The 133,208-nt window shown below is 46.5% G+C and overlaps 5 protein-coding genes across 8 annotated transcripts; 3 read left to right on the forward strand and 2 right to left on the reverse strand.

Annotated features, from left to right (window-relative positions):
- Nucleotides 1-23,130: 23,130 nt before the first annotated feature.
- On the reverse strand, nt 23,131-41,958 carry DNAAF6 (dynein axonemal assembly factor 6). The gene is made up of 7 exons (XM_050965754.1): nt 41,873-41,958; nt 39,119-39,230; nt 36,986-37,055; nt 34,781-34,886; nt 31,933-32,029; nt 30,692-30,777; nt 23,131-24,807 (listed from the first exon to the last, which is right to left on the reverse strand). Exons 2-7 carry the CDS (start codon nt 39,215-39,217, stop codon nt 24,678-24,680), a joined length of 588 nt encoding a protein of 195 aa, XP_050821711.1. The 5' UTR covers nt 39,218-39,230; nt 41,873-41,958; the 3' UTR covers nt 23,131-24,677.
- A 156-nt stretch (nt 41,959-42,114) lies between these two features.
- On the forward strand, nt 42,115-62,099 carry NUP62CL (nucleoporin 62 C-terminal like). The gene is made up of 13 exons (XM_050966244.1): nt 42,115-42,221; nt 43,185-43,476; nt 44,163-44,551; nt 46,907-47,017; nt 47,891-48,016; nt 53,198-53,293; nt 54,681-54,792; nt 55,135-55,279; nt 55,644-55,693; nt 55,853-55,987; nt 56,697-56,808; nt 57,849-57,915; nt 61,868-62,099. Exons 2-13 carry the CDS (start codon nt 43,199-43,201, stop codon nt 61,957-61,959), a joined length of 1,713 nt encoding a protein of 570 aa, XP_050822201.1. The 5' UTR covers nt 42,115-42,221; nt 43,185-43,198; the 3' UTR covers nt 61,960-62,099.
- Nucleotides 62,100-66,102: 4,003 nt separating this feature from the next.
- On the forward strand, nt 66,103-75,373 carry RBM41 (RNA binding motif protein 41). The gene is made up of 7 exons (XM_050963743.1): nt 66,103-66,160; nt 68,442-68,558; nt 69,163-69,355; nt 69,702-69,906; nt 71,653-72,047; nt 74,088-74,235; nt 74,639-75,373. Exons 1-7 carry the CDS (start codon nt 66,153-66,155, stop codon nt 74,803-74,805), a joined length of 1,233 nt encoding a protein of 410 aa, XP_050819700.1. The 5' UTR covers nt 66,103-66,152; the 3' UTR covers nt 74,806-75,373.
- A 2,545-nt stretch (nt 75,374-77,918) lies between these two features.
- On the forward strand, nt 77,919-108,701 carry MORC4 (MORC family CW-type zinc finger 4). 4 transcript variants are annotated; one of them, XM_050966219.1, is made up of 17 exons: nt 77,919-78,091; nt 78,171-78,243; nt 83,107-83,239; nt 87,049-87,265; nt 88,195-88,343; nt 91,622-91,784; nt 92,088-92,216; nt 94,335-94,454; nt 95,248-95,339; nt 97,469-97,567; nt 98,388-98,516; nt 100,056-100,133; nt 100,649-100,712; nt 102,342-102,535; nt 106,310-107,054; nt 107,349-107,641; nt 108,477-108,701. In XM_050966219.1, exons 1-17 carry the CDS (start codon nt 78,047-78,049, stop codon nt 108,625-108,627), a joined length of 2,874 nt encoding a protein of 957 aa, XP_050822176.1. In that variant the 5' UTR covers nt 77,919-78,046; the 3' UTR covers nt 108,628-108,701. The 4 variants fall into 4 exon arrangements, with proteins under 4 accessions (XP_050822176.1, XP_050822177.1, XP_050822179.1 ...); XM_050966220.1 differs by having other exon boundaries at nt 107,349-107,632; XM_050966222.1 differs by lacking the exon at nt 78,171-78,243 and having other exon boundaries at nt 77,920-78,091.
- A 23,549-nt stretch (nt 108,702-132,250) lies between these two features.
- On the reverse strand, nt 132,251-132,955 carry CLDN2 (claudin 2). The gene has a single exon (XM_050963741.1). The coding sequence runs from the start codon at nt 132,953-132,955 to the stop codon at nt 132,266-132,268; it is 690 nt and encodes a 229-aa protein (XP_050819698.1). The 3' UTR covers nt 132,251-132,265.
- Nucleotides 132,956-133,208: the final 253 nt, after the last annotated feature.

Raw genomic sequence — 133,208 nt, forward strand, 5'->3', positions numbered from 1 at the left:
TGATATTGTTACCATCAGTGGATTCCATTCCAAGGCTACAAATCCCAACAGACCTGACATGGCTGGAAGTAGGTCCTCATGTGCCATTGGAGAATTTGGGACTGAGAGACTAAGCAGATTGGAAGCAGCTTGAAATGCCCGTAGAGTAGATGCTACCAAAAGAACTGGCACCGCAGACTGGTGCCAAGGTCGAGTCTCTTGGTACCGGATCCACTGGCCATCTCTGTGACAGTGCTGGAATCCACAGCATAACAATACAGTCCCTTCTCAGCACTAGGGAGAGACAGGATGAGGGCCCAGCTCTGGCCTGTGCACCTGAGGGATCCCTCTCTGACAAAGAAGGGAACCTTTCTTGGACCTGGAACTCCTGCTTGTCTCATGGGCCCTCTCACATGGAAGACCCGGAGAAGAAAATCGACCCCTCTTCCTACGTGGAGAGGAGTCTGAGTCCAGAGGCCCGTCTGAGTTTTGGCTGTTGCTTAAGGGGCTAGATGAAGAATTGAAGGATCCGGTGGCAACAGGGCTGGCTTTAGCCAGTGTGGGACGATTCATGAGGCATGTACTCTTCAGGCGGCACTTCAGGTTTTCGCGCTCCGCGCTAGTAGCCGGGCCGCGTGGTAGCGGGGCTGCGGGGCTCTGGCGGCGGGAGCTGGGCAGCCGCACTTGCCACTCTGGGGCCAGGGGACCGGGGCTGCGGGGTTACGCGGCTCCAGCAGAAGGAGCGGGGATGCGGGGTTGCGGGCCTCCGGCTGGAGTAGCAGCCACGGGGCTTGCCGCACTCTGCCAGGAGAGTGGGGCTGCGGGGTTGCGGAGCTCCAGCCAGGGGAGCGGGACCTCGGGATTGCGGAGCTCCGGCTGGGGGGAGCGGGACTGTGGGGTTGCGGAGCTCCGGCCGGGAGAGCGGGGCTGCGGGGTTGCGGAGCTCTGGCCGGGGTAGCGGGGCCGCGGGGTTGCGGGGCTCTGGCCGGGGTAGCGGGGCCACGGAACTTGCTGCGCTCGGCCTGGGGAGCGGGACCGCGTGATTGTGGGGCTCTGGCCGGGGTAGCGGGGACCGTGGGGCTCCAGCCGGGGTAGCGGGGCCACGGGACTTGTCGCGCTGCAATCGGGGGAGCGGACCGCGATGTTGCGGGGCTCCGGCCGTGGGGCTCCGGCTAGGGGAGCTGGGCCAAAAGGCAAAAGCTGACATTAACATAGCTTCAGTCTGTGTGTTACTTGACATCATGTATTCAGTGTCACCATAGAAGGGAAGGGTTCTGCACAGATGGAAATTTGCCTGGGCATCAGTAGAAAATGTTAAGTAAAATTTGCTTTAAAAATTAAACCTGGCGCTTTGTCATCTTATGTCCTCATTTTTATTTCTTAGCTTTCAGCTATTTAAATGAACTCTAAAACTTTCATACTGACTGTTTACTATCATTGTATCTCTCTAATCTCCTTCATAACAATCGACTTTTTTCCATTTTAATACTATCCCATAGTATCAGAGACAGTGAGAAAAATAGCAAATAAAGGTACATGACTCTCTTTCTATCTCTATAGAGAATGATAGATATACATACCTCTGTCTCACATAGAGACATGTGATGTATTCCCTGGCAAGGCCCACAGGCATCATTGCCAGTTCCAAGAGGTGCTGCTTCAGGCCGTAAGTCTCTACAAAGTCTGCATCCTCTTTGTGAAGGAATGACGGTATTGCACCTCTCTTTAATATGCCCTCATTGAGGCATTAGAGGCAGCGCAGGTGGGGATCACTGTCAAAAATAGCTACCCCATGTGATAGTCAATGTTTGAAGCCTAGTGATGGCACGCTACCAGCTTGCTTGTAATCTAAGCTAAATAACTACCTAAACTACTAGCTACTGGGTACTACTGCTGCACTAACTAACAAACACTAGCAGGTAAGAGGAAAAAAAAACACTAATTGCATATTAATCATGAGGTAAACCACACAGGGAGCTCCGAATCAGGCTGGGGCGGTGAGAAAGAACCGAGGTCGGGGTGGTGGTGCCCTTAAATAGCCTTGGGAGGGGCCAGCAGGAGGCATGCAGTGCATATGCTTCCCTGACCAGTAATGGTACAGAAAATTTTCTGGCTCTGGGCATACTGGGCATGTGTACACCTGGGTGCAATACACATGAACCACTTGAAGAAGAACATTTACATGATTAACCATCACATGTGCACCATCCATTGGCATATCTATGCACATAAGCACTCCAAACATACACACACACACACACACACAATGTATGCAGCTCATCCAAATGTACATACACAGTTTCCTATACACAATCCACCCGAACACCTGGTCTAAAACCACATTTGTATATATGAGAACCTCCACGTATATGTACAGAATCATACCCTCACGGCACTTCAGATAAAGAACATGGGTACCAATAGTCCACAGTTAGCTCCTCTACACACACAAACACCTATAAACATGGCCAAAGCATACATATATTGAAAAACTCAGGCATATCTATGATTAAATCACACACACCTTCTGTCAAAAAGATGAACTTTGCAGCCCCTCTTTTGTCCTTGCCATCTGAATGAACAGTCATCTCCCCAAATCAGACACAGCAAAAGAAGGAAAATCTCTATCTCAGAAGGACAAATTGATTCTGTTAGTCCCTGTCATGCCAAAACAAGTTAATTGGGTCAGAGCTGGCTCACATTGCTACTCCCACTAGGTGTAATGTTATTTATCTGCAGCAGTTCCAATCAGATCTTATAACGGACAGCCCTACACAGCAATTGAGGTGAAGGGAAAGCTTATTAGGCCACATGGAAACTGGCTTTTGGAAAGTAAGATGTGATCTAACCAGCCAAATGATCACTACAAGCATCCGTCAGTAAAATCATATGGAACCTGCACACCTCCTAGCACCTCTGCATGCTAAGTCAAGAGCCTGTGTTCCCTCCCCATCCAGTAGAGCCCCAAGACAGTAAATGGAAGCCTCATTACAACTCCACAGAGGCAGAAAAGGGGATGGCAGTGGGTATAATATTCACATTCTTCATGCATGGTGCCTCTCCCACTCCCCGCCCTCCTCCTCATCCACCAATCTACATTGACTTCGCTGCAAGATGTAAAACTGCATCTGGGGGAACAGATGGTTCAGGAACTGAGTAGTGGGGAAAAGAGACTTTCACCAGGTGCAGTGTAGCACCCAGCCAGGCTGCTAACAACTGCAAGTGGTTACCACCTGATGGCTGTTCAGTGACCATCGTGAAATGAGCCCACCTCCAGTTGGAAAGGTATTCACATCCAGAAACCATTCCCACACTGTGATTAGTTGTTAGACTCTGAAGAAGTATCAAGCACTGCATGGGTCCTGAAGAGTGTACTCCTCTTTTGACGAAATGGGCATTCACACGAAAGCTCATGCTCCAATACATCTGTTAGTCTATAAGGTGCCACAGGACTCTTTGTTGCTTTTTACAGATCCACACTAACCTGGCTACCCCTCTGATACTCTTCTGCTGTTAGAGATGGTCCCTCCAGGTCAGTGAGAGGCAGATAGAGCACTGGAATGGGAGTCACCACTGCCCAGCTGTATGACCTTGTGCAAGTTACGTCATCTCTCTGTGCCTCTGTCTGTTAGATGATGGGGTTCCAAACTTGGTTGTAAAACAACAGTGAAGGCTGAGGCACATCCATGAAGGGGGTGGTTTGTTTGGGAAAGTTTACATGACTGCCCTATTGTCTAGGAGAGACTCTGATCTCTAGGGTTGTCTACACAGGAAACAAAAGGAAATAAAGTCTGCATCTCGTTCCTAGGAAGAGTTCAGCCTGTGAGTGAATGGGCCAGATGCTCAGCCAGCGTATGTCGCCACAGTGCCATTGACTTCAGCCGGACGGCTCTGATTTACAGCAGCTGAGGCTCTGGGTAAGGTTCTTTCTTTTTTGCCTGGAGAAAGTGAAGTTGTTACTAAGCAGTACTTGAATCCTCTGCTGTTCCTTAATCAGGGAATTGCATGAAGAAGATCAGTTGAGTGTGACATACCCCCTTTCTCTCCCTCACTCAACAGCAGCAATCTCTCTAGTGTCTCCGCTGCCAGTAAACCACAGTTAATAATAGGGTTTCCCTCCCTAACCTGTCCATTCTCTCTCCCCGAACACCCAGTGTCTTATTACATGGACTGCACTGAAGCTCATTTGCGGGGGGGTAATGCCTTCCATGCAGCTGTTATTTTCTGTTATTAAAGGCCACTGTCACACCCTATCACTGCCGCTTTTCTCTCTGCAGGCTCACTTGGCTGATAATGACCACCTAGGTGGTGCTAAACGCTACTGCAGAGGTATTTAGCCCTCTAGTCTGAAGGGCCATGTGTGCACCGGGACTATGGATTAATGTTATTGATGGATATTTATTCTCTTTCTGTCCACAGCACATGAGTCCCATCAGCACAGATGTCCAAATAAGAGCAGGCCACATGTACACACCTTAGCAAATCTCTTATTATACAGTTTCTCTTACGCTATCACTCATTCTTTCTGAATTGGCAGGGAGGGGAGGGTGATGGAAATGCAGTATTTACTATGTCTGTGCTGCTAGGTATTGTACAGATATGAACTAATCTGCACAACAGCCAGACAAGAGCTGGTGGTGGTGTTATCCCTATTTCACAGACTGGGAAATCGAGGGCTGGAGCAGTTAAATGACTGTCCAAGTCCAAGCAGCAAGGCAGTGGCAGAACTGGGAGTCAAACCCAAGAATTTATGGCACCCAGGCACATACTCTGCTGCCTCCACAAGACCAGCTAGCTTTTGGGCACCCAATCCCGGTCCCCCTTCAGCAGCCTGCACAAACTGCAGTAATGGAACAAGGTCAGAGCCCACAATGACCTCATCTGAACCAAACACCACCTGGAAAAACTCATCGAGACACCCCCACTGTCTGGAGTATGAGCTGCTGCTTCCTGCCTCCTCTCCATTCTTCTGGCCCTCCCTCTTGCCTGGAGGCCAGCAGCATAATCCCAGGGGCATATTTACTTCCATCCCATTCATATGTTTTGTGTTTCATACAATGGATTGCATGCACAATGCACTGTGCAGACCAGACTCCTCCCCGTGCACTGCCAGCAACTTCAATGGGCTTCAATGAGGGATGAATCTGCTTCAATGCGACAAATTGCAAACTATATGAAAAATATCACACAGATGGCTGATTTTTATGATACGGCACAAAACTAGGGAATGAGTTTTTTTTCCCTCTTCATTTCCCCCCATCTCTTCTTCCCTGTTGTGCTGGATTTCCTCCCGAGAGTCTCAGGCTGAGACACAGCGGATGTCGTTGTGTAAAGAAATGTTTCATTATCATCTGCCCCTCAGTTACGCAAGTGGTATTTAAACCGTCCAGCCGTCTCTCCATGGGGAACGCAGTGCCAACAGAAGGAGGCTTAGCTTGGCAAACACTGCCCAGAAACAGTCCCTATCCTCATCCCGCCCCCTCTGCACAATCTTCATTAACTTACAAATGAATTCCTCCCGTGGCGCCTGGCTTTCTTTGGTTGTTATTCTCCCAGCTTCCAAGGACACAAATAATTTTCTCTTGATTTAAAGGAGTAGGCTGAGATACCACTTCTCTGTGGCTCGGGCAGGGATGACAGCATTGGGAAAGATGTTTTATTCAAAAGAACAAAATTGTTTGCCAATAACGGCAAAGGTCTGATTTAACTAAACTCACAGAGCGGAAGCCAGAGATCTCAGGGTTAAAGAGAGAATGGAGGTGATTGTGCTCTGTTGCCTCCCAACCGTCCTCACTCAGGGCAAGAAAGGAATTCACGCTCCATTCAGGGCCTGAACCAAGGCAAATGGTCAATGGGACTCTTTCTATTAACTTCAATGGGCTTTGGATCAAGCCATCAATCCACAGTTTCACTTTCACATTGCCACAGCAGTGGCCCACCCCCAGTCTGGAAGATCCTCCCTGATTGTGAGAGAGAAATTCAGTGGTCATGTCCATCCTGTACTGGACTTCAAGCACACACTTTTCTCCCAATGGACTCCCACAATCTTGATTTGCAGGACCCTCCTTTCTGCAGAGTCAGAGGGGAATGTGGTTTTCACACACTTTCAGAATTGAGCTGCCCCCACAATGCGCCACTGATGGACTCAAACCTGCCTCACAAAGTCCTTTTTCAATGGAGAAAGGAGAACAGAGTCTAAGATGCATCTGGCTATGGTTCTAGGACCTAGGAACTGTCCATTGGCCCTAGTTTGGTGGAGAGTCTCTTCCACAATGCTTGTGCAATTCACACATGAATTTGACCAGGACAGAAAAATATACAAAGAGTGAGGACATCACAGAATATCAAGCTGTTTTAAGCAGGGCTTTTGTTGGGGGAGTGCATGAATTCTGGCCCCTTCCTTCTGAGAACCTCCTTCTGGCCCCCATCTTCTCAGAACACACAAGTTCTGTGCTCCAGGCTGCTTCCAGGATTCCCTTCTTCCTCCTGCATTGGCTGGGATAGTTTCTGAGTGTTACCTTGGATGAGCTCTTAGGGAAGGGAGGATTCATGACTGGACAGATCTATGCAGCCTTAGCCTTAGCCTTAGCTTCTTCTCAGAGACCAAGTGACCTTCATGGCACAGGCCCCCTCCACTAACTCATCCTTTGTGCCCAGGATTCCCATCTATCCTCTTGGCTTGGCTTTCTCATCAGTCTGATCTGACCTTTGCCTCCAGCACTGTGACTGTAGAGACTTCTGTAAATCTTTTCTCCTCCCAGTTAGTAGCTGTACAGTCTCTCTCCCCATCTCACACATCCACCGTAGCCTTCATGTCTCCTCCTGGCTAGACAAGCAGCTCTCCTATTGCACCTCAATCTTCACCTGCAGCCCCTCCCGCTGTTCCAGTCCTGGGCGCTCCACACAGCTCTACCAGTGCCCTTAAGTCCCGCTTTAGAGCCACCCCTGCTACTCTAGTCCTGGAGATTTCACATAGTTCTGGCAATACAACTCTGCCATGACCAGCAGCACTGCCTGCTGTACCTTGCCCTTAACCCCCAACAAAGCTCTACAGATGCACAATTCTCCTGACCTGACAGCAACCTCTGTTAGTCAAGGTATGGGGCAAAGTGCTAGGTTGTGCCTTTACACACAGCTCTGAGAAAAGATGGTGTATAAGTTGCACTGCCCAAGGAGTAGCCTCACTCTCCTGAGTCACAATTCCTCCCTGTTTCCTCCTTGCTCCAGGGGTAGTGACCTAATACTGGTCTTTAGCAGCAGCAAATTACTAGCCTGCCCCCCTGTTCTGATTCAGCTATTCTGGTAAGCAAGTTAAGGCCAATGGAGGCAAGGCTTCAGGGAAGGGCCCAGCTTACTCTACACACCTGAGCCCAAGATCTTGGTAACCCACATAAAGGTGTAAGGAGGGATCTTCCTCCCTGGGCACAGCCCAGCCCCAAGAGACTCACTTCAGATAAATATTCCTATCCACATATTTTAAGGCGCCCAACCTGCAATTGCCCAGCAATGCCCCCTCTTGCAGCACTCTCACACTCCACGAGGTCTCCGACCTCAGTGAGATCATCGCCAGCTCCCTCTCTCTTTGCAAACGACCCCTCCCCATTCCCTTCCTATATATGACTGTCCTGACATATTCCCTTCCCCAGCAAGAATCTCCAAGGACAGAGCTGTTTGGAGGAGGCAGCTGCAAGAGACAAGCGGCCTGTGTGTGGCTTAGATGCTGTGGAAGTCTTTCTGCTGGCCCTGGCTGCCACTGAATTAAAATATCACAGACTTTTGGGGCTATGTGCCCCAGATCATGAAAGAAGATAATTCACCATCAGTAAGGTCCAGCTGACAGGCTTCTAGGGTTGTTGGACCCCACAATGAGGGAGGTTCAAAAGATAATGGAGTAGGAGGGGGTTACATGGTGGGTGGGGGTAGAGCTGGCTCTAGGTTTTTTGCTGCCCCAAGCAAAAAAAAAAAAAGTATCCGGAATGCCGCTGGCGAAATTGTGCCACCCCAAGCACGAGCTTGGTTTGCTGGTGCTTAGAGCCGGTCCTGGGCGGGGAGTAGATTGTGAGGCCAGGAGGGAGAGGGTCTTAGAGAGCTGTAGGGTGGGTGGGGTCAGCTACCATGTTAGCAACTTCCTACCCCTCACTGCCTCCTTCTCCCTAGTCATTTAGGTGACTCAGGAGCGGGAGGCAAAGAAGGGAAATGGGGCTGGGAGGAGCCCTGGATCGTGATGAGTAAACCTCAGATAAGTCAGAGATTTGTTTTAGATCAGATGAGCCCCCAAGAGCTGAGGTGCTTCTCTGTGCCAGCCAAACCACTGCCTGTCTGGACTGGAAATGGATCTGAGCACACCCTTCACTGGGCCTGGCCGGGATGCAGGAGTACAGAGGTGAACTGGGAAAATGCTAAATAGCAAGGATGAAAGCTCACTGCAGTTTTTTAAACTTCTTGGAGGATTCTGGGTGAAGGTTCAGGATGGTTCTTACCTTATCTGAACTGGGTCACCCATCTCATGTCCATAGTCAAACTAATTTTAACATTAGAGTGGTGGGGTCAGTTTGGTTTGTTTGTCCATTCAGAGATGTGCTCCTCCCCAGCTTTGCCAGTACCCCTCACTCCTGAACTGCATGGTCCCTGCTGTTGCAGCACCTCCATCTTGACTCACAGCACCTGCTACTGATGTAGTCCTGGGCCTCCAATACAATTCTGTTAATGTACCCCAGTTTTGACCGGCAGTACATTTCTGCCCCTCATGTGCACACATACTATACACACAAGGACTATGGAAGAATAGTCTTTTGTTCCCGCATTAAACTGAGTAAGGGGGACAGAGTGCACATATTGCTGATAGAGGGCTGTGCAACCCACTGCTGGGAATACCTAGAGCTGTGAGCCGCTGTGTTCCCTCTCTGCCTCAGCAAGAGTGAGCATTGTGGAGGATGAGACTGTGTGTCAACTCCCTGCCAGACAAGCCCGTCTTCCTCACGACTCTTCCTGCCCATACCTTGCCTACCAGGTAACAATGAGCAAACTCCAGCCTCCAAGCCCCTCAGAGCTGTTTCTCTGCAACACTCTGTCCCTATCTTCTGTGCAGTCTCAGAAGATATTAAGTTCACTGCTTTATTAAAGAGTCAGTACATCACAGCTTATTAATTTAACTGGGGCAAACACACCCTTCTCTTCAAACACAGCACTGCATTGGTTTATAGCAAAAATAAAGTTTATTGACAAAAGAGTATAGATTAAATGATTACAAGTAAAATAAGGTAAAGTTAGAGACAGATACAAGCAAATAAAAATGAAAACGCATCTAGAAGTCTAAAACTTAAGCTAGAATGAGACAGTCTTTGTTGAAGATGGTTTTGCTCACTCCCAGTCTCCTTTCCAGCTTTCCTGGCCAGGACCCAACACAGAGATCATATTGCTTAATTTCTTTGGCTCCTTGAGGTGAAAATACAAGGTGGAATCTCTCTCTGTTCCTCATATTCCCAAAGGGATGTCTTTGTTTTACAAGCCAGGAAGACTCCTGGGGATTCAATCTTCTGGGCCTCTCTGGGGTGCAGGAGCCATGTTAATTCTCTGTCTCTATAGTTCAGGCTCAAGATAACCCCCACTGATTTAGCTTGATAGATTTGTTTATGGCTATTGTGTATATTGAGTAAACCCTCACTCATTCCTTCGTCTAGGACAGACTTTGTTTATCACCTTTATCTAGACTAGTCTGTCTTTCTCTTAAACATGTTCTAGTAACATTACAAAGAGGGAATTCATAACTTCACATATCAGGTGAACATGTGCATTTTACACTATTAATATCCAGCATGTTAATAGCATTCATATCATCCCTCACATGGCCAGTCCCAGGTTTACAATGGCTCCAGTGGCTCCATGGAGCTGGGCCCATGCTCAGAAGGGGCACCAGCCTGCTCCACTTGCACTGCGCCCTAAGACCCCTCTGGCTCCCACTGCCTACCTCTTGCTCCTCTTGGCCTGCCCGCCTGCTGCCTCCTTGCCTCTCACCCCCCGCTCCTCTCTGTCCCCTGGCTGGACCCCAGTGCACCTCTGGCTCTGGGCAGACTGCTTCCTACCACCTGTGGGGTCCCACCTGTCTCCCTGGAGCTGAGCTGCCTGGGACTCGTGCAGAAGCCTGACTAGTCTCAGCTGGGGGTGGGGTACGGTGGGGTGGGGAAGAGGACAGTGTGGGGAGCTTGACTGGGCCCCTCCAGGGGAAGTGCGTCTTGAGGGAGTCCAACCGGGGCAGGTCTTGGCCTGGCTGATCACACCACTCCCGAGGGACTGGAGTGATTCCCTGCCCCGGGACCAGCTCTGGCTGCACTGCCAGCTCAGCCTGGCAAACACAGTTGCCTCCCAGCAGGGCCAGTGAGTGCGGCCGGGAGGCAGGATGTGGGGGAGTGGATTACTTGCGGGGGCAGTGCTGGGCTGTGAGTGGGCAGGGAAGATGTGTATGTTGGGCACTAGGGAGTGAGGGTTCTGTGGGGGGTGCTGAGGAGTTGTAGTGGGGCTGTGGGCAGGGAGGTGCTGGGCAGAAGTAGTGTTGTGCAGGGTGCTGGGCATTTGTGTGGTGGGGTCTCGGCAGGGCTCTGGCCATAGGGAGTCAGGAGGATGTTGGGTGGGGGGGCTGTGTGGTGCAGCATGGGCCTGCCCCCGAGGGGAGGGGGCATGCTGGCAGCACAGGGCCAGGTGGGCCACTGTGTCTGGCAACTGCCGGTATGTAAATATTGCCCTTGCACTGGGCTGGGCGTAGCTGGGCCGCCCTTGCCATGCCATGCCCCATTGCCCTTGGCTGACCCCTCTCTCTAGGGACTGACCTCCCTGCGCCATGCTCCACTTCTCCCATGGGGGCTCAGAAATAAGTTTGACGCTGGGCCCACAAAAGGTTAACCCGGCCCGTCACATGACATATTTCATACAAATAGTATTGCAGTAGCATGTAGGACGTGAATCCAGGGGTGTCTAGGGTCACAAGGATTCAATTAGCACATCCAATCTAGGTCAGTTATTGTAGCCATAAACTCTGATGAGAGATATTCTAGTGGTAGAGCAATCAGAAGGAAAATGAGCAAGGACATGGAGAAGAGAGGATGAGATGGAAGAAATGAAAAACTCAGAAGGGAAGGGGGAATGGAAAAAACAGGAGTGGAAAAGGGAAAGAGAAGAGGAAGAAGGACCCACAGGAAAGAGGAGACTGGCTATTCAGTGTCACTAGATGAATGTCAAATCCATTTGGACAAGAAGACAAAGAGAAAGTTATTTTGGAGGATTATAGAAACCAAAGAAGCCAGCCCCTTGATAGATTCCAGGCAGCTTTCCTGGGGTCAAGATGACAGGCAGACAAGAGGATGACTAACTGCAGTTGGCAATGGCCCTGGAAGGAGAAGATTCCAAAGTATAAGTGATAAATCTGGACAGAGAGTGTTACGGGGAAGGAGCAAAGATGGAGTGGTTACGTACCAGGAACTGTGTTTCTTTGAGTACTGCCTCTGTAGACAGGTTTCAGAGTGGTAGCGTGTTAGTCTGTATCAGCAAAAAGAAATAGGAGTACTTGTGGCACCTTAGAAACTAACACATTTATTTGAGCATAAGCTTTCGTGGGCTAAAACCCACTTCATTGGATGCATGCAGTGGAAAATACAGTAGGAAGATATGTATACACAGAGAACATGAAAAAATGGGTGTTGCCCTACTATCTATAATGAGAGTAATCAGTTAAGGTGGGCTATTATCAGCAGGAGAAAAAAAACTTTTGTAGTGATAATCAGGATGGCCCATTTCCAACAGTTGACAAGAAGGTGTGAGTAACAGTAGGGGGAAAAATAGCAAGGGGAAATAGGTTTTACTTTGTGTAATGACCCATCCACTCCCAGTCTTTATTCAAAGCTAATTTAATGGTGTCCATTTTGCAAATTACCGTAATTCCAATTCTGCAGTTTCTCATTGGAGTCTGGTTTTGAAGTTTTTTTGTTGGAATATTGTGACTTTGAGGTCTGTAATTGAGTGATGAGGGAGGTTGAAGTGTTCTCCGACTGGTTTTTAATGTTATAATTCTTGACGTCTGATTTGTCTCCATTTATTCTTTTGCGTAGAGACTGTCCGGTTTGTCCAATGTACATGGCAGAGGGGCATTGCTGGCACATGATGGCATATATCACATTGATAGATGTGCAGATGAATGAGCCTCTGATAGTGTGGCTGATGTGATTAGGTCCTATGATAGTGTCCCCTGATTAGATATGTGGACAGAGTTGGCAATGGGCTTTGTTGCAAGGATAGGTTCCTGGGTTAGTGTATTTGTTGTGTGGTGTGTGGTTGCTGGTGAGTATTTGCTTCAGACTGGGGAGCTGTCTGTAAGTGAGGACTGGCCTGTCTCCCAAGATCTGTGAGAGTGAGGGATCATCCTTAAGGATAGGTTGTAGATCCTTGATGGTGCACTGGAGAGGTTTTAGTTGGGGGCTGAAGGTGATGGCTAGCGGCTTTCTGTTACTTTCTTTGTTGGGCCTGTCCTGCAGTAGGTGACTTCTGGGTACTCTTCTGGCTCTGTCAATCTGTTTTTTCATTTCAGCAGGTGGGTACTGTAGTTGTAAGAATGCTTGATAGAGATCTTGTAGGTGTTTGTCTCTGTCTGAGGGGTTGGAGCAAATGTGGTTGTATCTTAGAGATTGGCTGTAGACAATGGATGAATTTGTGTGGTCTGGATGAAAGCTGGAGGCATGTAGATAAGTATAACAGTCAGTAGGTTTCTGGTATAGAGTGGTATTTATGTGACCATTGCTTATTAGCACTATTGTGTCCAGGAAGTGGATCTCTTGTGTGGACTGGTTCAGCCTGAGGTTGATGGTGGGATGGAAATTGTTGAAATCATGGTGGAATTCCTCAAGGGCTTCTTTTCCATGGGTCCAGATGATGAAGATGTCATCAATGTAGCGCAAGTAGAGTAGGAGTGTTAGGGGACGAGAGCTGAGGAAGCATTGTTCTAAGTCAGCCATAAAAATGTTGGCATACTGTGCTTATGCTGTGCTTTTTGCCTCTGTAGAATTACTCATGGTGCCTACATCAGTCTTCAGAACCTCCAGAAAGCTCTGCCTGTTGGGCTCACGTGAGCACTGCTGGCACTGGATGTTTGGAGGCCCAGGTTTATATGAAGGAGGTGCAAGGCCCAGTCACTCCCCTTCCTATTTTACCACAGTAGGCAAAGAGCCTACGAACCACTAGAGCACTACTCTGTGCCTGTGTCTGACCCTGTCTGACACATTTCTCCCAGAGATCCTTTCTGTGGATAGTTACTTGGATGGTTTAGTGTTTCTAGATACACTTTAGTCATTTCATATAAAACTTTGTGGTAAATGACCCCTCTTTCTGCCTCCCTAGGCAGATACTGGTAGGCAGTATTTCACACACAGCAGAAAGCATACACATATAAATCTCACTGCTCTTTTTGAAAACATCTGTAAGAATCTGGGAAGTGGAAACTGAGAATGGCCATGGGGGATGGATGAGAGGTAGGATCCTCCAGTAGTTGAGGCACTAATATCAGACTTGGGAGACCCAGGTCCAAGTTCCTGCTTTGCCAGACTTTGTTTTAGACCTTGGGCAAGTTGCTTAGTCTGCTTAGACTGCACCCTCAGCAAGTTTGCAGATGATAATAAACTTGGAGGAATGGTAGATACGCTGGAAGGTAGGGATAGGTTACAGAGGGACCTAGACAAATTAGAGGATTGGGCCAAAAGAAATACGATGAGGTTCAACAAGGACAAGTGCAGAGTCCTGCATTTAGGATGGAATAATCCCATGCACTGCTACAGACTAGGGACTGAATGGCTAGGCAGCAGTACTGCAGAAAAGGACCTAGTGGACGAGAAGCTGGATATGAGTCAACAGTGTGCCCTTGTTGCCAAGAAGGCTAACAGCATTTTGGACTGTATAAGTAGGGGCATTGCCAGCAGATCGAGGGACGTGATCATTCCCCTCTATTCGACATTGGTGAGGCCTCATCTGGAGTACTGTGTCCAGTTTTGAGCCTCACACTACACGAAGGATGTGGAAAAATTGGAAAGAGTCCTGTGGAGGACAACAAAAATGATTAGGGGGCTGGAGCACATGACTTATGAGGAGAGGCTGAGGGAACTGGGATTGTTTAGTTTGCAGAAAAGAAGAATGAGGGGGGATTTGATAGCTGCTTTCAACTACCTGAAAGGGGGTTCCAAAGAGGATGGCTCTAGACTGTTCTCAGTGGTACCAAATGACAGAAGAAGGAGTAATGGTTTCAAGTTGAAGTGGGGGCAGTTTAGGTTGAATATTAGGAAAAAAATTTTCACTAGGAGGGTGGTGAAGCACTGGAATGGGTTACCTAGGGAGGGTCTCCATCCTTAGAGATTTTTAAGGCCAGGCTTGACAAAGCCCTGGCTGGGATGATTTAGTTGGGGATTGGTCCTGCTTTGAGCAGGGGGTTGGACTAGATGACCTCCTGAGGTCCCTTCCAACCCTAATATTCTATGATTCTATGAATCTATGAAGGGGAACATGAAGAGGGGTGCTACAAAGCCATGCTTGGCCAGCAGGGGATGCCACAAGGCATGCATGTCCTTTGACAGGGCATAAGTACCACAGCTAGATAGTAACTCACAGAAAGTGAGCATGGCTTCTCTCCACCAACACTCACTGCATACTGCTCAAATCTAGGAGTATATTGTGAGCAGACTGGGATTTAGCCATACAATTGTCATGAATAGAGTTTGTGCAGCTATGCCCACAAATATGGCAGTAAAAATGTAGCTTGTTGGCATGTATGGCCTATATTTGAAAAATGCAGCAATAATTCTCCAGGTGCACTGGAGCTGTGGGGGCAGAGCTTGCCACTGGAGGGTTAGCTTTGCATTGCAGTACATTTTAGGCTATTTTATAAGATCTTCATTTTTAGGCCCTCAGAACTCAGACAGTGCTCAGACTCTCCTAAAAGACCGGTTCTCCCATGAAGTCCACTCAATCCTACACTCTCTGCTCCAGGCAATTGTACCATGACTGAAATGGGAGGGAGTACAATGAAAAGTGTACCAAAGCACACAAACCATGGATAAATATTGTATAAATAGATATTGAACCAGCGATGGGAAAACCCCTAAAAACTGTGTGCTTATCAAAATGTATGGACTACGCACAAGACTCCCCTCCCTTACCTTTCCACTTGCCAACCATCCCTAACTTCCACCACATGTTGGTCTCCCCAGCTCGTGTATTCTCAATGAGAGGCCCTGCTGGCCTATTGCTGACCGCTGGGATGGCTTGGGGCAGCTGGTAGACTCACTGTCCTCTCCCTCTGAGGTTGGAGCAAGTCTATTTTCCCTGTCCTGAGGAGAGTAGCCAAGGGGCTAGAGCAGGTGTGGCCAACCTGAGCTGGAGAAGGAGCCAGAATTTACCAATGTACATTGCCAAAGAGCTAACACCAACATTATATCTGTCCTCCTTTACAGAGCAGAGTCATGTACATTTACAACAGAAATTGATAAGATCAACTAATTCCAAAGTAAATGCCTGTGGAAGATTTTCCAGAGTCCATTGGAGAGAGTTTCTTACAACATCAGAGCAAACCAATATATGCCATGGTCTACACTATGACATTAGGTTGAATTTAGTTGCATTAGGTCAATTTTATAAGCAATAAGGCTACACAACCAATCCTGTTCCGTTGATCTAGAGCAGTGGTTTTCAGACTTTTGTGCTGGTGATCCCTTTCACATAGCAAGCCTCTGAGTGCGACTCCCTTTATAAATTAAAAACAATTTTTTATATATTGAACACCATTATAAATGCTGGATGCAAAGTGGGGTTTGGGGGGGAGGCTGACACCTCAAGATCCCCCATGTAATAACCTTGTGACCCCCTGAGGGGTCTTGACCCCCAGTTTGAGATCCCCTGACCTAGAGGGCTCTTAAAATCAACTGCTGTTCTCCTCCCTGGTGAGGGAAGTAGTGCTAAAATTGACCTTCTTGGGTTGATTTGGGGTAGTGCAGATGCAGCATTGTGCAATTTGACAGTATTGGCCTCTGGGAGTTATCCCAGAGTGCTCCAGTGTGACCACTCTGGATGGCACTTTCAACTCCAATGCACTAGCTGGGTACACAGGAAAAGTCCTGGGAACTTTTGAATTTCATTTCCTGTTTGGTCAGCCTGGTGAGCTCAGCAGCACAGGTGACCATCCAGTCCCAGAATTGCAATTGACCTCCAGCATGCAGTGAATGGGAGACACTGGATCTGATTGCTGTAGGAGGAGAAGAATCTGTGCAGGCAGAATCATAGATTATTAGGGTTGGAAGGGACCTCAGGAGATCATCTAGTCCAACTCCCTGCTCAAAGCAGGACCAATCCCCAAATGGCCCCCTCAAGGATTGAACTTACAACCCTGGGTTTAGCAGGCCAATGCTCAAACCACTGAGCTATCCCTCCCCCTCTGATCAAAAAGAAGAAATGCTAATATATATGACAAAATCACAGAGGGCATGGTCGAAAGAGGCTACACCAGGGGGACACAGCAGTGCCAAGTGAAAGTTAAGGAGCTCAGACAAGTCTACCAAAAGACAAAGGAGGCAAACGGTTGCTCCGGGTCAGAGCCCCATACATTCTGCTTCTATGATCAGCTGCATGCCATTCTATGGGGGGACCCTACCAGTACCCCACTACTGTCCATGGACACCTACAAGGGGGAGTCTCACACAACATGGAGGATGATTTTGTGGATGAGGAAGAGGAGAAGGAGAATGCACAGCAGGCAAGCGGAGAATCTGTTCTCCCTGGCAGCCAGGACCTTTTCATCACCCTGGAGCCAATACCCTCCCACAGCGGGTTCCCGGACCCTGAAGGCGGAGGAGGCACCTCTGGTGAGTGCACGTTTGTAACTACACTACAGGGGTTAAAAGCAATTTAATGTTTGATTTGCCCTGAAGAATTGGGATGCATTTGCAGCCAACACAGCTACTGGAAAAGTCTGTTAATGTGTCTGGGGATGGAGCGGGAATCCTCTAGGGACATCTCCATGAAGCTCTCCTGGAGGTACTCTGAAACCCTGTGCAGAAGGTTTCGGGGCAGGGCTGCCTTATTTCATCCTCCACGGTAGGACACTTTACAACGCCAAGCCAGTAGCAAGTTGTCTGGAATCATTGCAGCACAAAGCATGGCAGCGAATGGTCCTGGGTTTTGGTTGCATTCATGCAACATTGGTCTTTATCTTTCAGCCTCATGAGAGTGATATCATTCATGGTCACCTGGTTGAAATAGGGGAATTTTTGCAAGGGAACAATAAAAGGACCCTGTTCATGCTGGGCTGCTTGCACTTGGCAAAAGGGATCATCCCTGAGAGTAGCCACGCAGTGAGAGGAGAGGTGTGCTGCACATCCAACCCAAATTCACAGCCCCCTCCTTTTAAATGGCAAACCCAACCGGCATTGCTTGCTATAGGAAAGGAGGGAGCTACAGTTTGAAACATGTTATGAAGGCGTTCGAAGCCAACCCCATGTACCCTTTGGCTTACCATGGCTGTCTGGAAACCGAATTCTGTTGCCCACGCATGTATGATATGTCACCATACCGGCAGGCACTCAATATAAAAGGCAAAATGTGACCTTGTACCTAAAGCACATGTGCTGTCTGCTGTGAATTGCTTGATTCACTGTAAAAGAGTCTCCCTTTTGTTCTCAGAAATATATCTTCTTAAATTTTACTCTCCCTTTTTATCCCTCCTGCAGGTGCAAATGTTTCTATGCTCCCTGTATCATCTCCGTCCCTGAGGTTATTGTCGATTAGAAGGTGAAAAAAATGCACTCACAATGAGATGTTTTCAGAGCTTATGCAGCACCCCACCATATCGATAGGGCACAGCTGAATGCATGGAGGCATTCGGTGGCAGAGGCCAGGAAAGCATTCAGTGAGCATGATCAGAACACACAGGAGAAGATGCTGAGGCTAATGGGGAAGCAAACAGACATGACCAGGCATCTGGTGGAGCAGCAGGAAAGGCAACAAGAGCACAGATCGCTGCTGCATCCATTGTATAACCACCTGCCCTTCTCACCAAGTTCCATATCCTCCTCACCTCGATGCCCAAGAATATTGGGGGGGGAGGCTCTAGGCACCCAGACACTCCACTCCAGAGGATGGCCCAAGCAACAGAAGGCTTTCATTCAAACAGCTTTGATTTGTAGTGTGGCTACAATAAGCAATGTGGCCTTGTCCTTCCTGCCTCCCCCACCGCACCTGGGCTACCTTGTCAGTGATCTCACTTTTTTTAAAATAAATAAAGAATGCATGGATTCAAAACAATAGGGACTTTATTTCCTTTCCCAGCTGTGGTTGAGGGGGAGAGGGCGATTGGATTACAGGGAAGTAATTTCAACAAAAGAGGCGGTTTTGCATCAAGGAGAAACACACACAACTGTCATACTGTAGCCTTGCCAGTCATGAAACTGGTTTTCAAAGCCTCTTTGATGCGCAGTGCACCTAGCTGTGCTCTTCTAATCATCCTGGGGTCTGGCTGGTCAAAACTGGCCGCCTGACAATTTGCCTCAACCTCTCACCCCGCCAAAAACATCTCCCCCTTACTCTCACAGATATTATGGAGCACATAGCAAGCAGCAATAAAAATGGGAATATTGGTTGTGCTGAGGTCTAACCTAATCAGCAAACAGTGCCAGTGAGCTTTTAAATGTCCAAAGGCACATTCTACCACCATTCTGCACTTGCTCAGCTTATAGCTGAATTGCTCCTTACTACTGTCCAGACTGCCTGTGTATGGCTTCATGAGCCATTGGAGTAAGAGGTAGGCTGGGTCCCCAAGGATAACTATTGGCATTTCAACATTCCCCAAAAGTAATTTTCTGGTCTGAGAAGTAAGTCCCTTCTTGCAGCTGTTTGAACAGCCCGGAGTTCCTAAAGATGCGAGCATCATGCACCTTTTCCAGACATCTCATGTTGATGTCGGTGAAATGTCCCTTGTGATCCACTAGTGCTTGCAGCACCATTGAGAAGTACCCCTTGCTGTTTATGTACTGGTTGGTAAGGTGGTCCGGTTCCAAAATAGGGATATGAATCCCATCTATCGCCCTACCACAGTTAGGGAACCCCATTGCAGCAAAGCCATCCACATGACCTGCACATTTCCCAGAGTCATTACCCTTGCTAGCAGAAGGTTACTGATTGCCTTCGCTACTTGGATCACAGCAGCCCCCACAGTAGATTTGCCCACTCCGAATTGATTCCTGACTGACTAGTAGCAGTCAGGCTTGCAAGCTTCCACAGGGCTATCGCCAGTCACTTCTCAACTGTCAGGGCAGGTCTCATCTTGGTATTCCTGCACTTCAGGGCGGGAGAAAGCAACTCACACAGTTCCATGAAAGTGACCTTCTGCATGCAAAAGTTTCGCAGCCACTGGGAATCATCCCATTCGTGCAACACTATGCAGTCCCACCAGTCTGTGCTTGTTTGCCGGGCCCAGAATCGGCATTTCACTGTATCAACCTGCCCCACTACTGCCATGATGTCCCAATTGCCACATCCCGTGCTTTCAGGAACGTCTGTATCCATGTTCTCCTCACAATTGTCCTCGTGCTGGCGTCTCCTAGCCAGGTTCTGCACATACTGCAGGATAATGTGTGAGGTGTTTACAGCAGTGGTGAGCTAAGCGGGCTCCATGCTTGCCATGCTATGGCATCTGCACGGGTAACCCAGGAAAAAAGGTGCAAAATGATTGTTTGCCGTTGCTTTCAAGGAGGGAGGGAGGGAGCGAGGGAGGGGAGACTGATAACATGAACCCAAAACCACACGTGACAATATTTTTGCTCCATCAGGCATTGGGAACTTAACCCAGAATCCGAGTGGGCAGCGGGGACTGTGGGATAGCTACCCACAGTGCATCACTCTGTGAGTCGGACACACTCCACTGACCTAGTGCACTTAGTTGGGACATACACGATCGACTGTAAAAAATCACTTTCTAAAGATCGACTTCTATAAAATCAACCTAATATCATAGTGTAGACATACCCTAAAGCATCAACTGTAGTAAGAAGACAATTCTGGACATATTTAGGACATGCTTTAAGATATCACCAACATGACTTCCATGTCAAACAATAATATGGACACCATCTGGGAAGAGAAACAGAGGGCAACCTAAAGAAATATTAGCAGAACAACAGAGAAAAAAACTAAATCCATCAGAATGACACTCAGAAGCCTGAACAGACCAGCACAAGATGAAATAAATGGCAGAAACTGGCAGCTGCCCTATGCACCTGAGAGTGTGGGAGGAGAAAGAAAAGAAAAGAAAAGAAAAGAAAAGGCATGTGCCATCCCTACATGCCCTCTTGCAGTCAGGTGTGGCACTATGAGTGTGCCCCACCTTAAGTTCCCCAATTGGGGCACCAATAAATTCACTTAAAAGGGTCCAGGCAAAGGGAAACAGAATACAAACTAAGAATATAAGTCTCTCCTCTTTAATAAAGTCTCAGGGAAGGAACAGTTTTAACCACAGTTCATAAAGCCCTCACCTTAGGACCCTGGTTCAGCACTCCCAAACTTAAATTAGTCCACAAAAAAAATCTCTGACCTTGATCAGTCAAGTCTCCAGGAGCCTGAGACAGCAACCACTACAGCCTGCGTGGCTTCTAGTCCCTTCTTCTCACTTAGCTTCCTATTCCTGTTTAAATAGCCCAGCCCCAGGGTGGGCAAGGGCCTCCAGGATTATATCCACACTGTTTTGGTTGTAGGCTCCAGCCTGTCCCTTAATGGTACACTGTACTACACTCTTTCACAGACACACTTAATCCTGAGCTCTGGTACGGACCACTGTTCAAGACAGGATGCTGGGCAAGATAGACCATGATCTGACCCAATATGGCAACTCTTATAGTCTTAATTTTCTCAAGCAGCCAAATAAAGCTTGATGATACTTAGTGGTTAGTGCTGCTGTTTGACTGGGCTGGTAATTTTGGTTAATGATGATGCCAATGCCTGCAGGTGATGAAGTAGTAAGTTGCTGTGATGTTCTAGAGGCAAATGGTGCTTTGTGTCCCTTCTGAAAGATCTCTGCAGGTGCTGGTTAAGTAAAGCAAAATTTGATAATGCCCTTGCTTAAAGTTAACTCCTTCAGGCAGACAGCAGCCCAAGAGTTCTCAGAGACTTGGCAGCACCTCTGTCCCTCCAGTCCAACTGCATTTCAGCTCAATTTGTGGAAAAATCCCTTCAGTGGCAGGCTTCTGTCACCCTTGATGGGAGGGGTGTGAGAATTTGAGAGCCACTTCAAGTAGTTTCTGTTCAGAATTAGGGAATGCACTTGATTGGGACGATAAACTGTACACAGAAGCCTCCAGACAAATAGGGATCTATTCTATTACCAATAAAGCAAATAAAAACACAGATTCACCTCATGGATTTGAAAGCAGTCTTGCTCTTCCAAGAGGTTATTAATAACAAATATACCTGTAAATCAATTATTTAAGTAGAACTTGATGCCTTCAGACACCACTGGTTCAACTCTGTCCTATGGTAGCAGTGACCAAATAGCCTTTATTGTCTGGAGGCTCTTCAGTGCGTCTCTGAAATAAATTTCTTTGGTTTTTTTACAGTGCATATACTTATAATCAAAAATAAACATTAAGTGAGCACTGTACACTTTGTATTCTGTGTTGTAATTGAAATCAATATATTTGAAAATGTAGAAAACATATGTATTCTATTATTGTTTAATAGTGCGATTACTCGCGATTCATTTTTTAAATCGCTTTACAGCCCTATCATAAATGCAATTCTTATTATGTAACAGAGGTAGCATCGTTTTGTCAAATGACCACAATGCTAGCTTTTTTCCAAGAAGGGCCAGTGCTGTTAACTTCTGGCAGCAGTGGCCTGTATACACTCAGACAGAAATAATGAGCTCAGCTTTCTCATACACCAGCACAATCTCCTTGTGCACTGATTCTCAGAGTTGGAGCCAGTGCCTGGTGTGATTTATTGAAGTCCTCTGGCAAATAGAAATTCAGGAGGCCCTTAGGCCTTGCCAGAAGTTAAGATGCTCTAAACTGCAATTTTCCTTTGTTTTCCAGACAGATCATTAACACGATAGCAGTGGGTACTGTTACACGGCTTTCAGCACAGGGACCAATATAAAGGCAGTGTTTGAAATGCCTTGACACACTTAGGTTTCTCCTAGGATGTGACGCAGCCTAATAGAGACATACACTGAAGGTTGCAAATTGTCATCGATCCAACAGAAAATGCTTCTCATGAGAGATCATTGACAGTGTCATCTCCATCGTGAGGGATCCATCTCCCCTTTACAACCTGTCATGAAATTAGCTGCATGGGCACTAGTCACAGCGGAGACAGTCAATCTCCTTCCTCCACTTTCATGCAGCCCCAAGACATTGTATTGTTAAACTGATTACAAGATCTTGGTTGTTAAACATATCCAATCCATCAAAGCCCAGGTCCAGTTTGTCCTCTCTCCACTCTAATCATGGAGTAGATACCTGTTTGCTTCTTGGATGATTAACTCCAGCGCACATATGCAGAGTGTTACAAGGATTTATTGATCTGGCTGCTAGTGAAGGAAGGAGTGTTTCTTGAGTACACACCACTGTGTCTCTGGAAGGTACTCCAGGGCTATACAGAGGAACCCACTTTGGAGAGAGGTAGAGGTAGGAGGAGATCGGCACAATTAATACAGCATGTACTTCCCGTTTAATCAGACAGATGAGGGTAGAGGCAGAGGCACAGCAGGGTGCGTAGCTAACACTGCACCACACAATTCAGTAAACTGTTCTTGAAAGCCAAGAGGTTCAACAGTCAGAACAAAGTGCATGCTACATTATCCTGACTACTCCAAGGGGCCTTGAAGTTGGTGGAAATGGCCCTCTATAGCACAGAAGGCCTACGCGGCAAGTGGAGAGCTGAAATAAGCGTTCTGTGCTAGCTCACTCCCAGCTGCTCAGGGAGAGGGCATTTGGAGGGTAATTGGAGGTGTAGCCAGAGAGCACTACAGTGTTATTATTTATCTGTATTGCAATACTGCCTAGGAGCCCCTCTCATGAACTAGGGCCTACTGTGCTAGGCACTGAACAAACACAGAACAAAAAGACACTCTCTGTCCCAAATAATTTATAATCAACTCTTCTCAGATTCTCGTGGACCATGGTAAGCAGACTTTAAATTAGAGGAGCCCCGAGGCTGCTCTAGCTTGCCTGGGCATCAGGTAGGCCCCTTGCAAAGCCCCAGAACACAGGAAGCACAGATGGTTTAACACCACCATTCCATCTTCATCTCCATTCCTGGCCTAAGTGGAGGAATAGAATAACTGAGGGTTTACAACGTGGCATCAGCCATAAAGACACCATATATTTTCCGTGTATTTGTTCTATAAATAATGACATTTTTGCACATATAGTATACGTGAAAATATATATTTAAATACTGCAGATTGGCCAGTTTTCCTATTTGGAACAGATGCTATGAAGAGGCCTTCTAAATCTGAGACATAGAATGTATACTGTATCTTACCCGGTGGAGTATTTTCAGTCCCGTTCTCATCAAAATACTCCCAAATTAAATGCATTAATGCCAACTGCATGACTTTCCTCAGTATTTTTTATATCTTTATGCATATTTCAAATCTGTTTATTGAAATTACTTACATTTTTAAATGTAATGGTACTTTACAAATATGCACACTGTTATAATGAATCAACCTATCTATAAATTAAAACTGAACCTCGGTATGATGGCGCTTTACATGATTTGGAAACCAAACTGACCAAGTAAGTTTGTCCCATTACTGAGTAAGTTTGTCCCATTTTTTCCCAGTCATTATATGTTTTGGTTTCAGGGCCCGATCTCCCCAAAAAGGTATCAATGCAAGCATTTTAGTTAGAGTAGGAGTAACATTTTAATTATTCATAGAGTGTAGACTATAGCATCACATTAACAGCAGCAACTCAGTGACAAATAATTCAAACCAAATATATATTTCTGGTCTTGGTCCTGCCCTCTGGACCAAGTGATGCACCACCATCTAAGGCCTAATCCAAAGCTCAGTGAAGTCAATAGGAGTGTTTCCATTGACTTCAATGGGTTTTGGATCAGATCCATGGCTGCTATTCCAGAACACATACTCATGGGCATCTCCTTTCTGAGATATGCAACGATGAGTGCTATTTAACAGGAGAAGATCAAGTTTAACCTGGGAACCCCGTACAACAAACAGTAGAGTTCCAGGAGAGGCTAAAGATGGGATCATCTCCATCTATGATCTCTGCAGAATTTTATCTAAGAGGCAGAAAAAGTGTCTCGCAGTCCTGTTCCATTGGCTATTACAGCTGGTGTTCTGGGTCACACTCACACACCAAGATGAGTTCAGAGAAAATTCAGAGGTTCTGAGAATTTATATGGTAAGGCTGGGATCCCAAGCTCAGAGACAGAATTGCACAGAGATAGAAATACTATACTATACTTGCTCAGACACCTCTGATTCCTATTCACCTCCAACAGATATAAGGGGTGGTTCATCACACTGCCTAACAGCACAACCAGGAACTGCAGTGGAAGGATCGATCCTTCCTGAACCATTCCCAAGGGGAACAGGCCAACGTTTGGCTATCAATCAGGTAGCCTTATAGATCACTGTTTGAAAATATTCCCCATTTCCCTCAGGCAAAGTTGATGAAGTCAAACTCTCTTTTCATCCTCAAGGTGACTTCCAGGGTCTCCTTTTCTGAAATGAAGCAAGCTTTGCCATTCTTGCTGTCCACAGGGTGGGGGAGATGCAGTAGCAGCTTCCTAGAAAACAGGAAACGGGATTTTTCAGTCCCAGTCCTAAGTAGGCATTAGAGAAGAGAATGCAAATTACTAGCACCAGGCTAGTGTTTGCTATTCAGAAACCAGAATGTGATGGGCCACGTTAATTTAGACAGTGTGAGGTGGTGGGACTCACTGAACTACTGGGGATCTGCCCCACTGGGCTCTCGAATAATTCCAAATCTGGTTCTCTCTCAACATGCTCTTGGCTTTGTGCTCTGACAAAGATTTCCAGTGATGGATTGTTGGGCTTCTCACAGCTCTTGCTGCTGCATAGTGGTGCATTTCAGATGCAGAGTGAGAATGAGACAAATCACTAATGGTGTCACAGTGGTAAAAATCTGAATAATGCATAGAGTCTGAACATGTGTTTGAAGAAAATGTAGCACAGGGAGCAGTAACCTAACTTCCCCAATGAAGGAAAAATAATAGGAAAATCCTGATTAAAGGCTTTGGCCACCCCAATGACACAAGAGACCTTGAACCCAGGGGATCTGGCTAGCCAAGGATTGCTCCAAGCGTGGGGGAATCCTTGGCTGACATAGAGTCAGCACAGTCTCATGGCAGCTCTAAACTATGCTCTAAGTCATGTTGGTTCTACATCATGCCCCTCCTGGCCCTCTGCTCTAGTAGGGGTCGCTGGCAGAGGGGTGTAGTCTGAATTCCCTGTGCCCTGGCTGCTGAAATGGGCCATTGGGAGCTGGCATAGTTCAGAGCAGCCTAAAGCAGCTTCACAGTGGACTGACACAGAAGCAGCCCTGGGACCAGATTGCTGCGCACAGTTCCTTTGTGCTCCCCCTCCTCAGCTGTGTCCAGCATTTGCAGTTAGGGAAGTGGATTGGACTGAAGAACTTGTGGCTCTAAAGGCAGAGGAGGCCTGGAATTACTTCAAGTCAAAGTTGCAGAAACTATCAGAAGCCTGCATCCCAAGAAAGGGAAAAATTCATAGGCAGGAACTGTAGACCAAGATGGATGAGCAAGCATCTCAGAGAGGTGATTATGAAAAAGTAGAAAGCCTACAAGGAGTGGGAGATGGGAGTGATCAGCAAGGAAAGCTACCTTATTGAGGTCAGAACATGTAAGGATAAAGTGAGAAAGGCCAAAAGCCATGTAGAGTTGGAGCTTGCAAAGGGAATTAAAACCAATAGTAAAAGGTTCTATAGCCATTTAAATAAGAAGAAAACAAAGAAAGAAGAAGTGGGACCACTAAACACTGAGGATGGAGTGAAGGTTAAGGATAATCTAGGCATGGCCCAATATCTAAACAAATACTTTGCCTCAGTCTTTAATGAGGCTAATGAGAAGCTTAGGGATAATAGTAGGATAACAAATGGGAATGAGGATATGGAGGTAGATATTACCACATCCGAGGTATAAGCCAAACTTGAACATCTTAATGGGACTAAATTGGGGGGCCCAGATAATCTTCATCCAAGAATATTAAAGGAACTGGCACATGAAATTGCAAGACCATTACCAAGAATTTTAATGAATCTGTAAACTCAGGGATTGTACCGTATAATTGGAGAATTGCTAACATAGTTGCTATTATTAAGAAAGGAAAAATAAGTGATCTGGGTAATTACAGGCCTGTTAGTTTGACATCTGTAGTATGCAAAGTCTTGAAAAAATTTTTGAAGGAGAAAGTAATTAAGGACCTTGAGGTCAACGGTAATTGGGACAAAATACAACATGGTTTTACAAAAGGTAGATTGTGCCAAACCAACCTGATCTCCTTCTTTGAGAAGGTAACAGATTTCTTTGACAAAGAAAATGCAGTGAATTTAATGTACCTTGATTTCAGTAAGGCATTTGATATGGTTCCACATGGGGAATTATTAGCTAAATTGGAAAAGATGGGGATCAATATGAAAACTGAAAGATGGATAAGGAACTGGTTAAAGGGGAGACAACAATGGGTCATACTGAAAGGCGAATTGTCAGGCGAGAGAGAGGTTACTAGTGGAGTTCCTCAGGGACTGGTTTTGGGACCAATCTTAGTTAATCTTTTTATTACTGACCTTGGCACAAAAAGTGGGAATGTGCTAATAATGTTTGCGGATGACACAAAGCTGGTAGGTATTGCTAACACAGAGAAGGACTGGGATATCATACGGGAAGATCTGGATGATCTTGTAAACTGGAGTAATAGTAATAAGATGAAATTTAATAGTGAAAACTGCAAGGTTATGCACTTAGGGATTAATAACAAGAATTTTTGTTATAAGCTGGGGACGCATCAGTTGGAAGTAACAGAGGAGGAAAAAGACCTCGTAGTATTGGTTGATCACAGGGTGACTATGAGCCGCCAATGTGATATGGCTGTGAAAAAAGCTAATGCGGTCTTGGGATGCATCAGGCGAGATATTTCCAGTAGAGGTAAGGAGGTGCTAGTACCGTTATACAAGGCACTGGTGAGACCTCATCTGGAATAGTGTGTGCAATTCTGGTCTCCCATGTTTAAGAAGGATGAATTCAAACTGGAACAGGTACAGAGAAGGGCTCCTAGGATGATCTGAGGAATGGAAAACCTGTCTTATGAAAGGAGATTCGAAGAGCTTGGCTTGTTTAGCCTAACCCAAGGGTAGGCAACCTATGGCACGTGTGCCGAAGGCGGCAAGTGAGCTGATTTTCAGTGGCACTCACACTGCCTGGGTCCTGGCCATCGGTCCAGGGGGCTCTGCATTTTAATTTAATATTAAATGAAGCTTCTTAAACATTTTTAAAACCTTATTTTCTTTACATACAACAATAGTTTAGTTATATAATATAGATTTATAGAGCGAGACCTTCTAAAAATGTTAAAATGTATTACTGGCACACGAAACCTTAAATTCGAGTGAATAAATGAAAACTGGGCACACCACTTTTGAAAGGTTGCCAACCCCTGGTCTAACCAAAAGAAGGCTGAGGGGAGATATGATTGCTCTCTATAAATATATCAGAGGGATAAATACCAGGGAGGGAGAGGAATTATTTAAGCTCAGTTCCAATGTGGACCCAAGAACAAATGGGTACTAACTGGCCATCAGGAAGTTTAGACTTGAAATTAAACGAAGGTTTCTAACCATCAGAGGAGTGAAGTTCTGGAACAGCCTTCCAAGGGGAGCAGAGGGGGCAAGTCTAGGCTTGATAAATTTATGGACAGGATTGTATGATGGGATAGCCTAATTTTGGCAATTAATTGATATTTGACTATTAGTGGTAAATATGCCCAATGGCCTGTGATGTGATGTGAGATGGGGTGGGATCCGAGTTACTACAGAGAATTCTTTCCTGGGTGTCTGGTGAGTCTTGTCCACATGCTCAGGGTTTAGCTGATTGCTATATTTGGGGTCGGGAAGGAATTTTCCTCCAGGGCAGATTGGCAGAGGCCTTGGGGGTTTTATGCTTTCTTCTGCAGTGTGGGGCACGGGTCACTTACTGGAGGATTCTCTGCACCTGAAGTCTTCAAACCACTATTTGAGGACTTCAATAGCTCAGACATAGGTTAGGGTTTTGATACAGGAGTGGGTGGGTGAGATTCTGTTGCCTGCATTGTGCAGGTCAGACTAGATGATCATAATGGTCCCTTCTGACCTTAAAGTTTATGATTCTCTATAGGACCGAAAATCTTACTTTCTTTCATAGTGCAAGGAATTGCACCTACACTTGAGAAATCAACACTAGTTCAGATAGTGCCCCATACAGCTTTTAGATTTACTGAAAATCTCTTTATTTTTTGGACTCGGGACCTGCAATGTCTAGAAGCAAAGAAGATATGGCAAATCTCTGACTCAGCAAAGAAACTGGATCACAAGAGAAGCAGCATGTTGAGGTTTCCCTATATCTGCAGTGTATACTAAGAGTCTGATTTTGCAACTAGGAGTTTTTGCCTAACCAGTGGTTGCTGGCTTAATATGCATTTCTCCTTCTTTTTGACTGACATCACTTCCAAAGGCTAGTGTTGCATTTCAGAAGGGAAAATTTGGTGGCCAAATTAATTTAGTGTGACCTTCCAGTATTCATAGGTCTTTTGCTTAAATTCATCCCTGGTATAACTATATTGACTTCAGTGGGACTGATCAGTGCTCAGAAGGCCCTATGGACTTTTGTTTCCAGTGTGGCAATTCCTATATTTTTAATGTTTAAAATAAAGTTTTTCTTTAGTATTTATTAAAATATGTGCTTTGAAGCTCTGTGTATTTGTGCATCAACTTAAAAATAAACACTGGGGCTGTTTGGATCTTTTCAATAGTGAAGAATATGATCTGGGTGTATATGTTCAACCTACTAATCATAGATACCCAAAACACTTAACCTGTTGGTGGAAGATAGGAAAAACATCTGATCTCTGTATATAAAGGTTATGCAGAGCTTAAAATGCTTTTGGAAGGATATGAAGCTGGCCCTTTATGTGGTATTATATAGTTAGCCTATTAGAGACAACCTTCTTCTGGCCTTAATCCAGATCACACCTCTTGGATTCACTTGCAGATGGCCCTCCATCTTTGTGTGTGCACAGCTGTATGCATGTACACGTGGCATTTGTGGCCAAATAACTAAGTAGGCATTCAGAACTGTAAGCCCAGTTTTAGAGGACTACAATTTTGGCCCATAGGTTTGCTGTTTTAAGGCTATCCTTGACAGAGAAGGATTATAGAGGTCTCCAGAGAGGTTAGTTTTAGGGGCCTTGTAGCAGGGTGCTGGTGCAAAAGCACCTAAATAGCCTCTGCCCAGTAAGCTCCAGTCAGGGGAAGCAGATTGGGGCTGATGGAAAAGGCCTGATGCTGGCCTGAGGATTGGCAGCACCTGCTGGTTTGACAAGCCAAGAGCTATAAAGGCTGGGAGGGAGCCAAAAGGTAGGGAGGGAGCTGTCAGATCAGGGAGGGAGCTGGAGGTGGCTGCCTGTAAAGGAGGTGACTAATCCTGCAAGACTTGTATAGATAGACACTGGTGGTGGGAGAACCTTATATAAACAAAGACACAGGTGTTTCACAACCCTGAAGCCTCTCTGAGCCTTATTGGGGGCAGCAAGCGGGCCCCAGGAATTGGAGGGGGATATGGAACCCTGTTACAGGCCTGTAGTGAGGTGGTCACCCTGCTCTGACCTTGAAGGGGTTAAAACAGCCCTGGGAAAGGGCTGTCCTGGGGAGTCAATCATGGGTGGGCTTGAGGCAGCCAATCAGTGCTTGGCTGGGCCAGTATAAGAAGGACTCCTGGGGAGAAGACAGACAGTCTTTTCCTAGTGTTTGAGAGAGACTGACTTAGTTGCCTGAAGGAGCAAAGGGTACCATTGACAGAGCAGTGCTAGGGAGCTGAGGCCTGGTGATCTCCCAGGCTGTGGCCTGATAGCAAAGGCTAGAGAAGTACTGGGCTTCAGGGGAAGGCAGCAGACCCAAACCTCCTTTGCCAATGATGAGTGGCCATTACCCTGCAGTCTACCCCAGTGAATGGGGGTTAGATGATGACTGGCAGTCACCACTGAGGTGTGGTGGGTGTAGAGGATTGGGGGTTCCCCTAGGAGGGAAGACCCAGAGTGTGGGGATACTGTGGGGCAGAAACCTGGGGTAAAGGGGTACTGGGGTCTGGGAGAGACACAGGGCCCTTAAGGTAGGCAAGACTCTGGGCTGGACAAGAGCTAATTCCCAAGATGACCAGCGTGAGGTGCTGCACCAGTGCGTCTCGCTTCGCTACAGGGCCCCAAACCTAGGCCACTATTAATCTAACAGATTAATAATGGCTGCGTTTCCATCTATCTGTATTTTTTCTTTGCAATTAAATAATCACATCTGCATCAACACCTTTGCATGCTGCTGATCATTCCCCTGAAACCTTTGTTAAATTCCATTAGAGAGAGAACTTATAACAATGCTGCTTCGCTTACTTTTTTGGGGTTCGAAGGTCAAGAATCTTGTCCTGAATGTCAAGTGTAACGTCTGAGGACTTTGTATCTGGCAGTTTGATTTTAATCTGAAAAGACAGGTACAGGTAAGACAAAAGGGTGGGAGAGGTAATGGCAGGGGGATGCACTGGAGACTGGGATGAGCTTTGCAGTACTATAGTCTATAGAAGATCAGAGCCAGCATTTTGCAGAGGTGATTTCTATCAGAAGAAAGATGAAGTAGTAATTTCTTTCAATGGTTTCATGAAGTCTGCAGATACCCCTATCCTTTACAGAAATCCATAGTTGAAAGCCTACGTGAAAGATCTTTTGCAGTCACGTAAAGGCCCGGAGCACCTTGTACCAACTAGAATAAAATACACATGAATTTTGCAGATGAGGGAGGTCATAATAAGGGGAGATGCTCAGATACATGTGACTTTGAGGACTGTCACAATGTTGTAACATTCACCACTTCATGCAGTGCCATGACCCACAAGGTTCATGGGAGCAGCCACACTCCAACTCTCCCGCTGGCAGCCTGCTAACAGTAGCCTACCTGCGCTGCATGAAGTCCAGCCCGAGTATGAGGCTCTGCCCCTGAGCACTGACTAGTGAAGTCCCAGAGCAGCTGATTGGCCCTGTGGCCCTATTTAAGCCAGCAGCAGGAATGGGAAGTTGCCTGAACAACTGGGTTCCATCCTGTTCCTGCTCTTCTGGCAACTTAGCCTGGCTTGACTCTTGGCATCTGACTTGTGGCTGCTGATCTCCAGTTTGTATCCTGCTTCTGACCTCCCGGTAACCTGACGCAGCTGATTCCTGTCTCGTGACTATGGCTCTGACTAATTGGTCTGCCACCCACAATCTGGCTACGACAGTCTATTCATTAACTGCACTATTGCTTCAGTGAGTTTATTCAAGTGTTAAAAAAAAACCCAACCACACAAGGTCATAGGTAAGTGGGTGCAACATCCAGTTGGACCTACATCCACTTATACCAGGTCTGAACCTGGCCCATAGAACTGGGCAGGTTGTGTATTTTCTGAATATACCTGGCTCTCAAGGAGCTGCATGACTACTCAGGTTAGTACAGGTCAGTGGCAATGGCAGATTCACTGAAATCTACTTAGCAGATCCTGCATAGTCCCAAGGACAGTAATAGAGCTGCTGTGTAGGTATGTGCTACATTGAAGGAGACAGTGAGGAAAGGGGAAGAAGCAACTGGAGATGTGGGTCATGCTCACCAGCATGTCCTCGCAACAGGCTGTGGAAGGGTTCTTTCTGCTCATCCCCAGGAAGATGTCCTCCGCTCCTACCTGCTGCTTGAATAAAATCTCATACCTAGCAGAGACAAAACTGGTCATCAAACCCTGTATGAATCTCCATGTTAAGGGAGGGCAGGAGAAGAGTATAATATTGTTTCTTCTGGGAATATAGGTCCTTTTATCTCTGCTGGCACTCTTAGGATTCCCCATTTTCCTCCATTTTAGATGCCCTTCAAAGGGACACCTGGCTTTGGACTCTATTCATAACCCTCACTGTTTCTCATAGTTGGCTGGAGGGCTCATTTTGAACAATGAGTCACCCTTCACTTGTCACCAGATGCTGGGCATGCTGCCTCAACAGCACAACCCACCTTTGCAGGACCAGGGAATAAGACACTGGGGCTGGAAACTGAACCATGTGGATGTGATATTTATCTCCTAGATAGCCCCCTGGGGGAAAAATTTGAAAAGGATGCAGTTAAATAATTCTTTTGCAAAGAACTTCCTGTCCATCATTTTGGCTCCTGGAGCTCAAAAACAACATAGCTTTCTCTGCTAATTTTAATGATATTCCATTTTACATACATTGATTTTTTTTCTCTCCAAATCAGTCTGTCTAATTCAGAATGCAGCAAAATCTGGAATTCTATGTTCTCTTTCTGTTGTTCTTTAATGAATGAGGAAACACAACTGAAGATTGTATTTAGAACATGTAACACTCTTAGTAAATTGAGCAAAATAAATAGAGCAATTTCTCTAGACTGTTGAAAAGTTGTATGGAAAGAAGCCCTTTTTTTTTCTCATCTCCAGCAGTCATGCATGCATGTAACACAATTCTAGTCTCTCAGTCAACATAAAATCTGTCTAATAATAGCTCTAGATTTACCTTTCACAGCTTTTTCCATGCATTAATTTGAACTATTACAAAGATTTATACTCATTTGATCTGTGCTACACAGTACGTAATGCTCAGGGCTAGAGAAAAGCTGCACATCCTTCAGTAGAGACTGAATGGGTCCAGAGAGTTTGGTTCATATCAGCATTGGACAGATTTACCTTACCTTAACAGGATAATAAAAGTCATAGTTTTAAATAAAAATGTGCGCACAAGTGTATGTGGGCACATAAGTGGAGGCTACACAGAGGGCTGTCAAAAAGGTTCATTTTTAAGGTCTAATTTTAAAGGGGAAAACTCAGCCTAGTTTCTAGATCAGGCAACTGAGTGGCTAATTGTATTTATGCACAGAGAAAAGTGGAAATTATGAGCCAGATCTTCAATCAGATATATACTATGTAGCTCTGTTGACTTCAGTTAAACTACCCCAATTTACACCAACTGAGGATCTGGCCCTCAGGGTGCAATATTTTGTGGTGATAAATGTAAAGGCTGCCTTTTGGATTATCTGGCCCCTTGGAGCTAGAGAATTTTCCAGATCACATCAGAGCACTTCACAACCTAAACTACGTGACAGCATCTACTTAAGAATGATTTATTTGAGGTGGAGAAGGAAGATGTCTATTACTATTTTTATGCTGACCTCTTACAATCCATCTCTGACTGAATGCAATCCATTAGAAAAGTAACATTGACTGTAAAATACTTCTCGGACAGCAGGTATTTGCCTCTAAAGCACTTAATTCTCTGAAATATAAATTCAACCCCAGCTCCCATATAGTACAGCATTATCAAAAGAATGGAACTCTCACTTACTGTCACAAAAGCAGCAAGTACATTCAGTAATATTGTATACAAACTTGGCATGTATGAAGGCAAATATATTCTGGCAATGGCCTCCTTTCCCTCCTAATCCTACTTTATACAAGCATCTGACACAGGGAATAATCTTATAACAGGAATAATAGACTCCAAATTTCAGTAATGAGATTAAAAGGTCTCCTCCACAGAAGAGATTAAAGTCATTTTTTAATTGTTGCTGCTTTGGAGGCAAAGCTCATCAGGATATGTCTACACTGCAACGTAAACCCGGGCTTGAGCCTGGGCACAAACCTAACCTCCCTTGCATCTACACTGCAATTGCGCTAATCCAGGGCTCGGACCCAGGGCCCCAAGACCCTGCAGGGCTGAAGGGTCCAAACTTGAGTTAAGCCAGGACCCAAGGTCTGAGCCTTATTACTCGGCAGTGTAGACACAGCTCCACTTGACTCAGGTCCTGGGAGTCAGTATCCCACAATTCCATGGGACAATTTCATTAGGCCTTCCCATTCCAACAGTCTACAATCTACTATACTGAAAACGGAAGCCACTCACACTTTGCAAACAGCAGCATCTTCGGTTAGTGTTAACCCATTCTGTTCAGATCACTGATCTGCAAGAATACTATCAGAGAGACTCCTGGGTTTGCAATGGAGAGCAAACTGATCAAGCCTTTTGCAAAGCAAGATGCTTCCTGGTAATGTGCAGAATGGGCAGTAAAGTTTTCCCACACTGCACCACAGTTCTAGAGCTGGGGGAGTTAAGAACTCTGGTATATGGTTACTTTGACTTGGGTCTGTACGCTGCAATGTGGATGATAGAGCCCAAGGTTCAAGCACTGATTAGAAAATACTTAACACAGGGTTAAAATACAATGTAGATGCTCAAAGCCCAAGGTTCCCTAACATGGGTCAGCTGATTCAAGCCGCGCTAACCCTGGGCTTACATTGCTGTGAAATCTACCCCTACTATACATCCCTTCTTCCCTTCCATGACACAAGCTTTTCAGTAGTGCGTGTTTTGTTCTAAACACAATATATATGCTACATAGAACATGCTTGTATTTCAGCTACACAAAACCCATGAACATAGTTTTAGCTCTGTTACACTTACTCTGGCTGTTCCCTTGGATCCCAGATATCATCAAACTCTGATCCTTCTGGCACCTCTTCTGTATTCCAGATATCTTTACTATTTCCAGACTTCACATCAGGGGTGACTAGGAGAGGGGGTGAAAGAGAGAATTTGATACTGTCAGCTTCTAGGTCTGTCTTTGTTTAACCATGGTGTGGCTGTGTGATACAAGGTATTTCAAGGTATTCCTAGTCTCCCTAGGATCTACCTGGCCACAGTCTAAGTGGAGATTTAGAAAAGGAGGAGTTTTTTTATGTCCACAAACCTCACTCTCCTTTACCCATCCTGTATGGAACAAGTCAGGGAATATTCTGCTCCACGTCACATAACATCAGACATTCCTCAAATTGGGATGGGTGAAATCTAAAGGGATTATGGGATACTGAGACATCTCCAAATAGGATTTTAAGTGAGCAGAAATGATTTGTAAAGTGATCCCCTTTCTCCTCTCATTTGTAAACAGCACAATATATCGTGGTCCTTTTCATAAATCACTGGGGACGTGCAAAACAAAGGTGATGATGTACACTGGGAAAAAGCATATAGCGAATATGGCAGGGATGGTATCTACCCCCTGTTATTGAGGGGATGTGTCTTCCCTTCATCCAGTATACAGGTTGGGGTTCTTTTGGCTCCTTGATTGCTTCTGGATTCCTAAGCAGAAACAGCATTGAAAAGTATCTTTGTTATATTTGCGACTGTTTCTTTTGGACACAGCTCTCACTGTAGTTCTCCGTGTCATTGTGACTTCTGGAATGACTCACTGCTATTAGGCCACTCTTGAAGACTATACAAATGTTACAGCTGGTGGATAATGCAGCTGCCCAACTATCTGACAGTGTTAGCAGCAGGAAGGATTCTGCAAAGACTGCCCTGGCTTTTTTTTTTTTTCTGGATGCAATTCAAGGTGTTGACACTAATGCTTAAGGCCCTGCAGGGCTTAGGTTCTAGCTGTCTCTCTCTTTACATGTGACCACTGGAGTTATCAGCACTTTTGCTGCAATTTCCAATTTCCCAACTGAGGACTGGGGGCAGCATGTTCGATGACGGGTGGAATTTCCTTTCCCCTTGCTCTGGCACAGTTTGAGTCTGGTGATTTTCAGGGAACATAATAAAGCTTAGTTCTTCTTTCAAACTTTTTCCTAAATGGGTTGGGGGGGGGTTGAGGAAGGTGTCTATGGTTTCATGGTCAGGTAGTAGCTTCTCTTCCTTATTGGGTGGATAAACTGAGTCCCATACAGTTTATTATGTGAAGATGAGCTCTAAAAACCAAGCTCTTGTCTGCTTTGTGTGAGCATTAAAGATTCCGTAGCACTTTTTGTAAGAATAGACATTTGCCAATATTTCCCCATGCCCCATAACAGGAGTGTGCTGTCTTCTGTGGCTGACATGTTCCATCTCAGAGATGCTACATTTCAGTGGCACTGTATGTACAGAGTTTATAAAGTGTTTCAACCCTTCAGGTTAAAAAGTGCCATGTAAAATCATAGAATATCAGAGTTGGAAGGGACCTCAGGAGGTCATCTAGTCCAAACCCCTGCTCAAAGCAGGACCAATCCCCACACAGATTTTTGCCCCAGATCCCTAAATGCTCCCCTCTAGGGCTGAGCTCAGAACCCTGGGTTTAGCAGGCCAATGCTCAAACCACTGAGCTATCCCTCCCCTCAAATAAATGGAGATATCCTATCTCCTAGAAGTGGAAGGGACCTTGGAAAGGTCATTGTAGCCTAGCCTAGCCTAGCCCCCTGCCTTCACTAGCAGGACCAAGTACTGATTTTGCCCCAGAGCCCTAAGTGGCCCCCTCAAGGATTGAACTCACAACCCTGGATTTAGCGGCCTAATGCTCAAACGGCTGAGCTATCCCTCCTCAAATATCATAGAATATCAAGGTTGGACGGGACCTCAGGAGGTCATCCAGTCCAATCCCCTGCTCAAACCAGGACCAATACCTAGACAGATTTTTACCCCAGGTCCCTAAATGGCCCCCTCAAGGATTGAACTCACAACCCTGGGTTTAGTAGGCCAAATTATTGTTCCCCTCTCAACAAAGAGGAAAGCAACCACCTTCGGTCATAGCTGAGACAAGCTGTGTCAGAGACAGCTGCTATTACAGCTGTTTTATTATGGTAGTGTAATGGTGGATCCATGTCTTTGCTGACACCATTCGATTACAACTCAACTTACCTGTGGGCTCTGCTTTCTTTGCTGGTCCGATATTCCCAGGCCCCACAGTGCTAACAGAAGAAGAACGTGACTAAAAAAAGCCAAATACAGCTGAAATGAATGTTCCCATTGCCCACATCAGTAATAATAATAAACAATTAATAGCAATAATGCTTTGTATTTACAGAGCACTGTTCAACAGAGAATATCTGCAATAGCTACCTATATCAGAATGCTTTACAAACATTATATTTTCACAACTTTCCTGTGAGCATTATTATCATCCCCATTTTAGAGATGGAGAAATGAGGCACAGAAAAGTTAAATTATTTGTCCAAGTCAACGGCAATAATGAAAAGTCTTGTGTCAGTCTTGTGCTCTGACCACTATGTAACACGTCCCTCCTCATTCTCACCCTTGAGACCATGGCCTTAATGTGCTGCATTTAAACAAGAATTACATAACTACAGCTTTATAGCCACAAGTACTAGCATCCGAGGGATCTTTCCTATAGGGCACTTGAGAAAACTGCCCCACTTTGCCTGCCATGACAATGCTGCATACCAGTTCTGTGTACTACATGTAGTCCCATCATAGCATTTACAATCTTTTTAACGCCAACGGCCATGCAAGGCAATAGCATTTATTTTAAATGATGAATCACTATAATGCTAATAGGCAGTCAGTGTGCAGCATTGCTATGTATATAAAAATATGTCTTGGTTTGATAAAAGCACCTCACACACAGAGGACATTAAAATAAATCAAAACAAAGATTCCAAATTACCAAGAAGATTGACGAATGGGTGAGGTAATATCTTTTATTGAAGTTGATCCAATAAAAGATATTACCTCGCCCACCTTGTCTCTCTAATATTCTGGGACCAACATGGCTACAGCTACATGGCATACAAGAAGACTGACACAGACTTCATGGGTATCACTGAGGGCAATTTTCCATTGCTGGGACTGAGGTGTTATTCATTTTATTAATAAGACATAAACAAATGATTGAGATTTATTTTCTGACAAAATGTTAAGTCGTAAAAATAACTTTCAAAGGCAGATATAGAAGAACTGAGGGATGGTTAGGAAGAGTGAAGGATTCATATCCTCCCGCTACTGAAGGTGGATCTTCATGGACTTGCATCCAACGCCAAATGCAGACTACTATACAAGAAAGTTCTAAGGCCAGCCAGTTGGCTCCTGTAGGGGATGCGATGTCATGAAGGAGGACTGAGATATTTGTCATTTTTATTTATGCCACAACAGAACACGTACATGATACTATCAGACTTTTAAAAGAGTTGTGAAGACTCCTGCTGCGGCCAAACAGGGCCAGACACATAACTCCCCTGATACACACACTCAGAAAATACCAACAACAGTGACAATAGTATAGTATGGGCACAGAGTACACTTTCCAGATGCCACGACTGTCATCTAGTCCCACAATGATTTGAGATAAAAGAATGCAAAGATGTTTCTCTTCTTAATCATTGTTTCCAAATATTTCATCTTGCAATGCTTACTCACCTCTCCCAATTCTATCCCCTCCAACAATATCTATTGCACTTGAATGATCAGTTATCTCTATCTCTAAAATGTTTCAGAGACACACACAATCAGTACATTCAGTCTCCTCAATTATCACAGGCTTTACTCTCAAGCTGCACTGCATCTTTGTATCCCTTCCTATGAAGCCATTTGTCTCTAGGAGTAAATGCCTTCATCTATAGGAGACTGTGGGGAAAGGGAGGGCTAAGTCTGCATTTGAGGCTATTTCAGATACATGTTTTCATTTCCTTTTGATTAGAGCATTCAATTTCTCTCCTGTTCCCAGGCCATGAGCTCTCCTACTATTTCTTCTTTTCTCTCTCTGTAGAATGCACCCTGCAATAATTTTCCTCCTGTTTCAATCAGTCTAGCGCACCTGAAAAGATTTCTGAGGTTTGATTCTCTTTTTACTTGCACTGGTGAAAATTAAAATCACTCCATAGAGGTCAATGGAGTTATACCAACATAAAACCAGCAAGAGAGAGGAGAATCAGGCCCTTGAACTTTTTACTCCCATGGGAGTTGCAGCATTTTCTACCTGACCTGCATTTGACCCCATTGGACTACAGGATTCTTTATTTCTTGTCAGGTACTCACCCCGAAGTCACTGTCATCACTGTCTTCTTCCTGATGGTCAGCAAGCAGTTTAGCAAGAGCTTGCAGAGAAGAGAATGAGGAAACGCTGTCTAGATCCATATCTACTGCTCACCTGTGTACAGAAACAAACATAACAGCTGAAGAAAGAACAATTGCTTTTTCCATGTTTTTTTAAATAACAATACAAAAGCACTTTGTTTTCTAGATGTGATCATTTCTGGTCAGAAACTCACATGCCAATCCCACTGTTTATGACACAAGATACTTAGAAAACTTTCTAAGGTACTTATCTAGCCCCTATTGCCTCATTCTTTATTATTATTGTGGCCCCAAGGAACCCCACTCATGGGTCAGAACCACATTGTGCTACATGCTATACAAACCGAGATCAAAGAGACAGTCTCTGCCCCAAAGAGTTTACAATCTAAGTATAAGAGAAGACACAGCGGATGGATACAGACAGACCAACGGGGGTAAAAGGAAAAAATCTGTATACCTCATATTCTTTAATGTAGTTATCCTAACAAAACCCTTGTGAGCTAAGGAAGCGCTATTATCCCCATTTTACACATGGGGCACTGAGACATAGAAAGACTAAGCAACTTGTCCAAGGTCATGCAGGAAGGCTGCGGTTGAACAGTGACTTGAACCTAGGTGTTCCCAGTTGTAGGCTCGTGCCCTAACCTCTTTTTTTTCTATTGATCACAGAAGCATCTGAACACCTTACAGAATTGGGGTTAAATTTCAGCTATCCCTGTATAACAGAAGATGTCAACCTCTGTTATGGAGATGTTATGGATGTGAGAAAATTGCTAAATTATATGGTCTTATAACTTATTGTGAATGTTGGTGAGTTTGTTTGTTCTGTTTGATGTCATCTGGTGAAGGCTTTTTGTGATAAGGAGATGACTGACTTCTCAGTTGTTTTTATTTATATATAATTATTTTGAGATATAATCACTTGATAGTATTAATAAAGTTATATGGTTCCTAAAAACAATAAAATAACATAAAATAATAAAGATGATCTTATGGAAGATGAAATACTTAGCATTTTCCAAACTCTCTGATTCTCTAAGCCTCCAGCTCTAAACTTTATGAGTAGAACCCTGCACGGATACAAAAATTTTATCCACATCTGATCCGCGATCTGAAAACATGGTCTGTGAATAGCCACAGCTTTGCAGGGCTCTACTTAGGAGGTGAACAATGACTGTTTGTCCTCTTCTCCTAGAATCCCCTTAGGATCTCAGAAGGTCTTTCAAAATCTCCCATAAGTTTTTGCTTTAGTTAGCTGTGCCATGAACTGTGGGATTGGTACTCAAAGGGCAATGCAACTACAACAATGCAGTACAGCACTAGTCGGGACACAGGGGGAAATGACACACAAAACAACACAACTATTGTTGATGCACAATCCCAATTGTTCTTATAGATATAGCCTTATATCCTAGGAAAAGGACAATTGATGGAAGAACAACAAAATTATTCTGTGTAATGCTTGTAGAAAGAGTTTAGGATTAGGTCTCACCAGCTGCGTCTACACAGGGAAATGGAACCATAGGTAGTTGATGCACTGGGATAACACCAGCATAAGAACAATTGGGATTGTGCATTAACAATAGTTGTGTTGTTTTGTGTGTCATTTCCCCCTGTGTCCCGACTAGTGCTGTACTACATTGCAGTGCTGGAGCTGAAATAGTAGTAATGCTTCAGTGGGAAATTTAAAGGAAAATATGAGTGTAGACAAGGCCTCTGGGTAACTTTTCTATCCCTTTCAGAGATGCTTCTTTTTATTTCAAAGGTCTCTAGAAGACTTCTCAATATGTATGGTGGATGGTGGGGTTGGTTGGAAAGAGACCACTTTCTCTGGCTGATTCTGGGACTACTCCATTTCTCATAGGCTTGGGCATTTGGTGTATCTCCTGTTTTTCTTAGGGACATTGTCCCATTTTTGCTCTTGCTAGGTCCCATTTCAAATACATTTCTTTCTTTACCCCTGCTCCAGGGCCAAGGCTGAGGCACAGGCATCTGCCCCACTACCCTAATCTTGCTCTTTCTTCTCCCAAAGACCTTCAAACCACGCGCTGTCAACTGTCTAAGCTATATAGTTCCAAGTTTGCTACAGCACCTCCTATCAGAGCCGTCTGCACAGGACAAAGGTTATGGACCTCACCCCTGCTCACACCTTTGACTCCAGAGCACACAGAGGGGCTCGGGTGAGGGGGGGGGGCGAGACGTTATGCCCCAATGCAGAGGATGTTGGGGAAAATCCCACCCCCGGGGGAACGGGATCCGCACATGATGGAGCAAGCAACCAGGAGCCTGAGTAAAAGGGGTAGCACGGGCGATATTGCAGGCACATGCTTTCAGGGTCTTTCCCAGCGACTGAGCCCAGGGGCCCTGGCAGCCACGGGCTGCGGAGGCGGTGACGGGGGCCAAGTGGCTCGATACGGCCGATGCCCCTTGTACTATAGGGGTTTTGCTCGACCCGAGCCAGGTCTCTGTCACACCTCCCGACGCCTTCGCAATGGGCTTGCCCCGGGCCTTCCCCCTCCTCTCCCCAGCTCCCGCCTCAAGCCCTCCCGCGGGTCTTGGCCCCAACAGCGTCACCCCCCGCGCTCCTGTCCCCGCCCGCTTCCCGGGGAGACCCCCGCCCTGGCCCCCCGCGCTCCCCGTCCCAACCCCCGGGGGTCCCTCCCACTCCCTGACTCCCCCCCGGCGTGCTGGCCCCTCGGTTCCCAGGCCCGATACCTGGCGGTTTCCAGCGGCTGCTGCGCTCCCCGGGAGCCGACCCCAGCGCAGCGTCTGTCGTTACCATGGCAGCGGCGAGTCTTTCCCCCTCCCGACGCGTCCCGAGAAGGGCGGGATCTCGTCCTCTCAGCCAACCCCGAGACAGCACGTCGGAATGGCAGCAAGTTCATCCAGTAACATGCTAGATCCCCTTAAAGCTGCGGGTGATTGGCGGAAGCTGGGCCCAGCACCTTCGCGTTCTGTAAGCGTCACACGCAACGCACGCACCGTCGTCTCTCACTGTCGGGGCTGGCGCGCGCGATCTGTAAGGCGAAGAACGGTGGCCCGGGGCCGGGCCTTGAGTGACCAGGTGAGGAGGCGCCTGCTCCCCCCGGGCCCTGGGGCCCTGCGCGGCCCCGCTCGCCGAGCCGCTGTGCCCTGGTGGGTGGGGGCAGCGATGGCGGCGCGCAGGAGCACGGGCTCGGCGGTTCCCTAAGGGGCCACCCGGGCCTGGCCCTGCTCGCTAGGCTCTGGCGGGGGCGGTGACCTGATGGGCCTCTCTGACCCGACCCCCCTCGTGTCCTGCCGCCCTCCTAGCGGCACGCGGGTGAAACCTGCCCCTCCCCGGGCAGCGCGTCCCCATCCCTTCCCCGCACGGTGACATTTGACTAGATGCGCCCAGTGGGTTGCTGGCCTTGGGACCCGGCTGCTGCGGGCCCAGCACGAGGCTTCTCGGGGTGAAGCGGTGTCTGTTGTGGGGGGTGGATGCTCTCCGTGGTGCCTGCTGCAGTAAGATCCACCCACACGCAGGCGGTACCTGCCCTGATCTTCCCCCTAGTCAACTGCTCTTGGAATCTCATGGCACAGCCTTGCAGCTCAGTTAGGGGTATCGGTACCCTGCTATAGCGCATTTCCCAAAGGATGTGGCCATGTGCCTTCTGTGTGCCCCAGGCTAGGATGGCAGCCTCTGCCTTTCTCTGTAGATTCATAGAACTTAAGGCCAGTTTCATTAGTGCTCATTCTTGTAACACTAGTGACTGGCAAATTCTTATAGTTAATGTATTTGTTATGTAGCCATTGGTGACCGTGGTGAATTAGTGTTTCGCTGGTAGAAATGTTCATGGGGGAAAATGAAAGCATTGTAATATTCCTTATTCTGCAAGGTAGAGCTCAGTAGCTCATTGAAAGGAAATCATACTAACTATATTTCATCACCTACTCACAACACGTAGATGCACAGAACAGCCAAACTCCTTAGCCTGTCAGAAATTAGAGTGGCACAAAGTGTGATGGGCTGTTGAGTGGTTTTTTATTTATTCTTTTTTTTTCTCAGAGTCAGAAATCATCATGAGTCAGTTTAACTTTGGATCTGGTTCTGCTGGGGGAGGGTTCAACTTTGGCACTCCAAAGACAGCAGCCACCACAGCACCGACAGGATATTCCTTCACATCTGGCAGTGGAACAGGATTCAATTTTGGGACACCAACACAGGCCCCAGCAAGCACCCAGTCTACAGGTCTGTTCTCCCTGGCCACCCCTGCTACATCTGCACAGGCTTCTGGATTCAGTTTTGGATCACCAGCCACATCAACTGCAATCCCAGCAGGAACCGTTTTCTCGTTAGGGTAAGAACTAACTAGATGAAGTATCTGTTCTTGTCGTTCTTGTGAGTTGCCATCATTGAGCTGTCTTTTTCTGTAAATTTTTAAAACACACATTGGGAATGGAGAGAATCCAAGTGGAAAGCTAGCTGAAAGATTTGAGTCTTGTTGGGGATTCAAAAGTAGGAAGATGTTTGACATACAGAAGGAGAGTGGCTGTCCCAGGCATACCAAGTGGTGTGGAAAAGGTAGACTTTACTGAGAGGAGGTAACTAAGGAAGCCTCAAGGTAAGTGGAGTTAAGGCATGATGGGTTTTTTAAATATATGGAGACATACCTGTCTCATAGAGCTGGAAGGGACCTTGAAAGGTCATGGAATCCAGTCCCCTGCCTTTACCAGTAGGACCAAGTACTGATTTTTTGCCTCAGATCCCTAAGTGACCCCCTCAAGGATTGAACTCATAACCCTGGGTTTGGTAGGCTAATGCTCAAACCACTGAGCTGTCCCTCCCTCTTAATATAGTGTGTTAGAACTGAGCTGTCTCTTTGAGATTAAATCCAATGTTCTACAAAGAAAACAAATGGTTGACCTTCTTGAAACTCATCTTTAACATTTTAGATAAGCAAAGCCATAAAAAACTGCTCTTCAGCAGCTTGCTGGACTATACTGTAAACAGGGCAGTTCATCTTGCTATTCTTTTTCTGTCTAGGGGAAGTGTACCAAAGTTAAACTTGGGCAGCAGTGGCACCACTCAGACTACAGGAATCACTGGGGGTTTTGGACTTGCTAACAGTACTGCCCTTACGAGCTCTATACCAAGCAGTGTGTCTTCAAGTCAGGTAGCAGCTCCTTCTGGCTTTGTTTTTGGCCCCACTACCACCACCACTGCTCAGGCTGGGACAACTGGAGGATTCAACTTTGCCAGCAGCGGAACAGCTCAGACTGGAACCCCGAATTTTAATATCAGCTCTGTGGGAAGTACAACTCAGCAAGTAGCACCTACAGGATTAACCTTTGGAGCAGCCTCAGCTGCTGCCACCATTGCAGCAACTACTGCACAACCAGCCACTGCCTTCAGTCTTGGGGGACAGTCCACAGGTGAGTATCAAGCTTGAATCGGAAGCCCAAGTATTAGCAGTACAGTAACTCTTCACTTAATATTGTAGTTATGTTCCTGAAAAACGCAACTTTAAGCAAAACGATGTTAAGCAAATCCAATTTCCTCATAAGAGTTAATGTAAATGAGGGGGTTAGGTTCCAGGGAACTTATTTTCACCAGACAGAAGATTAACACACACACACACACACACACACACTCTCTCTATTCATTTTAAACAAACAATTTAATACTGGTACACAGTGATGATGTTTGTGAAGCTTGGTTGAGGTGGAGGAGTCAGACAGTGGGATATTTCTCTTACTGCTAAAGGATGAACTAGCAATTGGCTGAGCCCTCACTCACTCTACAAGGCAGCAAGAATGGAGGGGAATATGCGCATTTCCCTTTTAAGTACACTGCCTTGTTAATTAGATCAGCTTGCTTGAAGCCGCAAGCTCCCTTCCTCCTGAGCCCTGGTGTGGCCCTCCCCACACTTCGCTTTGTGGAAGATGTTGTAAGTGGAGTGCAGGAGCAGGGGGGAGGGGGACATCCTGACTTTAGCTCCCTCTTCCTCCCCCAACAAGCAGGAATCTCAGGGAGCTGCTCCAAGGCAGAGGGCAGTAGCAGCACATGGCAGTGTGGGGAGGAACAGCTTTGAACTGCAGGCAGCTGTTTCACAGGAACTTAGGGGAGCGAGGAGCTGATGGTGGGGGGGCTGCTGGTCTACCCTGGTTCCAAGCCCCCACCAGCTAGTTGCAACAGGCTGCTCTTCCTGCAAGCAGTAGACAAAACAAGCAGCTGCCAAATGACGTTAGAAGGGAACATTACACAACTTTAAATGAGCGTGTTCCCTAATTGATCAGTAACGTAACAGTGTTAACCGGGACGACTTTAAGTGAGGAGTTACTGTATTATATTCATATTAAAGCTCCTCCAATCAGCTGACTTCTGAAGCTATGTAAATGAAATGGTATTTACTTATTAAAAGTTCTAATAATGCAGGTGAATTGATGTTTTGATTGAGAAATGGATACTGAAGTCTGCTGTTTCAGTCTGGTGTGAAATAGAAATGATGCTGTTTCCAATATATGCCTGGCCGAAGTCGCCAGTTATCTGTAAGATTTTTTCATGTAGTCTTTTAAGATGGCATCTCTATAGATGGTCTCAATAATGTGACAGAATTACCAAGTATACTTTGTACCCTAAATGTTGATAGTCAGCTTTATCTCTTTCTTGATGCCTACTAGATAATATGAAATTTAGAAAATATACACAGTAGAACCTTAGCAGGAGCGTTTTTGTTTGCTACTTCAGATTGCTGTAATGGGAAATGACAGAGTGTGAGCATGCACAGAGTCAACAAATTAATTTGTGCCCTAGTTAGTCCAGCTTGGTTAATAGGCCGCTGTCTTTTGTAAGCCATTTTGCAGAGGAAATTTATTTTTCACGGCACTCCAATCTAAGGCCATAATGCTGGGATGAGTGGTCTGCAGGCTTATCTCATTAAATCTGGGGCTACTGCCTTACTCGTGTCTTATGTATGAGCATCTAGATGAACACAGATGATGGGATGAAATAAGAGTTTAGAAAGAAACAGACTGCAGAGATGACACTGGGAGCATCTGACCTTTATTTTGCAGGACTTGGAACGTCTTTGCAATCACAGTTCCACAAACCTTTGTGGAAAGAGTTTGGTACCATAGTACTGTGACTGTTACAGATGAATATCTCTTGTGAGAACTGTATTTTCCGTAAGTGCTGGGTTTTAATTTCAAAGGACTGAAATAATTCTGCCACCTCCTGATTGTAGGCAGCAAGTTGAAAATTGGTTGCATTTGTAAAATCAGTTCTCTTTAGAAATAAGATCTATATGTGGGTAAAAAGAGTTTGCATTTATAGTCAGTTGCTCAATGGATTCTGTGCCAGGGGTTTGAAGCCACTGCTGTATACTTCCCAGGCCATTAAGAATAGTTCCAGTACCTCAGACAGGGACAAAGTAGAAGCAGCAAAAAGCTTGACACATCAGCATGAAGTTGCAGTGATGGTCTTTTAGACATTAAAAAGTGGGGGGAAGTCTATAGCCTGGGTGGGTGATGTCAGCTGCAGTTAGTCTGCATTAGAGCAAATCCTAAAAGTTGTGGACAGAATGTATTAGATGTAGTGAATCCCATTGACAGTGCTTGGTCTAGGTCTGTCAGAGAGACATTGATATTAATCTGTAATAGATACTCTTAGCTCTACCCTTTTGGATGTTGTGGGTTTTTTCAGTCTCTCTCCGCAGTTGCAGGTATTTCAGAGTCTCTGCTTGAGAACTGGGTGCTCTTGTTTCATTCTTTTTGTATTTCTTAATCCAGGTTTAAATTTTGGAATACTGGCCTCAACAGCAGCCACCTCTGCATCCACAGGAACACTGACAGCTACTACTATCCAGGGACCTAGTTTATCATTTGGAACCAAACTCGGAGGTAGGTGGTGACTGAGGCTTGGTGACTGAAAGATGAGTCAGGGTGAAGGGGGTCTGACCACCCTGCTTGAAGTAGTTCTGTTTGTTGGAGTGTGCAGAACAGATCAATATAAGAGTGGAATGGGCGCGTTATACTTTCTTAAGTGAATTTGCTCATTGGTCAGATTCTGTAAGTTCTCTAAGCACCTTCTTATTTTACTATACTGCTCAATTTTACTTTGTACAGAGTTTTGCGTATGAAAACTATATTTCACGGTTCTTTATGGGGTAAAATAAAACAGAAAGAGGAGCTTAAGGGTGATGGGGGGAGAGATACTTTAAAATTAATTTTAAAAAGATATGGAGCACTGAGGCATAATACAGTAAAACTTTCAGAAAACAGAAGCTGCAGAGGAGGAGACTCTTACATCAATAGAAGATTAGTGTAGATCAGGGGTTCTCAAACTTCATTGTACCATGACCCCCTTCTGACAACAAAAAATACTACATGACCCCAGGCGGAGGGGGAGGGGGAGACTGAAGCCTGAGCCCCGGTGCCCTGGGCAGGGGGGGCCAAAGCCCAAGCGCTCTATCAGGGGGACGGGGGGAGGGCTGTAACCTGAGCCCTGTCACTCAGGGCTGAAGCCCTCAGGCTTCGGCCCTGGGTGGTGAGACTTGGGCTTCAGGCCTGGGCCCCAGAGACTCTAATGCCAGCCCTAGTGATCCCATTAAAATGAGGTCATGACCCACAGTTTGAGAACCATTGGTGTAGATGAATGGAGAGAAGGTGTGTCAAAGAAAAGGTCCCATTCTTTGCTTTGCTTTGTTCTGAGTATGTGTGCTGAAGCTTCAGTGAAAAATATGTTTGTATGGGTTTTGGTTTTTTCTGTTCTAGGCTTGACTGCAGCATCCACAGCTCCTACCACCACAGCTTCTCTTCTTGGTTCATCTGGGCCTACTTTGTTTGCATCCATAGCAAGTTCTTCAGCTCCAAACTCCTCTGCCACCACAGGCCTCTCACGTAAGTCACAGAACATGTATCTGACAGTTTTCCTCACAGTCTAGCCTCGTAGTAGGTGGTCAAGGAGTAGGTTTGCAGGTTCTGTCTGTGGTGATGGTGCTTTTTCACTAAAGTGGCGAAATCATAAGGTACAACTACACAGTTATTTTGGTCTTTGATAGTGTCAGCTTGTCTTTGTCTGCTTCAGGGCAAAAATCTTGTCAGTGATGTATCCTGTTCATTGCATAGAAACTTTTGTCCAGAACATAATGCATGTGAGAAGAGTGGCAATTTTAACTAACTCTGATTTTTTTTCTTTTTTGTCCACTCTCCTGATATTATCACAGCTGAACATGCCTGTGACTCTGATTACATGTGTTAACCTCAGGTGTGATCTACACTACACAGTTAGGTTGACATAAGGCTGCTTACATCGACCTAACTCTGGGTATGCCTACACTACGAGATTATTCCGATTTTACATAAACCAGTTTTTTTAAAACAGATTGTATAAAGTTGAGTGCTCGTGGCCATACTAAGCACATTAATTCAGTGGTGTGCGTCCATGTACCGAGGCTAGCGTCAATTTTCTGGAGCGTTGCACTGTGGGTAGCTATCCCATAGTTCCCGCAGTCTCCCTCGCCCATTGGAATTCTGAGTTGAGATCCCAATGCATGATGGTGCAAAAACAGTGTCGCGGGTGATTCTGGGTAAATGTCGTCACTCATTCCTTCCTCCATGAAAGCAACGGCAGACAAGCATTTTGCGTCTTTTCCGTGAATTGCCCTGGCAGACGCCATAGCATGGCAACCATGGAGCCCATTTTGCCTTTTGTCACTGTCACCATATGTGTACTGGATGCTGCTGACAGAGGCGGTACTGCAGTGCTACAAAGCAGCATTCATTTGCCTTTGCAAGGTAACAGAGACGGTTACCATCCCTATTGCACCATCTGCCATGCCATTGTAAATTGGCGATGAGATGACGGTTATCAGTCGTTCTGTACTGTCTGCTGCTGTCATGGGTGCTCCTGGCTGGCCTCGCTGAGGTCGGCCGGGGGCGCATGGACAAAAATGGGAATGACTCCCTGGGTCATTCCCTCCTTTATGTTCTGTCTAAAAATAGTCAGTCCTACCTAGAATATGGGGCAAGTGTACTAGAGACCCAGAGAGCACAGCTGCTCCATGTCAGAGCCCCAGAGATCCTGCAGAAATGATGATCTGCATGCCATTCTAGGGGGTGCCCCTGCAACAACTTCACCCATTACTTCTCTCCTCCCCCAACCCTCCTGGGCTACCGTGGCAGTGTCCCCCCATTTGTGTGATGAAGTAATAAAGAATGCAGGAATAAGAAACACTGACTTTTTAGTGAGATAAAATGAGAGGGAGGAAGCCTCCCGCTGCTATAATAGTCCAGGCAGTACAGAATCTTTTCTTTAGACATGAAAGGGGGAGCAGGGGGTGCGGCTGATGGAGCTCAGCCTGCAGTTGCTATGATGAAGATGGTTACCAGCCGTTCTGTACCATCTGCCGGGAATGACCGAGAGTCATTCCCATTTTTACCCAGGCGCCCCCGGCCAACCTCACCGAGGCCAGGCAGGAGCACTCACGGGCTGATGATGACAAAGGATAGCAGTCATATTGTACCGTCTGCCACCGGGAAGGTGATGCTGGTGTTCAGCGCTGCAGCACCTTGTCTACCAGCAGCATGCAGTAGACATAGGGTGACATTGAAAAAAATTTACACCCTCCCTTTTCTTTTGGGGGGGAGGGTGTAAATTGACGACATATACCCTGAAACTCCCGGGAAAATGTTTATGACCCTTCAGGCATTGGGAGCTCAGCCAAGAATGCAAATGCTTTTCGGAGACTGCGGGGACTGTGGGATAGCTGGAGTCCTCAGTACCCCCTCCCTCCATGAGCGTCCATTTGATTCTTTGGCTTTCTGTTACGCTTGTCACACAACACTGTGCTGTGGCCTCTGTCTGTCATAGCCTGGAGATTTTTTCAAATGTTTTGTCATTTCATCTTCTGTAACAGAGCTCTGATAGAACAGATTTGTCTCCTCGGACAGCGATCAGATCCAGTATCTCCCGTACGGTCCATGCTGGAGCTCTTTTGGGATTTGGGACTGCATGGCCACCTGTGCTGATCAGAGCTCCACGCTGGGCAGACAGGAAATGAAATTCAAAAGTTCGTGGGGCTTTTCCTATCTGCCCGGCCAGTGCATCCGAGTTCAGATCGCTTTCCAGAGCGGTCACAATGGTGCACTGTGGGATACCGCCCGGAGACCAATACCATCAATTTACGACCACACTAACCCTAATCCGACATGGCAATACTGATTTCAGTGCTACTCTTCTCGTCGAGGAGGAGTACAGAAACTGGTTTAAAGAGCCCTTTATATCGATATAAAGGGCCTCGTTGTGTGGACAGGTGCAGGGTTAAATTGGTTTAACACTGCTAAATTCAGTTTAAACGCGTAGTGTAGACCAGGCCTCTGTGAGTGCCTACGTTACAATGTTGTTCCTGCGGATGTAAGTCGCTCACAACACTGACTTAATAACTCCACCTCACCGAGAGTTGTAGCGCTTAGGTTTGTGTAGTTAGGTCGATGCAGTGTTAGTATAGACACTGCATTGACTGTTATGGCTGTCAGTCCCTGGCGGCTGACAGCCTGGAGCTGTCAGTTAAATTGGTGGAAGCGCTCCTGAGGACGTGCACTGCTGACAGCAGGAGGGGAGTTTGGACATGAAAAAATTAATGACTATAGTGACTGCACAGCAATGTAACTTAAGTTGACTTAATTTTGTAGTGTAGATTTGCCCTCCTTGTGCCATTATCTCTGAGATAGTGTTTATGATGCTCAGGTCTTCACATTCCATTTTCAAGTGAGGTGCTGGTTTGGGGAAGGGTGTGTGTGAATATTTGGTTGTTTTAATATGCTGCGTATCTAGGTAATTCTTTTGTGGTAGAAGATGTGCTAGCTGCTGTCAGTTACTTCATACCAGGAAATACTAACTCTCTTCTGCCCACTTTAGGGTAGTTAATCTTACCCTGTGTCCAACTGCTCTCTCACTTTCCAACCCTATAAATGTGTTAACAGTCATAGTCAATAATGGGAAAATAAACCTGACTACAAGAATTTTGCCACAACGAGTGATTTCTGCTGTTAAAATAGCTATTTGTGTAGAAAAACACCACTGTGTACCTAGCCAGAGAGATGTTTTAAAAGTCCTTTGGGGAAGTGAAAGTGTGGGTTTATTGCACTACAGTCCTTTTGGCTTCTGGAGAATATCTTTTTTGATTGCTCACCTGTAACTTTTAGTAGCTTATGTATTTGCTGTATGAATAATAGAATAATTTACCAGATTTTCTTCAAGTACTTGATGTAAAACAGAATCATAGAAATGTAGGACTGGAAGTGACCTCAGTAGGTCATCTAGTCCAGTCCCTTGCACTGTGGCAGGGCTAAGTATTAGACCATCCCTGACAGGTGTTTGTCCAACCTGTTCTTAAAAACCTCTAATGACAGATTCCACAGCTTCCCTAGGTTATTTTGTTCCAGTGCTTAAATACCCTTAAAGTGAGGAAGTTTTCCATAATATCTAACCTAAATCTCACTTGCTGCAATTTAATCCCATTACTTCTTGTCCTGTCCTCAGTGGTTAAGGAGAACAATTTATTACCCTCCTCTTTATAACAATCTTTTATACACTTGAATACTGATATCATGTCTCCTCTGTCTGCTCTTTTCCAGACTAAACAAACAATTTTTTTCCAACCTTTCCTCCTAGTTCTTATTTTCAAGACCTTTTAATTACTTTTGTTGCTCTCCTCTGCACTTTCTCCAATTTATCCACACCTTTCCTGATGTGTGGTTCCAAGAACTGGACACAGTACTCCAGTGGAGGCCTTACTAGTGTTGAGTAGAGTAGAAGAATTTCTGCTTGTCTTGCTTACAGCACTCCTGATAATACATCCCAGAATGATGTTTGGTTTTTTTTTTTGCAACAATATTACATGTAGTTAAAGCTTCTTGAAGCTTCAGGATAAGGTGGTTCTTGGTCTAATCAGTTGTGATTCAAGCTCTCCAGAATGCTCACTTTCTTTGCCCCTACCCTTCCAAAGAGCCTGGAGGAGGGCTTTTGGCTTGCTCATGACAATCAAGTGCCCTCTTCTTTTTTTTCAGTAAAGGCCTGTACCTTGGCTGCACTGTTCGTGGAGGGTTTTTTTCATAGATGACACTTTCTTTACTCTGTGGACCAGAGTAATTTTGTTTTAAATATTATTCAGCTGTTTCAGGTGTTAGGACATAAAAGCAGAAAGTTGGGTCCATCAGTAAATACATATGCTACATAACTTCAGGATCACCTTCATTTTCTGTATAAGAGAGAAACAGTGCAGTTTACCAGAGAGAGCATGCAAAACTGAGCCACCTGAAGTAAGAAATAGCAACTCATTTGCATTAGAAGAAACCAGACAGTATTTTGAGATCTTTAGTCTGTGTTCCTATGAACACAGATCACTCCAACCAAATTACATTACATGTTGCAAAAACTCAGTGAGTATGGAGTCAATCATGCGCCTCGTGGGGACCAAACTTGTCCCTGGTGTAACACCATTGAAGTTAGTGGAGTTCTACCAGAAATGAATTTGGCTTACTGCCTTCATTCTGCTTATGTTTTGGCATCCCTTTTCCAAAGTGTATCTCTGTGGGGCTTAGTGAATTAGGCAAGATAGTCTTCTGAGTTTAGCCATATCTGGGATGCTATATTTGATAGAGTGGATTTTTTCTGTAACGAGTTACTCGGAATCCTCACTCTCATTTAGCCTCTGAGTACTTATAGCTCCAAGATTGTGTTCCCAAGCTAACTTGAGCCTGGCGTTTGGGTCATATTGGCTGTTCTAGCAGTTTGTATCAGTTGAATGTTGCATGTTTCAAATTATCCAAATATAATTGTTAGTAGCTTTCTAGCTGAATTGAGAAGAACTCTTAAAACAGCTGTGAGGCCTTCTGCATGTGTCCATAGTTTCAACCTTCCAGTCTTCACCTAGGTGCCTGGACATTCCCTCAGCCCACTTAGTTATTGGTTCATTGCTAGTACAGATAAAACAGGGAGCAGAGCACAGTAACTTTCTAAAGGGGATCCCCTGTTCAGTGGGACACACAGGAAAATGTGTTATTTTCTTCTGTTTGCAGTTGGTGGCACCTCAACTGCAGCAACCAGTCTGGGTACTCTCGGATTTGGATTAAAGGTCCCTGGAACAACGACTGCTGCAACCATCACTACCACGAGTAAGGACTAGATTCTGAAAAGAATGAGAATGGTCATGCTGATAACACTATTGTATAGTCCCATGGTTCTCAGTCTCTTTCTACTCAGTATCTGAAAAACATCCTGTGTTGTGATACATCTGGTCCCACAATTCTTTATGGCCATTATGGACTTGTGTTCACAGCAAGAAACCACAGGTGGTCTTGGCTGGGGGCTGTAAGAGTTTGGCAGTCTGGTTTACAAGGTTGGTGAGGGGCTGCTGTTACTGGGGTAGCATCTCCCTCCCCAGCCACCAGCCTTCCTACACAGCAGGTATAGCATTGCTTCAAGAGTCTGTGGATCTAGCTGCACACTGTAGGGATAGAGGGGAGAGAGAAATAGGATTAAGGAGCTGTAGTAGGATTAGTTGGGGTGACTAGGATGAGGTGGAAATAGGATAGAAAGGGAGCATCTAGCTTCTTCCCTGCCCTGGATCCTAGAGAATGCAGAATTTTGAAGCCTTTTCCCCACTTCTATCAACCAGTGGGTTGTTTCAACTTCTGAGTTGCATCCAACTGGTTGGGAAGTCCTTGTCTAGACTTAATAATAGCACAGTACCAAGATCCAGGACCTAGCATCCTGTTCCTGACTCTGCCAGTCAGTTGCTTTGTGATCCTTGCCTGTCTGTCTTAGCTTGCCTTTTTGCAAAAGAGTAGTATTGCCCAACAAGCATTGAGGCTTGTTTCCTTCAGGTTCATAAAGAGCTTTGAGATCCTGGGACAGAAGGTGCTGTATAACTGTCAAGTTTTATTAACAGATGTTCATCAACATCACTAAAACATTTTTTTAGTTCACCAGCTCTGCTTATAAGAAGTCCAATTCCAAAAGAAGAATGGTGATGCACATGCAGAGCCATGTGTAGATCCAATATTCTAGTAGTTGGGGTCCTGCAGATCTGGGTTGAGAGAGATACGTGCAGAGTTTGCATTGTATCTTTCTCAGTATTACCTGGTTAAATACGTGCTTTCAGTCCCTCATTTTAATAGAGCCACTTGGGTTGGAAGGGAACTTGGGGATCTTCAGTCCATCCCTGTCCATTGTAGCAAAATTGATTTATTTATAATCCGTCTTCTCTCTATATATCTCTATAATTTGAAAACTAAGAGCAATAAGCCACCACTTGCTGCTTATACAGAGTAGAGCTTTCTAAAGATCTCACAGCACCTTGCAAAGGTGGATAAGTAGCATTATCTACATCTTACAAATGGAGAAACTCAAGTGAAGTGGCTAATCTAGATCACATACTCAAGGTAATTTGTGAATAGAACTCATGTCTCCTAATTTCCAATCTTGTGTCCAATCTGCTAGATCACAGCTGACCATTCCTCTCCTTTTATGTATGGTGTTACACTAAACTTTTCCTTGCAGGCACTTCTTCTGCCCCTAGCACAGGCTTTGCCTTGAATCTTAAACCACTGACCACCACTGGTAGCATTGGTGCTGTGACTTCTACTGCTACTATAGCTACCACAACAACCAGGTGAGTCCTTTCAGCCAATTGAGTTACTGCCAACTGTCCTAGTTCAGTGGCTGGGTACTGAGAGTGAGTGTTCAAATTCAAGATGTAGTCAGTTTATTGGATTTTGAGTGGAGGAATCAGAATCGGCTACTCCAGACAAAGAGACTGTGGTGGGATTAGAACACAGCAGTACAGTGAGTATCATAGATATACTATATCCTGGCAAGGATGTTCTGTTGGGGTCTGTTTGTAATTCAGTGGTTGTGTGGTTAACGCTAGCTGTGCTGTCAGCTTTATATCCTGTCATTTTTGAGCTTGTATTCATTCTAATGCTTAATGCTCTCTCAACTTCCCCAACCCCAGTGCTCCCCCAGTGATGACTTATGCTCAGTTGGAGAGTCTGATTAATAAATGGAGCCTGGAACTGGAGGACCAGGAGAAACATTTTCTTCATCAGGCTACACAGGTCAATGCCTGGGATCGGACACTGATTGAGAATGGAGAGAAGGTGAGATGACATGCCTTATCAACCTGCTTTTCACATAGGGCCAGATTTTTAAAGGTATTTGAGTGCCCAAAGATACAAATAGGCACCCAGTGGGATTTTCAGCATGATTAAGAGCTTCCCAGATAAGATGAGAAATCTTAAGCCAGCGTGTTGCCTAGAAGTTGGCTTTTGTGGCCATGGCTCCAGTGCTAAATCTAAAATGTTCTCTATAAACATTGATACCAATATTTCCTCTTTCTCGTACACAATTTTCATTGGGTTTTTCTCAATCCCACCTCTTTTTCTCTACCCCTACGTCCTGACAGATGATTTCTGAATTCTGTTATTAAAGTCTGCTAAATGCTGTGTTCCTGTCTGGTTGTAGATTACTTCATTACACAGAGAAGTGGAGAAAGTGAAGCTGGATCAGAAGAGGTAAGAGACTGAGTGCTTTAGTGATGTGTTTTTTGTTTTCCTGGGATAGTGTTCTTTCCATCTCCTTGAAGCCTTCTGATAATGAAGAGTTTAAACACCACATATAACTCTCCCCTAAGTTGCTTTCAGTAGCACACTTGTTTATTTGTCTTTTTGCAGGTTGGATCAGGAACTTGATTTCATCCTGTCGCAACAGAAGGAGCTGGAAGATTTGCTAATTCCTCTGGAGGAGTCTGTAAAGGAACAGAGTGGGACTATCTACTTGCAGCACGCAGATGAGGAGCGGGAGCGAACGTAAGGAAGTGACCCTAGTTAAGCACATGATAGGCCAGAGCTAATGTAGTAAAATTTGCGAACAGGAAAAACTAAACTTGGACTACAGGGCATTCTAGGGGGTTGCTATAGGATGAGGAAACTAGTAACAGCTTTTTCTGGAACATAGTCTTCTCAGTGGCTTGCATTTCCCATATTGGAAGTGTAGACAGAGGAATAGGGAAGTAGAGCTGTCTATATATTTTATTAGATAGCATAAATTGAGGTCTTTTGGGGTAAGTGGACTTAACTAGCTATTTGAGGTCAGTCTATTCATTTTTGGAATGATCTCTGTCATACTACTGAAAGTGAAGTCCCATGGGTGCTGATTAGAGCCAGGGAAGCAGTGTGTGTGATTATTCAAGTCATGCAAGCATTTTAGGGCAAGGACTGGTGAGTTCTAGTAAGGCAACCAGAGAGGGTGTCTGACTTGCCCAAGAGATGTCTTGCAGGATCTGGACCAGTTGATTTGTTTCATTCCTCTGGCAGGGTGTGAGGAGAATATTCTGTTGAATCTTAAATGTCAAAGAGCATTGAAGACATCTCTGTTCCTAGTGTCTTTACATGTCTCTCTCCTATGAAAGAACGTTGGTGTTGCCTAGTTGGTGGGGCAAAATGTTCTTCTAGTGTACCTGGTATATCTTTTTGATTTGAAACACTCTGACCACATCTACTCCTATGTGCTTTGCAGCTATAAATTGGCTGAAAACATAGATGCCCAGTTAAAGCGTATGGCACAGGATCTCAAAGACATCATTGAGCACCTGAATACATCTGGGGGCCCTGCCGATACCAGCGACCCAGTGAGTATGAGCCAAGTACTCTTGTGAAGGTGGTAAAATCTCTTATGGGCCACTTAACTTGTGTAGTTCTGAATGCTCCTCGTGTCGTTTGTTTTTTCAGAATTTGAAGAGGATTTTACAGCTTTTACTCCCTAGTTTTTTTTCTGTTGGCCAAACTCCTGTTCCAGCACAAGCCAGCGTGGCTCCCTTATGCTTACTCTAGGGTCACATGAACATTATAAAAGCTGCCAGCAGAGAGATTGCGTGGGGAGGTTTTGCAAATACTCATCTGTTGTATTTATCTTTTATAAACATATATTTTTGAAGTCTGGAAGATATTTTCCACCATATTGTAGACTTTTGTAGACCTATCAGATTTTGGGTGTGAACTTTGGATAGTCCTTTGTGCGCCACTCAGCTGCCCCAAGGACAACAGGCCATCGCTTGCCTGAGTTTAGGACTAAATGCTGTGTATGTTTACCACAGATAGCGTGGCTGTAATCCTGCTTACTATTATGCTTCTTGCATATTACTTGTGACAGATCAGAATTCTCCTATGTACATCTGTCATTATTTCCGTCTTCTGTTGTACTTCATCTTCTAATTCAGACCTAAATTCTCATCTCTTTCTCCTACATATCAACTTGATTTTAATCTCCATCATGGTTTTTGCCTGTAGGCTTGTCAGTGGAGAACTTCCGTTTTGCTGAACATTGCAGAGCAGGGAGCTTTCCCAGCCTCTTCTACACCACCTTGAGAGTAAACCTTTTATGGGTGTATGATGTATCTGACCTCTATTAGCCTAAGAAAGTCCAGGCCGCAAGGATATTTTCCAAACCAGAGGTCGCCCATACAGCTGTGCTGTGTGCTACTTCCGCACCAGCTTCACTTGGGTGAAGTGACTGCTAGATTTGCTAAATGTATGGAGTACTTAGCCCTGACTGCTACAGAAAGCCCTGAGGACCAGGCTAGACTCATGTCTAACTGGTATTTCTTACTGTTCATTTTCACGTTACAACAGAATAAATCACGCCTAAAATCTTGCATCTGTTTCTCTCCAGCTCCAGCAGATCTGTAAAATTTTGAATGCACACATGGATTCATTGCAGTGGATTGACCAGAACTCCGGTAAGAACCTTTAAAAATAAATAATGAACTGGCCAAAATGTCAGGTCTGAACTGCACTTAGGAGGGAAGATTGGATATCTTGAAGGAGGAGGGGAAGTGTAATCTCTTACTGGCCTCTCTATTCAGGTGCTTAGTGGAGAGATTGGAGGTTGAGAGATCAGCTAGACATTGACAGGTACTGGTAGTGGACTGTGCAAAACAATCACTTTTTATAAAGTTAAAATACTAAGTGCAATTCTGGTGTATGTGTTTCTTGATCATAGATCACTTCAGAAATATACATGAGGAGTCTTCCCCAAGGACCTATTATAATATCATTTGGATTCCCTTATCTCTTCTTTTTCCATTAAAGCCCTATAGACTCAGTAGTTTCTGGATGAAGTTCCTGGGTGTTTGCTAAATATGTTAGGAAAATCAGTGTTCTAAAACTATCAATAGAAAATGACTTCCCTATTAATAGTCTGAGCATGGGCTTTTACGATGTTATCAACCTTTTCTTTATGGAAAACGTCTTTTGAGGGTCACAAATGCTAATTTTTAAAATGCTCTTTTCACTTCCACTGGCCTTTCTACCTCAGTATCTATCCTGTGGGCCCCCTCTCTCCTGAGTTTCAGCTCAGGAAGATTGCTTCTTTCACTGTTAGCTGAGGTCAAACATTCCTTCCCTGCAGGTGCAGTAACTCCATTTTCTGAGGGACACTGCAGAAGTTGCAGAGTAACTTCAAAAAGATAATACTGAACAGATGTTATACTTGGTATTAGAAAGGAAGATTGCTCTTCAGGGACTGGGTTTTTTCATGAAAATATTGGGATGCTTCCAGGGTTTAATTGCTTTTTCTAAAGTTATTACACATAGTTTTCATGACCAGGAACCATCTGTCTCCCAGTAAAGGATCCTGAGTATTCTAGCTAGTTTGCAACTCTCCTTAACTGAACCTACTTAGCCACAAGGGGACACTGTTGACTGATGTGGTGCTGCTCTTTCCAGGCCTCAGGTACACCAGCTCTGCTGCACTCAACTCCTGCAAAGCTGTGAATGTCCCCAAACCTATGGTGGTTGTTCATCCCTTTTGAAAGAAAGCACAATTCCCTTGATTTAAATAGACTTGTCTGATTATACCAGAGCTGTATTTGGCTTCCAGATTCCTAAAAGGTTTTAACTTCTCAGTACCTAGTGCTTGTCATCATGATGAGTTTTGACAGTTTCTGGGATGTCGCCTGTAGCAGCAGATCTGTGGGTCCAGTTGCAGGAAGTATCTGGAAATGTCAGTCTAGGGTAAAGCAATTGCCTGTTTCTTTTGAAGATGATTATTAAAGGGGTTGCAATTTGTTCCATCAGTGTGAGAATTTTTCTTGTATTACAAATAGGACCCTATCAAATTCATGGTCCATTTTGGTCAATTTCACAGTCATAGGATTTTAAAAATAATAAACTTCATTAGTTCAGCTATTTAAATCTGAAATTTCATGGTGTTGCAATTGATCTGAAAAGGAGTGGAGGGGGGTGGGAGGGTTGTGGTACTGCTACCCTTACTGCTGCAGCTGGTGGCTCCCTTCAGAGCTGGGTAGCTGAAGAGCGGCGGCTGCTGGCTGGCATCCCAGCTTTGAAGGCAGAGCCACCGTGAGCAGCAGTGCAGAAGTAAGGGAGGCATGGTATGGTATTGTGCTAACCTTTTGTCTGTGCTGCTGTTGGTGGGGCACTGCCTTCAGAGCTGGGTGCTGGCCAACAACTGCCACTCTCCGGCCATCCAGCTCTGAAGGCAACACAGAAATAAGGGTGGCAATACCACGATCCCCCCCTGAAATAACTTTGTGACCCCCCCTGCAACTCCCTTTTGGGTCAAGACCCCCTCTTTGAGAAACTCTGGTGTCCCCTGTGGAATCTGGTCTTGTGTGCTTTTACCCTAGGCTATACAGATTTCACAGTCCATGATGCATTTTTCATGGCTGAATTTGGTAGGGTCCTAATTATAGATCACGGCTATTCAGCCAATTAATTAGATCACTATATTAATTGAATAGTCCAATGTCTATTTTTAGGGGATAGGCAAGTTTCAAAGAGGAACCTGTCAACTTTGTATGGTAGGGCAAGTCCCTCAAGCAGGAGTAGGAGCAGTAGATGTTACAAAATGTACGCTTTTCCCTAAATGATTCATGTGCTTCCTTTGTTCCCTTGGAGTGTTGAGCAAATGAAGTGTTCCTGTTCCTATTTACACTTACCCATTATGTGCCCGCCTTCTGCAACAGCCAGAATGGCTTGTCCCATTGGCAGGACTGGGAGAAGTGGAGCTTCTAAGATAATATTGTTCTTGATTTAAAAAATGTAAAACATAGAAACTGTTCACAAGTTTCTAAATTCCATTCCCTTAAAATATGTTCAGGGCCACTTCATAAAAGCAAAGTAGCTTTTCTAGATAATTGTAACATCTGTTATCTTGCTGAGGGATTTCTTAATAAGACTTATGTAACTTTAACATTTGCATCCAGAGAGCTGTATTAGTTCAGTAAATGTGTGGGGGGTTTAAAATATGAAACAGACACCTAGTAGATTCCAAACTCTCGTGTTGCTGAGATCTTTGGCTAATTTGCTTCCCATTTCCAATGAGTCCACTCCTTCTCGGCACACCATGGTCCCCTAAGATGACAAGATCTTTTAGCTAGGGGAACACAGGTATAGTCTAGATAATCTTAAATCTCTCCTCTTGCCAAAAGAACGCCAAAATATTTTACTTTCTTCTGTTTCTCTTATTAAATGTTTGAGGGTTACCATAGCTGACTGGACACTAGTGAGAGCTCTGCTTTGTAGTGGGAGTATTAAATTTTGAGATGCGTATATGTGTAGCTGATAGTGGGGCTAAAACTTGCTGTACAAAAAGAGTACCCTGTATAATATGGAGCTTTGAAAGGGTAGTTAAATTTGCAGAGCTACTAGTTCTTCGAAATATGGGTCACTGCATGTGTTTTAAAGCTTCTAATGCACGTTAACTGCAAAGGGGAAGCTTGTTTGTCCAGGAGACAGAGCTTTCCTGGAGTCTGGCTTCAGACTGGAATGAACTCCTGCAGACTCTAAAGTACCAGCACAAAACGTGCTGCTTTCTGTTCCAAGTGCAAAATACATTTCAACCTGCCTTCATTAATAAAAACACATTAAAATTTATATATATTAAACCCATATATAATTTTCTCTTTAAGAGGAGAGAAGAAAGAATACATCCCAAATGCTAATCGGGTCACTTAATGTACTACTGGAAGAGTCTGGTATCGCATGTTAGATGTACTACAAGAACTTAAATAGACTAGAATGTCTCCATTCTACAGACCCATAGTGCAGCTTTATGATGAAGATTGGTGAAATTATTCTGGAGGAATCATTTACAGGTGTTCAGAAAGAGTAGACTTTTTCAGTGCAGTGCCTACAGCGTACAGAACTATTAAAGCAATTTACTTATTTTGCAGACAATAATTGAGAACGGATTATAGGTCATGAAGGGGCAGAGTGGATAGTGTGTGTGTGTGCGCACGCATAATTTGTGTATTTCCAACTATGGAGCCTGTTCCAGCTACTGATGTTCAGCAAGTCTTTAGTTTCTAACTTTGTAAAACTTTTGTTGAAGATATAAATGAAATAACATAAATTAATGTAAACCAAATTGAAGTTGGGTCAGCAAGGAAGATTGGAATGTTGGCTAAAATGTCCTCTTGGGCTTGTCCACTTGTTTCTGGGTGTTGCTAGAGTTTCTGCCATCATAGCCATCCGATGAGCCTTTTGCAGTTCAGCAGTGTCTCCTGCTGGGTTTTTCTCTCCTCTTCTGTTCTCAAACCTATCTTAACCATTGATCTTTACTCTTTCTGAGACACTCTTCTCTCCTCCAGACCTGTGCTGCCTAGGGCTCTCTCTTATGATGATCATGTGATCCTCATGTGTGTATTGTTTTTTTCCCTCTCCCCACAGCTCTGCTGCAGAGGAAGGTGGAGGAGGTGACGAAGGTTTGTGAGAGCCGCCGAAAGGAACAAGAACGCAGTTTTCGGATCACATTCGATTGAGTGATCCAAGAAATCTCTACTGCTGTATTCACTTGATAGCCATTTATGTAAAAACTTAGGAAAAATGGAGTAAAAATTGTGATATCATGTTGTTGTTGTTGTTATTTGTTTCAATAAAATGCTTTTTCATGCCAAACCTACTATTGTCTGCAATATCCACCTTACTGGAATTCACATTGACTTATACCATAGAGATTGCATGGAGCTTCTTAGTTCTACAGCATCTGTGTCCTTGTTCTGTGGTTTTTGTACATATGTTTCATATATTTTACTCAGTTCTTGTTTGCTGTCTTTAGAGTGTTTTAAACTACAATAAAGTCACATGACTAACCTCTCCAGCTTTAAAATTGGACTTATGATGACCTATATTAAGACCTAAACTTAGTATGTACTATTAAAATAATTTAAAAAAATTCAAGCAGTATGTGTTTGTGCTGAAGTTTTAAAGGGAAGTCAGATCATTGAACTGGTGGAAGTCACTGGCAAAGCACCAGGAACGAGTTTGTTGAAGTGCTAAGCCAGTTTTTGAAAGCAATAGCCTCTTCTGCAGATGAATAAACTGAAATGAAGAAAATATTCTTTGCAACTAGTTCAGTTCAATGACTAGTTCATTAAATGTTAAGATGATTGGGAGTTGAAAAACAAAACAGGGAATCTTGTTTTCTCTTCCAATCTATGACAAGTAGGAGTGGATGGTGACTAGAAACAACTAGTTCCATTCATTAAGTACAGATAATGCTTCCTTTGTTTTAATAAGCTTTTTAAATTTATCCAGCACATTTAAGCTTGCTTGTCTGTTTTTTCGTTGGTTAAATAAAATTTTAAAGTGCATTGAGGCTGGCCATTTGTAATTGAATTCCATGTTCCATCCAAATGGAGCTTGACAAAAATCACAAGTGAAAAATTAATCTACTAAAGAAATACACTATTCATCATTTTCTAACTGTAAATATTAATATTAATTTAAGAGATAAAATTACTTAAATATGTACAAATATAGCATGTCCTGCTGAGCAAAAAGTATCAAATTTAGTGTATAGGCTGTATTTTATTGCAAATTATGTTTTAGTGGTTAGCCAACTAATAAGAATAAACCTTTTCTTTAGAAAACTAAAGTACAAATGCAAGACTGAAATCAGTCCATCCTGAATTGAGCCTGTTTCACTTCTGAAAACTTGGTTTGCATTCTGCAATAAGTTGGGTGCTCCCTTCCTGCTTGTACTCCACAAATCATTTCTGAGATGTCATAACTTCAAAAATGGTGTAGCAGGTTACAGGGAAAATTGTTGTTGGTTTGTTGCTCCCTAATGCTAGAGAAACAAGGTGGGTGAGGTAATATCTTTTATTGGACCAGCTGATGTTGGTGAAAGACATGTTTTCAAGCTATACAGAGCTCTTCAGGTCTTGGTGTAGCTCAAAAGCTCGCCCACCTCTCTCCAGAGGAAAATTGGCATTCTGGAAACACTTAACCCTGGATTTACGAAGGTATTTGACTTCAGCGGAAGTTAGGAACCTAAATATATTTGTAGATCTGGGCCTTATTTTCTAGCACTTGTAGTGTTCAATGAGCTCTTCTATACCACATATGGGTTGTGAGGGTAAGTGGCAGTAGACATCCATCTTTTATATGGTTTTAAACTTATTTTGTTATTTGTGGAATGTGGTGAAACTGGATTGATCTTAATTTGTACCGTAACTTGCTGATGGAGAAGGAGCAGCTTCCCTACCCAACTCTCTTTGACTCCAGTTCACTAAATACATGGATATCTCCAGACCAATGCTAATAAAATAGAGATGTTAATGCATGCTGCTTTTCCTCCTAACTTGGTTTGCTCCAGTTGCCACCTGCGATATAGTAAGGGCCTAAGTGTCCTGACATTTACTGACTTTAACAGTTACTCTTGCCACTTAGTTCCTATACTGCCCTATTTGGATGAAGATTTAGTGTAATGGGGGGGCAGGGACTTGTCCGTGTTTGTACAGAACTTGGCCCGAGGTGGCCCTGATTGTGGTTGGTGCCTAGGACCCACTATAATCAATGTGGTGATTATTAGCAGGCCAGCCTGCATAGCAGGGCCATAGCTATGCTTGGGGCTAGGGTGACCAGCTGTCCGGTTTTGGACTGGAACACTTGGTCGAAAAGGAAGCCTGATGGCTCTGATCAGCACCGCTGAATGTCTGGTTTGCGCTGCTAGAGGGGCTGGCAAGCTCCCTCCTAGCACCGCGGCCTATGTGGCTCCCGGGTCTAAAAGCAGCTGGCATGTCTAGCTCCTAGCCTTAAGGGCTGCTGGGCAGGGGGAGGGGACGTCTGTGTGCTTCCCCTACTCACAGGCACAGCTCCCATTGGCTGGGTCTGGGCATGGGAGGAACTAGCGGCACGGGCGAGCGCTCAGCAGATGCCTTTTGAGGTGTTGTGGTGCACGCTTCTCCCACTGCTGCCTGGCCCTCTTCTCATGTGGCTCGCTCAAGCTGTGGCACGTGCCCTGCTGCGAACCGTGGTCTGTCACCTCATCACTAGCACTCAGGAGTTGGAGGTATGTGTATTCCCATCTCTCAGTGATAGGAATGGAGCTGTATCGCCATCCCAACCTCCATCATTGCATCTCTCCTGTGTCCCATCCCATCCCTGTACCTCTTACAGTGCTCTCCCACCCATCCTCTCCATCTCCCAGAGCTGCCCCCCCATGTCCCTCACCCCCTGCACCCCTTTCACCACCTCACCCGGCTGCACTCCCATTATGGCCCTATATACCTCACATCCTCATGCACCTGTAGCCTTCTGCCTCCCCCTCCATCTACCCCACATACCCCCTCACATCCCCTCCTCTCTCCTTCACTGCCCCTTCTCACCTCTACCCTGCTCTTATCCTTGGCCTCTTTCCCTCCCCATCCTCCTTTCTTTCCTGGCTGTGTGATTTAGACAGCCCCTGGAAAAGTATATGGAAAAAGTGTCTCTGTGTAGAGAGATGCATGTATTGCTGCATGTGTATATACCTGTGTGAATAAAATTTGTAGCCTAACTCTTTGACTCTCATTCCTTTTGCTGGCTTGGCACAAGAAAATAGATGGCATAAAATGTGTGTATTCATTTCATAACAACTTGTTAAGAGAGAAAGGAACTGTAAAAGAAACCTTGTTTCTTAACAGTGAATGTTGACTGGCTCTTCTGCAATTACTAATGTATCATTGCTCCCCACCCTTGTCTAACTCTTTGTTGCAGACTCTCTTTATGTATATGTCTAGCACTTACCACGCTGAAGCCATGATCTTATTTGGGATCTCTAGGCACTAAACAACAATTTGTAATAATAAATAATGTGGAAGTATGTGTTCGTGCATGCTAGATATGTACATATGAATACATGTGTATCTGCATGTAGGGGTGTGTAAAAACTGATTTATTTGTATAGATATGGGACAGGTGTGCATTTCTGTGGTTGTGCTCTATGGATTTGTATTTGGGCTGTGGGAGTGAGCCTTTAATGGACCCATTGTAGCTGTGATAAGGTGTGGTCCTAATTCCACACATACAATTACAGTAACTTTAGTGAACCAAAACCATGGAGCTGGTTATGAAAAATGGGAACAGGGGAGGGTAAAAATCATGAAAACCTTAGTGAAATTTTTTTTTTAAATTACCCTTATCGACTATTTTGCTGCCAGCTCTAGCATCCTGTAGCAAATAAAATGTGAACTTAGCATGATCGAGCTGCCAAAACAACCCTAAGCCTGTTTGGGCCTTGCATTGAAAATGAGCATGTGAGTGAGGGTGGGGGAGAGCAAGTGTGGGAAGGACAGGGAATGGAGTGGGCTCAGGAAGGGGTGGAACAGTGGGCAGGACAAGGGCGTTTGGGGTTTTCGGGAATTAGAAAGTTGGCAAACCTAGCTGGGGCAAGGGGCTGTAGCACAGGTGCCCCAGTCTATCTGACCCAGCTCCCTGGGAGGAAAGCTGGTGGCTTCTGGCGCATGGAAATGGGGCGTGGTTAATAAAGGTCCCATAAGGCAGCTGCGCTCTGGCAGGCTCTTACGGGACTCCAACGGGGACGTAGCTGAGCCTGGCTGCACTACAACAACCAGTAGCCCGTGGAGCCCGCCCCGCCCCTCCACTCGGGCCCTGCCGCACGGTGCTCCTGGGAGTTGCAGTCCAGGCCTTGAGCTGGCTGCGGGAGCGGGACGTGCTGGGGGCCGGAGCCATGCGGAGGTGAGAGGGGAGGGTTGTCTCGGATCTCGCAGCTGGGCGCTAGTGACTCCCCAGGGGGCAGCCAGGGCCGGAGCTGCTGCTGGGTTCGCGCAGCTGGAGGGCGGGGCGGGGAGGCAAGGCAGAAAAGGGGTGGCTCTGTGGGAGGAAGTGGGAGTGAGGTGCTCTGGGGGAGGAAGGAAGGTGAGGTGGGGGAAAGGAAGAGGGTTGGGGCATGCTGGGGCCTGCAGAGTTGTGGGTGCTCTGGGAGCTGGGGATGGGGAAAGGATGATGTCTGGGTGTTGGGGATGCTCAGGTGCGGGGAAGATGAGGACTGGGGGGTTGAGGGTGCTCTGAAGGGGGTGTTCTGGGTGTAGAAGGGAGGGGAGATGGGAGGCAGCAGGGCAGAAGGATAGGGGTGCTGGGGTCTGCAGAGTTGGGGTGCTCTGGGGAGGAAGGGAGAGGATGGGGAAAGATGATGGGGTTGGGGATGCTCAGGTGGTGAGAAGATGAGGGTTGTGGTGCTCTGAAGGAAGAGGGGGAGTTTTGGGGGCAGGAAGGAAGGATGGATGGGGAGTTGAGGTGCTCTGGGGAGGAAGAGTGGGGGTTGAATGTGTTCTGGGGGAGTGATTTCCTTCTATGCAAGTTCCTATGAGATTCTTCTAATGCAGATAGCCTGTACATGAATTCCAGCATTGCCAGCTCTTGTGATTTTATTGCGAGTCCTACAATACTTAGTGTTTTTCTTGAAGCCCTAGTTCCTGGATTCAAGAGAGAGCAACAATATCTCAGCTTCCATTTTTTTTTAAAAAAGGTACTAGCTCTAGTGATGGTAGAGAAAAGCTTGAAAACATCAAGCAAGTTTGCCCTAAAGGATCTTAAACATCAGCACAAATAAAATGCCCAGTATTTATTATTTTAAAATAAATCTAATTATTTCAGTGGGTGGCCCAAGTCATGATTTTTGAGGCTTTGGGTTGGCCATTTTGCAGTCTTTCATGAGCCCCGTCACCTCCTGGAGTCTCCAGGGCCAGCATTAGACTTGCTGGGACCCAGGGCTGAAGCTGAAGCTTGAGCCCAACCCCCACCGAAGGTGGTGGGGGTTGGGCTGTGGCCCCCTCTTCCGCCATCCAAGGTGGTGGGGCTTGGGCTCCAGCCCCCTCCTGGGGTCATGTAGTAACTTGGTTGTCAGAAGAGGATTGCAATGCAATGAAGTTTGAGAAGGCCTGGGATAGATCATTTGAAATTGCCCTGTCTTTTTCAGTCCCTCTGAAGCATCTAGCACCAGCCACCGTCAGAGACAGGATATTGGGCTAGATGGACCATTGGTCTGATCTAGTATGGCTGTTCGTAAGTTAGTATACTGGCACTTTCTAAGCTTTCATTTAAAAACAAAGTGAAGTTTCTGGCTGTGATTGTTGTGAAGAAACCTTCATCCAACGCTGGGCTGTTTGCCCAAATGTTCCCCAGTGCATGGCTGTCTGCCTGCCTGAGTTTAGAGGCAGTCTGAAACAATTGCCCTAGGAGAGGTGTGAGCAGCTCCATTCATACCAATAAAGTATTAAAGCCTGAATCTTAATAAGTATTTAGACCTCTGCATTGTTAATCATTTCACTGTTCATAACTTTTGCAGGAACATCCTGTGCCTCTAAGATTGGGAATTGGACTTGAAAAGTGTATCAACTATTTCTTCCCTAACCCTATTCTGACCTTGGTACAGGCACTGAGAGAAGGAAACAAAAAGCCACAGAACAGTAGATGTCAATGTCCTTTAAAATTCTGTATGAAATAACAAGGGCAAGGCAATGTGCCATGTGTGGAGCAAGTTCTCCCTTAGAAAGGCAGATTGATAATCAAGTTTATAACTATGTTCAAGCATGCTGCCAACTTTCTGCTTTCTTTAACGGACTCTGATGGCTTTATTTTTTATTTTGGAGGCGGGATTTGCACTGAGTCATTTGAAGCTAGGCAGGATTAATTATTTAAAATAGATCTTCCCTAAATAAAAATTACAGGAATGTGAATTAAAAAAAAGTGCTCCTAGGATATTTTTAATTTTCCAAAAATCATCTGTGTGCCTTTCTAATTGACATCAGTGAGAGTTCTGCCATGAAGGTTATTTTTAGTTCCATCTTGTGCTTTATAGTCCATCTGGACTGTCACATTGTCTTCCTAGTGTTCTGATAAAGGGCTGAAAGACTATCTGTAGAATTATAAATATGGTAGATTTGGGTGTGGGGGGGAGGCGGAGAGTAAAGCACTCTCTGTAACTTACTGACTCCCTCTGTTGTGTTTCCACGCACAGGATCAACAGCAGCCTGTCTAGTGATGATCTTCTCCTGGAGGATTTGGAGACAGAAGGAGAGAGGCAGCTGAAGAGCCTCCTTCATCATCAGCTTGATACTGCTGTCTCCATTGAACAGTAAGTATTGAACTAGCCAGCATTTGCCAGCAAAGCACAAGGCTAAAGGCTGCCCTTGCCGGCACTTGGGTGCTGGCAGACAGAGCACATTCAGATTATTGAGGGCAGCACCACCAGCAGTACAACAGCATTAATGCTGCAGCATGAAGATGATGAGAAGATATTGGTGTAGGTGAGTCATTGACAAACACATGGAGACAGGTTGCACAAGCAGAGCTTCCTGTGCTGTGTCTCACTCAAGCAGTGAGCTCTGGAGCATGACTCTCAGGGAGCATTGGAGCATGGTTCTTTCTCCCAGCATTCTCATCATGCAAACACATAATGTAGTTAGAGTTTTCAGCCACTTGGTGACACTGCACATAATAGAAATATACACTGCTTGATGCGCCCCTGCCTTATAATCTTATAGTATCAGGTAAAAGAATGTGGAATGTGCCCAGGTTAGAGAGGACAGCATCTTCAGAAGCACAGCATCTCTGGTGCCCATGCTAGGCTGCTGGTGGTGTGAGCATGTCCAGGTTTATATAAAGGCCAGGATCCTATCCTCCACACTTAACTTCTGAGCCCTAAGGACTTTTCACTTTGCTGTTGATTTGTGTTGCAGGTGTGTGTCCAAGCGAAGATGCTTCGCCCCAGCCGCTCTTTACAAGCCCTTTGGAGAGGAGGCTGCAGGGACTCTGACCTTATCGCAGTTCCAGGCACTGCAGGAGAGTGAGCAAGAAACAGCCTCTCTTCGGGAACTGGGGCTCTCAGACTCAGAGATCCTGCTCTGGAAGAACCATGCTTCAGCAGATAAGGTGGGGAAGGAGCTTTACTAGCAACAGCAGGAACCTAGAATCCAGCATAGAGGGTCCTCTAGAACATAATGGAGTCTGGAGTCCAAAGCTCTGCAGAGGGTATTAATAATAGCCAACAATAAATTGCAGCTTTTAAGGCACCTTAGCCATTCCTTGGTAGAATGCTTAACAGTCCGTCTACATTCCATAGAGGTACATTCACAAATAGGTAGAGCCCTGTACGGATACAAAATTTATATCCGTAGATATAAATCGGTATCCACGGAACTGCTCTTGTCACTAATCGCGCCCCTCTAGTGTGAATTGGGTGGGTTTTCTCCTAAGGAATGCTGCTACTGCATTTCAGGGCTCTGGGCTGGGAGCAGCCCCTGAAGCCATGCGGGAACGGCTGCGAGCCATCCAGGAGAAGATCACAGAGCGCCAGCGCATTTTATCCCTGCCGCAGAGGTTTGCTGGCAGCAAACAGCTGAGCCGGAGGGAGATGGAGATTGAGAATGCGCTTTTCCAGGGGACAGACCGTCACTCCTTCCTGCGGGCACTCTACCACCAAGGTATATGGGCTCCCCAATGCCATCAGGGTGGGAGTAACTCACAGAGCACCTGGAAGTGCAGGAGCAAGTGTTCTGTGAACGTAGATCTGGGGTGTATCCTTGCCCTTTCTCTCTGAAGAAATGGTTCTACTTCTGGACTGTGTGATGCGAGGGGAGGAGCTATTTTCCTTTTTCCCAGAGCATCTTGCATGAACCGACCATTTAAAGAAAGAACTTTCTAGCATATGAGTCTGCACAGAGCCACTGTCGGAATGAACACGCCCCCACTGGCAGGCTGAATTCGGTGCTCTCTGACAGCTGTGCAACACAGTTGGTTCACTGGGATGGCATGGGTGTAGCTGAGACAGAGTTCAGCTTGTATGTATAATAGCAACATGTAACCTGGTTCTCTTATTAATTATTTATACTGCTGTAGTGCCTAGAGGGCCAACCAAAATCAGTGCCTATTGTGCTAGGCAGAGTAAATACACATCGTAAGACTGTCCCTATCCTGAATGTTTATCAGGCTAAATATACAAGCCAGACACTGGGCGGGACGGAAACTGACTTGGCCAAGGTCACCCAGCAGGGTCAGTGGCAGAGTCAGAACTAGAACCCAGGTGTCCTGATTCCCAGCCCAGTACCCTCTCCACTTCACCACACTGCCTCTCACCTGAGTATCACTTTTCTCCTGCCCCTTTGTTGTATTCTTTCTCACAATCTGACCCTTAGGCAGTGGTATCTAGCATTGCCCTAGGCGACCACGGAAATGCATCATACACCAGATCATAGTGAGGGTCACATTTAAAGGGATATTGCAAGCCTAACAATTAGGTTTTGTTTGTTAGAAAAACTGCTTAAAGCAGGTGCTTTTCACAACTTATTTCTAAAAATGCCTTTTGATTACTATTATTATCGTTGTTGTTTGTATTATTAGAGTGGTTAGGAGCCCTGGTCATTGACCAGGGCCTCATTGTGCTAGGCACTGTACAAACACAGTACAGAAAGATGGTCCTTGCTCCAAAGAGCTGACAATCTAATGACATTGATTCCCCATTCTCACCTACAGCTGCAGCGACCAGGAAGTGCAACTGCTAGTGGACTAACCTCTGGTGTTACTCTGCACTCTGCTGAGACACCAACACAGTAAAAAAGCACCCTATTCAATGCTACATGGATGGGGGGAAAGTTTTTCATTTTTGCCCTTGCTTCCATTAAATAAACGAAGGCAGATGTTGTTGGTAACCGTGGCAAGGAAGCTCCTTTAAATCCCTGATTTTTAACCTGCTAGTGTCCCTGAAAGCTCAACAAAACGTGTTTGTTCAAAATAACATTTTAAAAAGCTGCATGGCAGGAAATAAGCTTCACTAGCTATAAGCACGGACCAGGTGGAGAAGGGTCTCTGCTAGCTGGAGCGCAGGGGAACTAGTCAGTGTGCTGATCTCTGGAACATATTGAAATCAAGTGACAGATTATAAAGTCCACAGGATAATTGAGTTGGGAATGAGAGTCATAGAAAACATTCTGGTAGAGTTGCTGTTCTTCCCGGAAAGCTGTTCTAATCTGTAATACCATCAGTTACTGCTGGCAGCCTACATTTTGCCTTTCAGTAACCCCCAGATTCCTGCCAGAGGCTGGACTGAGCTGCCCCAGAGCAGAACTTCCTGTCTTTGGGGCCCAGGCTCTAGCTCTACCCAGTGATCTTTTCATTTACTTGTGGTGGTGGTGGGTTTTGTCATGTCACCATATTTCTTCACTGTGGATTAGATGAAGCTCAGAAGAGGATGGTGAATGAAAAGGACCCCATGGGTCACTTGGAGACTGTCTGTCAGGAGATGCTAAAAAAACCATTGCCCGGGGAATCCCAGTCTACAAAAAGTGATCCATGCTTGCCTTGCTTCCCCTCCCCAAGTGGACCTGTGATTAAGGGTACCACACAGCTTCTGGATCAGGGAGAGCAGCCAGAACAATATGGAGGTCCCAGCCTCCCCGCGATTAAAGCAGTGGGGACTGTGGCCCAGAGACCCATCCTGGGGTCTGCAACTGTAAAGGAGACCGTGGAGTTCATCTCAGAAGAGGAGATTCGCAAGAATCGTCTCTCGGAGGAGGAGATCAGGAGCATCTCCCGGTTTTCCTCCTACGAGCCGGGAGAGCCAAGCAAGGTATGGTAAACATCAAGCTGAGGGTCATAAACTTGATATGTTCCCCCTTCCCAGTTATTATTGTACCGTATAAGCTGGATGCAAAACTGGATGGAAAACCATTCCCAGAGAGTAATTATCAGTGGTTCACAGTCATGATGGAAGAGCATATCGAGTGTGGTCGCACAGGGATCAGTTCTGTTAAGTATCTTCATCAATGATTTAGATAATGGCATAGAGAATACACTTATAAAGTCTGCGGACAGTACCAAGCTGGGAGAGGTTGCAAGTGCTTTGTAGGATAGGATTAAAATTCAAAATGATCTGGACAAACTGGAGAAATGCTCTGAAGTAAATAGGATGAAATTCAATAAGGACAAATGCAAAGACTACACTTAAGAAGGAACAATCAGTTGCACTCGTACAAAATGGGTAATAACTGCCTAGGAAGGAGTACTGCGGAAAGGGATCTCGGGGTCATAGTGGATCACGAGCTAAATATGAGTCAACAGTATAACACTGTTGCAGAGAAAGTGAACATCATTCTGGGATGTATTAGCAGGAGTGTTGTAAGCCAGACCCGAGAAGTAATTCTTCCGCTCTACTCCGCGCTGATCAGGCCTCAACTGGAGTATTTTGTCCAGTTCTGGGTGCCACATTTCAGGAAAGATGTGGACAAATTGGAGAAAGTCCAGAGAAGAGCAACAAAAATGATGAAAGGTCTAGAAAACATGACCTATGAGGGAAGATTGGAAAAAATTGGGTAGTTTAGTCTGGAGAAGAGAAGACTGAGAGGCGACATGATAACCGTTTTCAAGTGTATAAAAGGCTGTTACAAGGAGGAGGGAGAAGAATTGTTCTTAACCTCTGAGGATAGGACAAGAAGCAATAGGCTTAAATTGCAGCAAGGGTAGTTTAGGTTGGACATTAGGAAAAACTTCCTAACTGTCAGAGTGATTAAGCACTGGAATAATTTGCCTAGGGAGGTTGTGGAATCTCCATCAGTGGAGATTTTGAAGAGCAGGTTAGACAAACACCTGTCAGGAATGGTCTAGATAATAGTTCATCCTGTGCAGGGGACTGGACTAGATGACCTCTTGATATTCCTTCCAGTCATTTGTTTCTATGCCCTAACGCAGAGCTCTGGGGACACTGTTCTGGCACCTGTATTAGATTTCTGGGATGCCAGGGCCAGAAGGGGCTAGTGGGCAGAATCCTAATGGGTAAAGATTCCTGTTTGCGAATGATGGAGCATCACCAAATAAGTGTGTGCAGTTGCCTTCCAGACAAAGGAGAAATAGTCTCCTCTGCTGGGAGAATAAAGATGCTTTTTGGAGTCCCCTGCTTAAATACTCCTAGGATACCTAACTGCCAGCCATGTTTCAAACCCAGCCCCAGATGGACTATAGCGGGAGGAAGATCTCTGGCTCTCAGAGACCTAGACAGTCATAGTGCCGTCTCCATAACTAGTCATGAGCAATCTGAATGCCTTCCCACAATGCTATGTTTAAAACTTGTTTAACAGGCAGCAAGAGCTCATGATATAAATAACTGGAGCCAATAAGAATCTATGTAGATACAGCATGATACAGCCTCAAAAAAGCCGTAAGATGCTGTCCTATATGTGCCCGTCTCTGTCTTATAAACATACAACCACCAGTGTGGGGAAGGGGGAGGCCTGGGGGTGTGTGTGTGAGAGGGGCAGCGCCAGCCCTTCCCCATGTGGAGCAGAAGGGGCTGAGGGGGGATGAGAAGGGCAGGGCCAGCCCCTCGCCATGTGGGGCAATCAGGCTGTAGGGGGAATGAGAGGGGCAGGACCAGCCCCTCCCTGTGTGGGGCAGAGGGGGTTGTAGGGGGAATGAGAGGGGCAGGGCCAGCCCCTCCCTGTATGGGATGGGAGGCTGTAGGGGGCAGGAGGGGCAGGGCCAACCCCTTCTGGTGTGTGGCAGAGAGAGCCTGTGGGGGAGAGAGAGAGGAGTTAGCTGTATAGAGATGGCCCTTCTCACACAAGTCTGTGGTGACTCTTTCCCTCTCACCGCTATTGTTCTGGTGGCTGATTAGGTGCTGTATTTGAAGAACCTGAGCACTCGGGTGACAGTGAGGGAGCTGGTCTCGCTGTTTGGTCGGTTCCAGGAGAAGGATGGCCCACCGATCCAGTTCCGCCTGCTGAGTGGCCGCATGAGGGGCCAGGCCTTTATCACCTTTCCCAGTGAGTCGCTCAGCTGCATCTCGCAGGCCTTTCCTGATGAGTGACGGTGCAGTCTCAGCTCTGGAAGGGCTACGCTTACTGGGGTAGGAGGGGAATTTGGCCACCATGCTTATCTGACCTCAGCATCCCCACACTGCCCCAGTGACAAATTCCAGCCCTCCCATAGAATAAGGGGGATTCAATGTCATATGCTCACTCAATGGTGGCATTCCCCACACACTGCTCTACCAATGAGCTCCCAGCACTGTGCTGTATAACAGTGCACAAGAGCTAGAAATGGCCAGGAGAAGACCACATGATCCCGACGTCTGTGCTTCAACCCAGTGGGCTTGAGAGCAGAGCTGGTTGTAAGAGCAGTTATATGTGCCCTGTAACCTGATCTCACTTTACTCTCCTGTTCCAGGTGTCGAGGTTGCACGGGAAGCAATGCTGCTGGTGAACGGCTATAGCCTGATGGGGAAAACGCTGGTGATAGAGTTTGGGAAAAGTAAAGTGCAGTCATCAAGTGTTGATTCTGCCTCCCACAGCTCGCGTGCCATCACCAGTGCAGAGAAACCCACTACCAACTAGTGGACAAGTAATCTGTGGGGCGTGTGTGGATCCTCATGGATTGCAGTTACTCACCTTTTGGAACAGTCCTTTAATGCTCTGATTCTGAGCTCAACATTCAGGTATATAAGTCCCAGCTTGGGGCATGGGAGTCCTGAGAGCTAAGTTCCTTCAAGTGAGATGCAGAGGAAAGCTAGAGGCAGCCCCACTCAGCATGGGACAGAGGTGACTCCTGGGATGATAGGAACAGAGGCAACCTCGCCTGGTGTAAGGCAGAAGGAATGCTGAGGTCAGTGGCTTGGTAACAGACACTGGTCTGAAGGAGTCTGAGGATCTGAAATTGCTGTGTGTTTGAACACTCATACCATGCAGCATATTCTGAGGGCTGAGTCCTGTGCTGTATTCCATTCCGTATATAGTTTAAACAAATAGCTTTATGCTGTTTATACAGGATGCCTGTTTTGTCACCACCTCCAGGGTAAGTGGTAGCTGTTCCTGCCTGTTTATATCTGTATTTTGGTGCTGCCATCTGAATGGCATTTAAGGGGGGAAAATATGTGAATAAATGTGTTCAGGTTGTGTTTTCCTAGTGCATGTCTCAGTTCCCCAGATGCTCCTCCGCCTTTTGCCCTCTGTATTGCAGGACAGCTGCATCCATCATCTTCTTTGCCTGGAAATTTTTGGATACTGTAGAAGCCTTCTACGTAGGGCCTTTCTTTTAGGACCAGGTATATTGTGCTTTGCAGACTCTAGATAATAACAGCAGATCTCACTTCTTCCTCACAAGTTACTGTACTGGAGCAGACCAGTAATGGTCTGTCTCGTCTGAGAGCCTGTCTCTGACAGTGGATAGCAGTGGAGGGTTCAGGAGAAAGACAGACATAAATGCCCCTCCCCTCATCCCATAGCCACACGACTGCATCTGTGTATTTGATTATACTATGCTATGTGACTGGGAAAATGACTTGACCCCTCACTCTTGATCTACTAAAGCCCCAAAGCACAAAGATTGGTAGCCTTTGTAATTTTTCCCAGCTAGTCTCACTGCAGATGCTGTTCTTGATATAAATGTTCAGTTGCTTTCTGAGAATTATGCTATTTTCTTCAGGAATAGCCTCCTCTGTCAATAAATATGGCAGGCTATTGTAATGTTTCTTCCCCACCAACCTGACTGTCTCTGTAGAGAAGCATTTGAGACCCCCTTGCCCACTGATTTGATGGAACCAGATTTCATGGCTTTAACAGAGATGAGCTGTGCAACACCTGCCACATACCCAGAAGGGATGCAAATTCCCAAAACAGCTAGTTCCTTCCCCAAGCATCCAGCTAGTAGCCCTACTGTCTGTTGCTTTTTTCTCCCCTTGTCTAGTCTACCCCTAGCCTGTCAGTTTGATTTTTCTGGCTATTGTCAGCTCTCAATAGCCTTTCATCATGTGTCATGCACAAAATCCAGGCTTGAGTTCAAACATCAAATGGAGTGATGTGTAGTGTCCTACTCGCAATGTTGGCGCGGTGGGGATGGCTTTAGAGCAAAACAAAAGTAGAATGCAGAAGTGTTACTACATCCACTCTTGAAGAATGCGCTACACTACATGGTACAACAGAGTCCTTACAAACTCTGGAGGCTTAATTCTTCAAAACAGCAGCGTGATAGGCACAATGGCTGAGGAGCATTCTTATACTCTTCAAACACCAGAGTTCCTTTGGGGCCCTGTCTGGTGGCCCCAGCCTGCTTAGTTCACGTTGCCATGGAATGTTTGTGCGTCACAATGGGGATGGTTCCAAGCTCACCACTGGCTGGGATTTAAATTTAATTTCATAGGGAGCGGAGAAGGTGGAATTTCCTTCCACTTTACAAGAGAGTAGAAAACGGGGACATGCCAGAGGTAGGTCTAGATTATCTATTTTGTTTCCTTTCATTGGCAAGTTTTTAAATTCAGGTTACACCTTTTATGCCCACGCTTCACTGAACGTCTGCATACTTCAATGATCATACAGAACTGATAGTGGGACTGGGGGTTAGGATTAATTGCTGGACAGGGGGCAGGCAGATAGAGTGAGAGCTCCAGCAACAGGGGTCAAAATCACCTTACCTAATACATTTGGGCAAGTGGGGTGCATTAATTGGTACATGCATGCAGTGAGATTGGGTAGAATACGTTCAAAAATCAAGACAGACCAAAAAACACAATATAGTCCTTAAAAAAACAAAACACAACACATGATTTTTTTGGGTCTGACTCATGATTTTTGATCGTTAGAGATTGGCAGTACAGGAGTAGGGTTAGGAGGTTACTGTATTTCAAATTCCCAAATAGAGGACAATATGGGGGGCGGGGAAGGGGCAGAGCTGGGGTAGAGAGTGCTGGTGGAGGCACTGCCTTCAGAGCTGGGTGCCGAGGGTGACCAGACAGCAAGTGTGAAAAATCAGGACAGGGGGTGGGGGGTAATAAGAGCCTATGTAAGAAAAAGACCCAAATATTGGGACTGTCCCTATAAACTTGGGACATCTTGTCACCCTATGGGTGCCCAACTAGCAGCTGCCACTTTCTGGGCCTCCAGCAGCAGTGTGTAAGTACAGCTGGCAGGCAACATCATGGATGTTTACTCTTTTCAAAAATCTTCCCCGATAGAGATTGGCTTCCTGATCTGGACATATGGGAATCCTAGTTACAGGAGAGCGAGAGTGGGGGAGACAGAGAAGGGCTGCTGCCCTAGGGGGCGGGTATGCAAATCGGTTCAGGTCTTTAGGGAGCTCATATAGGGGATCAAGTATCAGAGGGGTACAGCCGTGTTAGTCTGGATCTGTAAAAGCAGCAAAGAATCCTGTGGCACCTTATAGACTAACAGACGTTTTGGAGCATGAGCTTTCCTGGGTGAATATCCACTTCGTCAGATGCATGTAGTGGAAATTTCCCATATAGGGGATCTCTTATTAGGATAGATGAGAAGGCCGCCATGTTACTGTGCGGACGTGGAAGTGTCCCTGTGGAGGTCGCCATCTTTCTGTACGGAGTGAAGGGGGAATCAGTATTGCTGTAGCTCAGGACGTGAAGACCTCCATGTTGCTGTACGGCGGCGAGCTGCTAGCAGGGGCCGCCATGTTGCTGTACGACTCGGAACGGGAGCTCCGGGGTGGGGGCCGCCATATTGCTGCGGTTGTGGGAGAAGGGGGCTCTCCGCGTTGCTGCAGTCGGAGCTGTCACTGCGCGGTTCCCCGTCTTCTGCCGCTGGAGCCGGCGGCGCGGAGCGCTGGGCCGCCATGGCCCGGAGGCTGAACACGGAGCAGGGCATCCGCCTCAGCGCGGTAGGTGGGGGGCGGGGCGGCGGGGCCCAGCCTGCGGGAGCCCGGCCCTGACCGCCCCGCTGTATCGCTTTCCCCGCAGATGAGCCCGCGGTACCTGCAGAGCAACAGCACCAGCCACACGCGGCCCTTCAGCGCCATGGCCGAGCTGCTGGGTGAGGCCGGCTAGGTACTGGGGATACTCGGGAAACCGGGAGCTGTGCGGGGGGGGGCAGGGCAGGGGGTTGGAGGGCTCTGGGGTGGGTGTCCAGGGCACCGGGAGCTGTGCGGGGGGGGCAGGGCAGGGGGTTGGAGGGCTCTGGGGTGAGTGTCCAGGGCACCGGGAGCTGTGCTGGGGGGGCAGGGCGGGGAGTTGGAGGGCTCTGGGGTGGGTGTCCAGGGCACCGGTAGCTGTGCTGGGGGGGCAGGGCAGGGGGTTGGAGGGCTCTGGGGAGGGTGTCCAGGGCACCGGGAGCTGTGCTGGGGGGGCAGGGCAGGGGGTTGGAGGGCTCTGGGGTGGGTGTCCAGGGCACCGGGAGCTGTGCGGGGGGGGCAGGGCAGGGGGTTGGAGGGCTCTGGGGTGGGTGTTCCAGGGCACCGGGAGCTGTGCGGGGGGGGCAGGGCGGGGAGTTGAAGGGCTCTGGGGTGGGTGTCCAGGGCACTGGGAGCTGTGCTGGGGGGGCAGGGCAGGGGGGTTGGAGGGCTCTGGGGAGGGTGTTCAGGGCACCGGGAGCTGTGCGGGGGGGGCAGGGCGGGGAGTTGGAGGGCTCTGGGGTGGGTGTCCAGGGCACTGGGAGCTGTGCTGGGGGGGCAGGGCAGGGGGTTGGAGGGCTCTGGGGAGGGTGTTCAGGGCACTGGGAGCTGTGCTGGGGGGACAGGGCAGGGGGTTGGAGGGCTCTGGGGTGGGTGTCCAGGGCACTGGGAGCTGTGCTGGGGGGGCAGGGCAGGGGGTTTGGAGGGCTCTGGGGAGGGTGTCCAGGGCACCGGGAGCTGTGCTGGGGGGGCAGGGCAGGGGGTTGGAGGGCTCTGGGGTGGGTGTCCAGGGCACTGGGAGCTGTGCTGGGGGGGCAGGGCAGGGGGGTTGGAGGGCTCTGGGGAGGGTGTTCAGGGCACTGGGAGCTGTGCTGGGGGGGCAGGGCAGGGGGTTGGAGGGCTCTGGGGTGGGTGTCCAGGGCACTGGGAGCTGTGCTGGGGGGGCAGGGCAGGGGGGTTGGAGGGCTCTGGGGAGGGTGTTCAGGGCACTGGTAGCTGTGCTGGGGGGACAGGGCAGGGGGTTGGAGGGCTCTGGGGAGGGTGTCCAGGGCACCGGTAGCTGTGCTGGGGGGGCAGGGCAGGGGGTTGGAGGGCTCTGGGGTGGGTGTCCAGGGCACCGGGAGCTGTGCTGGGGGGGCAGGGCAGGGGGTTGGAGGGCTCTGGGGAGGGTGTCCAGGGCACCGGGAGCTGTGCTGGGGGGGCAGGGCAGGGGGTTGGAGGGCTCTGGGGTGGGTGTCCAGGGCACTGGGAGCTGTGCTGGGGGGGCAGGGCAGGGGGGTTGGAGGGCTCTGGGGTGGGTGTTCAGGGCACCGGGAGCTGTGCGGGGGGGGCAGGGCAGGGGGTTGGAGGGCTCTGGGGTGGGTGTCCAGGGCACTGGGAGCTGTGCTGGGGGGGCAGGGCAGGGGGGTTGGAGGGCTCTGGGGAGGGTGTTCAGGGCACTGGTAGCTGTGCTGGGGGGACAGGGCAGGGGGTTGGAGGGCTCTGGGGAGGGTGTCCAGGGCACCGGTAGCTGTGCTGGGGGGGGCAGGGCAGGGGGTTGGAGGGCTCTGGGGAGGGTGTTCAGGGCACTGGTAGCTGTGCTGGGGGGACAGGGCAGGGGGTTGGAGGGCTCTGGGGAGGGTGTCCAGGGCACCGGTAGCTGTGCTGGGGGGGGCAGGGCAGGGGGTTGGAGGGCTCTGGGGTGGGTGTCCAGGGCACCGGGAGCTGTGCTGGGGGGGCAGGGCAGGGGGTTGGAGGGCTCTGGGGTGGGTGTCCAGGGCACTGGGAGCTGTGCTGGGGGGGCAGGGCAGGGGGGTTGGAGGGCTCTGGGGAGGGTGTTCAGGGCACTGGTAGCTGTGCTGGGGGGACAGGGCAGGGGGTTGGAGGGCTCTGGGGAGGGTGTCCAGGGCACCGGTAGCTGTGCTGGGGGGGCAGGGCAGGGGGTTGGAGGGCTCTGGGGAGGGTGTTCAGGGCACTGGTAGCTGTGCTGGGGGGACAGGGCAGGGGGTTGGAGGGCTCTGGGGAGGGTGTCCAGGGCACCGGTAGCTGTGCTGGGGGGGCAGGGCAGGGGGTTGGAGGGCTCTGGGGAGGGTGTCCAGGGCACCGGGAGCTGTGCTGGGGGGGCACTGGGAGGATGTCCAGGGGCACCGGTAGCTGTGTTGGGGGGGCAGGGCAGGGGGTTGGAGGACACTGGGGAGGGTGTCCAGGGCACCGCAGTTGGAGGGCACTGGGGAGGGTGTTCAGGGCACCGGCAGCTGTGCTAGGGGGGCAGTTGGAGGGCACTGGGGAGGGTGTTCAGGGCACTGGTAGCTGTGTTGGGGGGGCAGGGCAGGGGGTTGGAGGACACTGGGGAGGGTGTCCAGGGCACTGGGGAGGGTGTTCAGGGCACCGGTAGCTGTGCTAGGGGGGCAGTTGGAGGGCACTGGGGAGGGTGTTCAGGGCACTGGTAGCTGTGCTGGAGGGGTGGGGCAGGGAGTTGGAGGGCACTGGGGAGGGTGTCCAGAGCACCGGTAGCTGTGCTGTGGGGACAGGACAGGGGGTTGGAGGGCACTGGGGAGGGTGTTCATGGTACTGGTATCGGTTCTATATACTATATTAGTGGTTCTCAAACTGGTTGAGTTCACTTTAATGAGGTCACCAGTGACAATGTTAGACTTGCTGGGGCCCAGGGCAGAAAGAAGAAGCCCGAGTTTTTAAGTGGGGAGAAACTTGGGGTATGCAGGACAAATCATATTTCTGAAAGCAGTATAGTAGTCTGGATTGGTTGAGTACCACTGTGCTAAGTCACTGTGCATGTGCTGGGCAGGGCAGCTCTGCCAGGGAGAGGGGAAGCAGCCATCTGAGTCTCAACTCCCTCCTCATTTAACAGTGATGCAATTCTTCACCCTCATGTTTGAAGCTCTTATTGACCTGAATGTGACTGGTGCAGCAATGCCTATCTGAGTCTGCAGACAGAGGGCTTAAATGTCTCTGTGTCTTGTCCAGCAGCAAGAATGTAAAATTAAGAACACTGTTACATTTTGCTGTTGCTATTCGGAACCCTTAGGACAGTAGTAAAGCTGTGGTTTCATGCTGCTTGAGAAAACTCTGAGCAAGTACTGGGGACAAAGAGTCATAAGCAGGCTAGCATAGGATAGTGCAAACCTCTCTTGTTTAATCTTGGGATTGAACTTTACATGTCCTGTGCCTCAGGTAGGCATGATTCAATGGAAAGTTCCACAATTGGATGCAGAAGGATGAAATGTTCTAGGACAGGCAATTTAAAAAATCTAAAGCATTGACTGTTTGAACCTGCTCAGAAATTTGGAATGTTAGAATAAATTCTAGATGAGATGGAATAATGGCAGTCAAAGGGACATGATCACTACTTAACCATGATACACCACAAAAGTGATGATAATATTCACTGTGTGTCTACTTATAGACTAGATTACTGTGGTTTTGCAATTATCATACATTCTTTGACTGCCTCCTCTGACCATCAGTCCATGTTTCTTCAGCACAGTTTCCAACTGTACAAACTTTGAAGCAGCTGCAAGTAGCCAGTGATTCTTGCTTTCACCTCACATGCAGCATTCCCATCACCAGGTCTCTCAAATTCTACCCTCCTGATGCTCAAGATTGGCTGTGATCAGTCCTGCATGGGCTTAAGGGCTGATATTTTATGACCCTTCAGGATTACAAGAGAGCTTCCTCTTGGGACACTTCCTTCAAGCCCTGGAACGTCTCAAGATATCAGTCTTAAAATCATGATCTTTTTATGTATAGAAAAGGCCCCTTTTTGAGAAATTCACATTGACTTCTTCTAAGCTGTAAGTGAACTGCAGGTAACCATGGTACCTAGGTTTACAATGCAAGGGTTCCAATAACATTTTTATTTCTAAACCATTTTCCAAAAGTTCTTCTGCAATGCAGACAGCACATGCAGAATCCACAAGGGTGGCATTCGGGTGGATTTTATTGGCCATTGTTCGAGTTGGCTTGCATAACTCATTTGTGGCTTCCTCACTTCTAAAAATATGTCCCCCCCCAATCTCATCCTGTTTAAATCTTTACGGGAATACTATTGTATAACACAATTCTCTGTATGTATAATTTATATTTACACACCCTTCTTCAGATAAGAAACCCTTTTCTTGTGATAAGCAGTTTTGGAGAATATGGGAGAAATTAATAAGACAGGTACCTTTCAGCTTGGAAAAGAGATGACTAAGCTGGCGATATTATAGAGGTCTATAAAATCATGACTGATGTGTAGAAAGTAACTAAGGAAGTTTTATTTAGTCCTCATAAGATAAGAACTAGGGGTCACCAAATGAAATTAATTGGCAGCAGGTTTAAAACAAACACAAGGAAATATTTCTTCACACAATGCACATTCAAGCCGTGGAACTCCTTGCCAGAGGATGTTGTGAAGGCCAAGACAATAACAGGGTTCAAAAAAGAACTAGTTAAGTTCATAGAGGATAGGTCCATCTATGGCTATTAGCCTGTGTTTGCCAGAAGCTGGGAATGGGTGACAGGGGATGGATCACTTGATGATTACCTGTTCTATTTATTCCCTCTGAAGCACCTGGCATTGGCTGCTGTTGGAGGACAGGATACTGGGCTATATGGACCTTTGATCTGACCTAGTATGACCTTTCTTATGTTCTTATGGTACATCCTTTATCAGACATTTCCCTGTATTTGGGAAAAGGAGGGTTCAAGAATGCTTTCATTTCCAAGATCTGAGGAGATGATCTTTGTGTCAGGAATAGTTGAGAACAATGAATATGCCTAACTGGCCATGTTTTTTCCTTTCACAGACAATGCCTCAGATCCAGGTGTGACGGCTAAGCTTCTCTGCATTGATGTTGTGGAGATCAAGGGGGAGCTTTGTTTGACTTTCACAGATAATGGTGCTGGAATGACACCTCACAAACTTCACCGTATGCTCAGGTAACAAGCTAAGAATTCACCCCAGATATGGTTTTGCTACCGTAGATTCAGATCTTGCAAGCAAGTGTTGTCGTTGACCCAGGGTTCTGGACTTAAGGAATCCTGATTCAGATGTACACAGGGTTCTTCCTGTGGATTCTCTTCTTTTCCTTTCCCTCACACTGTGCAAAATCCTAAGATTTACCCTCTCACAAGCTGATTTTTAACATACAGTGCATGGTCCAGGGACTCCTGACTTTTTACATTCAGGGCTGTTCCATACACAAGGTTCCTCACGTAACAACTGTCCCTGGCTTAGCTGAAGTAATTTGGCGTGAATTAGAAGCTGTAAGCAAGAGCACATACTTCAGTACAGTACTTGGGGCAAGGAGTATTTGCTTAAAATAAACAAATGTCTCCTGAAGTTAGTAAATGAAATCAGAAGTCTATGATCTTGTTTCTGAAAACTTGTAGTAATGAGTTTCCCATCTTGTCTCCCTTCCCTTCAGAATGTTAAAATGGCTTGTGGTTTCAGAGAACGTGACTCTTTTCTTTAATCTTTCATTCTGTGATGTGAGAAGATAGGCTTACCTCATTGCCAGTTTCATGCCTTCTCATTAACAAAGGCAGAGAGGGACACGGCCTGACTCTCTACAGTGAGGAATTTCGATTCAATTTTTATTATTATTTTATTAATTAACTTCAAAAAGAATTAAAATTTGACTTGTTACTTTTTATTCTAAACCACAGAATATCAAATTTGCCTCAGTGTAACATCATCTAAAATATTTTTATCCCTAACACTCAGTAGCATTCTCTAAGAGATGACCTCTCATCCTGTCCCCTGCCAAAGGCATAAAGATCAACTGAATGCTCTTGCAGTTGGTTCCTAGGGTAAAATTCTCAAGAGTTAGCTCTCTCAGTAGAGTCTCCACCCCTCACTCAGGTCTGCTACAGCCTGAGTTCAACAAACTTTAGGGTGTGATGCAAGGTCTGCTGATCTTATTTGCTCTTGTTTTGGTTAATTTATTCCTCTTGTGCTTTAATTGTATCTGCTGGTAGTAATCATACTGGATGCCATGTGATCATCATCCTTTGCTGAGGGTAGAGAAGGGCATGGCATCAGTATCTTAAACACCAAAAAGATGTCCTTGAGCAGCTATGGCAGTAGGTGCTGTGTACATTGAAGAAGCGTGTTAGAACTGGCAGTTAATTTTCCAGGAGTTTATCATAGACTAGAAAATAGTAAAAACTTGCTTCTGCATCTTCGTGTGCCTGCCTCTTCTGTTATGCCTCTGTGCCTGGCAGATGCCCGGGAACATCAGATGTCTACTCCTTTGGGGCCCACCAATCACACATTCCCATCTTCCTGCTTAGTCTTGGTGCTCATGTCTGTCTTTCCTAGGAGCATCACCAAGCCCCCCCTCCTTTCTCTCCCTAAGCTGCAGTTCCAGTACATCTGTGGGTATTTCTCCTTACTTGGATGCTGCTGCATTACCCATTGTCCTGTTCTACTATTTCTCCTCTCAGAACAAATGCCATGTAACCTCTAGGTTTCCCTTAGACCTAATAATAATTTTGCTGTTTCCAGCAGGCCGTCTGCAAAGCAGATAGTCAGTCGTGGTAGGGCGTGGTTTGGTTGTTCCTCTGCAACAATTTGTAGATAGATAAGAAAGGTGGGGGACAGAGGCAGAGAATCTATCATTTCTTCAAATGCTGTGAACGCAAAACCACAGTTCTTCCGAAAAGTCAGAGGGATTCAGGAAGTGAAAACCAGAAGCCTTAGCCCCTTCCTGCTCTGTGTGGTGAGGGAGGAAAGCAATGGCTTGGTCTCTTATTTCAGGTTCTCTTGAGATAACATGAAGTGGCTGTGAAATTGAAGTGGGGGAGGGACAGCAGGCCTCTCTAGCTGTTAAAATTCTAAGACTGAGATCACTTCACATGGGAAGTTCATTGCAAAATCCTTCCCCAGAACTAGAGAGGGACGCTTTCCAAATCTTCTGTAGGACTAATCTAGGGTGAGCTAGAATGAGGTGTGACAAAGCCACAAAGTGACCCTCTTTCCTTCCTTCATCACTTCTTCACCCTTCTTGTCATGGTGTGTGGTGGAGGGGAAGGACTGACTGTCTCATGCATCTGCACCAAGAGGAAAGAATGAAAAGAGAATTGGATGGAGGGGCCAAGAGTTTCTGGCATATAGATACCTATGTGGAGGACAGGTAATGAGAGGAGGGAAAGGAATTTTCTGGTTATTTTTCGTTATTCTCCCCTCTCTCCCCAAAGGCAGCCACAGTATCAAAGAACCACCTTTTATTAACTCTCCTGACTGCAGACTATTAAGTGTGGAGTTATAAAAATGGGTGAATTGGACATGCAGAGCTTTAGAGGAGTAATGGAATAGTGCTGTGGGCTTGTGCCAAGATTGAACCTTTAACAAGTACAAGGTTAGTTTTAGTAGTTTGGACCACAGTGGCTGAGTCCTGAAGATGCACTTCTTATCTAAAATGCATTGTTGCAATGTCTTGAAGTTTTTCTTCACATATCATGCTCTACTGGTGCGTTAGGCTGATCACATGGAGGTAGCATGTAATGTAATTGCAGTATCAGTGAGGCATGGTGTTAGTTTGTTGTGACCCATGAACTAAAATGTAGGCAGTAGTGATAAACCCTTCCTTGAAAATCAGGGCAGCAGGCACTGTAGATGCCTGAACCAACCTCGATTATGTATCTGATGGGAGGGAAAGCTGGACTCTCTTCAGTCTTGCCAACCCCTACTGAGGATTTTATTCCACTTGAGGTGTAAACATGCTGGTTTGTCTAATGTCTACTGTGCCAGCATAGGCTAGTGTTTAGAGCACAGTGAGACAGGGACACATGGGGTCTAATCCTGATTGTCATTAGCCTAATGTGTGAACTATGACAGGTTTTTTTTCTTTCTGTAACTCATTTTCCCCATCTGTAAAAGGAGGATAATAAGTGCCACATTCCAGAGTTGTGAGGATTAATTAGTGCTAGAAGTCCTTGGGTAGAAGGCACTAAAGAAATTCTAATTAATTATAAAACTTACACTCACTGCCACATAGTGCAATAAGAAGCACCACTGTGTAATGATTAGAGCATAGGACTGGGCATCAGGAGAACAGGATTCTAATTACAACTCTGCTACTGGTTTATTGTGTGACCTTGGACAAGTCTCTTAACCTCCCTGAACCTCCATTTGCAATGTGCTTTGAGATTTTTGGATGGGAAATGCTGTATTAATGCAAAGTATTATTCATTTCATAGAATATCAGGGTTGGAAAGGACCTCAGGAGGTCATCTAAGTCCAGTGGATCTCAAACTTTTTTACTGGCAACCCCTTTCACATCGCAAGCCTCTGAGTGCGACCCCCCCCCCTTATAAATTAAACACACGGTTTAATAGATTTTGACACCATTATAAATGCTGGAAGCAAGTGGAATTTGGGGTAGAGGTTGCCAGCTCATGACCCCCCATGCAATGACCTCGTGACCCCCTGAGGGGTTCCAACCCCCAGTTTGAGAACCCCTGATCTAGTCCAACCCGCTGCTCAAAGCAGGACCAATCCCCAGACAGATTTTTGCCTCAGATCCCTAAATGGCCCCCTCAAGGATTGAACTCTCAGCCTTGGATTTAGCAGGCCAATGCTCAAACCACTGAGCTATCCCTCCCCCCCCTTTGTGAGCCAAGTGACCACCGTGGAGTTCCACATTTAAAATCACTTTCCACTCCAGCTATTCCTCTTCCTGCTCACCTCTGTCTATCAGACAGCTCTCCACTTGACTGACTGACTGTGTGTGTGTGATTTGCAGCTTTGGCTTCACAGACAAGGCAGTTAAGAAGAACCACCCATCCATTGGAGTGTATGGTAATGGTTTCAAGTCAGGCTCCATGCGTCTGGGAAAGGATGCCATTGTCTTCACCAAGAATGGAGGTGCACTCAGTGTGGGGCTCCTTTCGCAGACCTATTTGGAACGTGTCCATGCTCAGGCTGTTGTTGTCCCGGTGATACCATTCAACCAGCAAAACAATATCCTTCCCTGTAAGGCAAGAGTGCCTGTGCAATCTGTACCATCTGGGTGGGGAGTCAGGAGTAGAAGAAGTGTGATACTGAGGAAGCCCACGGATCGCTGTTTCATGAGGCACCATTGTTGCAATAGTGTCTTCACACAAGGGGATATATCTGGGTAGCCTCCCACAGTGTCAGCTGCATGTGCTGCTGCCTCCAGGTAACATCTGTGGAGGGCGTCAGCCCTGTGGAGTACTAGGGCAGGGGTGGGCAAACTTTTTGGCCTGAAGGCCACATCTGGGTAAGGAAAAATTGCATGCAGGGCTATGAATGTAGGGCTGGGGCAGGGAGTTGGAGTGCGAGAGGGAGTGTAGGGTGTATGAGGGGGTTCAGGGCACAGGGTTGAGGTGCAGGAGGGGTGCAGCAGGGAGCTCAGGGTGGGGGGAGGGGTGGAGCAGGGGGCTCAGGGCAGGGGGAGGGGATGTAGGAGGGGTGTGACAGGGGGCTCAGGACAGGGGGTTGGGGTGCAGGAGGGATGCATCAGGGGGCTCCACCCTGGCGCTTCTTACCTTGAGCAGCTCTGGGGTAGCACCAGCACACAGCAGGGTTAAGGCAGACTCCTTGCCTGCCATGGCCCCGTGCTGCTCCTGGAAGCGGCCAGCACCACGACCCAGGGGGAGGCGAGAAAGGGCTCCTCACGCTGCCCTGTCTTGTGGGTACCTCCCCCGAAGCTCCCATTCCCTGTTCCCGGCCAGTGGAGGCTGGGGGGGATGTCTGCAGGGAAGGGCAGTGTGCGGAGCCCTCTGTCCCCCTCCCCGCCTCCTGGTGAGTGCTATGTCCATGTACCTCCCCTGCCTATGCAGTAGTGTCTGAATTTTTAATGTCTCATTGGTAGTGGGGAGAGGGGAAACCAGGGACCGTCTTGTATTTTCTTTGACTCTGGCTTCTAAAGAAAATGATTGTTACAGAAGACTCTGGGCCTAGCCTTGAGGCCATCCTGAAACATACACTCTTCAGTACTGAGGAGGAGTTGCTGGCTCAGTTTGATGCCATTCCAGGCAAAAAGGGCACACGGATCCTCATCTGGAACATCCGCAGGTACAGGGAGCCAGGGCACACAAGGAGGGATGAGTGGAAAATGATAGGTTCAGCCCTTTGTAAGGCTGAGGGGAGAAAGAGGTAATAACGCAGTAGCCCAAGGATTGAGTACAATAACTCCTCACTAAATGTTATGTTCCTGAAAAATGCGACTTTATGTGAAACAATGTTAAGCTAGTCCAATTTCCCAATAAAAATTAGTGTAAATGTGGGGGGATAGGTTCCAGGGAAAAATTTTTTGCCAGACAAGACATTATATATATATAATATACACACACATACATGTACAATATAAGTTTTAAACAATTTTAAAGAAACAGTTTAATATTGTACACAGCAATGAATGATTGTGAGTGTGTAGTGGAGTAAGAGTGTGGACTATTTCCCAGGGCATGCCTTGCTGCTAAATGATGAACTAGCAGTCGGCTGAGCCCTCAACAGTTAATACGCTGTTGTTAATGTAGCCTCATACTCTACAAGGCAGCATGGACTGAGGCAGGAGGGAGGAAACACAGTAGATGCAGGGGAGTAGCTGCAGACACTTCCCTCCAAAAACTGACTATGATCATGAGCCCATGCTATCCAGCTGGAGCACACCAATCCCGCCTCCTGAGAGCACATGCATGGCTGTACAGGTGCTGACTTTCCAAAGTGCTGAGGGGTGCGTGCATGAGTGAGAGAGACATGCATTGCTCCTTTAAGTGTGCTGACCCCACTTCAAGCAACAGCTTCCAGCAAGCTCCCTCCTTTCTGTCCCTGAGCCCGGTTCCCTTCCTCTGCTTTGTGAAGAGGGGGTACGGGGGGGAGGGGCAAGAGCAGGGGGACAGCCTGATATCAGGACCCACCTCCCCCCAGCAAGCAGGAAGCTCCCAGGAGCAGCTCCAAGGCAGAGGGCAGGGCAGGAGCAGCATGGCAGTGGGGGGAGGGACAGCTGACATGCTACTGGGCAGCTGCCGAGCCACATACATTACAGGGAATTTAGGGGAACTGATGGACGGGGGGGCTGCTGGCCCCCCCGGTTCTAATCCCCACAAGGAGGGGCTGCTCTTCCTGCAAATCCTGCAGGTAGTAGACAAAGCAGGCAGCTGCCAAATGACTACAAGGGAGCATTGCGCAACTTAAAACGAGCTTGTTCCCTAATAGTCAGCACCATAACAACAAAACAACAACGTTAAGTGAGGAGTTACTGTACCTAGACAGGCCCAATTTGCATCAGGGTCAAATACCCAGTTTTATGCAACTTGCTATGTTTGGTTCTTTCAAGTGTAACAATGGCAGTGCCTACTCCACAAGTTTGCTTCTTGGGTGGATCCAAGTCAGATCTTCTGGCATTTGTGACTAAATATGTTTTGCTGCCGCTCTTCCATCCTGTTAGCCCTGCAGAGCCACCACAGCTAAGGGCTTGTCTACACTAGCAATTTACATTGTAGCAACTTCCTTGCTCAGGGATATGAAAAAAAAAAACAACCCCTGAGCGCAGCAAATTTCAGTCCTGTAAAGCACCAGTGTAGACAGTGCCCCAGCACTGGGAGCCATGCCCCTTGTGGAGGTGGGGTTTTTTTAGAGCGCTGGGAGAGCTCTCTCCCAGCACTGTGCCTTGACCACACAAGGCACGTTTAAGTGCTGCCATGCGGACGATACCAAGCTGGGAGGGGCTGCAAGTGCTTTGGAGGATAGGATTAAAATTCAAAATTATCTGGACAAACTAGAGAAATGGTCTGAAGTAAATAGGATGAAATTAAATACGGACAAATGCAGAGTCCTCCACTTAGGAAGAAACAATAAGTTGCACGCATACAAAATGGGAAATGACTGCCTAGAAAGGAGTACTGGAGAAAGGGATCTGGGGTTCATAGTGGATCACAAGCTAAACATGAGTCAACAGTGTAATGCTGTTTCAAAAACAAACATTCTGGGATGTATTAGCAGGAGTGTTGTAAGCAAGACATGAGACGTAATTCTTATACTCTACTCCATGCTGATTAGGCCTCAACTGGAGTATTATGTCCAGTTCTGGGCACTACATTTCAGGAAAGATGTGGACAAATTGGAGAAAGTCTAGAGAAGAGCAACAAAAATGATGAAAGGTTTAGAAAACATGACCTATGAGGGAAGATTAAAAAAATTTGGGTTTGTTTAGTCTGGAGAAGAGAAAACTAAGAGGGGACATAACAGTTTTCAAGTACATAAAAGGTTGTTACAAGGAGGAAGGAGAAGAATTGTTCTTCTTAACTTCTGAAGATGGGACAAGAAGCAATGGGCTTAAATTGCAGCAAGGGTGGTTTTAGGTTGGACATCAGGAAAAACTTCCTAACTGTCAGAGGGCCTAAGCACTGGAATAATTTGCCTAAGGAGATTGTGACATCTCCATCATTGGGGATTTTTAAGAGCAGGTTGAACAAACACCTGTCACGGATGGTCTAGATCAGGGGTCGGCAACCTTTCAGAAGTAGTGTGCCGAGTCTTCATTTATTCACTCTAATTTAAGGTTTCGCATGCCAGTAATACATTTTAATATTTTTAGAAGGTCTCTTTCTATAAGTCCATAATATATAACTAAACTATTGTTGTATGTAAAGTAAATAAGGTTTTTAAAATATTTAAGAATCTTCATTTAAAATTAAATTAAAATGCAGAGCCCCCCCCCACCAGATCGGTGGCCAGGACCCAGGCAGTGTGAGTACCACTGAAAATGAGCTCATGTACTGCCTTCGGCACACGTACCCTAGGTTGCCTACCCCTGGTCTAGATAATACTTAGTCCTGCCTTGAAATGCAGGGGACTGGACTAGATGACTTCTCGAGGTCCCTTCCAGTTCTGTGATTCTATGATTCGGGGAAGAGGCATGGTGGGTCCAGGCCAGCCCCCCACGGGGTGGTGGGGAGGGAGCACCATACAGCCCAGCTCCATCCCCAGCTCTGCTCTGGCCTGGCCACTGGCCCCGACCACTCCCAGCCCCTCCCCCCAGCCCTCGGCTGGGGCTCTGCTCCCAGCCATGCCCTTGGCTCCATTCCTGGCCCACTCCACCCCCCAGCTGTGGCCCAGCCTTTTCTCCCTTACCCCGTCTGCATTCTCTCCTCTCCTTAGGAGCCGCAGCCCCGCTCCTGGCCCTGGACAGCAGGAGATGGGGTGTGGATACGGTTGGGGGGCGGGGGGTGCCACAACCCTGAAAAGTTTGGGGACCACTGCTTTATAGCTTGACTGCTATAAAGTTGTTCTATGGCTGATACAGAGTGGCTGGATAGGATGTCCTGATTTTTGTTTATCATGTTTTTCAGAAATAAAGATGGGAAGCCTGAATTGGACTTTGATACAGACCAGTATGACATTCGGATATCAGACTTTAGCTCGGAGGAATCAGAGGATGCTGGGAGGAAGGTTCCTCCTCGCATTGAGAAGGTGCAAGAGTCCTCTGCACCAGAAACCGAGTACTCCTTACGGGTGAGTTAGGGATGCTGGAGTTACACCAAAGAACTAGATTGGTCCTTGCCCTGTGTCTGTCATAGGTAAACAGTGTGAGCTAAGAGTCTGTGTTGATGTCAGACATGCCAGGGTCCCTCAGTGTAGCACTTACCATGGAATTAAAAGCTGTGGAATCCAAGCTGGGTTTGCCTGGAAAGGACTCAGCAACTTGGCTATATGGGACTGATTGTGTTGTCAAATGTCTTCACTATTTTCCCTAAAGGTCTCCAGTGAAGTCTGTGTCCATAATACCTCTTTTCTTGTCCTGTCTCCTGCTCCCAGGCATACTGCAGTATCTTGTACCTGAAGCCTCGCATGCAGATTGTTCTGCGACAGAAGAAAGTGAAGACTCAGCTGATCTCCAAGAGCTTGGCTAATATTGAATATGATATATACAGACCTACCTTCACAGTATCCTTATAGCTGCCTCTAACCTTTCCTGCCTCCTGGTGACTTCTTTGCATCTAGGATAGCACACAATGAGGATCACTTGTTTCCCAATTGAAATTAACTCCTCTTTTGTACTCAAAGCTGGATTGGGTGGCCTGGAGCAGCAAGGTAGAGAAGCCGAGGTTTGAAGTGAACTTGGAAACTGACTTTTCTTCTCTTGCCCTCCCTTTACCCCCATAGAGGCTATATCCCAACCTGAATAGTTCAAGAGAGAGCCTTGAAAACTGTTTGTTGGAGAAGGCAAGAGTGTTTCAACTTACTGGATGGAAGCCCTTGCATGTTTCAAGTCTGAGTGAGGTCCAGATGTGTGGAAGGAATCTTCATGCTTAGTGGTCCTGGCAACTGAATACCAATACCAACCTTATCTGATGTTATCAGCACAAACCTGTTTAAAACTATAAACTTCTTTAAAAACGTATAGGGAAAAATCCTCAGTATAAACCAGGGCCTGATTTCTATGTACAAGAGCAGAACTTGTGTATGATAAAAGGGAAACCTTGCTCCATGCTCCCCTCTTTAACCCATTTATCAGCATTCAGTTGCTAGCTTTATTTTTCCTGACTGAATGGAAAGCTTGAGATCTGTGTTCATTTCATTCTTTTTTTTGCCTGTTAGCTGTATGAACACACGATTTTTCGTTACCGTTCGTGTGCGTTTTGAGAACATACTGACTGAAGAAGAGAGCCATGATTCCAAGTCAAGGCAAAGCACAAAGGGAGCTCTGCTTACCTAGATGTCTATTAAAGTAACCCTGAAACAGAATGTGGCTTACATTTAATATTAAATAAATTACATTTTGTAAAAATCTACCCTCCCGCTAAACACACTTAAAAAGTGGTTCTGCTTTGAAAAGTGACTCTGTAAAATGGTATCCTGGGATTCCACCTGTCTCAATTTCCACTTTAAATGTGAAAAGAGTAAAAAGATGGAGTTATTTTTAACTTCCAGCCCTGCATACTCAGCCAGGGATCAGAGACTCAGCATGGGTCCTTTCCTGTTTGTGCATCCTGCTCACTGTTAAAGATTTTACAGATTTAGATCCTGCCTTTGGTGACACTCAAGCATAAGTATGCCTAAGTGGAGTTTAGTAAGCGATGACAATGAATAAGAAGGAATGGACTTTGGCTTGTTCTCTCACAACTTTGTTGGTTCTGCAGAGCCAGCATGTGTAAAATGTAATATACCCCTGACACTGAAGAATAAAAGTTGTTAGAATACACTTAAGGTAAGCCGAGAAGGTGACACACAATGAAAATATACCATCTTCACATATATTCCGTAAATGTGGGATCCCTCTTAAAGGGATAGGCCAACCAGAAGGATATTTCTGGCATAACAAGATCATTCTTTATAAATAGCCTCCATTTTTTAAACCTAGTAGCAGAATTTCTTCTCCAGAACTGAAACCAAGTGAAGTGGGTGTCTGCTGAATTTCCTCTACCTTTGTGGGCCTTGATCTCTTCTTTTAATTATTTCTTGAGGTTTCTTTGGTCTTGTTTACAAAGCCAAAACAGCCAAATTTAGTCACATTTTTAGTCATTTGCTGGGCCATCTGGGTTATAACTCAGTTTGATCGTGGTTCTTTGGTCAGAGCTTGACTGCTTTATAACCAGCTTAAAATTAATATTGTAGCCTTTTTAGAGACCTAGGGTAAAACATGTTGTTTTAACCTATCTGTAACAGTTTTGTTCTGTCCAGACTGGTTGTGTTAAACTGTGGGAACTCAGATAGGCTGCAGTTATGCTTATCCACCATTTTTGGCTGTGTATACCAGACCTTCCTCATTCTACAAAGGCCAATGCTCAGCTCTGCTCTCCTGCTAAAGAGGCAAAGGTGTTGCTCTAGTCTAAACAGCACAACATCTGCATCACACAACCTACATCATGAGGCTGAGACATTGAAAACTTGTGGGATTTACCACCTTTTGGAGACACTTTGCCTTCTGCTATTCTCCATCAGTGGCCCCTTCTCCACCCCCCCCGCCCCCCACACACAATGGTCTTCCCACAAAACACCATTCGTTTCTTTCTTCCTCCTTGGAGCTTGCTGTTTTTTCTCCTTTGACAAGTTTTCTCTCAGAACAAGAGAGTGAAGATCACTTTTGGGTTCAATTGCAAGAACAATAGCCACTTTGGGATCATGATGTACCACAACAACCGACTCATCAAGTCCTACGAGAAAGTGGGCTGCCAAATGAAGGCAAGTGATCAGTGCTTCCCCTCTGCTCTCAGGAATGGGGGAGAAGAGAGGAACATGGCTTCATCAAAGGTAGGCCCTGTCCTTAGATCCTTACTCTGGTCCAGTGGGCCTCCAGGATCTCACCAGTTTAGCGCAGGAGTTCTTGAACCTGGTAACTGGACTGTCAGTCCTCATCAGCCGTTTACTATACATATATCCATATTGTACACTTGTCTAGAAGCTGAGATCCAAGTGTGTCCTCTGAGATTATTTATTGCTGCTTTAAGGGGCAGATGCTGGTGAGGAACTCAAGTCTTGAAACCCATCCTCTTTGCTCAGCCAGACTGCTCCTTTCTCTGAGTGGTGTACTCATTACAGAATCATGTGTGCAGTGGTGGGGCAGCATAGCTGTGCCAGCAAGCTGGCTGTCATTCCTTTGCTTCTAGGGGTCATCTTGATACATTGGTGGCTTTCAGAGTAAGGAAGCTAGATGATATTCCAGGTTTATACCCTATGGATTTGTGCTTATGCCTTTCTTTGTCCCCAATGTCTAAAGGGGATCTGCCAGCTGGGGACTGAGATCAGGCCCTTGGAAATTGCCAGGCGTTCATATCTGATACATGTTGCTGCTGTACATGGCACATGCAGAGGTGTTACCATCAACTCCTGTATCGGAGGGGATGTATGGTAACTTGAATCTTGTTCCCAGGATTCCAGGGGTGTAGGAATTGTTCTCCTGAAGGTGCTATCTCCTTTTCTGTAACCAGTATGGCTGAAATGATTGGTTTTCTTCCTTTTTTGACCATTGGTGTAGGGGGATGGCATGGGCGTGATTGGGGTGATTGAGTGCAACTTCTTGAAACCAGCACACAACAAACAGGACTTTGAAGAAAGCAAGGAATACCGGTAAGGGAGACCTGCCACTGGGGATACTGCTATGCATGGGTTTTATGTATGAAGTAGCTCCATGTTGGCCTATCTTCCTTCTGACACCCCTATCAGAAAATGTCTGACCATGTTTCTGCGCAGTCTAGAGAGACCTTGCTTTCTTGGGTTGAGAGAGGGAGTAGTCTCCATATTCATCTAGCGCTGTTTTTCATGCATGTCTCCACCCATGAACCCTGAACCCTGCCCCAGAGATTTATCTGAAATAGAACAGTGTGCTTTCATTACTAAAGCAGTGTTTCCCAGGCTTTCAGAAACTCAGCCCCACAGCTGGAAAATTAAACCAGTCATGTCCCCCACTTGAACCCTGTCATGTTAGCAGGGCAGCATGAGAGAAGCTGGCATTGGCCCTGTTCCATGTCCCCCCCACCCCTTCCAGCTACTCAGTTGGACATACCACTAGCTTTGGGGAAATGCTGCGCTATAGAGATGAACAAATGAGTGTAAGCATCAAATTTAGAACGGGCAGTTGGGGAGGGAAGGGGGGTCAGAGCAGATCCTGCTGTTTGTCTTTGCTTTGCAGATAGCCAGCTGCTCTTAAGTTAGTGCAAATAGCTACCAGAGCTCTGGGCTGCTGTGCTGAGGTTAGGGGCCCCCTTGTCTCAGCAGGAAGTGGGAGGTGAGATGTTTGTGAACGCCTCTCTGGTCTGTCATCTTCATGACCCCCCTCCCCCACCAAGCTGCTAGGTTATTGACTTGACCAGAAGGTACATCCCTCTGAGGTGCACGGGTTTCATGCTGCTGCTCAGTGGGGGCTTTTGCTGTCTGTCTGACACCAGGAAGCCTGTTTTATCAGTGGAAAGGGTATATTATGAATGCAATTAATCCTTGAATGCAGGGGCTGCCTAAAGTTAAGGGAGACTAGGTGTCCCCAAATCTTGCTCCCTATAGCAGGCTGGTCTGTAGAACAAGACAGACAGTAACTTGGGGTGAGATTTGGCTAGGCCTGTGCTTTGTGTTCCAATCTGAACATGGCTATCTAGAATTTGGATTTTCTTTTTTCATAACTGTGTCAGGTCTCTGCATTGTAATGTATCCTCTGATGAGTGTGATGAGACATTTTCTGTTGGGATGTGTAGGAGATAGCAAGACTGTCCCAAAAAGTACTTAAAGACTTTATTCTGATATACCGGCCTCATCCAAATGCAAAGGGTAGAAATGCAGTTTTCCTACTGGGAGAAGAAAACCCTATGTCTGCTCCACCTTCTGTACCTGTGCACAATACCCATGCTTGGGCTTGTATCTAATTTGTTTTAAGTTAATTGATGCTGGCCTTAATCCCAGTGATTACTTGAATCATATATAGCAGCCACTGGCTGGATAAGACATGGGCCTGATGGCTTCTCTTTGGAGGGTGTGGGGGAATTGCCCAAAGGTTTCAGGCAGGGCTACCCAGGACTAGTTAGCTGCCTGGGTTTGGTCTTAGCCTATGAGGCTTCAGTCTTCCTTGGTAAAAATTATGTGTTTATACTGTAGCCGAATTTTGGGGCCAAAGATGAGAGACCTTAGCTTCTGTGCACAGCCTGACCTTGAGCCCTAAAGGATACAGAAATTATAGGATGAAGTTCTCTAGCCTGTGTTGTATAGGAGGTCAGACTAGGTGATCTTAATGGTCCTTTCTGGCTTTAAACTCTGTGAAAACTGGGGGGCTTGTACCCCTGGTTTGGAAAGAAAATGACCCTGACTCTGAACAAAAAGGCAATCCTGCTCCAATGAGAGGCTCTAAGAGCATTTTGGGCAGCAGAGAGTAAGACCCCAGAGATCTTGAGCATCAGGAGCCCTGTGTACTGGTAACATAGGGTGGTATTGGCAGACTTCTGAAGCTGTGGGATGGGTGATACATCAGGGTTATTCCTGGTATAAAGCTCGATGAATGTTCCAAAACCCAAGCTGTGATTAAGCACTGGAATAATTTGCTACAGTGGCACATCTGAATGCATAATATCTGAGCAGTTGTGATTACTGAAGTGAAAGGCAGAGACAGGCAGTAAAGGAGGTTTGCTTCTTAACTGGGTTGTGTTACTTGTGCTACCTGTTGTGACTTTCAGTGGAATTTGCCTGATTTTTCACTGCTCTTGTCTTCCCTCTAGACGGACAATTACTGCACTGGGACAGAAACTCAACACTTATTGGAAGGCAAAGGTGGCACAGATGAACTTAGGTAGTTCCAGTGCTGCCAGTGTGCCAGCGTGAGTTCGAATGTGATTTTGGTCTAATTTTAGTGCAGCATTAAAAGCACTGGGCCTTTCATCTGCAGAGAAGGGGTGGGGAGTTGTGGAAGGGCAGAGAGTATGGAGGGTTGATTAGTATCCTTTCACATTTGGAGATCTAGCTGCAAAGGCTGCTAGTGTAATAAGTTTTTAGTTATCTCAGCTTAGTCCACTGGCTAATGTTGGGGGTGAGCAGGACATGTAACGATAGGGTGTTCCAGGTGAGAATGGAGAGGCATTGGCAGATGTATGGAGGGCACTGTGACTAGGATGTGGTGTTCCAGGCTGGAACGTGCAATGCCTTGGCTGAGCTACTTGTCCGGATTAGGTGCTAATACAATCAAACCTTCACTTTCATAGCTCTGATGTGAACAACACAATAGTGAGGTGAGCAATCTATTCTGAGGGAGCTGTGTGCAGCTGACAGAGCATGACGAGATGTGGGGTTGAGGTGATGGGGAATAGGTATGGTGCTGATGGCTATCGCTCCTCTGCAAGGCCAAGCACTTTTATGTCCACAGGGAATCTGTTGCTGGTAATGAGGAAGGAGCTTCTCTGGGGGCTGCTCATGTTATACAGGCACTACCTGTAGAGTGAATGGTAACATCTGAGAATGGAGGGTTATTAAAAACAAAACTAAATAGGGACATGCACTGCCAGAAACTGTAGACCAGGCTAGCCAGCCACACAGTTGCAGCGCTGGATGCAGTGTTCTTAGTACTCAAGGGATTAAGTATAGGGCAGGGGTAGTTCTTTGCTTTGTATTCTAGACATTTAGTTCATGTATCTCTCTTTCCAGAGGGAGACCAGACCAGACTTGGGTGCAGTGTGAGGAGTGTTTGAAATGGAGGAAGCTCCCTAACAAGGTTGATCCTGCATCATTACCTGAGAAGTGGTTCTGTCATCTCCATCCCCACCCCAAGTACAAGTAAGGAGCTCACCTATCTCAGTCCTTGTCTGAACTTTCTACACTGCTGCCTCTCACTCTTAATGCAAACACTCACTGTCTCAATTTTTGCTGACCCCTGCTTCCCTTCCCATGTACATGTGCATCTGCATAGACCTTGAAATATAGAAGCTTACCTGGCCAGCCCTTATTATCGCCACTCTGAAAATATAGGTATGGAACAAAAGTCTCACTTGAAATACGGGTCTCCACATGGGAGGAGGTTAATAGAAGGTGGCTGTTTAATATGTTAACTAGTGATCTGGAAAAGGAGGTGTCAGATTACAGATGACACAATTTTCAGTCAAGATGAGTGGATTGTGAGCAACTTCAGCTGGGTCTACTTAAACTGAGTAGTCGAGGAGCAAGATAAACAAGTGCAAAGCAATTCAGGTTAGAAGGAACAGTTAAAGTTACTCATACATACAGATGGTTTCTAAATTAACTGTTACCTCTCAGGAGAAAGACCTAAGATCATTATGAACAGTTGAATGAAAACATCTGCTCAACGTGCCATAGTTGTGGTTTAAAAAAGAAAAAAAAAACCCACCAAGGTATTACTAGGAGGGTAGAGTACTTTAAAAAGAGATAGAGAATAATACTGAGACTATTCTAATGCTTTTATATAAATCGCTGGTAAACCCAAACCTGGAATTCTGTGCCTACTCATGGTCACCCTATCTCACAAAGAAGAAGTTCAATGAAAATTATTAGAACCATGGAAAGACTTCCATAGGAAGAGAGATCAAAAGGATTAGGACCGACTAGTTTAGACATAGGACAGAATAATGAATGGCGTAGAGGTGGTCAGTCGGGAACTCCTTTTTTCCCTAATATATAAGGACCAGGGAATATTCAGTCAAAGTTAAAAGTGACATGGGAACTCAGTGTTTACGCAGCACATTAGCCACAAGGTAAAATGGAGGCCAGGAATTTAGTAGAATTAGATATTTTTATACAATTCATATCCACGGCTGCATTTTTTTTACACTAGTGTATAAGGGATGTAAACCCTCCTGCTTCAGGTTGTAGGCAACCACTAACTGTCTGGGATTAGGAGTTACTTTTCCCTATAGGCATATTACAGTCTAATTGTTCGTTATGGGGGTCTTATGCTTTCCCCTGAGACATCTGGTATTGACCACTGTGGGAGGCAGGGATTGCCACACTTCTTCTCCATAGTAACTCATAATTTGAAAGGAAATGACACACATGCAACAATACTTGACACCGTAAACTCAGATCTTAAAAGCTTCGCTTTCTGCCTCCTCATCTATGTAGTTTTAGGAGGTAAGTAGCTTGTTTTCCCCTAAATATTTTACATTTTGTTGTTTCCAGACTGCTCCCATAGCTCTCTTTATCTGAAATAGATGCAAAGGTTTTATAAGGAAAGATAAAGTACTGAAGAGTCTGAGAGAGCAGCTGGAGACGTACACAAAGATCCTAAAGATTTGGGGAATTCGTAGGCGACAATCAAACTGTACTCTCATGCTCAAGCATGACGGACTGATCTCATTGCAGAAGCTGCTCAGCACCTGAAGAGCAGGAGCCCAGCGATGACGAGATGAGCCCCAGCTATGACCGAAAATTCAGGAAACAGTTAAGTATATGCTGACTCCATCCTGCAGATGGACTAGCAACAGCAAGGGAGTCAGTAAATCAATTTTGTTTTCCCTCCCCAGTCCTGCTGCTGCTTCTGCCCATTCAACCCAACCAGGGAGGGGGAGAAGGAAACAGCAGTACCTCTGCATAGCAGCTCAAAGTGCAGGTGACATGTCCCAGTTTTCTCACAGGAGGTGCACATGTCAGTGGTTCCTGGGTCAACATCAATGATGTCCCCTATGTTTCTCTTACCCACTTTCTAGGATCTCTATCTCTGAAACTAGACTTCGGTAGTTAATCCAAACTGCCTGCTCACTGGAGTCACAGAGGTGATGCCATGATAGTGTTCTTGCACTGTAGTAGTAAACTCTTGTCATGCTGAGGTATCTTAATGTCCTACGTCTTGCCCATGCCACCTCCCAACTGTTTCTCCTGGCAGAGATAAACTTCAGATCCTGGTTGAGCCTTACAGAGAATGGAAACTGAATGCCTTCTTCCTTCCCATCACTTAGAGAGCAGACTGCAGAGAGAAAGAGGAGGAGGTCGTCGTCATCTTTGGAGAACCTGGAATACCAGGTGAGAGGAAGGAAATGACTGGAGAAGGCTTTGTCACGGTCTGGAGAGTGGGGAGCCCTGCTCTGTGCTGTTGGGGATGGCAAAGTCTCTGCCTTGCCCCGGTCTTTCTTATTTCTGTCTTCTGCTAAGAGAGGAGCTGACATGAGGATCATGGTGTATTGGCTGGAACAAGAAAACCCTGTATGCACAGCTTGGACATGCAAACACCAGAGCAATATTAACACCATACTTATTAACAGTGTGACAGTGCTTAGGAGCTCCAGCTCACATGCCATTCTTTCTCCCAAGCCCTGTCTTAATCAAGGGGCTTGATCTTGCCCCCTCTCAACACAGAAGAGGGGTCAGTGAGGTCCCCTTTCCTGTCCTGCGGTCACAGTGGTTCTCTCAGGCCCTTTCCCACTTTCAGGTTATCTGGTTATATAAAGACTGATGTTTTGAATTTTCAGGAGCACTGTCTTTTGGACACGGCTGCCCAGGATGGGTTCTCCGGGCAGCTCTGGACACTTCAGCGTGCAATCAGGTTGGCCGTCCTTTAGGGACAATTCCCTCCCAACAATCATCATGGTATTAAAACATCTTCCCGCTCCCATTCCAACCCCAGCCTAATCTTGTTGCATGTCCTCTTCCCAAAGATACCCTCATGTCGCATGCTAGACTAGTCTTTCCCTGATCCATTGGGAAGGACAAACCTGGTGAGGACAGGAGGACTTCTCACTCGCACCTTCTTTCCTCCCCATAAGCTACCTCCCAATAAGCCATGCATACCGTGAAGCACGTAAGTAGATGAGACTTTGATCACTGTTGCAGAGTATTTGATTTGGTTTGAGACTAGGAGGTTCTCTGAGGTGTTACTCTGTCCTCACTCATGTTTGTCGTGTCTTCCCACAGTAGTGGCATCAATTCCTCCTCTCTTCCCTTAGTCATTAATGTTTCTTTTGTGACATGGTCATCCCACAATATCCCCAGGTGCATGCCTGTGTATGTGTAGAAAGAAAGTCAGTTTGTCGCTTGCATGCATCCCTCTGTGCATGGACATTCTCACAGAAGCACCAGGAAACACCTCGCATCCTGGCATGGAGAAGCTAAAGCACCGTTGCCTGAACTGGGAAGGAGATGAACTCTTAAAGCCCAAAACAGTAACCGTGCCACTTGTGGTAGTGATTGGGGAAGTGGAGGAGAGAGGAATTCCCTTTTGAGACAGTGACCGTGCAGTAATTTGGTTTGGTTCTCAGCTGGTAAAGTCCGCTGAGGTGGTTATTGCAAGGGGGACCAGTTCAACATCTAGCTGGCAGAGCCCCTGAAGTGGTAACTGCTACGGGAATGGGTCAGTCCTGGACTTGTAGAGACTTGTCTGATGGTGATGTGTGTGCAGTCCATGACCCATCAGAGAATGGTGTTGGGGGTGAGTGGACGTTGGTCTTAGCTGGCAGAGCCCCAGTGATGGTATCCACTAGGAACATTTTCTTTTATTTCCCAGTTGGTGGATCTGCTCAAATGGGGACTCAGGCTGAATACTCAAGTACACTCCTGTGCTGCTTTCAGTTTGGTTAAGAAACTTTTTCCAAAGCTGCAGCTGGCATATGAGAGAGGCTGTTTGTTTTATTGTTTCAATGCTCTCTTCCTTGCCAGGTATTATCCACTACACCAGAGCCCTGTCCTGCTCAGAATAACAGTGTAACACGAGCGGCAAAGCAAGAGCCTGCAGAAGAGGGGCCTGATGGGATTGCTGGCTCTCTCACTCCTCCTCCTGCACTTGACAAGATCGGTGCTGTCTGTCTGACCACTGGGCCTTTGGAGAAAAATATACCACAGACAGCTTCAAGGTAGGTGTGATGGTGCAAACAACTGCCTCCTTATCAATAACAACCCTCTTCCTGTTGTGGGACACCCACCTTGTGTGTGAGATTCTGTGTAGGGGGAGGGGTATGCTTGCACTTGGAGTGTAGGGACATGAGGCAGGGAGTGAGAAAGGATTATCTGAGAATCTGATTAAAGCGGGTGTTGGCTGGAGCTAGAAGATCTGCCCTCATTCCTCTTACACTTTCCTTTTTTAACTTCAGATTCTCTGAACACAATTCAGCTTTCTTCTTAGTGTTTTGCTGGCCTTGAAATGGGAACATGGAGAGCTTTGATAAATGGATTGCAAGGCCATCCGGTTTAACTACAGCTTCAGCTAGTATCTGTGTATCCTCGGCTGAACCTTCAGTGCTGAGGTTATAGCAGCACTCAGTGAATCACGGTACACTGGGAGAAGGGAATGTGGTTCACTTAATTCTCTAACAAAAGTACTCAGGGCGTGCATGACTGGGCTTCTCCAGTCCTTGACATTGGTACCTATGATGCCCTCCCTTAAATGCTGAAAGGATGAAGTTGGGAATTGTGCTAACTAATCAGTATCACGTTTGCAGAGTCATTTTTCCTTTTGTGTTTCTCTTTGAGGTGAGCCTCTTACAGTTTGTAACACAAATTTGATTTTTCACCTTAGCGTAGGACAAGGAAAGTGGGAGCAGGGTGGGAATAGAGGAAGGAACAGAAATCTTTGCTATGTCCTAATTTTTTAATCTTTTCCTCCTTTCACGTTGACCAGTGCTTTTTTCTATCTCATTGGTGCCACCACCTTCACAGCTCTACGTACGTAAAGTCTCAACCTAAATTAATCTCAGCAGTTCTTTGCACTGGTTCTTGGGTTGCCAGATGTCTGGTTTTTGACCAGAATGCCCAGTCAAAAAGGGACCCTGGTGGCTCTGGTCAGCACTGCTGACTGTGCAGTTAAAAGTCCAGTCATCAGTGCAGCGGGGATAAGGCAGGCTCCGTGCCTGCCGTGGCTCCATGCAGCTCCCGGCAGCAGCAGCATGTCCCCGCTCCGGCTCCTACGTGTAGGGGCAGACGGTGCTCCACACGCTGCTCTTGCCCCAAGTGCTGACTCTGCAGCTCCTGTTGGCTGGGAACTGCAGCCAAAGGAAGCTGAGGGGTCGGCGCCTATGGACGGGCAGTGTGCAAAACCTCCTGGCCACCCCTCCGCATTGGAGCCAGAGGAGGCACATACCTCAAGCAGCTCCTGGAAGCAGCAGCATGTGCCGCCTGGACCCCTGATGTCCTCATGATCCCAACCCCCTGCCCCAGCCCTGATTTCCCCTCCCCCTTTCCAAACCCCTCAGTCCCTGTCCAGAGCACCCTCCTGCACCCCTACTTCTTCATCCCCAGCCCCACTCCAGAGCCCTCACCCCCAGTTGGAGCCCTCAAACCCCCTCCCTCACCCTCTCCCGTACTCCAATCCCCTGAGCCAGCCTGGTGAGGAGAGCGAGCAACAGAGGGAGGGGGAATGGAGTGAGCAGGGACATGGCCTCGGAGAAGGGGCGGGGCAAGGGTGTTGGGTTTTGTGAGAGTAGAAAGTTGGCAAACGTAACTGGTGCAGTTCTGGTTCTCCCACAGCCCCTAGGGCCAGTCTGGATAATGGGCAATGTGACTTCCTGTCATCAGATAGAGACAGGAAATTCAGCAAAATTTGTGAAGTCAGCCCTTAAGAGCTCTAGCTGAAAATTCAGTTGATTTCTGGCCACAAACAGATGGAACAGCTCCTTTGGTTAAGAGAAGCTTCTTAGTTAAATCTGAACTTCACTTGGGTTTTAGGTGCATTTTCTCCCCTCCTGTCGCTTGCCCTAGCATTGACTCCAGTTCTGTATTTACTATGTGAGAAGTCATCAATCCATTGTTTTCTAAGTGCTGCAATACACCCTTCTGTGCACTTGGTGGCACAATTTGTCCACCTTCGCTTTTAGAGCCCCACTCTGGGTGACAGCTTGGAAGAGGAGCTGCTCAGATGATGAAGCCTGTTCTATATGCACGAGAGTAGTGAAATGTAGCCTAAGTGAATTTAAAATGCTTTAGAAATAATGCAATGGCACGAGCAGAAGTTCTCAAACTGTGGTCAGTGGACACTTCGGTAATGCTGCTTACCTGGTGCTTTTGTTTCCAGCTACTAATTCATGCCAAGAAGCTGAAAATGCACTCAACGCCTTCCTAACATTGCTTTTTCCCCTGAGCAGTCACTGTTGTTGCCATTGCAAATGGTAGACCGAATCTTCATATTGAAATGTTCCATGGTGTTGAAGAGTTTGAGAACTCCTGTAGTAAAGGATCAAACCTTCCAATCATAACAGATACCTAAGCAGACCATACATGAGAGGAACCACTTAGCCTGTCACTAAAACACAGCCACCTCTGGGTAGATGATGGCAGCCATTCTGAATCAGCCAGACTGCATACCAGATTTTAGGGTTTTCTAGGCACAGAAGTGAAAATTAAATTCTGACTGACTGTTGTACCAGGAAGTTTAGGAAGGTAGAATGGAATTGGCCAAGGTGGGATTTGGCCAGGGTAATGGCCAACTCCTGCTCTTTCCTAATGTAAAGAATCAAGTGCAGAGCAACCTGGAGAAATGTAAAGCAGTGTGGGATGGAGGTAACAAGGGGAGATTTGAATAAACCTGAAGCCTTACAATCAGGGAGCAAAACTAAACAACCTGAATATGAATAAAGGGGGGACATAAGCAGGAAGCCACTTTATACTAAAGCAAATGTACGTTCATCTAGTTAATGCTGCGCTGATTATTTTTTTCCGACATAAGCAAGCACTGTAGTTACTGCAGAGACTGTGAAATTGAAAGGACGGTGTCTGCCCACTCAGGAAGATCTATTTTAAGAAGTGGCCTGGAATGCGTGAGTCTGAGAGTTTAGCGAACGCAGACCAGCTTCTCTAGATCAGTGCAGGGTTCTTATGGGTGTAGGTGCACTGCGCACATACAAATGAGCCGGCTTCTTCCTGACTGAAGTTCAGTTTTTTGTTTTCAATTATGTGAATTAAGTCCATCAGCCATCTGACTGTTCAAGTGGTGCAGATTTTGCTTGAGAATGTGGACAATATATGCTTCACAATGTATTGTAAACTTTAACTGGGTCAATTTCCTGATACTTAAAAAAGCCCAACATTTTAAACATACCCTGTGTTGTGTTTAATGAAATGTATCAACCAAACATTTTTCATGAGAGATTTTGCAAGCTGCAGCTGGCAGAGACACAGGATTCACAGGCTTTGCTATACTGGATTAGAGGGGCAGTGGGTTCTAGTGGCTTGAGTTCGGGGAGGAGTGGGGAGCCAGGAACTCCAGAGATCTAATCCCAGCTCTGCCACTCATGTGGCAAGTTTCCCATCTGTAAAGTGAAGATAATTATCTGTTTCTCTCAGGGCTTGGAGGGGGAGTTATGAGGATTATTAGTTAGTTTCTGTATAGCACTTTGAAAATCTAAAGTGCTGTGTTAGTGCTGAGAGTAGTCAGACCACTAGGCCTGCAGAGCTGGCCTCCTGCCTCCAGCAGTGATCTCGTCTTAATGTTTCTGTGGAGCCTGCCCCCTCTCCCACCCCCGAACACTCCTGACCAGTGCAGGAGGGGGAGAGGGAAAGCAACTCTTGACTGCTCTTGGAGATCAGCATTACTCACTAAACACTGAGATTAGTTTTCTCAGTGGGATGGGGTGGCATTGCCTGGCTGCTGTACAGAGTGAGATTCAGGCTTGCTGATCCAGTCCTCTCTTTTGCAGCAAGCACAAGCTGTCCACAGAAGAATTGCTGCTGGAAAAGCGGAAGCGATATCAGGAGCAGATAGACCCATCCCCCCCCGATCTGACCAGTCCCAGCCCTCCTACTTCTTTTGAAAGGCAGAGCTTCACTGAAGTGGACCAGGATCAGGAATGCAGTGAGTCTGACAAGGATGATGAAAGTATACAGGGGAGCATAGACTCCTGCCTAGTCAGAGAACATCTGGATGCACTCTCTGGCACCAACCAAGCTGGGGATGCTTCACACAATGGGGGTCTCTGTCCTACCAAAGAGACTCCAGCAAGTCTCGGTCACTTTGAAGGAGAGCAAAAGGAGACTGCAGTGGTCCAGGCGGAACTGGAAGAGGAAATGCCAGCCTTAATATCAGAAAGCCAGGCATCAGATAAGAGTGTCTGTGTAAATACATGTGGGAATTTGGAGGAGGTGGACAAGAGGCCCTTCGTGGCTGTTGTTGGTATTTCACAGGCTGCTGTGGATGGTGAGGCTCCCATTCAGCTAATCCCCTTTGGGTGGGAGGAGAGACTTGATAAAGCAAAGATTGAAGTGAAGGCCCAGAGCAACAATGATACTCCCCCTGATGGGGACAAAGGAGGAGGAGACCTGCAGGTACCAAAGACCAGAAATCAGAGGGATATGGTGGAGCAAGAGGAGCTGAGACAGACTGTGGAGAATTTCTCGGTGGAGCTGAAGAGGGTCTCAACGGAACGGGATTTGCTCCAGGGCAAGGTAACATTAGCACTTGGATGTGAATTCTGGTGGGGCAGGAGGGATAAAGTTCTACGGCAATAGGGAATTGGATGGGGAAGATCAAGACTGACTTAACAAGGAGAGAAAATCCCCTTGACTTGTGTCTCACGTAAGGCAAGTAGGGGTTAGGATTCCTTCCTTACTCTACTAGCTATTGCCCTGTTCCTCAGCTCCTGGAAAGTTTAGTGTTTTGTTGTTTTTTTTTCTTTTCCCCTTTAATGTGCAACCTCACTTGCTGTGCATGTCTCTGCATTTGCTGTTTCTTTAACTCAGGTGGAGGAACTAGAGCAGGAGAAGTGCCACCTGGAGACAGATTTCTTGAAAAGCCAACAGGAGTTGGCAACACTCAGGGCCCAGGAGACCGAAGGCTTGTACTGGAGCAAGAAACACATGGGTTACCGCCAGGCTGAATTGCAAGAGCTGAAGGCTCAGCTGGAGAGGACCATAGAGGAAAAGACCGAGCTGAAGGAGAGGCTCAAGGAGACAGAGATGCATCTGGAGGTGCTTAGGGAGGCACATGTATCCTGCAGGAGCCCAGAGAGAGGAGACTTGAAAAGGTCAGAACTGTGAGTTAAACCATAGACAATATCAGTCAGTCCCAAGGGTCGGGGGAGAGAACATGGGTTACCTTGTGGGGGAACATCCACATAGGAAACTGACTTCTGGGAGAACACTTTGGTACCCACAAATTGAGGATGCTGCATGAGTAACAGTGGGTTATTACTAAGGATTGCTAGGTTGTGAGGAGAAGGGGGGCTATGGAGGAGAGCTACAGGTGAAGCCAAATAGCTACAGGTTTGAAGGATACCCCACACAGAGTTCCTTTGTCAGGTTTGGGTTTTCTCCTGCAGTACATTGTTCACTTTATGGAGTATTCCAGTTGAATCATTCAGACAATATTGGCTTCCTTAAGGATAAGAGAATGTGTCAGGGGAAAGAAATACTCTGCAGTTACTGAACTGTCTTTCCCACAAATATGGGACTTTCCATATCCAGGATGTGTTTTTAAACCCTGCTTCTGACCTGACAGCACTTATGGAATCGTAAGGAACAAGTGCGAATGTTGAGCTATGCAACCTTATTAGATTTACAAATACAACCCCTCTGTGTGGTAAGTATTGTTGCCCCCCATTACAGAGAAGTGAACTGATTTGCACAATGTCACATGAGAAACTTACAACAGAGTTGAGAACTGAGTTACATTCCCTTATCTCCATTCCTGTGCACTGGCCCCAAGATCTTCCCATCCTACCATCTGCAGCTTGCACTGCCATTAGAATGGAGCAAAGAACCTCAGCATCACACAGCACTGGTAATAGGAAGGAAGACAGCAAGTTAGGGGAAGGGATGTATTGGAACTACCGTTTCTCTGACTCTTGACTCTTCTTCTCTTGTCCGCAGCACTACGGAGAAGCTGAAGAACCTGCGTAGGAATGTCAGCCAGCTCCTTTCGCTGGTCCTCCCTCACCTAGAACTGCAGGATGTTAACTATGAGTCGGACCAGATTGATGAGATCTTGCAGACAGTGTTGGAGACAAACAGGATGTCATAGTAGCCCTTCCCCCATGCTGCCACTGTGCCTTTTTGTATAGTTTCTTTAATAAACCCATAAGTTCTTCATCCTAACTCTGGGCCTTCCTTCATTTCATTAGGAGTGGGGCTTCCATTCCCTCCTCCTTTCTTATGGGTCTGTAAACTTGTCATCAGAGTCCTGTGGAGATCAACATGGATAGCTCATCCCTCTGTGTCTTGTCCTGTCTCCTTTGTTTAAAGCTGCTTTTAGGGTGTGCTGGCTGGCTTCCAGGGAGTTGGGTCCTCAGATGATTTTGTCTCTTAAATGCTTTTTTGGTTTGTTTGTTAAATAATGGAGTGAGACGATTCTTTGAACTAATTTTAACATTTCAAGTTGCTATGGGAACCCGCTGGTGACTCACTGACACTATCCTGGTGTCAGTGTAATTGCAAAGCTGTAGAATAATATTGATGAGGTTCTTTGGCATCTTTTAGCAGATGAGTGCTTTGTGTAAAATTCTTCTCTGCCCAAACTTCCCTGTAAGAATACCCTCATTCTCAGACCCATAAGAAACAAAGCCAGTATCGAAGCCTTCCTTTTAGGGGTAGGGACAAAAGAGATCATTGAGCACCTCGCCACAGAAGTACCTGGATAAGATCACACATAGATTGCCAGCGAAGGGCCAGTGGCTTCAGAGACTCTGCTTGGAGTTTCCAAAGAGTCTAAAACTTTTTAAAATTCTTCATCATCTCCCTGCTTTGAAACAAACTCTCCTTCTCATCTGATTAAAAGTGGAAGGAACACCCCCACATGTAAGTGTTAAACAATTCGCCAGGCTGCTTTGATTTAACTTGGAACCATGTCTGTCTTGTAGAAGGATTAGCCCTGATTTAAGAAACAAATGGCCTAATAGGTTATAGCAAATGTATATGTAAATATATATCAAGGAGGAGGCTGGGGAACTTTGCTATGCCTTTAGGCAGTGCTGTTTTGTGACCACCAACTCAATCCATTTCAAAGCCTCCTGCCTTCAGGGCATTCAGCACAGTCTGTCAGACCAGTTGAGCAGGTCTTTTACCAGCCACCATGAGTGGGATCTCCACCCAGATGTAGCCAGGTTAATTTTTCAGCTGTGGAGATTCCCCATATAGATCTGTTTGCAACCAAAATCAACAGGAAATGTTATCAGTTTTGTTCATGAGCAGGTCATAGTCTTGGAGCTCTTGGATGCTTTTCTGTTGCCCTGGATGAACGAGCTCCTATAAGCTCCATCCTATTCCACTCCTACCCAGAAAGTTGTTAAAAATCAAGCAGGACCATGCCCAAGTGATACTCTTAGCACCAGTGTAGCATCCCCAATACTGGTTTTCCACTCCACTGAACCTGTCAGACTAGGCTCCTTTGATGCTACCGTGGGATCCAGGCCTGAGCTCAGGACCAGGGTCGCCGCCTCCATCCCAGCCTAGAGGCCTTTCAGCTGACAGCCTGTATACTCTGTGGTTGACACCTCAAAAGGTGAATTATTCAAAGGGGAACAAGATGTGCTCTTGAATAGTAAAATCAGGTATACTTACTTGGTGAATGGAAGAGATTGTCCATCTGGTCTCAACAGAAAGGAGTTTCCCTGGTCTGGGCTCCAATACACGTGCTGGACTCTTTGGTATTCCTGAAGCAGCAAGGTCTGGTCACTAGTTCTATCAGGGTCCACTTGGCAGCTATCTTAGCTTTCCACCCTCCAACAGGTAATAGCTCTTTTTTTGCATTCCCATGTAAATCAGGTTTTTGAAGGGTGTGGACCATTCATATCCCCACGTAGAGTATCCTGTTTCCCCTTGGGACTTTAACCTGGTATTGACAAAACTAATTGCTGCTCCTTTTGAATCGTTAGCCACTTGTTCATTACTTCATCTCTTGATGAAGGTAGCCTTCATGATGGCAATCACCTCAGCCAGGAGAGTGGATGAATTATGAACTTCTACAGGACAAGGGACATCTGTACCTTTATCTGAAGTTTCTCACCAAAGTGGTTCTGACTTCCACATCCATCAGGCAATATATTTGTCAGCTTTCTTCCCGAACCTTCATGTTCATAAGGAATGAAGTGAGATTCCACATGTGAGATGTGTTTTACTTGGACAGGACTAACTCAATTGTTTGTGGCAGTTACAGACAGGATTAAAAGACTTCAAATCTCTTACATTTGTGCTACAACACAGCCAATGTAACTCCTCCAAAGAGGGTGCTGGTGCATTCACAGATCTCACGCAGCCTCTGCAGGCCTTCTACCTCTGGTGCCTATTCTGGACGTTTGTAGAGCTGCAGCTTGGTTTTCACTGCATGCCTTTGCCTCACATTATGCCATCTCTCAGCAATCTAGAGATGATGCTAGATTTGAATAGGTAGTCCTTTAACTCGTTATCCAGGTAGACTCTAGTTCCACCTCTAGACCAAACTGCTTCTGAGTCATCTGAAGTGGAGTGGACATGTGCTGTCACTTGAAGAAACTGTTACTAATCTGTTCCGTAACTACTGTTTGAGATATTGCACATGTCCATTCCACGACGCACCTTCCTTTCCCTCTGTAGCAGAGTCTGTCCTATCAGAAGGAGCTGAGGTGGGGATTGGGATGGCACTGCCCATTATACCATCACACAGTAGAACAAGGCAGAAGAGGGCATATGCACCATCACAACAGGTACCAAAAATCTCTGACATCACTTTGCACATGTGAAGTGGAATGGACGTATGCAACGTATCTTGAAGAACGTTTACAGAACAGGTCAGTAAGTTTCTTATCCCTAGATCTATTCACTGTCTTCTATTTCCTTGCATTCTCATTTTCTCTTCCTAGGATAGTTAGGTCTGGGTTCAAAGGTTATATCCATTACTAGTAGTTATGATTTTTTTTTTTTTTTAATTTACTCCAGAGATCTGGCCTCTTACTCTGTATCTGCCTGGGCTTTAGCCATGCTTCCAGCACACTTGCCATTCACCAGTAGAAAAAATAACAAAGGTTACCATGGCTAAATAAAGGTTACGGTGGTTAAATAAAATCCATGAACAAATTTAGCTGACTTGTCTTAATTTTATCCTTTGGAAACTGCAAACAGCTTTCCAGATATCTAGCCAGTTCTTCTGTCCCTGGGGAAACTTCAAGATCTCTTTCTTCAGTTTCTTTTTATTTTGCAGGTAATTAATTTCTTTCCTAAGTATACTGAGACATCAGAGAAGTTAAACTCCCCTTCACTGTTTTCTTCTGCAATAAATTCTTTGCCGTTATTCCAGTGAATATTTGTAGACCTGTTAACCACAGCTGGATGTTAGCTCTAATTTAGAAATAGTCTGCAAATCACAACCAAGGATTTTACATTTCTCCCTGATCTTCCCAGAACACAAGACCACCTTTACCTACTAGCTATGCTGCCTTTTAAAAAGTCCACTGTTCTATTACATTATTTTTCAGATATAGTGCAATGAGTACTTCCATAGAATGAGTCCTGAGGAAATTAGATCCACTGACCTTTATTCTCTTTCTCAGCTTCTTGGCTACCTTGACACGGCTTATCTATTTTTGAAACTACGCACTTCCCTGTTATAACCTTGCAAAGCTAATTTGCCAGCTCAGATACCAAAATATTCTTGTACCTCAATGATCATCAGAAATTAATATTTAACTTGCCTATCAAAAATTATCCATCTCAGGTGATCAGGCAAGAAGAATATTGTGATACCATCTTTTGACCGACCTACCCTTCCAGAAACTCTCCATTTTTTTTTCCCTTTCTGTACTGAGCTATGTTTAGAGAGAGGCTATTCTATTAGATATATGGTAATGAAAAGCAAATTCAAGATTTTGGAGACAGAGTCTCTCTCTCTCTTATTTTAATATTTATACTGAAATATTAGAATGCTTGAACTTCCTTACAAAGTGTGACGTGTGCAAATAACTTGTTGTATTCTCTTAACCACTTAATAGGAAATCTGGATGGGAGGGAAAATAATCAAACCAGGAGTGTAAGTTTGTATCTTAAACAGAGCCTAATTTTACCCCAGATGAATTGGGAATAAACTGCATCGTCTGCTCAGATCCTTTTCAACTGTGTCCAGTAGTTTTAAAGCTACAGATTTTTTCAATGCATGGGTGTAACTTAATCCCAAAGTATTAGCGCTGGGACTCTCTGTCTGAAGGTTAAACCATGTTGTGTCAGTCAGAGATGATCTTGCTTCAGAATATAAATAAAACCCCGGAATAATTCTGTTCTCTTGCCAATTAAACATAGCACTTGTTAGATGACTAGTTTCTGCACTATGGGTATTTGCTTACTGTGGGCATGGAGGCTCCCTTGGCTTTGAGAGAAGGGTCACTACCTATGGCCCTGATCCTGCACTGTTAAAGTCAGTGGAACTTTTACCATTGATTTCAATGAGTGTAGGATCAAATCCTATATTCCTTATGCAGTTACAGGGATATCTGTTGGAAGAGGGGGACTCAACCTCCGTATCTAAAGTGTGACTCTCCTCTGAAGAGGTTTTACAACAATGGCACCTTCATACTTGCTGCCCCTGTGTGTGTGTGGTCATAGCAGTTCACTTGACTACATTTTTATTCATATTTGCACTGGATTCCCTGGATTAACTTTTTGGCTCACATGTCAACAAGATTTGTTAATCTACTTTCAATTGCAGACTGTATTGTTGATGATCCATGAGCTAGAAAGACCCGATGGGGTGAATGTGTTGTACTGGCTGCTTAAGAGGTGGTAGGGAGAATATGCTGCAGATGGGTAGTGTCATTTTTAGGCAATGGGACATTATTAAAATCAAGATAACTGTCAGTTTGTAAGCCTGGGATGTTAGCTTTCTAGCCCTCTGGGGATCTGTCTGAGAAATGTGTAACTATGCTCACCATAAGATCCCCAGATCCTACTATTGGATGGAAGATTTGGCGCTGTTTTTCCTTCTCCAACTTGTTTATCTATGACTTATTCAGAGTTTGTAGGTTCTTTCCCCAACAAGGCAAGGAGGCCTCCCTATATGGATCTTAGAAGGAAGAGGGAAATTATTTTTACATCTGCAGTGATCCAGATCCAGGCTGTCTGGAGTGGCTCACAACCAGGAATGCCTACTTCAAGGCAGATACCACCAGTTTTGGGTATGTTCTATAATTAGATTTTACCCAGCCAGTAACAAATGTGAACTCCAGGCTCACTGTAACAGTCTTATCATGGAGTCACAGACAGTCCCCTTAGACTCTCCAGGCTATCTTGTCACCCAGTCAAGCTGGACTTAGTGATAAATGGTCACTTAAACCAAAAATCACAAAATACTCAGGTTCCTTCCAGTCCCAAGAGATCAGTCGCTTACCCCAGCCCTAGATCTTACTCCAAAGACAACAATGCCTGTAGCCAATCCTGTAAAAAAAAAAAAAACTATCTAAAGGTTTATTAACTAGGAAAAAATTAGTTATTTACAGGTTAAAGCAAACAAACTTCTACACACAAATAAGTTTTTATCTAAGTCAGTGGCTCTCAAACTTTTATACTAGTGACCCCTTTCACACAGCAAGTTTCTGAGTATGACCCCCCACCCCTGTTATATATTAAAACACTTTTTAATATATATTTAACACTATTATAAATGCTGGAAGCAAAGCTTGGTTTAAGGTGGAGGGTGACAGCTTGCAACCCCTCATGTAATAAGCTCGAGACCCCCTGAGGGGTCCCGATCCCATTTGAGAACCCCTGATCTACATCCTAAGAGTGACAGGGTTGTAGAGATCTGTCAATTCAAAATGTCTTTCACGGCAGGCCTTGGGGTAACTCCTGGGTATCTCTGGCTTCAATTTAGTGTCTCTGGTCCTGTGAGAGTTCAGATAGCAAAGAGATGACAAATTTTCCTGTCTTTGTTTTTATTTCATTCATTCAGCCTCTAAGACCAGAGGATGAGCTTCCTTGCGTGTAGCATTTCCAGGGTGTGATGGGGCCCATTCACCAGTGCTTTGTATTGCAATGTTCCTTGATGGCCCATCCGATTTTGATAGTTTTTCTGGACGGGTGGGAGGAAACACTCTTCTCATCTGAATTCACAGGTTTAGAGCAAATTTGCTTTATAACTTCATAAACAACTTACATATTTCCTTATAGTATGGAATACAGACATTACAAACATTCTATAGAGTCTAAACACTAAATACATTCTTATAAGTCGAATACCTATTGTGAGCAAAATTAACAAAAGTGGACTGACGTGGTCTCCAGCTATGAATTTGTGAGTTCACAGAGGGCAGGGGAAGCATGCCAACCAGGAAACCTATCGTTAATGGGCAGGGTAGGGCTTATCAGAATCTAATCCCTGCTCCCCAGCCCCTGACCTCTTTCATATTCAGTATCTACTCTGCATCATCGCAATGAACTTGAGGCACCCAGAAAAAGTGGAAAATCCAAAGGCTAAGAGCAGCAATATCTTTACAGTAAAGAGATTAAGTAAAGTTGCAGAAAAATGACTTAAAGGGCATTAATATATTGGAGACACATTTGAGAAAACATGGGTCCAATGACGTTTAAGGCTTTACCTGTTTTATCTCATCCATCCACAAAAACCTCTGGCTTCTATGAGGCTGAACTAGGGTAATTAACCCAGTTCCCCTAAACCTGAGATCCTTATGTATCAGCCTCCCAAAACAGGAAAGCTTACAAACTTGGGTCAGCTAATGACAGTTTCCCCATCCCAACTGAAATTACTGGAGTCCCTGTGAAATGTACCTGGAGTCCTGGAACTTTTCATATAAGCAATGACAATTCTGTCAAGATTCCAGGCACATTTAGCAAGGAGCTCGGTGTTTATCCCGGTTCCGGGGTTAAATTATTTGAAAACTTAGCTCACAAGCTGAAAGAGATTACTTGGACCGAGAGAAAAGCTGCCAGTGCTGTCCCGCAGCTCTCCTGCTATCCCACTATCGACCAAAAACAGTCCCTTAGCTTTCATCTCTGCTCCCCAGAGAAGGGAGCTGGTTTAATGAAGCTTCTCCAGCAGAGACTGTTTGCTCTCTCTTTTCTTCAGCAATGATACAGCAAAGTACCCAATCATGTTAAGAACCCCCCACTGGATCAGTCATCTGTACTGCTAGAAGCTCTGAGGATTCCTTGACTTGGGTGGGAGGGAGGCTTAGTGGGAAATTAGAGTGCCTGGTAGCAATCTCCAGCCCCTTAGTCTTTGGAAGCTTTGGTCCAGTCTAACTGGTTTTGAGAATCCATCAAAAGTCTCTCAAGAAAAAAAATTAAAAATGAGCTTCCTCAGGAGTGCTGCATTTTCAGAACCAGAAAGTCTTCTGCTTCCTGGGTTTGTTTATCTTTTAGGTATGAAGCTATGTAGATTTTTCTTTTACTGCTCCACTATTTTACTAGAGGTTGAAGTGAGACTTGTTGTGAAGGTGAAACTGCATGTTTCTCCAATCCTCCAGTTCCTTCCCAATTCTCTGAGGCCAGATCTACACTAGAAACTTTTGCCGGAATAGCAATGTCAAGTGTGTGTATACAACTCTTATACCAGCAGAAGCCATAGTCGGGATGCAGTAATACTGGCATAAAAGTCTTTTTGCTGATATAGCTTATTTCTCATGTGCAACAGGTATAAGTTATACTGGCAAAAGCACTTGTTTGTCATTATAAACTGCTTCTATGCTAAGAGGAGTTGGTGGTAAAGCTACACCAACCAACCTTTTCTAGAGTAAACTTAATTATCAGAAAAAAGCATCTGTCATTTGATAGTCAACTTCCCACAATGGTCTGGAGGTCAAGTCCTCCAGCCCTTCTGATTTGCATACAGTGTGTTACTGTTTTTCAGGCATTCCCAAATCGGTTCTGAATCAATAGCTGCTTTTAAGTGTTTTCATAATTGTCCAACTTTTTTTATTGTTAAAAAATATTTGTAAAAGGGAAGTGTCCGATATGCTTGAGACATCAATTTCATCCATTAATGAATCTACTTTCTAATATGCCTCTGTCAAGATGTCCTGAATGGCTCATGAGTGTGAGTACCAATCTCAGGGCCGACTGTTAAGAACCGTGGCACAAACCCCAAATTGGTTGAGAGTTCTATACTTAAATATCACCGACAAGTTATCAAATGTAACTCCCCAGGGGCCTTAACATAGAGTCACAGACTCCCCCTGGGTATTCCAGTCTGTCTTGCCATCCCAGGGAGTCTGCCTCTGTGATAGATGGTCCCTTACACCACAGATCACAGCAATATCCAGGTTACTTCCAGTCCCAGAGGACCAGTCACTTACCCCAGGTCAATTGCACCTTAGATTTCTTGCCAAAGACAATGGTTGTTGCCAATCCTATAATAAACTATGTACAGATTTAGTAATAGGAAGAGGAAATGAGAGCTATTTACAAAATTAAAGCAGATAAACATACATACACAAATGAGTTACAATCTTAAGTTTCAACATGTAATAGAAACTTCTATAATAAGCAAGCTCTATATGTCCTTTAGGGCTAATCCAGGCTAAGCAGCTGAGGAGCCCTCTCTTATATCTAGAAACCTGCCCCCGAGAGTCCAAGCAGCATAGAGATCCAGTTCCTTCTTGTTAACGGATTTTTTTTCCTTCCCCTTCTGCTTTGAGCTGCACACTCAGCTGATGGGAGGAATCCACTTGCAGGACTCATCTTCATGGGCAGGGGAGAGTAAACAAGTCTTTTGTCCTCTTCCACTCGTCTGTGTTGAAGGGTTTTCTGTGTTGTGTAGGACATAACACCTTATTTCTGAGACCAGCACTTCACATGCTCCTGTCTGATGATTTACACAGTTACAGACACTTATCATGTGAATACTCAAATATTTCCTTACCTCATGGGATATAGATGTTTTAAGTGAGATTAATGCTTGCAGCAACTTGCAAACATTCAATAAAATCTAAACACATTCTTATCATTCTAATACCTATTTGAATAACACTAACACAGGTGAGCTCAATTGATTCCAGCTATTTGTTTGTCAGTGTTCAACTGAGGCCTGGGGACCTTCAGTGTCCCAGCCTCACACGGTAAATTTGTGAAAGTCCTTATTTCCCTTAACTCTACTGCTTAGCTCTGATTTTTATGCCCTTTTTCTCCTCCCATCTTTTACCCTAAATGTCTTAATTGGCTGTGTTCCTGTTTGTCTTACCTCTTCTGTTTCCCATGCAGCTTTTCTAAACTGCCTTGAAGAGTCTCTTTTATGAAGATGGACTGGCCATTTCTTCCTCCCTTGTTTGCTTGCTTTGGCAGAGGAATTGTTCTCTGTGCCTTGACATGGTGTCTCTTAGGATTCCCAGCATTACCTTGTATGCAGGTGGATTTTCACCCTTCCATCCTTTGTCCCTTACTCACTAAATTTCATAATTCCCCCTAGCCTGCCTTCTTGAAATGTCATACTCTTAGACTGCTGTGTTCTGTACAGTGCTGCTTTCAAATAGCGTGTGGTTGCTGGTGTGAAGCTGTCCTGTCAAAGGTTCTCTTACCACTTCCTACTGCTGTATCCAGTTTTAGTTTAAATTAAAACTGTCCCCGTTTTGAATCCAGGCGCTTGCTCTCACTTCTGCTGAAGTGAAGATGGTGTGATGGGAACAATCCCTTCCTATGGCATTCAGTGCTCTGTGAATCCCAACTCCTCTCCTCCCCCTTCACCATTGCTGCTCTTCAGTATCGGTCTCCTTTATTTTCTTACATGCACTTGGCACAAGATTCCTAGCTTGGCAGAGAGAAGTGCTGAAGGAACTTGGGTGCCTTTCATTCCCTTTCATAGCATTCCTGGTTCTTAATATATGACTCTAGTGGCCTTTAGCTTTTTTCCTAGGCAGTGTTCAGAGAGGCATGGAAGCTGTTTTCTGAAGACACAGTAGTTTCTCATTGTACCCTGACCTGGGGCACCTCCTGCACTCCAGAGCAGTCCACATCTCCCCATCTTACCTTGTCATTTCAATATAATATCGGCACTGGAATTGGAACAGCAGATGATCCTCAGGATTTTCTGGGGCAGTGTGGGAAGGATGGAAAAGGGGAAGAGGCTGGGGGAGTGAAGGGTCAATGTAAATTGTTGGCCAATCAGTAAGCAGCCTTCACTGCTGCTCCCATGATATTTCCATCAGGTTTTTTGGCCCAGGGAACATGGCAGTAATGGCTTAGAAAGCCTGAGTCTTGGTTAATAACTTTAAAGTTCACAAGAGGAGCAGCCCCTCAGACCAGCACCTCACCCAGGAGACAAGCACCCTGCTGGGATTTCCGCCCCCTCCCCCAGCAATGACAGGGTCTTATAAACCAGGGGTTCTTAAACTGGGGGTTGGGACCCCTCAAGGGGTTCTGAGGCTATTAAGGGGGGAGGCATGCTGTCCGCCTCCACCCCAAGCCCTGCTTTGCCTCCAGCATTTATAATGGTGTTAAATATATTAAAAAGTGTTTTTAATTGATAAAGTGGGGGTCATACTCACAGGCTTGCAATGTGAAGGTGGTCACCAGTACAAAAGTTTGAGAACCCCTGTTATAAATCCTCCCTGCACTTCCAAGGGATCTCCCTTCTCTGATCCCGATAAATGAGCACTGGTTGAAAACAGGAATGTAGTGACTCAGGGTGCACCCTGGGGAAGGCCGGGTTCTGTGTGCGAGGGGGCAGCTTAGGTAATGTCACCCACCCCCCTTGCTGGGGTTATTTTATGTAGTGCTGCTGCCCATCTCATTTTATTTTCTGCAGCGATGTAATGGATGTCTCAATATGTAGCTCGTATAAGAAAGGATGGCTTCTGGTTATCCCCTGGTCTCTCACCATTGGCCACTGCCTCTTCCTCCAAAATGTGCTGGAGGGGGGAGAGCAGCGGCAAGCACAGAAAGTCCTCAGTATACTGGGATCTGTGAATGGTCACATGACTTGGCACAGACCCCATACAGAGACCAGGGGCAGAAAGCATGGCTCCTGCCCCTGAGGTTGCTAGCAGAGTGGATGGATGCCAAATGGCTCACAGCCCTCTGGGCTAGGACTTCGCTGTTGCAGGTGACAGACTTGTCTGGGCTTTAACTTCCTATCTCTGACCATGTGTGTGGACAGCATCTAGCACTTCAGGGCTTCATGTCCAAGCGGTTCCTCTGAGGGTTACTTCAAGATAAATATTTCAGAAATACAGGAAAACTGCAGCAGGAGGCTGGTTTTATTCTACATCTCTTATTGTATGCACTAGTCAGTCCACACAAGCAGGCAGGATTCTCAGATGTCTGTTGGCACTAAGGGCTTGTCTACATGGGGTAAAAAGCTCAATAGAGCTATGCCACACTAGCTCCCCATATGGACATCCTGATTCCACACTGGGCGCCTTTGGGCAGATGAGGTTAATCCACTTTGGAAGTGTAGAAAATGAGTGTCCATAGGGGAAGTTAATGTGAAATAGCTACTGTGGTTTAAATTTGCACTCTAGCTATTGAGCCCTAACTTCCCCATGTAGACAGACCCTTAGGAATTCAGCTTCACTTGTCCAGACGCGAGGTGTTTGCCCCAGGTTGCTAGGGAAAAGATTTGCTTTTGCCTGGCTGAGAGGCACAGGCACTGCACCTTCTCCAGCTGTGGAGTGACTGCCAAGGTAGCTCTTCCTACTGTGGATGGGAGGTTCCCGGCATGAGAGTTACTGACATTGGGCTGATGAGAGGGGGAGAAATGGGGACAATTGTACCAGGGCCTCGAGCTCAGGGGAGCCCCCAAAACATCTGTAACTGGACTGAAATGGGAGAGGATTGGGCCCCAGTGAACACTATGTACCAGGCCCCAAGTTTCCCTCAGTGGGCCTGTGACCCCTTCCCAATGTCAAGCAGAGGTAACTCTGGCAGGTTAAAAAGTGGAATGTTTCCTCACATGGCAGGGGTAATGACTAGAGTTCGAGTTGTGGTAGAAGCCAGGTTCTCATTGTGGTAGGCACTGCACAAACGTATGATAGACTGTTCCTGCCCCAAAGAGCTTATAATCTATACGTAAAACTATAGACAACAAGCAAAGGCAGGCAGGGGACCAGGAAGCGAGGAGACGACACTGGTCAGCCTGCAAAGCAGCAGTCCCAGTACACCACCTGCCTAACCATTGTTGAGTGTTTTGAAGGCATCATGCTGAAGGAGAGTTCAAAGGAGGACAGGGGGGTGGCTTTGCAGATATTTGGGGGTGCTTCTCCCATGCATGGCAGAGAGCATGAAGCTGCCTGTTGAAAATTTATAATCATGGGTAATCAAGACTGCGAAGAGAAGGTGGAGGGGTTGACATCTTGATACAGAAAGAAATATGATGAGTAGGGTGAGGATAGGCTATGAAGGGCCTTCAAAGTGAAAGCAGGTTTTTGGTTGCAATGGGGAAGGGAAGCCAGTAGAGGGATGCAGAGAGAGAGGTGATGGAAGCCAGTAAAACACTCTTTGCAGCAGCACTAATGCTGAATTCTGCAGCCTCCAGATCCAGGTGTGGCTGCTGGTTTCTACCCAGATCTCTTTATGGTGCCTGTATCGCATCTGGAGATAAGAGCATGTTAATATTTTATTGCCCCTTGCTTGATCAGAGACACCAGTCGGGCAACAAGGCAATCAAAACTAGCTTTCCTGGTGGGGATATATTTATATGAGTCATCAAAGCAGGGCCACTGCTTAGCAGAGAAGGCTGGGCTCTGGCCCTCCTGGTCCCACTCTTTCCAGTGTGTGGGTGGCTGAAGGGCTCTAGGGAATGGAAGTGATCCCTGTCCTTGGAAGGAAGTACAGTGAGAGTGCTGCTGCAGTGATAGCACTGGTTGCGCTGGTTGCTAAAGCTTGGGGGGAGGGGTCGCTCCTGCCCTGACCACTAACTCTGGTGCCCTCAGTGCCTTGTTCTTTCTGTTTCACCGAGTCCATTACACTCACTGTCCTGCTTGCCTTGGCCTCTCTTCAGAGTGATTCATCCTTGGTGTGTAGTGCAGCATGGACAGCCCTGCCAAGAAGGCTCTAAGGGCTGATGATAGACAACTTGCCCATCAAGATACAGGGCATGCTGGGAACAGCCCAGCACAGACAGCTGCGTGGGCATAGAGACAAAGCGGGCCTCTGATCCCGAGAGAGTGGGCCCTGAACTGCACAGCTGAGCCGAGTTAGCAGAGGGAGAGGGGGAAGATGGTCTACTTTTGGGCGGCATATTAAAGGAACCTGTCAATCAGGCACAATCCACTAGCGTGAAATTCACATTAACATTGAGAAAACAAAGGCAGTGTGGAGAACAGGGAACTTCAAACAGTGCCACGTTTTCAACATTATTGTGCTGAATGAGCTTCCAGCCACCTGTCAGAGTGCAGCATCTCCAACCCCAGCACCCAGGACTGGCTCTAGGCACTGGCAAAGCAAGCACATGCTTGGGGCAGCACGTTTTCAGGGGCGGCATTCTGGTTGACGTCTTCAAAAATTCCAACATCAAGCCCCAGCTCTCCTCGGGCAACAAAGTGCCCACCAGCTGCCTGGATGTGAAGGGCAGCGGCCCTCCGGGCTGCTGTGACAAAGTCTGCCAAAAGAGACTTCGTGTTCCTAAAGCCCGAGGCCCCCGAGGAACAACAAGAAAGCCGCTGAGAACTTACCAGGGCCGGGAAGGAAGCCCCGAGCAGCCAATAACACCGTCAGTGCCGCCAGCCAGGTAACCCTGCATTGCAGTACCACCAGTGGGGCTCAGGGAGACGATCCGGGAGAAAGTGCCATGAAATACTCCTTTAAAGGTTAGCCTGGCTTTCGCCCTTCTTCTCTCCCTCCCCGGCCCCCTTGGGAAATGAATCTGAGCTGGGAGAAATCCTTTCATTCAGGCACAACTTTTTAAAGATAATTACCCGACCCTTTGATCAAGTGGCAGTGTCGGAATTAGCATCCGTCAGACAGCAGGCAATTCTCCAGCACGCTCCTTACCCATTTCAGTTAATGATTTGTGGAACGTCAGGCTCATTTTAAGTTAGCCAAAGTCGCAGAAAGCACTCAGAAGCAGCAGCCCAGCTCCTACTAAGACTGAAATATGGAGCGTGCCCAGGAAAGCCAAGGGCTGTCTCCGATCGTGGCTGCACAACCCCGTAGCCTTCTTTCAAGAGCCCAAGACGTGACACTGGGGCAGCAAAGAAAGCGGTGATTTAAGCCTCTTGACATGTCACTCTCTAGTCTGTATTTCCCCTCCACACATATTACAGGTGGCACGAGTTACTCAGGCACTCTAGTGGCCCAAGGGGCTTTTCAGCTCCTCTGTCTCAATAAGAAATTCAGGCAGATATACCCGGCTTAAGCAGATTCAGATGCAGTCGTTGCCCAGTGCTGCATCAGTACCGCACCCAATAAAACAAAACAGAACAACAACATTGCAAAGTGCAAACATGTAAAAGCCGAAAAAAAAAAGGAGGGGGGCAGCAAAATTTTTTTTTGCTTGAGGTGGCAAAAACCCTAGAGCTGGCCCTGCCAGCAGCTCACACTCATTCACATGCCTGATTATTGACTGGCTTTGGTTCAAACAGGAAACGATTCCGCTCACAAATCCTTTCGGCTTGAGACATGCACAGCAGTGATGCAAATCGTGATACTTCGATGCTCTGGAAAAATACTCACCTGTAGCAATATCCGCAGGCGTTCTTTCAGGCTGTAGAGTGTGGGCCCCTGGCTGTCAAATACCACAGTGCATACACCAAGTTGCTGAGCTAGGCTGCACTGGGAGAACCCCCAGTGACCTGCTTACTTGATTTAGCCTAATTGATATGTTTCCCTATCAAATATTGCAATCGCGTGTAGTGAAGATTGTGACTCGGTTTACATGATCTGACCAATTTTTTTCCCCTTTTCCTGTCCTTAATCCTGGTTTAAAAGCAAACCAGCTCTTTCCAGCTCACATTTCCTAGGTCATCTGAAGCCAGCAGAGATTGTTGCAACTTTCCAGGTGTGTTAAGGTTGGATGAAGGCCTGATGATGCATTTTGAAAATCCTTATGCTAATTTTCTTTTGTTGCTTCATAGCTCAAACACAGCTTGGCTTGGCCACTTCAGAGTTGGTTCCAGAGTGGCTGGGACATAGCACGCAGGACTGCTGGAGAAGGGGGCACTTACATGTGAAGTTCATTACAGGATCTTGAGGAAAGGCTTGATCACGTGTGAGGGACTTTTTGTGCTCTGTTGGTGTGCCACCTGAGTCTTGGTTTCTGGGGCTGCTGTGAAAACTTTCCCCATGCCTGCCAGAGCCAGGCCCTGTTAGTTTCTATTTGTATTACAGCAGTACCAACTGAGCTCAGGGACCCATTGTTCTGGGCACTGTACAAACACCCAGTGAGAGACAGCGCCTGCCCTGGAGAGCTTACAGTCTACATAGACCAGACAGACAAATGATGAGAGGAGAAACAGAGGCACGGAAAGCAAAGGTCACAAAGCAGTCCAGCGGCAGAACCAGGGTTGAAATGTAGATCTAGCGCCCTTCTCGCTGCTGACTCAACTTAAAAGTGCCACTAGGCCTATGGGCTGGCCACAGTAAGTTACCAGAGTAAATCACAATAGTACCTGGGTGCTGTCTACAATAGGGCTCTGCTCCAGCATAGTTATGTTGATGCAAATTTCCTTGCTGTGATCAGGCCCCTAGATCTCTGGTTTCAGAGTCCTGTAAATTGCCACATTTGTTCCGGTGCACTTTACAATTGCTGCTAACTCTGGAGTTCTACTTGGAGCTCATGGATCAATCCTGACAAACTGAATGAAAAAGGAAATTCCAAGGCACCGATTCTAGGCTCCTATTGGTAATTGAAGAGAACGTTAGATTTACAAAAGCCACACAGTGTGCTGAGAAACCCTACTTTAAGGTTACACGTACTTCTTCTCTATGACGTTATCCTAAACAACCTTAATGTTGCCCCCATAGTCCTGCAAATTGTGTGCCCAACTCTCAGACATCCTTACATGTTATTTTGATTATATCAGCCACATATTCTGTTCTTCCCGCAGCCTGTCCTGTGAATTGGGAGTGCTTTCAGCCCTTAAATTGTAGCTGCTGGGATGTTGAATCTTTTAACAAAAGAGCTTCACTTCTGACTGTTTGGACATTTACATTAATTCGGAGTGGCTAAAAATAAACCTCAGAATTTTCAATAGCCTGAATAAAGTATCCCCTTTTTCTCAGTCAGGTCGCCCTGAATATCGATGATATCATAAACCTACTTGTTCTCCTGTCATCCGTAGAGTCTTTGAGCAGGGGCAGGACAACACTGGATAGAGAGAAGCTGAATTTCTAGGGCAGGGGGAAAAATTATTTCAAGTCACCATTGTATATCATCTGCAAAGAAGCAAGCAATTACAATTGAATGGCTTAAGTAAATGTAAGTGGCACCTGGTCTACACTACACACTGCAGCCTATGTCAGCCTAACTATGGAAGTGTCAAAACTAAAATTTCACTCTCACCAACGTAACTGTCACGCTACGCTGACTTCATAACTCCACCTCCATGAGTGGCATAGAGTCAAGGTTGACATAGGTAGGTCACTTACACCGTGTTGCTTACATTGACTGTTACTGGCTTTTGGAAGCCATGCCACACAGCCCTCCACTAACCGTATGGTTGGTACAAGCGCTCCTGATGAGCACATGCACCGCTGACACAACAAGCGTAGTGTAGATGTGCAACAGCGATTTAATTTCTGTGGTGGCTGTATGCCAACGTAACTTAGGTCAAGATAATTTTGTAGTGTAGACATGTCCTGAGTGATGAACTCACCACCTTTCCTAGACTCAAATGAAGGTGTCTTTTTGTGTGAGGAACAGTTTTTAGAAAGGACTTGCTGCATAGTAGGTGGCTAGTGCTTGGCAGAGCCCTCTGGGCTATTGCCATCTGCTGTAGTGAGTTTTCTCCTTGTCCTGTGCTCCTTCTGCTGGACCGGGACCCAAGTTCTCTCTCCTGCCCCAGTGGCAGGTTACCACTGATACATGGGTTGGCCAATAGATTGGTCCCACCAAACTATTTGCTCATCTGTCTCAGAGTCTTTTGAGACTTTTGATCCCTCCTGCCCTCTGTGGAAGAGATTTCAGGCTCATTGTTTTGCTCCAGAGGAAGCTGAGCCCAGAAAGGTGAAGGCCAAGCTTCTCCATTATCACTAGGGACAGGTCCCTGGGGTTGCGGCTGCAACAAACCTGGATGGGAGAAAGCATGAGTCATGCTATTATCAGGAGTATTGGCACTTCAGGTAAACATGATTTCCCTAGTGCAAGGTTAATGGTGGCAGTGGTGACGTTTGAGCAATGAACCTGCTGCCCCCCCTTGTCCTTGCTAATCTAAATTGCTTTATGTTGGGACGGCATGCAGGGAAGGTTTAAAACTGCACCCGATGCCCCCAAGTTAATTAAAGGAATCTTGGCAAGCAAAGAGGCATTCATTGTGCATCAGATAAGGAGCAGCTGGAGGATGTTCATATTGATACTGAGCCTTAGTATGTGTGATTACTCCTTCCAGTGCACTGGCCATGCCAGCCGTGACTACAGAATTCTGCAGAGCTCTGCGATGTAGGGCTTGGCAGTGCCACCCCAGACCTCGGCAAGATGGATGGTCCCTGCAGACTTTGCTAGTGCTCCAGTCTGACTGGACTGTCCCTTATCACCTTTGTCCATTGTCGCACGTTTGTTTCATCGCTGCGTCTTCAGGCCTGGCATCCTATGCTGTTGCCATGGTGTGCTTTCCTCTAGTTTATTGCATTTGTGCAGGGCTTTTTAATTATATGGCATCTAACGATGTAGCCAAGGGCGCGTAGCATGTGCAGACCACATTGAGGCTGCCATGTTTAATTAGTTTATTTCTCATTTTTGATCAATGTCTCTAATAAAATGCAGCAGAGCCAGCATAAGCATGTCAGCAAAATCCTTCATCTCTGACCTCCCGGAGTGGGTGGCAGAGTTCAGCTGAATGTGCCCTGGAAATACACAACTCTGTAAGGCACCCTTGTCTCCTCAGCCCAAAGGCAGTAGGATGAAAGTGTCCCGTGGCTCATCCGGACAGGTTGAGAAATTGACTATGGTGGTGCAGAATGTGCCATGTTATTCTCCAGCAGGTTAGAGGATTTACGAGAAACTAGTTTGCTCAGCGAGAGGGTTCCCGTGCTGGGATTGCTGAGCCAGCCTGCTGCAGCATAGCATCATGGTCTGAGCACAGGCCTGGAAGCCAGGAATTCCTATATTTAGACTAGCTGTACCACTGCTAGCTCTGCTTTTTTGGGCAAGCTACACTGCACACTGTCAGTTTAGCTATCTGTAAAATGGGACCAATAAAATGCACTGTGATGGGCTGGATCACAGAAACCTCCTGGGAGCTGCCGCCTGATGTGCCAAAACTACTTCTGCCCCTGCTTTCCCTGCTGGCCTGGGATCCCAGCACCCTGTCTTGCTGAGCGAGACACTCCCATCTGCTCCAACACAGACCCAAGGTCTGAATTACTTGCCCCAAAGCTGCAGACTTGACTGAAAGCAGCTCACAGAAGTGTTCCTGCCTTTAACACTCAGATGCCCAACTCCCAAGGGGGTCTAAACCCAAATAAATCCGTTTTACCCTGTATAAAGCTTATACAGAGTAAACTCATAAATTGTTCGCCCTCTATAACACTGATGGAGAGATATGCACAGCTGTTTTCCCCCCAAGTATTAATACATACTCTGGGTTAATTAATAAGTAAAAAGTGATTTTATTAAATACAGAAAATAGGATTTAAGTGGTTCCATGTAGTAACAGACAGAACAAAGTGAATTACCAAGCAAAATAAAATAAAACATGTAAATCTAAACCCAATACAGTAATAAACTGGATACAGATAAGACCTCACCCTCAGAGATAAGTTTCTTTTCTCAGACTGGACACCTTCCTAGTCTGGGCATAGTCCTTTCCCCTGGTATAGCCCTTGTTCCAGCTCAGATGGTAGCTAGGGGATTTCTCATGATGGCTCCTCTCTTCTGTTCTGTTCCATCCATTTAAATATCTTTTGCATAAGGCAGGAATCCTTTGAGCCTCTGGGTTTCCATCCCCCTCCCCACTGGAAAAGCACCAGGTTAAAGATGGATTCCAGTTCAGGTGCCATGATCACATGTCACTATAAGACCCCAAGCCTTCATTCCTCCCAGCCTGACTCACAGGAAGGCCTGCCACAAATAGAGCCATCTACTGTCAATTGTCCTGGTTAATGGGAGCCATTAAGATTCCAAACCACCATTAATGGCCCACACTTTGCATAATTACAATAGGCCCTCAGAGTTATATTTCATATTTCTAGTTTCAGATACAAGATTGATACCTTTATACAAATAAGATGACCACACTCAGTAGATTATAAGCTTTGTAATGATACCTTACAAGAGACCTTTTGCATGAAGCATATTCCAGTTACATTATATTCACCCATTAGCATATTTTTATAAAATCATATAGACTGCAACGTCACACCCACCTTATAGGGAGGATGAACTAGTGTCTGGGAGAGCTACAGAAATGCCAGAAATCACTAGGAAAGGCAGGGCTTTTCAATATCTGGAAAGATCCTTGTTAGCCTCAGTGTTTTAAAGTGACAGGCAGAGGCCATTGTGCTGCCTTCTGCCCTGGCCTGGCCTGGTTTTCCCAGACCGGGCAGTGCCCTTGGCCCTCTCTGATCTTTTTCCTTCTTTAAGTGTCTCAAGGATTAAACATTCCAGCTTCTGGGTCTCTCACTCCCTAGAGAGCTTATTTAATATTCCTTCCATGGGGTAAGTGTATGGCTGGCCCTGCACAGTGAAGTGCTCTGTTTATGTGCGAAACAGGTACGGCCTGGGCAGTGCAAGCTGCCCCCAGCCCAGACCCACAGGGGGGGCTGCAGAGAGGGGGGTTCTCTCCCCATGGCCTCTCCCTTCCTGTTCCCATGTGCCAAGGGAGTGAATTGTGATTACAGTGCTTGTGTGATTACACCTGCCTGCTAATATGGCAATGACTGTGGTACTGCTGCCCCAGGGTGGATTTTCCCCCTTGTCCTGAAGGTGAAAGGCGCTATCTCAGTACCAGTCCTCCGAGCCAGATGGGACCCCACACGATCAGCTTGAAAGATATCCTTTGCTCACCTATGGCATATTCCTGTGGCGGGTCTCAAAGCACTTGGCAAATATCAGTGCATTTAGGCCTGGCAGTTCCCCCTCTGAGGTAAGTGGCTGTCATCCCCATTTTACAGATAGGGAAACTGAGGCATCGAGCGATGGTGTGAGTGGCTAAGGCCCCAGGGCAAATCACTGGTAGCACTGCGTATAGAGCCCAGACTCCAGTTCCCTGGCCTGGCTGCTAGCCCAGAGACTTTCCCACCTGTGGCACTGGTCTGCAGAGACCTGCCTGGTCATGTGGTGCTGGCTCTCCTTGTTCTGGCAGAGGACAGATGGGTTGATGGACTGAAGAACAACAGGGAATGGTGGCACTAATTTTTAAGAACCCCAAAACCTGATCACTAGAGAGAGAGAGAGAGAGAAACACCCTGGTTCTCACTGTCCGCGTACACAGTTCTGCAGGGATGTTATGCCCCTGCAGGGGGTGGGGATGGGAGACGGCTCATGATTGCTGTGTATTGCCACAGCCCCTACAGATCTCAGCCAAGATCAGGGCCCCTTGTGCTGTGTTGGGAGGTGGTAAGGATGGCCCTTACCCCCGGACACTGACTTTTTCCGCAAGGGAGTGGTCCTCACCAAGGGTGAAAGTGTATTGAACCCGGAGTGAGATCTCTCACTGCACCAGCCAAAGAGGAGGGGAGTTGTGCAGAAGTGTTGTTTACCCAAGCCAGAGAGAGGAGAGGGAGCTGCACTCCCCTGCTCCATCGTCCTTTGACCCCAGTCCATGTTATGAAAATGCTTGGGTTCCCTCATGCTGGGAAATGGTTTCTGATCCTGATGGGGTGGGATGGGCTGCCACAGGGTGCAAACCTGCACCTTTTGTTTTTCCACTCACCTCCTGGACTCATCTTCAGTTACTAGAAGTGACTGATTTATGGGAGGAGCAGACAGAGCAAAGCTGTGAGTGACAGAGTGGTGCAGAGGCAGTGCAGCCAGACAGATGGCAGACCCCGGACTAGAGAAGACAGGCACCAGCCCTCAGCATGGAGAGGGAGACCAGAACCTCTAAGCCTCCTGGAGTGGGGCCTGATGAGGTAATTGCTATCCCAGGTCTGGGGAGCACTGGAGTGTTTGCCCTGGGAAAGAAGGGCGCCTCTGGCTTTGGCCTTTATTTAGCGAGGGATAATGCGATGTTCTGGTGCACAGAATTGCTCAGGGGGATGGAGTCAGTGGCCCATCTGATCTGCCAATGCCAGTCACATCAGGGATGCTCCCCAGGCTCCCCACCTGTGCGATCTCTTCTCACTGGGGGAGCTTTCCTGCAGACCCCGAGCAGGAATCATTTCACACGTGGGCCTGGAAGGCCTTGTTGTGTATCTTGGCTAGTGTTGCTGTGTATGGGGATGTATGGGGAGGGCCGTACTACTTGGGTGACTGCTTGGGGCCCTGCATGCCTGTGGACGCATCCCCAGTCCACCTCAGCTTGCTGTTGGAGCCTATGGCCAGAGCAAGAGGCAACGTGTGTTCCGATTTGGGCCACATGGGGCCCTGGGCTGGCGCAGCAGAAGGCTGCACATGCTTTTTGCCCTGAAGATTAGCCAAGGCAGAGAGAGAGGAAGGGTTGAAGCAGGGAGGGTGCCAGGGAAGAAGGCTTGGTGTCCGAGGGGAAACCAGGCAGTGTCTTCCAACCTCAGCAGCTGGAAGGGGGCATTTGCTGCCAGTGAGCGCTGAAATGGCCATTGCTAGCACAGGTCCTTCGGGATGCCCAGATCAGCCACCCCCTGGGGCTGGTGTGGGAGCGTTGGTGAAGTCCCTATGTGTTTCCATTGTAATGTGCAAACCTTCACGCACACAGGACAGGGAGGATATCACCCCTGGCTCTGGGGCTATTCCCTTAAATCCCTAGTCCCACTCCTGCCCCCCATCACACACACCACTGGGTGCAGCTGCTGTCCTCCACTGCTGAAGAACATGGGAAGGAGCTTTCACTGGAAGCCCTCAGGGCCCATCAGTCATCCAGCGAGGGTTGCTGCTGGGCAAGGAATGCCCTCTGCCCTCCGCATCCCAGCGCCTTGAGCTGGGGAATTCCAGGCTGATCTGAGACTAGCTTTGCCTGTGGGGCACTGAATTAACAGCAGGGAGCAATGCATGGGGCATCACACAGAGCTGTTTGCCCCCCGCATGCGCTGGGAGGGTCTCTAGTAGGGCCACCAAAGTCCTTAATAACAATACCCTGTGCCTGTTGAGGGTCTCCAGGCATTTACCATGGGAGGTGTTAGCCCTGTTTTACATGGAGGAATGGAGTCTTGCCCCAAGGTCACTAGGCGTAAGCTCAGGCATGCCTGGCCTCCCTGGGCCCTGTTCCATCCACTGGACCATGCTGCCTTTCTGCTCTCTGCGAATCTCCGGCAGGACTGGAGCTGTGCTCCCAGAGGTGATGGGGTTGTGCTAATGTATCCGCTCCCCACACTGAGGTTCTTTTGTCTGTTTATCTCAGGGCCCAGTTCTGCTCCCCGAAGGTCAGTGGGTATTTTCCCACTGAGTTGAGTAAGACCAGAATTGGACCATTCCTGAGCAGCAGCCAGTCTTCTTTTAAATCTGTTTGTTTACTCGGACCATCTGCAAGGGGCCGTGGCGTTCCCATGCCCGAGGGTCACGGCTCTTCAAAGCCAAGCACAGAAACGAGCACAGGATTGCATGAGGGGTTGGGTTTGGGACTCCCAGTCCCCTTTGAAATATGCCTCCCAGCCTCTGCCCTCTGGCTGGGCAGCAAGTGGGTGGCTGTAATGGGCACAAGGTGGCCTGGCCCAGCGTGGGTCGAGTTTCCTGGGGGTGAGGGCAGAGCCCCTTTGGCGCAGAAGGAAAGCTAAGTCAGCTTCAGCGTGACTGTAACACAGATTTATTGCAACACCTCATCATGCTTGACCCATGGGGCCATTCAGCAAATGTGCTGCTCCCGGAGAGCTGCTGCTTCTCCCCCCCTCAACCACTCCTATGTACAGTAAGTGCTTCATGGCCAGTCCCAGCAAGCTCACCCCTGACCTGTCACCCTGTCAAAAGCTCTCCCACCCGCTGTATGACTGCACCCTTCCCGTCTTCCCTGTCCTTCACCTGCAGGTGGGCGGCATTGGCAAACATGCCCCTTGTTCTGTGTCCAGTGCACATGAGCACACAGGCCAGTGACCACTTGTGAGAGCCAGGGGTTGGGGCCGAGTTCCACAAGTCCATCTGTTGCTGTGCCGACTGAGCACTCACCGGTCTCTTGGGGACGGCCATCTGGGATGCTGCTCTTCCTCTTGGTGCAGAAGGGGGTTCCCAATGGAGAGCGCTCCCCTGGGCTTGTGTGTTGCTGCCTGCCACTTGCGGGGGCTATGGCACAAGGCCAGAACCAGCCTAGTCCATGCAAGCTGCTGAGCGCCTTGTGGCAGCATTGGTCAGTCAGTGGAAATTGGGATTCAAGGACAAGTGCACGAGAGAGACGAGCTCAAGTGATTGGCTTGGCTTCTCTTACCTCCCCCAGTCCAGTCCTTCTTAGTGGCCCCCAAGGCAGGTGAGGTACCATCCAGGGTTTAGATACCGACTGCCTTGCTGCTGGGGAGTTGGCCAGGCGTCAGGGCTCCTACACGTACCCTGTCAGGTTGTAGGCACTGAATTCGCTCTTAGGTTTTTGAGTATGGCTGATGGACGGCCGGGGGGTTGCCAGGGCTTTGGATTGATAGGCGCTCTGGTAGGCTGTCTCAGACTCCCGGGGCGGGCAGGACGCGGAGAGTATGCAGCCGCCAAGGAGGGTAAGCAAGGCTGAGACAATGCCCAGGTACATCGCCTCCCCCATCTCATACTTGGCACTGTCCGGGATGAGCGGGTTGTAGAAATCCTGCAGCACCACATGGGTGTTCCACACCATGGGGATGAAGCATAGCACACCCCCCAGGATGAAGATCACCCCCCCTGTCACTGCTACCCTGTCCTTGGCAGGGGAGCCCTGGGCGAAGATGGTGCACTTCATCCCCATCACGGAGACAATACAGGCTAGTGAAGAGATGGCGCAGGAGGTCACCATCAAAGCCTGAGAAGCCTGAAGGTCGGAGGGCAGGGACAGCAGGGAGTTGTAGATATCGCACTGGGTGATGCCAGTGCTGTAGATGGCACACTCCATCCAAAGGCCCTTGGTGAAGCCCACCGCCGTCACGATGCTGGCACCGATGTAGGAGCTGTTCTTCCAGTTGGGCAGGAGCGTGGTGATCACGGTGCCCAGCAACCCAAGCCCCCCCAGGATGAAGCCCACAAGCTGTAGCCCGACTGAGACCATCTTCAGTTGCTTTCCTCACCTGGCTGTGGCTGACTGCTCCTGCCTTTCCTTGCTGGCTGCCTGGCTCCTCACCACTAGCCCCTTTCCTGTCTTTCTATTGTCCCAGCTCTTAGAGAGCAGCTCGGCAGTCTGGGCTCACCTCCTCCCCGGTTCTTGTATGTTAGGTCTGTGGGGCTATCTATGTGGGGGTGGGAGAGAGGGGAGGAGAAACTCCCTGAAAGGAAAAAAAAAATCCATAGCAGATTAAATATTT

The sequence above is a fragment of the Gopherus flavomarginatus genome, chromosome 8, assembly GCF_025201925.1.
Source record: "Gopherus flavomarginatus isolate rGopFla2 chromosome 8, rGopFla2.mat.asm, whole genome shotgun sequence".
Classification (NCBI taxonomy): domain Eukaryota; kingdom Metazoa; phylum Chordata; order Testudines; family Testudinidae; genus Gopherus; species Gopherus flavomarginatus.

Coding starts and splice junctions, on each gene's coding strand:
- MORC4 (XM_050966219.1), top strand. CDS start 78,047: ATGGCCCGGAGGCTGAACACGGAGCAGGGCATCCGCCTCAGCGCG. Junction 78,244..83,106: donor CGCCATGGCCGAGCTGCTGG/GTGAGGCCGGCT, acceptor TTCCTTTCACAG/ACAATGCCTCAGATCCAGGT. Junction 92,217..94,334: donor TATACAGACCTACCTTCACA/GTATCCTTATAG, acceptor GTTTTCTCTCAG/AACAAGAGAGTGAAGATCAC.
- CLDN2 (XM_050963741.1), bottom strand. CDS start 132,955: ATGGTCTCAGTCGGGCTACAGCTTGTGGGCTTCATCCTGGGGGGGCTT.
- NUP62CL (XM_050966244.1), top strand. CDS start 43,199: ATGAGTCAGTTTAACTTTGGATCTGGTTCTGCTGGGGGAGGGTTCAAC. Junction 43,477..44,162: donor GGAACCGTTTTCTCGTTAGG/GTAAGAACTAAC, acceptor TTTTCTGTCTAG/GGGAAGTGTACCAAAGTTAA. Junction 57,916..61,867: donor GTGGATTGACCAGAACTCCG/GTAAGAACCTTT, acceptor CTCTCCCCACAG/CTCTGCTGCAGAGGAAGGTG.
- DNAAF6 (XM_050965754.1), bottom strand. CDS start 39,217: ATGGATCTAGACAGCGTTTCCTCATTCTCTTCTCTGCAAGCTCTTGCT. Junction 34,887..36,985: donor AAAGAAAGCAGAGCCCACAG/GTAAGTTGAGTT, acceptor CCCCTCTCCTAG/TCACCCCTGATGTGAAGTCT. Junction 24,808..30,691: donor GACCTTCGAACCCCAAAAAA/GTAAGCGAAGCA, acceptor CCTGTTTTCTAG/GAAGCTGCTACTGCATCTCC.
- RBM41 (XM_050963743.1), top strand. Junction 69,356..69,701: donor ACCATGCTTCAGCAGATAAG/GTGGGGAAGGAG, acceptor ACTGCATTTCAG/GGCTCTGGGCTGGGAGCAGC. Junction 69,907..71,652: donor GCGGGCACTCTACCACCAAG/GTATATGGGCTC, acceptor ACTGTGGATTAG/ATGAAGCTCAGAAGAGGATG.